Source organism: Accipiter gentilis, chromosome 33 (genome assembly GCF_929443795.1).
Source record: "Accipiter gentilis chromosome 33, bAccGen1.1, whole genome shotgun sequence".
In the NCBI taxonomy this organism is placed as follows: domain Eukaryota; kingdom Metazoa; phylum Chordata; class Aves; order Accipitriformes; family Accipitridae; genus Astur; species Astur gentilis.
Genome location: NC_064912.1, coordinates 2,096,455 through 2,212,444, shown reverse-complemented (window position 1 = coordinate 2,212,444; position 115,990 = coordinate 2,096,455). Strand labels below are relative to the sequence as shown.

The 115,990-nt window shown below is 44.6% G+C and overlaps 6 protein-coding genes and 1 non-coding gene across 17 annotated transcripts; 3 read left to right on the top strand and 4 right to left on the bottom strand.

The window, feature by feature from the left end:
• Positions 1-5,541: 5,541 nt before the first annotated feature.
• SEC14L5 (SEC14 like lipid binding 5) lies at positions 5,542-48,480 on the top strand. Of its 5 annotated transcripts, none has more exons than XR_007504568.1 (19): positions 5,542-5,639; positions 6,080-6,168; positions 9,130-9,233; positions 11,154-11,229; positions 27,185-27,334; positions 27,474-27,605; positions 29,566-29,694; positions 30,379-30,598; positions 32,361-32,473; positions 37,235-37,424; positions 37,766-37,854; positions 38,391-38,461; positions 39,101-39,272; positions 39,958-40,092; positions 40,499-40,636; positions 41,461-41,706; positions 42,116-42,294; positions 42,959-43,087; positions 43,427-43,502. XR_007504568.1 is itself a non-coding variant. In XM_049791824.1 (19 exons), the coding sequence occupies exons 5-19, from the start codon at positions 11,167-11,169 to the stop codon at positions 43,530-43,532; spliced, it is 2,133 nt and encodes a 710-aa protein (XP_049647781.1). In that variant the 5' UTR covers positions 5,542-5,639; positions 6,080-6,168; positions 9,130-9,233; positions 9,855-9,975; positions 11,154-11,166; the 3' UTR covers positions 43,533-48,480. The 5 variants fall into 5 exon arrangements, 4 of the variants coding, with proteins under 4 accessions (XP_049647781.1, XP_049647778.1, XP_049647780.1 ...); XM_049791824.1 differs by lacking the exon at positions 42,959-43,087 and adding an exon at positions 9,855-9,975 and having other exon boundaries at positions 43,427-48,480; XM_049791821.1 differs by lacking the exon at positions 42,959-43,087 and having other exon boundaries at positions 43,427-48,480.
• Positions 48,481-52,218: 3,738 nt separating this feature from the next.
• NAGPA (N-acetylglucosamine-1-phosphodiester alpha-N-acetylglucosaminidase) lies at positions 52,219-76,243 on the bottom strand. The gene is made up of 12 exons (XM_049791667.1): positions 76,116-76,243; positions 75,244-75,729; positions 60,495-60,634; positions 59,829-59,937; positions 59,372-59,500; positions 58,298-58,506; positions 57,108-57,155; positions 56,625-56,753; positions 55,386-55,517; positions 55,140-55,200; positions 54,237-54,482; positions 52,219-53,417 (listed from the first exon to the last, which is right to left on the bottom strand). Exons 1-11 carry the CDS (start codon positions 76,241-76,243, stop codon positions 54,260-54,262), a joined length of 1,794 nt encoding a protein of 597 aa, XP_049647624.1. The 3' UTR covers positions 52,219-53,417; positions 54,237-54,259.
• Positions 76,244-78,405: 2,162 nt separating this feature from the next.
• Positions 78,406-90,140, bottom strand: C33H16orf89 (chromosome 33 C16orf89 homolog). The gene is made up of 7 exons (XM_049791666.1): positions 90,107-90,140; positions 89,845-90,007; positions 89,182-89,242; positions 85,918-86,011; positions 85,298-85,354; positions 84,774-84,853; positions 78,406-78,513 (listed from the first exon to the last, which is right to left on the bottom strand). Exons 1-7 carry the CDS (start codon positions 90,138-90,140, stop codon positions 78,406-78,408), a joined length of 597 nt encoding a protein of 198 aa, XP_049647623.1.
• A 115-nt stretch (positions 90,141-90,255) lies between these two features.
• On the top strand, positions 90,256-106,361 carry ALG1 (ALG1 chitobiosyldiphosphodolichol beta-mannosyltransferase). 6 transcript variants are annotated; one of them, XR_007504570.1, is made up of 16 exons: positions 90,256-90,469; positions 90,619-90,696; positions 91,300-91,403; positions 91,900-92,048; positions 92,667-92,756; positions 93,430-93,546; positions 94,461-94,582; positions 95,340-95,378; positions 95,972-96,031; positions 97,568-97,678; positions 98,660-98,774; positions 99,551-99,626; positions 99,963-100,835; positions 104,950-105,036; positions 105,404-105,935; positions 106,295-106,361. XR_007504570.1 is itself a non-coding variant. In XM_049791842.1 (13 exons), exons 1-13 carry the CDS (start codon positions 90,259-90,261, stop codon positions 100,095-100,097), a joined length of 1,401 nt encoding a protein of 466 aa, XP_049647799.1. In that variant the 5' UTR covers positions 90,256-90,258; the 3' UTR covers positions 100,098-101,542. The 6 variants fall into 6 exon arrangements, 2 of the variants coding, with proteins under 2 accessions (XP_049647799.1, XP_049647797.1); XR_007504569.1 differs by lacking the exons at positions 105,404-105,935; positions 106,295-106,361 and adding an exon at positions 102,022-102,077 and having other exon boundaries at positions 104,950-104,984; XR_007504572.1 differs by lacking the exons at positions 104,950-105,036; positions 105,404-105,935; positions 106,295-106,361 and adding an exon at positions 102,022-102,058 and having other exon boundaries at positions 99,963-100,267.
• Positions 102,520-108,153, bottom strand: EEF2KMT (eukaryotic elongation factor 2 lysine methyltransferase). 2 transcript variants are annotated; one of them, XM_049791855.1, is made up of 8 exons: positions 107,881-108,153; positions 107,722-107,784; positions 106,925-107,005; positions 106,602-106,703; positions 106,279-106,412; positions 105,153-105,460; positions 103,648-103,797; positions 102,520-102,940 (listed from the first exon to the last, which is right to left on the bottom strand). In XM_049791855.1, exons 1-8 carry the CDS (start codon positions 107,986-107,988, stop codon positions 102,840-102,842), a joined length of 1,047 nt encoding a protein of 348 aa, XP_049647812.1. In that variant the 5' UTR covers positions 107,989-108,153; the 3' UTR covers positions 102,520-102,839. The 2 variants fall into 2 exon arrangements, with proteins under 2 accessions (XP_049647812.1, XP_049647813.1); XM_049791856.1 differs by having other exon boundaries at positions 107,891-108,153.
• Positions 108,064-108,136, bottom strand: TRNAK-UUU (transfer RNA lysine (anticodon UUU)). The gene has a single exon. It is a non-coding gene; the product is annotated as a tRNA-Lys (tRNA).
• A 94-nt stretch (positions 108,154-108,247) lies between the features above and the next one.
• NDUFB6 (NADH:ubiquinone oxidoreductase subunit B6) lies at positions 108,248-110,761 on the top strand. Its single transcript, XM_049791342.1, has 4 exons — positions 108,248-108,481; positions 108,572-108,664; positions 109,280-109,324; positions 110,606-110,761. Exons 1-4 carry the CDS (start codon positions 108,302-108,304, stop codon positions 110,672-110,674), a joined length of 387 nt encoding a protein of 128 aa, XP_049647299.1. The 5' UTR covers positions 108,248-108,301; the 3' UTR covers positions 110,675-110,761.
• The last annotated feature ends 5,229 nt before the right edge of the window (positions 110,762-115,990 follow it).

Sequence of the window (115,990 nt, the reverse complement as noted above, 5' to 3'; positions counted from 1 at the left end):
GTCCCCCTGGGGTTAGTATGGCAGATACCAATCTGCTCCTAGCAGTGTGCCTTCAAAAGCATTTGGCCAGAGGTTGCATCCTAGAGAGATGTCTCCAGCCACTGCTTGCCACACTTGCCAGAGAACAGTACAAACAAGACTTTGGGAAGTAGCAGGTCTTCAGCTGTACTGTATCCTTACATATACCCAACAGCACTTGAGAAACCTAATAGAAAAGGCACAAGTTATGGGGAAAACAGAACTATTTAGGCCAAACTTTAATCTTGCGGAAGCCAATGGGAGTTTTGCTACGAACACCAAGAATCATGGAATTTTCTCAAAATACCAGTATTGAACTCCAGCTCCCTGAGTGCTGGAAAGGCACAGCCCAGTCCTGTCCCAGCAGTGATCTGAAAGAGAATATGGTTGATGCAGCTTTCATAGTCAAGTGATTTGTATGTTAGTGTCCCAAGAAAGAAGATTTTGTATGGAAGTATCACAGTGAGTGAAGGCTCGGATGAGACAAGCCTGACAAAGCATAAACATTGTGCAGTTGATGCTAACACATGGCAAAGGGTGGAAACAGCAAGATGATGACCCAGGGCTGCTGTATTTTGTGTATCCTGAGCTGTCTGCTAGCAAAAGAGCTGTGAAGTTATTAACCTTTTAAAAAGCCCAGACAGTTCTGTGCTCTCAGCTTACTGGCAACCTCTTTGGAAAAGAAATCTTCCAGATTCCTATCAGCCACTGGAGATCCTTGCTCGATGCAAATATTGTGTGCTTTCCAAAGCAGTCGTATTTCTTAGCTGGTTTCCATTATTTTCTTTGAATTTATCCTGTTCCTTTTGCCTTTGCTTCAAGCACAGAAAACTTTCCATTCTCTATTAATAGCATTGTTACCAACTGCTACCTTTTCAGAGCAATGTTGAAAGCTAAGATACGACAAGAGTTGTGCTCCTGGAGGTGATGTTGATTTCAGTGACCCAGAATAACAAACCTGTGTCATGCTTTACTCCCAGGCAAGTGGAATTAGGCAGAACTCAGCAAGTCATGGGGTGAACGTCTCCTCACAGAGCCACCAAGAGGCAAAAAGGGAAATGCATAAAGGAACAAACAGTACAGAAAGAGAAGTCACAGAATATGTCATTTAAACAGAATGCATTTTATTTACACAGGGCCTGTCTAGCACTCTTGCAAAAAGCTGAATTCTATTGTAATTTGCGGTATTATAGCTTGCTTGTAAGGTTGTGGAGATGTGCTGCTGTCGCAACGTGCTGTATCTGTCTAAGGGAGTCCCAGTACAACTGAACAGAAATGAGGAGGAGTATTTCTGATAAAAATGAGTCCTGCGTGGTATCAGATCTTTCCAAGTGGATAAGATGGAAAATGGCAGGTATTTTATGAGCCACCGGTGAAAATGCACAGTCCCTGTAAGTGGACATAATAGACCATGTTCAACACATTGCATGTGTATAAACTCATAAAGATGGATTTGAAGAGCAACAGCGTGGTCAGCTGTTGACCTGGAACCTTTAGGGGTTAAATATCACTGATGGTTTTATTTTGTATTTTTCTTATGCAAAGCAGAAATTCAGTTCATAACTGTTGGTGGGTCAGAGGCTGGGAGACCTCTTTCCCTAATGAAATAAAACAATGTATGACTGCCCAACTACTTTAACAGCTGCAGAGTAAGGGAAGGTTGGGCAGGTAGCCACCTAGGCATTATCTTGAAAGGTGAATGTAGCAGAGAGCCATTAGCACACTGTTTATCTGAAGTCTGATGGGTAAGGTAACTGAATCTGCTGTAAATGTGCTGCACTAGAGCTCATTAGATCTCCAGTTTCATCTCTGCCACTGATCTCTGTCTTCTCACTGTGTGACCTTGGGCAGCATGTTTCATGTCAGTTTTGCACCAGAAAAAATGGGACTGACAGTATCAGCTTCCTTGAGTGGCATGGGGAAGGCAAAGCCCTAGGGACCCAGAGGATATGAGGCACAACCTTCTGGCACAGAAGGATCTGGCAAATAGTGTGGCACGATGTACTGCTGATGTGCGTTTTCCGTGAAAAAAGCCTCAATATTTTAACTTTTGCTGGCTCTCAAAACAACAGACCCAACTTTTGCTTAGCTTTCACGAAACAGAGCTAGGTTAAGTGCTAAAAGGTTTCTCTACAGAGATGCAGAGGTGAAAGCTAGCCCTGAACGCTGCTGTGGAGTAGACTGGCATGTCTGTTCACAGTGCTGGAGGCTGCAGAGCCTCCTCTTTCTCCTGGCTCCACTCAGTGACACGGGCTGGACTGAAGCCCAGTTCTAGAGACTGGAAATACACTTCCATGCCACTTTAAATATGGCTCGAAAAACCAGGTGAACTTTGCTGCTGAATTTTTAAAGAGTTTCTTTAATGTTTAAACAATGCTGATTTTCTAAGAGTTGTTGAACACGTGAAAGAGGGCTGGAAAGCACCTTAATGTGACAATGCAGAAAGGGCTGGGCTGGCTGCAGGATGCTGCCTTTCCACTACACCGTGATCTTTCTCCTGCACAGGGCTGAGTCTACCCCAGCACCTCCAAGGCAGACCACAGAATTTTCTGCCCTCACTGACTACAGCTTTGCCACAAACATCCTTTGCAGCTTCTTTAGAGGTCAGCTGCTTTCATAGTAAGGCAAACAGGAGTAACAACACCATGAACAATCCCTACAATTATTTTTTTTCTGCACGTGATGCACCAGCTCACTTGAATTTCTGTTGAGTTTTTCAAATTTATGCCCACAGATGAGGCATGAGAGGAAGAGAGAGTTTGCAGTGAAAAGCCACCAGTAATGAGGGAAGTGGAGGCTGAATGGTATCTCCAGAGCAGATGTCCTTCCTGGCAGGCATTCTACTTTCTAACTGCAGAGACTGGCAGCAGTTCCCGGGCTGGGTGGCTATAGGGTGAGAACTTCTCTCTGAGCAGCTCCCACAAGAAATATTGAGGGCTGAATGCCAGCCCTTGAGGCAAACACCCAGGCCTTGTAGGTGGAAGGATAGCAAGAGACTTCACAGCCCTTGGGAATGCCAGGAGAGAGTTGGCTCTGTGTCAGGGGAAAAGGTAGCCTACCGACACTGGAAAATACCAAGGTGACCTTTTGGCAGCAGGAGAAAATATATGTTGGAAAACGGGAATTATAGTCAGGGCTGCTCAGGAGAGGAAAGGATGGGATGTTACTCACCAAAATCTCAAGCAGCTTTTATGACTAGCACAAAAGGAAAACTATGGCAATTATGTCACAAAGTAGTAATGGGCTGGTGTAAGCTTTGTAGCAAGAGGGTGGAAATAGTATTTTATTTTTTCTTCTGTTTTCTCTGAGGAAATTTAATGGTGATTGAGGAGTGGGCGAGAAAGACCACTTCTCTGAAAAAAAAAGTTTGCATTCTGAATGGGAAAAGACAGCATTTATTTATCCAGTGAATGTAGATGTTACAGGCCTTGGATAACTTTGTGGCTTTTGATGCCTGGCTGTTCTGTGAAGGCCTCTAGGAAAAGCTGCCTGCTTTGACTCCGTGGGCTGCAGCCTTGAGTGCTTTGACGTTTGACTGCCCTGTGGTTTTGTTGTTTACAGGGCAGTATCAGGCTGGTCTCCTTGGTCTGAGATAGCAGAACATTTCAGGAAATATTGCTGATCAGAAATAGGACTGCAGCTTCCTGAAATGCCTGCCCAGATAAGGGGACACTCTACAGCTAAAAGTGATATGGAGACAGGAGAAGAAAAAGCACCAGTAAACGTGAGTGCGATGTTTTTCAATAACATCACGCAAAATGGCATCTGGTCCCTAGGGAGTTCTTGAAAGGAGGCTTTGAAGGTGCAAAACATTCCCAGGCTGGTATCCCATATCCCTCTCCTCCACCACTCCTTGGTGTCACATGGTCCTCCTGCCCCAGGACCATGCGCCTGCTTGGCAGCTCTGCCACCCTGAAGCAACTGCAGCATGGGCATCTTTTCCTCCAGTAGAGCCATGTCCTCAAGGACCCTTGCCAGACGGTGACAATGATCTGCTATGGCCTCTTTCCCCAGCACATGGCTTGACGAACAGGGTCCACTCTCACCATGCACTCCGAAGCACAGGGCAAGTGCAATCTCCCCAAGGTTCGCTGTGCTGGTTTTGGCTGGGATAGAGTTAATTTTCTTCATAGTAGCTAGCATGGGGCTCTGTTTTGGATTTGTGCTGGAAACAGTGTTGATAACACAGGGATGATTTCCTTACTGCTGAGCAGTGCTCACACAGAGTGAAGGCCTTTTCTGCTTCTCCCCCCGCCCCACCAGCGAGGAGGCGGGGGGGGGCACAAGAAGTTGGGAGGGAACACAGCCAGGACAGCTGACCCCAACTGACCCAAGAGATATTCCAGACCATCTGACATCATGCTCAGCATATAAAGCTGGGGGAAGAAGGAAGAGGGGATGTTTGGAGTGATGGCGTTTGTCTTCCCAAGTGACTGTTAGGTGTGATGGAGGCCTGCTTTCTTAGATTCCTAGAATGGGCCTGCCCATTCCGATGGGCAGTGGTGAATGAATTCTTTGTTTTGCTTTGCTTGCATGCGCGGCTTTTGCTTTACCTATTAAACTGTCTTTATCTCAGCCGACGAGTTTTCTCACTTTTACCCTTCAGATTCTCTCCCCCATCCCACTGTGAGGGAGGTGAGTGAGGAGCTGCGGGGTGCTTGGTTGCCGGCTGGGGTTAAACCACAACATTTGTGAAACAATGTATAGATTTGCAAAGATGATGGGAGAAAAAAAGGCTGAGAGGTGAGAATGTACTCCCGCGTCATCCTCGATACTCGACCGCTTAGCTGGACAATCGCCTTTCACCTTGTCGGGAGAATTCAGTTCTGGGAACATTTGCTCAAAGTGTGAGCTTGCAGCTGTATAGTAAGTCACGTAATAAATTGAATCTCCATACAATGCAATGATAAAGAGTTTAAGGACGTGAAAGCCCGATGCACCTCGTGACGAGCAGGGTTGGGTCTTGTTTGGGAGCTGTGGCTCTGCCTCCGCCAGCCCAGACCCTGAGCGGGTTCCTCCTCCTCGAGGGCAGGTGCCAGCCTCGGACGCTCAGCCTGCGGGCCGGGATGAGCTCGCTGCCACGCACTTCCCCCTCTTTTAAGTCAGATAACAGTCTTAAGTTAAAGCCTTCTACAGCTGTTGAGTTACCGCCGTTCGGCCTGCTGGGCCTGGCCTGCGGCAGCAGCCTAACGGACAGCGAGCGGGAAACGGCAAACCCTGTGGTAAACCCTGTGGTAAAATCCCTACGGCGGCCTCGCCGCGCTCTACCAGGCCCTCGCTCCTGCCCAGGCCCCGCCGCGGGGACCCGGCCCGCTTTTAGCCGAGGCCACCGGGAAACCCCGGCGGCGCCTCAGCTCCGCGCAGCGACATGGCGGCGGGCGGCGCACGTGCGCGTGGGTGGGGCCGCCGTCCCGCCCCCGTCCCGCCCCCCCCCCCCTTTCCTCCGTAGCACAATGGACAGCGCTCTGCGGCGCCGCGCGGGGCGGGGCGGGGCCGGCGCGCGCGGCGGGGCGGGGCCGGCGCGCGCGGCGGTTGAAGCGGCGCGTGGAGCCGGCGGTGGCCGTTGGGGTCGGGTCCGCCGCGCTCGGTATGGGCCCGGCCGGGCTCCGCCGTGTCCCGCGGTGAGGAGACGTGGGGCGGGGAGGGCCCCCTTCTGCGGGGGGTCCCTCGGGGCGACCGTGGGTGGGTGGGTGGGTGGGTGGGAGGGAGGGGGCGCGAGGCTTTTCCCGGCGCAGGGGGGCTGAGGGGCGGCCGCCGTCCCTCGCCATGTGCCCGGGCCCTTCGTACGGCGGCGGAGCCGAGGGGGGGGGCGAGGGGACCGGTGAGTGGGTGTGGGGGGGTGCCGGGAGCCGTTATCCGTACAGCTAAGGGAAGCTGAGAAGGAAATTTTAGTCATAATCTTGTGGGGATTAGGGAGGGAGCGGGTGAGAACCTGAGTGGCGGTGAGCGGCAGGCTCGAGCTGGCAGGCTGGCTGAGCATTGCTTCAGGTTTACTTAAAAAAAAAAAAAATATTCTTCCAAACCCACGGTTTTAAAGTTTTCTGGTTTCTGTCCTACTTAGAGGAAGTTGGATAAACGTTGGATCTCCTCTCGGCGAAGGCTGGCGGTGGTTTGCTCCAGAGCGGGCTCACCAGCAGCGTGGAGGGAGCAGTGAGTAGGACCCCAGCTCCTTTTGTGTGAGAGAATCAGCCTTATTGCTGGCGTTGCTCCGAAGAGCTTGGCTTTCTGTCTGCTGAGCTCTCTCTGGGTGTTAAAGTTTAAAAAAAAAAAAAAACAAAAACAACAAACCACCCAAAAAACTGGCACTGAAGTATTTGTAAACTCAAAGGCTGGCCCTCGTAAGTTGCTACTAAATGTATTGATGTATTTGGGTCAGCTTCTATATAAAACCCCACTGGCTTTAGGGCAGGGTTAAACCAAGCATGTGCTGTTCTCTGGGTCACTTGGCTTAACTCCTCCAAGTAGTAAAATCGGCTTGCAGGCAGTGAGAAGGGAGTTGTGCTGATGGCACCGCTTGTCTGATTGGGCTAATGAGTGAGCCTCTCTACAGCATACCTGTGTTCAGAGAAAATATGACTGCAAACTTTACTTGGGGCAAGCTGAAATGGTTTTTGTGCTGGTGCTTTGTTGCAGTCAAGTGACCTACTGACTGGACATACTCTTCTTTTACATGTTCAGCTGAAGCATGTCTCCATTCTTAAATTGAACTTGAGTATTTAACAACTGACTGTAGTGTTGATGGATAAAATGGCATAGTATGACTCCCTATGGAGTAGCAAGGTGAGAAATGAGGGGCTTTCCTTCAAGAAAGCTTATCTACTGCTGCAGGTTGGCAAATACCAGGGATTTAGTATGCAGCTGTGTGTAAAAGGTCAGTGGTGGTTCTTTGGTGAGAAAATTAACTTATGAGATGAAGGTGTGGAAGTGTGAGTCATGGAACTTATTTTGCTACATACATGGAAGAAACTGCTAGCTTTACAAGGCTTTGAGAGCAGAATGCTGTATGCTGTTGCTTTTTCTTCTTCCCCTCTCGGCCAAAGAGACTGTTCCTTATTGTGTTGTAAAGAATGTGTGAGTGTTGTTGTTTGAATGTTTGTGTTGCTTGTCTTTGATTATAATCCGCAGCAAGACTCCAGGCATCTCTGCAAGGTGTACAGAGCGGTGCCCAGGCTCCACAGTAGTGTGCTGGCTTGCAGCCCTCTGTGCTGCTTCACCCCTGCACCATAGGTGTTTCTCAGGGGTTAAGATGAAGTCTTGCCTGAGAAGATGTCTGCTTCTAAAAGATAGTAAAGGCTTATGTTGGTGCTGTTCCACTTTGAGGCTTCCTTCTATCAAGCTATGAAAGACTTGTTCCTGAGTTCTTATGTGAAAGAGCTCTAATAAATATCCTACAGCTTGGTACCATCTTATTATTATATGTGTAAAGCATCAGCTACTGTGTCAGCATCTACCTAAGTGAAAGGCATTTCAGGCAGAGGAAGTGTCACACACCTTTCTCTCCACCTTACTCTGTAAGTGGGGAGGAAAGACTACAGCCCTACAGTGTCCTCCTTTTTATAACTGGAAGTATCAAGTTAGCTGGGTGCCACAGCTGGCTTTCACATGTTGTAATAGTATTTGAGGAAGTCTGGAATTCTGCTATTTTCAGCAGTTCTTTGCCAAAAACAAAGCAAAAAAACTGCTCAGTAGTTCTCTTCCAGCTGAAAAGAAACCACCACAGGTGGGAGAGGTTAATAAAGTCACTTGCTGCTGAGTTTCACCATCCAACAGGCAGCTCTAATGTGGAAAGAGCTGAATGAGTTCATACTAGCCTGGATGAGAAGCAGGGGTTGGGGACTTTGATTCAAGGCTTTATATATATTTAATATATAAACTCAATTTCTGATTTCCAACCATCTGGCTGTATTCTGTCAAGAAAGCCTCTCCTACAAATAGTAGAATGAAAGTTAAGTATATGGAAAACCCTTCAGGTACATACTGCATGATTCTAAATAATGTGGAAACATGTAGTTGATATCACTGCCTCTCTTCCCTTTGCTGTGTGTGTAGTGATGTGTATTCCTCATGGGAGTCCTCACAGTCTCCATCCCTGGCTAGTATGTAGTGGTAGCTTTGCATGCTGTGTACACACCACTTCTTGTTAAGAATTTGCCATTTCTCTGAAATGTTACCTAAGTTACAGCAGGGAAATGCATGTGCCATCAGGGGTTTATATCCTTCCATTTCATGTCCCCTTCCATGCTCCCCTTCCCCTGGTACAGTGCCAGCTGGTGTATCTCAAGCTTATAATTAACTCTCTGCCTTCTAGGGTTTGGTTCATCTGTGAATTGCTGTATGGGTTGTAGCAAAAAGGGGTACGTAGGCCAGCTGGACTCTGCAGGGAGCTGCAGGCTGTTGAGTGTCTGTGCTGTTGGCACTGCTGTCAGTGTGTCATGGGATGCTTTGTGAAATGTGGTAGCTGCCACTGTTTTCTGTGTTCAGGTGTGCTATTGAAACACTTTTAATATCTAATTGGGATGGCTAAAGTGATTATTAGCTATACATGCTGCTTCAATGCATTGACAGCTCCAGTCTCTGAATTTTTACAAACCATGCTGGGCTCGGCCAGCTGGAATCATGCTCTTCCCTGGTGTTACCCAGTGAATGGCTACAGGTCTGCCTCTAGCTGTGGATTGGGGTTTCTAAGTGATCATGCTGCAGCTGAGTGAGTCACTGCTCTTCAGCTGAGCTGTGTTTCCTAATATGTGCTTTTACCCAGATGCAAATACAAAGTAGAGCAGGTAGCCTGGGCTGCTATAGAGGCTGGAGTGGTATGATGGATGTTTAAGAAGCAGACATATTCTGTAGTTGTGTAGTTTCTCTGTTTTTCTTCACAAGGTGGTTGAACATGTCTGTTTATAACTTGATTGGAATACATGAGATGATTTTAAAAATATGTCTGTCTTTTTGGTTCTAAAGCTGTATGAGGATGCATGTCTTTAGCTAATACGGCCCAGCTGCCCAGTGGTAACTGAAAAATCTTACGTCATTATCAGTGCTGATCATCCGCCTGTATCTTTGTGCATTGAGCTACCTTTCACTGCCTTTTCTTATTTTATTTTTTTTTCCCAGGAGTCATAGCTGGAGTCCCTCTTGCTTTGAGAAGCAGAATGATTGTCTTGCAGCTCTGTTTTGAGGAGAGGGCATAGAAGGTCTGCCACTGCACTTTCCTCAAGGTATGAAAGGTTTCTAGGGCAGGTGTGAATTATCAGCTGTCTTTCTTTCCCAGGCTCTTTTTCTTGATCTTGCCTCAGCTAGAGAAACAGGGGGTAATAAATCTGTGGCAGTCAGGTGCTGCAGCTGCCAGGGAGCAACAGATCTGTCCAAGAAGCATGGTTAAGGCTGTTGAACTATAGCTTGTGCCATCCTGTTGTTCTGTTGCTGGTGACTTTGTTTCTGGGCTGTGGGTGATGCTAGACTGACTGGTCTGTCCTGAGACTTCCTCCTGTGGAGGTCCCTGACCCCCTCCTACAGAGGTGCAGGAATTCCTGGTGTAGCAGGTGAGGTCAGAACAGGGAGCAAGATCACAGCTAAATACGTTTGATGAGGCTTCTTTTGCTATATTTGCACTTACTCGGAAGGTTCCTGCACAGCCTAGGTATCGCGCTTGCATAATCATATTACAGCGTTGCGTTACAAGGTGCCCCATGCCTCTTGGCTCGGGTATCTGATATGTGATAGCAGCCCGGGCTTTCTGGGTGTTTGCTTGTCCCTGCTCTGCTCACTTCAGTTTGAGTTGGATGCTCTGCTGATGCATTCTCTCTGCATTTACTTGTTCTGCGTGGACTGGCTTTTAGTACCAGTAAGACTTCTAGAGATCCAGCAAATCCTGAACATTGCTCCTTGGGTAATGTGATCCTCTGCAGAGTAACTGTCCGAATGCGAGACCCTTCTTCTACAAAAATTCCCTGTTCCCAGGTACTCAAACTTTTAAAGTCTTTTTCCCCTCTCCCTTGTTTAGATTTTATTGTGTAATGGCATTTTGCAGCAGCCTTTCTGAGGGAGAATCTGTTGCTGTCTGCCTTTTAATTCATGTTTTGCCTCCATTTTTGGGCTTAAAATGTCAGGGATAAGTTGTCTTAATGCTCTGACTGTTGAGTTCAGTGCTACACAGCGTCATGTTGCCGAGGGCTGTGTCTGCTTAGCTGTGGAATTTGAGTGGGGTGGAATCAGCACAGTGTCTCAAACCAGCCATCCAGTCTTTTGTGTTTCTGATGTTCATAGATGGTATTAATAGGAGTGATACAAAGGAACCTAAAGGAATTGCAGAAAGCAGCCTAATAACCTTTTTTTAAATGGTTTATGTACTTCCTTGAGATGCTGGTTATTTATGCACATTGAGGGTTAAAACCCCAGCAGGAGAGTCTGAGGGAGGAATCCTGATGAGAACAGTGAGAGGTGGCTAGGAGAAATGAAATGCTGAGAACGGAATTGTTTCCATTGCATGCAGTTATTTCCTCAGTTCAGCTGGAAGCAGTGGGCATCCAGTCAGTGGGATGTGATTGCTAGCTTAGCATCAGGCATGTTCTTTAAGCATGCTGTTTCCTTTTCCTTTCTTTTAGTGTATTTAAACAACTGAGTGCTACTTTGTGCACAAAAGCTTTTAAAACACCAAGATATGGGAAGCTGTGGAAGCTTTCAGCAAGGGAGATTTTGTGTAATGATTACAAACGTAACGCAGAAAAGGGGGATAGAAGAAAGCATTGCCGTTTAAGCTTTGCAAGGCTCCTAAGACAGGCTCCTTCTCCAGAGTACAGTTGATTCTGGCTTTACATCTCTGTTTTGTGCTTTAATTATTGTGTGTTTTGCTGGACCTCTAAGTTGAATTTACTGCAGTAGTGTTGGGAAGCAGCAAAGGATACTACTGTGTGTTGGACACAGCACTGGACTGGGACTGCAGAGACCTGTCTTGTTCTGTCTCTGCCACTGACTTACTAAGCTATGCTGGGCAAGATACTCTACCTACTGTGTCTCCTCCTCTCTATTTGTGAGAAAGAGTTAAGGCTTCTAGTTAGATCTGTCTGTGAAAATTGCTAGAATGTATTGTGGCATTTGGTGTAAGGGAACTAAAATTTTCCAATTTCTTTCTATTACAGGTGTGTAGTAAAAATGGTGCAGAAATACCAGTCCCCAGTTCGAGTCTACAAATATCCTTTTGAGCTTGTCATGGCAGTGAGTAATACTCAGCATTTTTACTTCTCCAGCTGTTAAGGGCTGCAACCTCAGGCCAGTGGGAGGTGGGGGACTGCAGTTTTGGCTAGCACGTCTTTGTGGCAACCTTATGGGTATGTTGTGGGAACAGAGGTTTACCTCTCATTATCTTTTTGTCCTTTCTTCAGTTTTCCATGAAAAATAGGAATCAACATCTCAGTGTTTTAAGAGAGGCAGTTTAGCCATTAGAAGGGAAAAAACCCAACAAAACCCAACCTTCTATAATTACTCTTTCACAAGGAAGGAAAAAATTTTGACATTCAGGTAGGCAGGGCTGATTTGTGGCCAGATGCTGTCTTTGCCTTATCACCAAATGCCATTCAGTTTAGAATCTCTCTTGATATGATCCCAATCAGTGTTGTAGGATGTATGTATCTAGAACTTGATTCTAAATCATACCGAGCTTTTTGATTTGGTTAAAAGCTAGAAATCTTTGGAAAAACTCTTCCATATTGTTCTTCCCTGTTCATTCCCTGACTGAAATGTTGAGACATCTCTCTCAAAATGTTGTTATTTTCACAAGGGGCTTGAGGGCTGTAATTTAAGTTCTTTTGCTGGTGATGCAGATAGCTGATGTGACCACAGCAGCTTTCTTAGGTAGAGTTTAAAGACATTTATGATATTCTGGACTTTGTCACAGCTCTTCAGGGTGTGAGTCAAATATCTTTCTGAAAGGTTTGCTGTTTGCATTTCAAGGGCAGCACTGAGCATTTGGGCATTTATCCAAAATACTTGCTTATAGACTTTTGCAAGGCTTTGTTTTGTAATCCGTTGGGCATTTCAGTCTACTGTAGGGATCCCCAAGACTTAGTATTTGCCACTTTTCATCTGCTGCTTTCTCCATTGTCTCTCTTCCCTGCTGAACATGGACACCAGTTTTCTTCAGTCTATTAGAGATCAAGAATGAAGATGGAAAGCTATAGCCATTGCAGGTAGCTGACATCATTCCCATGAATGGAAGGGAGAGCCTGACGTATACATTGTGTTCCTCTTGACAATGTTGCCTCTTCTAGATTCCTGGGAAATAAGTGCCAAAGAGGTGGGGTTTTTTTATCCAAAATGGCCTCCGGTCTTCTATTTCAGTAGTTAAAACTGGGGGAGAGATTCTTTGTATGGTTCTAAGTGTGAGTAATGGACCCCAAAGGTAGCAGCAGTTCCTCAGCTGAGAGTGGTTGCCATTCACTTCAATGCTCTCTGATCATCAAAATGAACACCTTTTTTTTTCCACAGTTGTGCTCCATCCCAAATTCCACCCCCCCAGTCTTATCTAGATTTCTCATGTCTGTTAATAGCTAAGCCAGTAACATGCTGTAGAAGTGCCCCAACCAGTCTGGGGCTGATGTTTGTGGTCATGAAACTTTTCTGGCAATGTTCTTTTGCTCTCTTAGTGCATCCTGTATTAGAATAAGACACCACTACTTGTTACAAAGATACTGGTAGTCTTTGCTCTATGCATACCTCTCCACATTCCGTTGTCTATATTAGCAGGATAAACCTAACACCAGATGCCTGTTGATAGATTGGCTGCTAATATAGGAGGGCTGTCTCTAGACAAATCCTTTGTAAGCTTGTTAGCAGAATGCCTAAAGGCCAGGGTTTGATGGGTTTATTTTTCAAGTGGTTTAGTTTGATTTGCTTTCAGTTTTTCAACATAACAGGACTTAAAATTCCCTTGGATTTCAGGGCTGGGATTGTAAATGTCATCCTTTAGTTGTTCAGCAAACTCAAATTCTCATTATCTTAGCAAAGTTATTAGTCCTCTTTCTTACAAAGATCAAGCTACTTGTCCAGGGTCACCCAAAGGACTGTGTAGTGGAATAGGGAGCTGAATATAGACCCCGTAGTCCCACTCTAATGTCCTGTGAAAATCATATGTTTGCAGCAGGATCTGCTTTATTATGAATACTGGCATTATAAAGTAGTGTTTCAATCTAGTGGCAGTCCATGCAGGCTGAGTTGGATGCAGGCTTTGTTATCGCTTTTGATACGTTCAGATGGAGTCTTTCATTTGTGTGGAGGCAGTGCAGATTTCACAGAGCTGTCAGGTGCTAGCTGTCAGTTGCTGGAAGTTTTGCAGGGAGAGTGGGCGTACAGTGAAGCTGTTTTGCTCCTCAGCACGTGGCATTGGTGTTAATCTGCTTCAACATAAATCTGACAGCAGCTTCCTCAGCACTGGGAACCTGATATTCAGCTGCTTTCAACTTTTCCCCTCAAATGCTTTGTGTGAACCTTTGGAGCGTTGAGGTCTCATGCTGTGGTTGATGGTAGGAAAGTAGAGGTCATATGGGTGACCTCAAGACATCTCCTTATTTTACGGGTCTCTATGCACCCTTCAGTTTGATACACTTGTGCTTGATTCCTCATCTGTATAATGGGGAGGGTCACACTTCCTGTGGTCAGTTCAGGCTATGTCATGAGGTAAGCAGTGTTTGTTAGGAAAAGTATTTTTCCCCCAGAACTTAAGATGTTTGGGCCGCACTATAGAAAACAGTGCGTGTGCTTCATTCAGATATGAGGATCTGAGAAATAGGGTTGTCATAGCCAAATGAGGCAAACAATTCATTGCTTCCTGGCCTTGTTCAAACATACAGTGTTTCCCATGCCTTTTGTTGAGCCCTGCCATCAGGAACACCATTTATCTTCCTTGGACTTGTACAGAGTGCGTGTGTGTGCAGCTTATCCTCGAGACGGCACAGGACTGTGCTTGACAGATGAGCCAGTGCTTTTACTGTTAATACCTTTGTTATTGTGTGTCTCTAGTTAATTGTTTATGGATTTACAGTCTGCTGCTTACTAATACTTCTGCAACTTGCGTTCTGGCATTTGCAGGCAGTAGATTTGATGTATCTTCCCCGTCCTTGGAAGGAGGACTACATTCCCCTTCTTGCTCTCTTTGCCAGTCCTGTGCATCTGAGGAATTAAAAAGGAATTGGCTTTCCCAGTCTTTTTTGGTCATTCAGGAGTTCTGAATCTTTTTTTTTTCTTGTTAGAAGAGTCCTCCCTTCTAAAAAGATTTAAACAAATGACAATCTTTCCACACCTGTCCAAATTCACAATAGTCGTTTTCACCTGCTTTGTTCCTAATATGCACTCGTATTAGAGGATCAAAAATGTTATGCTCTTCAAATCATAAGCAGTGCCTGACACCTTTATTCCTTATACCTGAAAAGAACCTTGACATTTGTTATGCTTTGTTATCTTGTCATGTTTTTCCTTTCCATTTTATCTCTTTTTTTGTTTGTGTGTGTCTCCTTTTAAATGGAGCTGTTTCCCTCAAATGGGTTGTCCATGCCTCTCTGGTCCTGATCTTGTCTTTTCAATTAGATCAGCAGATTTGAGATTGTATGTCTCCTGATTTTATTTTACAGCCAAAAAAATCCCCAAGTATAAACATACTTTTTGTTTTCTTTGTGTAGTAGTTGTAGTTTTAAAGCTAAAAGTTTTTTTTAATGAGATGTTATAATGAGGGAAGAATCCAGAAGGAGGGGTAATTCTGCCACATAGCTCATGAGTGATAACTTACTCTGATGTAAATTGTTGTGAGCCTTCTCTGATGTATGGAGATGAGAATTTGATTTGGGTGAGCAAGTCCAAAATGCATAACTGTACAGGAAACAGAGCTAAGAAAGAGATTGCATATTTAATATTATTTGTTGCCAATGAATTATTAGGTTAGATGAGGTAGTTCCAGCTGGAGAATTTTAGCTTTGAAAGTAGTAAGGAGTTTTGTTCCCATTAATTTTAGTAGTGCACTCAGCCATTCACACTTGCAATTGATATCTGCCATTTTCACACACTTTATAGTATACACTGAGTTTGCTTAGGATGGTTCCTAAAGCTACAGATCTGAAACAACCCCCCAGAGACTCTTACATGGTCTTCTGTACTTGATGTATAGTTTGAGTTGCTGCAATAGTGGTGTAAATGAGAAACTTCATGACAGTGCTTCTGTCGATTGTTTGGGCCTCTTGCCACATTTACAATGCACTTCATGTTCAGCTGTTATTGCTCCTAATAGCAATTTATGGTTTCTGCTGCAAGCAAGGGGTCTTTCTGCACAGCCTGGTGCCGAGGGAACGGTAAAAGATGCAGATCCTGAAAAGGAGAATGTTCTGCTTGCACGTTTTACACCTTGAACCAAATCAAACCTTTATCACTTTACTATCTGAGATTCTAGCTTTTCTATGAAATGAAAGCTCTGCAAAACACAACTAGTAGGTTAAAGGCTGAGTTTAGTTAAAAGCTAAAGTGCTACATGTATATGTGAAAATATATATATATGTAACTTGACATTTAAGCTTACTGCATACAGGATATCAGCTTTATGTTTGTAGCCTTTGAGAGGTTTACTACTGTTCTCTAAAAATAAGTCATGGTCTTGAAAAGACAGAATATGTCATAGTTTTGGAAGTTTGCAGTAGCATTGGCTCTCATTGTGTGTACCAGTTGTACTCCATGCTTAAGATGAAACTGTTCCTGAGCCCCACATGTGCATGATGTGAGTCAATGCTGCTTTCTGCTTGACCTCACTTCTTGGTGCTGCCCAAGGCATGTGTTGACACATATATGAGCAGCGGAGAGCCTGATGTCTTGAAAATGCACATATGGACAGCAGTGGTGTATGTTTCTCACTGCAGTAGTTGAATGGTAATCTTCAGTCTAGGGTGCTTCTGCTATGTGCAGTGTTAGTTTGGGATAGGGGGTGGTTATTCTCTGGGTTCATGTGTGGTGTACAGGCATTTCTTAAGCATCACTCAGACGCTCTAATGGATGTATTAGGTGGCAGCTCATGATTCCCCCGCCTGTGTCTGCAAGTGAAAGCTTTGTCATCTGAGGTCCTGGCTGGCCACTTGTACTTCCAAGCAGCTCTGTGATTCTCTCTTCTAGTTTTAGCAGCAATTCAGTGTTCTCTGCATTTAGTTGATCTGCAGTTCTTTATTTTTCAGGTAAGATAAAGTGGGAAATTAATGGTGTATACTTCTGTTTCTTCTCAGTATGGTTGGAGTGTGGCGCTAACAAGCTGGGAGGCAAATTTAGTTCAGGCTACAAATGCTGCAGGTTTATTTAGAGTCAGAAATTACTTCACATGGATTAAGCAGCAGAAAGTATTCCTTCTCCATCATCTTTACTCATGCTGTAAAACAGGGTTGTAGCCCATCAAAAGCAAACATCCATGGTCCCTGTGTGAGATTGCTTCAGCAGGGTCAGGCGTGTGAGAGACAGTCTTGATGATAGTCACTGGATTTGGCAGGGGTCCTCACTCTTGCCCCTGAATAATGCATCAGCAGATCAGTCTTGAGTACACTGGCTATTTTTGCATGCTTGTAAAGCTGCTTTGCAGCCACTGAAGTTTTTGCTCTTTTACAGCAGTTGAGGATCTGGCCCGGAGTTACATATAAGAGTCAAACATCCAGTATGACTAAAATCAAAATGCATCACTTCACAATTGTCCCAACATTCTTTTGTGCCAGTGGTGTTGGGAGGCTTGTATATGCAGTCTAACTGAAAGCAGCTCTTTGCTATTTTAGCTGTCTGGTTTAGCTGCAAGAGAAGAAACTGTGAATACTGAAGGTTGGGTCCTGACAGCTAGAATTGTTTCCATATACTTTTTCAAAATTATTTTTATTTGTGCCTTTTCAGTATCAACATGCATTGTTAAAGATGTTCGATCTTTAAGTAGCTTTATTTAAAGAATTCTTCCTGTTGCATTTAGCATATTGAATGTATAAAGAGACTGCTTAAATCCTGATACATTGTGCATGCTCTCCTCCCTAATTATGTGGTGTCTTAAAGGATTCAATATTTCACCAACTGATGCGGTGATGCTTTTGCAACAGAATGTCTGAGCCCTCTTTTGCTAGGTAGGCACCACAGTGTGACCCACACAGCTTGCAGTACACATTGGTAACAGTCAAATTGGCAGGGGGGAGGGTAAGAGATAAAATGGTGTGTGAAAGCTGTATAATGTACAAGCAGACTGATGTCTAGCAAGGATCATGTTAGTTCTGTGGGTTTGTTTAGAGTGACAAGTTCAATGTGTGTGTTCACAGCCCATCCCAGTCTCAGAAAGGCTGCTGCTGTCTTGCTACATAAGATGTGCAGATTGGCTGTCTAGGTCAACTACAGTGCAATATCTTGCAGCTCCTACAGCACAGATGCACCACAGGATACAGTTTTGGGGGTTCCTATATACTTAATTGTAATTACAGCCTGGGATATTCCTATCTGGAGCTCTAAGTTGTTGTCAGTATTCTAGTACCACCACAGGCTGTTGATGTAAAAAGAAAAGTAGAATCTTAACTAAAATATTTGATGCCAGTTTATAGCCTCTGTGTTCAAGTGTGACTTCTGGAACCAGAAGAGCACTTGCTACGGGGGGGCGGGGGCCGGAGCAGTTTCTGGCAGCTGGAATCCCTCTGAAGCAGCAGTGATAGTGCAGCTGATCAGAGGGCTGTGCAGAGTAGTCAGAGAGAGTGGAGTGGAGCTCTAAGTGCAGCATCTGCAGGAGTGCCAGAGAAGAGGTTCCTGCAGTGGCCTGCTGCCCACTGTGTCCTTGGATAGCTGCAGATGACATGGGGTAGAGCTTTGCAGTGTGTAGCCTGTATGCTCAGTGCTCGAAAGCTCCTTTGGAGCTGCTGTGACATAGATAATGACACAGTTTTCAGATACTGTCTGAAATGGTATTTCTGGTTGGCAGTACCCTAGAAACTGAGAGAATCAATGTACAAGGGGGAAAATGCTTTAAAATAGTTATTCTTTGGTGTTCAATCCATGTCACGTATGACATGAAATGTCCCAATAGTAATCTGAGCAGTAGTTAGGAAATGGATACTCCCCTACAAAACAGAATCTACTTTCTCTGGCAGGATTGTTAGGTCTATAGAATTTGCCTCTTTAGTGCAGACAAATTGTCTTTGGATGTGGATGATATGTCTGCAGCCATGGGCTGTGCCAGGTATTTTAAAGAAGGCAGCTTCCCTTGTCTCTTCTTTTTGCCATGTTTCGAAGGTAAATTTGTTGTGACTGTCGGAAGCTACTGGGTTAACAATTTATGCACTTACAGAGGATCTAGTGTTGACTCAAAAGACATGATGCTTCAAGTGTGACTTGATGGTTTGAAACCATGTTGTGAAGATATTCTATAAATATCCCATCATCTTACTGCTGAGAAGCATTTGGCAACAGAAGTCTGAAAGTAATGATCTCTGTGTCAGTTGGGATGATTCTTCACAGCTGTATTCATGTGTTCAGCACCTGTGCCCTGCCACCACCACCACCTTGTATTAAGCAGGTTGAAAGTGAGCAATAGTCAGGCTGAGCAAAGAGCTGACATTTCTCTTGAGATTATGGTGTGGGACATTCCCCCTCAAGCAAGCAGAAAATGTTTGGTGAGTGCTGTTTACCACAACTGCTGGAAGCAGGTGGAAAAACTGCTTATTCATTCAGAGCTCTGGAGAACTGCTTGCAACATCTGCACATCTGGGCACCTTAGTGTGCCTTGTGGGGATCATGCAAGTCTCTTTGATAGCTTTGTATTGCCACTGCTAAGACTCCATTTGCTGGGCAAAAATGGTTTAAGGGAAAACAGTGCTGGCATCATGTGTGGATTGGAGAGAAGATTTACAGTAATTCAAAGAGTCTGTACAGGATAGTCTGTATTTTGTTTAATCACCTTCTCCAGCAGCAACATGGAGGCTTATTTCCTCGAAGGATGAGTCGTGTCTCAAGCTTAATCTGATCAGTACAGTCTACTGCTGGAATGGATGAGCTCTAAAGTAAGCTATAGTTCAATGGCACTGCAGCATAGCACAAGGAGGCACAACATAACTGGAGGTATCACCATTATCTTGTATTCCAGTAGTGACTAAAACCCCCTTCTCTCTTCTACTGAATGTGGAGGTCCAGAAGACAAATAATAAGCTCTTCAGCAGGGACTAAAAGAGGTGAGAAAACTTGGAACCTTGATCAATTGTTGCCTCTCAACCAGCATGGATTTTTATTTTTTTTTTAAACTAAGCACAGTGCCCAAGTTTGATCCTGAATTATGGCCGATTTCTATAAATTCTCACAGCAGGTTCTGGTGATGACAGATTGGCCTTCCAACTAAGCATCACTTTGTAAGCCAGCCTTTTTGATTTTTGGGGTGGTTCACTGAGCAGTAAGTGTGTGATGTAACACTTGATTGCTGTGTCTTGCTCTTTAAGGTGTTAGCCACCTGAGATGTCTGTTTCCTTGCCTTCCTATTTTGGTGTATGTGTCTTTCTGCAATGGGCTGTGACAAATGTGTCCGACCAGCTAGCAATGGTTCCTGGATAAGGTGTCGCTTCCATAGCTATTTGTAAAGGCCAATGCATCGTGCTGTTTGTGACTTGAACTGCTCCACATCAAGTTTCTTCTCTCTGGTAAGCAGAGAATGCTATAGCAGAATAGCTTGAATGGGATATTGTTTCTTCTCAGACAGGAGATCAGGCACGTTGGTAGTTTCCTGAGTTAGCTTTGTGCAGCTGCAGTGCATGTCCTGGTTTTAGTAGGTTTGCTGTGTCACTCAGTTGTGTGTGTATTGTAATAGACAGCTGCTGCTCCCTGAACTGTTTCTTTCACCAAATCTGAAGAAATGAGGCAAATTATTGGCTGTAGTCCAGGGAGACATAACAGTGGCTCAGCATTTGCAGGCTGGATACTGTGGTCCAGTGGACTTCTCACTAGCAAATCTTTTTCTTCTTTCCAGCAAAAGTTTTTTTTTCTCAGGCCACAAAGACTTTCTGCTATTCTACAGATGCTCTGCACCTCCTTAAAATGAAGTTTCATTTTCCCTCACTTCAGTGCATTTCTTCACCCAAAATATGTGTTTGATTTCTCCCTGCACTGAATTGTTCCACGTGTATTTTATTTTGGACTACTGTGGCTAGTGAGAAGCAGTATCTGTTCTAGTAATTACAAAGCAAATGGATTATTGTATCTGGTGAATGTGTATGCAGACCCTGTGGTTCCCTTCAGCAGACCCACCAAGTAGTAGCAGGGACTGCAAGATGAAATTATTATTTTCCTAGAAGGCCATAATCTGCTAACACCTGAATCTGGAGAGAGATATTTATGTATCGTTAGAGCTGGTCTAAATGCGTGTACTTCCTCCTTAAAAGTGATGAGGGGTCTTATCTTGCTTTTCATTATCTCTTTTCAAAGGGATGATGATTTGGACATCTTTAGTTCAAAATTTGATATCATATCTCCTCGTTTCCTGTTCATCTCAACATAGATGTACATTTTCTTCCTTTATCCTGGCAAACTGCACATGGCTGTAACATCACCTTGTGGAATCTTGTTAATACAGATTTAAACTGTGCTTTGATCATGAAAGTTTGAAGTGTTTTAGCTCTTAGAACAAGGGTGAAGTCTTATCCTTGTAACATAGTCACATAATATTGGCTATAACAGTTTCTGTCTGCATCAGGTGCGTAACAGTTTAGTTCCTTCGTGTGTTCTACACAATATAATTTTCCCCAATAGCTGAGCTTTTACACTCTTAAAGATCCCTCTCAAGATCATCTTGGCATCATACAGGAGTCAGGCCATAGTTTTTCCATTTCTGTGCTCTTGCCCAAATCTGAAACAGCAGATCTCCATGATGCGATCACTAAGGAAGTCCTACCAGTATATTAAAACAAACAAACCAAAATGAAAACCAACCAACTGAACCCTAAAGACATGAGGGCCATGCAGCTGCTACAGAGCACCACTTACCAAGCAGAAGATGAATGTTTTCTTGCTAACTGGTGTTCCTAAATAGATTGGTACATTTCTGCATGGTTTCATGGACAGCAGCATTTAGCATGCAACCTCTGTATAGTTACTTTGCTAAAGGATCTGTGTGTGGATAGGGAGAATCCAAACCAGTTTGCCCGTTTACTGTGTATTAGTGGGAAGCTTGAAGAATCAACTCTTGCGTGACTGGTGTAGGGAGAAAGCCAGAACTGCTGCCCTGGGAGTCAGTATGCAGCCCCAAGACTGAGAGGGTAACATTCCCTGTAGGATATGAAACTAGATCATCTAACAAAAGCTGCCTCTGGTTGGAGCACATTGCAACCACTCAAAACCCAGCAGACACTGGGCTGGAAGAAACTGCCAGGAGCCTCAATGTGTGCAGAAGAGTTTGGTTTTTTGAGGTGTTTTGTTTCATGCAGTAATTCAGTGCTTGGAGGTCCCTATTGTTTTGGATTCCTAAGGCCTCTGTTGTGTAATTGATTTCAAGGTCACTTGCTAGAAAAGGATGTTGAAACCTGCAGAGGAGAAACAGGAGTAGCTGTTATAAAAGATCCTGCCCTCTGGCCATGTTCTCTGGATCGTATAGGAAACAACAGTGATACAGCTATTGTCAGTCTACAGGAGATTAAACTTTGGGGGGGGGGGGGGGGCAGAAACGCACTTGCACTGTCAATATGTATAACACCTTGGCACTAGGAAAGCGAAGGACTCGGAGGACCTCTGCACTCTAGAGGGGAAGGGGTTAAGCAGCTGAAGTAGGGGGATTGTAGAGGGTAATTTCCCCTTTTCTCTGTGGCTGTGAGGCTTTAGAATGTCATATTTTTTTTTTGTTTTGACACTTGTATTCCTGTATAACTTGTTCTCGTTTGACATTTGTCTGACCCTCAGGGCAATCTCTTCTCACAGATGCATTTTTTTGTACTGGTTATTGTGTATTTGACCAACAGTTAAGAACACTTTTAAGTGTGGCTTCCTTTTGTTGTTCTCAAAGACTCTCTTCTCGCTGATTTTAATCTGTCACAGTGCTGATGCCATAAACAGTTTGGCCAGCATAGGTAAAACCCACTCAGATGCATCTTCCAGGAAATCGCAGGGCAAAACCTTGGTCAAAGCACTCTTTACTGATTTCATAGTCAGCCATATTGCTGTTGATTAATTGTTGCTTGGTGTGATTAATCATTTGTCAGCTTCCGTGGCACTAAGGGGGCTGGGATGCAGAGGTCACTGTGTAAGCAGTTTGAAAAAGCCTTGTCTGTGCTACCGCTAATCTGGGTTTATGCACTAAGGCTGGAGACCCCCCCTCCAGCACCCCGTGCTGTGGCAGACCCCGTGGCTGCTTGGCCACGCGCATTCAAGCAGCACATTTGCTGAGGCGCTTTGGGATAGCAGGGCAGGTCGTGCCAGTGGTATGTTCGCACAAACACGTGCTGCAGCCTTGCGCAAATTTCCCTCATCTTCCCTTCAGTGTGAAAGGAAGATCTGACACTTCTTGAGTATCTGTTATGACTTCCCTGCATGTTTTAACTTTTTTTTAGCTAGAAGTTTTCACTTGTAAATTTTTTCATTTATTTTCTATGTTTTTGAATTTTTTGATTCCAACAGGCTGTCAGCTGTATCTAAAGGGGTTTGTTTTGGGGTTGTTTTTTTTTTTTAACACTTTAGATGTACCCAAAAACAATTGGTTTTATTTCCAAGCAAAATATCTTGGAGAGTTCAAACAGGTCCCAAATCCCTCTGTCTTCACCCAGCCCTCTTGTGAAGTTTAATATGTAATTTCAGTCTGAGGGAGATGACTGCAAAGATTTAAATGACATTTGTATGTTGGTCACATTATGTATACAGTCCACTACAAAAAAACCCCAATATTGCGTTGTTTTTTTGCAACAATTCTTCTGCAAGAAATCTGGGGAAAAAACAGCTTGATTTAGGGAAGGATACTGGTGGGCTTGAGCCACCATCTCTGCTGAAATGGTTGTTTTGAGTATGAATAGAGCACATTAATCTGAACCTTTAAGAAAATAATTATTGTAAGCTGGGTTGTTGAGATAGTTTTCTTGGTATATCAGATGTATGCAGTGCTCTGGCTTGCCTAGACAGCTCCTGCAGCTGTGCGACTGCTTGGGGATCTTCTTCAGTCTGATCTGGTGTGAAGTCAACACTAAAGACTGATTATACTAGAAAAGGAGCCCAAGCTGGGATTCAGCATGACATGCTGACTTGCTTGGGCTGGAGGATTTGCAGGAGGTGCGCAAAGTGTTAGCTGGTTCTGCCTGTTGACGTTAATCCTGGTGGGGTTTAAAAGAAGGGAGGGAGTGGCTTTATGGAGCCATTCATTTTCATATACATATGTATGTGTGTGTGTATATATATATTTGATCCTGTTCAAGACTTCAGTCATCAAGGTGGTTGTCTTAAAGCAATGTTGCAGGTATACACTTAAGAGAAAGTAGCGGCAAAGTACTGCTGTTATTCCTTCTGGGGAAGGAGGGGCAGAGAAGGAAGAGACAAATCATAGTTCCTATATACTAATCAGTGCAGAGCTGCTGCAGCAAGGAGATGAAAGAGCAAATGCAGACAGATTAGCAGCTGAAGTATTAAAACAAGCTAATATTAAGTATTCTGTGCCTTTCATTTGACTAGGATATTCTGTTGTTCACCTTGCACTCTGCAGAATCATAGAGGAGAAAGTAACAGCTAGTTCTGGCAATGGCTTGAAAAAAAATTTAAAATATTTCTGTCTTTATAACTTCCTTCAATTTCTCTGTTGGAGCAGAAATGTACTGTTGTGTATAGATACTGATTTTCCTAAGAGGATGCTGGATGCAAAAGATGGGTTGCTCTCCTGACAGCTCAGTCTCTTCAGTGTTGAAAGATAGGCATGTTAACAGTACAACTTTACTGTGACTGCAGCATGGTGCTTCAGCTGTCCTTCATATGATCTCGGGCATCTTCAGCTGCTGTATTTTTAGAGTTGTTGTGCAAAGAAGATTAGCAAAGGACTTAATATCAATGTGCAAAAGGGATTCTTTCTCAAATATGGAAATGTTCTACCTATTTAGGTGATGGGCTGTTATCTTAGTTATATCACCAGGGCTGGGCATAGACATGTGACTCTCTGCCCTGACCTTTCTTCATTCTCCAGATGTTGTTTAGCTGTCCGAAATAGTGACTGCACTCTGTTAGTAGTTGTCCTGGTCTTGGTTTTGCTAGATTCAATGACAGTTTATCAGGAAGCCTGTCTCCAGCTGGGTCAAGTGCATACTTAGTGGAGAAAGAAACAGCTGTGTGTTGAGATCCAGTGGCTTTATCTTCAAATCAGGCCAGAGGCATCTGGATTCAGTAGTGTGTGGGGCTTCAGATGGGCCATTGTGCTCTTTCAGTGGTGAGGAGGCACTTACAGTTCGCTACTCCTGCTGAAGCTGTTGAAGTGAGGCCTTTGGAGAGTATCTGTGCTTTGATCGCTTGCTGTCCTGGTAGAACAGCTCTTGTTTCTCTTCAAAGTTCCTCAAATGTTAGTGGCACAGCTCCACTCCTGAAAGAGTAGAAGATGAGAAGCTGAGATCACCCTGCTTGGGACTTTCTTCCACTCCAGCTGCTTTGCACCTCTTAAATTTGTGGGAAGTCATGAGTATTTGGGGCAAGAAATCCTTGGCCAGCCCTAATCCTGACAGAGAAATAGATGATGTTGGCTCAGCCTTTGTTTTCTATGGTTAGTCATTGCTCACTGAACATGGAGCCCTAGAACGTACCGTGTTATCTGCTTGCCCAGAGCTGTGAGCTGAGGCAGTGGAGAGCATGTCTGAGTTCAGGCAGCAAGGGATATGGTGCCTGTGTAGCTGAGGGCGAGGAGGGCCTGGCAGTCCTTGCAGGAACGGAGGTGTGGGATTTTAGGGGTATTTAGGCGGACTTGTGATTTGCTGTCAAGCCTGTGGACAATCCTAGTACCATTCTCGCGTGATCTTCTGGCACTCAAGGTGTTGTCTAGCCTCTGCGCTAGCTGCTGTTTTCCAAAGTCATGGGATTAACTGGAGCAGCCTTCTTTTGGGATAAGTTTTTCAGGTACACCTACAAGTGTGATAAGGGCATGTGTAAGGAGCAGCATGGAACAAGCATTTGATAAATAGTTGCTAAATGTTCTGGCATTCCTGTGGCCTACAAAGGTGTTCACAGCTTTCACTGCCTGAACACTGAGACTCTATTAACTAAGAATGGGTGGCTTGGAGACACTCTTGCTTGTATGTGCTAGAATAGAAAAAGATCAGCGAGGGAGAAAGAGGGTAAAGAGACCTCAAGATAGCACAAGATGGTAGGTTGGAGTCTGGAGGATTGGGAGAGGGCAGGTGGAGGCAGGAGTAGGAAGCATTAACTTTGAGAAGATTAATGTGCTGGCAACTGCAGATACCAGAGAGCAGGTAATAAGGGACGCACCCATTATGCTCTGTGACCTTTGAGGAAAGTGCAATGTATCAGGAGTGGCTAGCTGAAAGCATCCTGCGGCAGTGCCTGACAGCCATCTGTGAATTTCTGTCATAACAAATTAAGTTTAAAACAATGAGTTTGCTTTTGTTGTATGGAGCTGGGTGGATTGGTACTGGAAATAGTCACCTGCCATGGGAAGTTTTATATCTATCTAAAATGTTTTAGTTTTTCTTCTGGTCAAGAGAAAAAAGCACAGGTAGAAGCCTCACAGATATGGGGAAAGTTCTCCAAGAAATGTAGCAAAGCAAGCAGAACATTACTCGGTGACTTGGAGAGGATGATTTAAAGACCTGTGTGCTTTGTTTGTGGCCAGAACTCCAGCTGGTAGTCTGCTTGCGCTTTCCTCCTGATACTAGAGCAATATGATAATCTGAAATAACTTCTATTCCATTCAGAGGTCTAGGAGCAGGAGATATGGAATGTGTCCTTAAGTGCCTGAGCTATTTTAAGAGCAGGTATTATTCACAGCACCAGGGTATGTGAATATGTACATGGGCAACCAGCCTTTGAACTGCTGTGGTAACAGAATGCAGCCACCCTAAGGGTGGTGCTGTGCATGTGCTGACAACTGAGCTGATCTTGAACATTATCACATTAATGTTTTCTTTTGTGGTAGATAAAACTATAAATACTTATGAGAGAATTATGTGCTGGATAAAATGGTTGTGTCTTGCAGAAGACGGGAAGATGGCAGCAGTTCATAGAGGTTAGGCTCAGCTGTGGAATGATAGCAAAAACCCCTTATGACCAAAATGGTGTACCTCTGAGTGCAATGGAAAGAGAGCACAGGTTCTCCTCCTGTCACAGCTGTAGTTGAATCCTGGGCTTCTTGTGCAGCTTGTGCTAGTTTTGCTTCGATTACATATTTACAACAGCATTGCAACATGCAAGACACTTTCAGCAATCCAAGGAAAACATTCCATCCTGCAAAGATCTTTCAGTATAATGAGAGATAGAGAAGTTAGGGAAAGAGGAGCAATGGTAGGTACCATTTACACAAGTTAAACCTTGTTTGCTGCAAGTCCCATGGAAAGCTGTGTTTTTGCTAGAGCTGATGAAGAAGCTTTGGATAAAAGGCTTTTCAGAGGGATGTGGGTTAATTAAAACAAGGAAGATTTCAGAACCAGGACAGAATTGTTTTGGAAATGGATAAATCAAGTCAAAGTGAGTAGCCAATAATTGGTGGCCTTACCCCTGATGGTCTAGGGCAACTAGAACTGTCTGACACATCATATTTTAAGGCACAGGAGTATTAAATATTTTTAAATAGCTTCTTCATAAAGGCAATATGTCTGACTTGGATTTTATTATCTCTGGGTCAAGTCTTTAGCTAGCAGGAATCAGCGGAGCTGTGCTTGCCTTTGCTAGCTAAAAATAAGGTTCCTGATGCTCAGGTTATGAGTCCCTTCCTAGTACTCTTTAACAACAGGCTTTTCTTTCTACTTCATGTGTGAAAGAAAAGTTATGTTAAGACATGCTTAGCTTGATGACTGACATGAGCAGATGCCGGCTCTGTTCGTAACTACTTTGCTTTAACTTCAACCCCTGCGTTGCCTCCCCTTTTCTCAGAGGTGAAGGGCCTCTGTTTTGTTGGACTTTTATTGTAAGGGAATTAATTCAAAGAGTTAAAGCTGATCTAGCCAGAAGCTGAAACTTGCTTTGTTTTTACTTTCAGGCATATGAGAAGCGCTTTCCTACATGCCCAGAGATCCCAGTCTTCCTGGGGAGTGAAATCCTGCATGAATCCAGGAGTGATGATGGAGCTATACATATCGTTGAACGGAGCTGCAAACTGAATGTGGATGCTCCCAGGCTGCTAAAGAAGGCAAGTGGAACCTAGGGGACAAAGAGTCCTAGATTTTGTTGGCTGGCTCAGATAGATAAAGGCTCCTAAAGTCACTCTTTCTCTCTCTCTCTCTCAATCTGTCCCGTCCCCCCTGCCTTTGATTCTTCATCCTTCTCAGATTGCAGGGGTAGAGTATGTTTTCTTCATCCAGAAAAACACAGTGAACTGGAAAGAGCGAACTCTCCGCATTGAAGCCCACAATGAGACTTTTGCCAACCGTGTTGTTGTCCTTGAGACATGTAGCTACTCGGTAAGTGCTTTGTTTCTATTTGTCTGTGAAGGAAGTGTTCAAAGTCATGCACTAATAATACAGGGCGAAGTTGCTTGAATGAATTTGAACACTGGACCATAGCGTACTATGATTAGATACTCTTGGACTGGAAAGGCTTTGGGTCTTAGGGTGCAGAATTTTTTCCAGTGCTTTCATCAGGCTTGAGAAACTTTTTTAGGTTGATTGTGATTCTCTGATTGGAGTGTTAGGCCCTAGGGTGAAAGTAGAAAACACAAATGGTGCTCCAGAGCTGCCAGTATTCCCTGAGTTTCTTTCTGGCTGAAATTCAAGTTGTTAAAAGCTTCTGGAGCTTGGGCATGTATTTAGATCTGGGTATTTAGAAGGAAACCCTTAATATTTATTACGATGAGGGCCGGAGGGAAGTCTGGCAATTACTTTTGCCCACAAATAAGTAAAAGTTTTAGTACCTTGTCATGAACTTCATGCTCTAAATGTTTGGAGAAGGGTCTTGAGCCTTATCTGTGGCCTGGGGTGTCTCACTTAGTGGCTGTATCTTCAGCAACAGTATGCCATTTCATTGTAATTGTGCTATTAGAGCTCAGTCACCATTAAATAGCTTCATCTGTTTCTAGAAGCAATCAGATACTGCTTTTTGTTCCCTAAACAAAAGTCCAGATCCTGTTACTTACCTGCTCTTTTGGCAACTGGACAACAGCTCAGCTTCTTGGGAGTAAGCAAACTAAGTAGCTTCTGTTTCAAGCAAGACAAAGAGTTGAAAAGCTATTAACGTTTTGGATGGTGAGGGGGGTTTCTTGAGCCAGAGATCACTTGGTGGCTATATAGGGCTTCCTAAAAACTACAGTAAATCAAACTTCCATCATTGTGAAAGGTGCTGACAGTTCTGAAATGCTCCCAGGTCAACTTGGGAATTGCTCAGACATTGCTGCACTTGCTCATTTTGGCTGTGTTGCCTCTGGTTTGGGTCCTTCGGAAGGAAATGTCAGCAGCTGGGCTTTGAGGGGAGTGCTTTTCCTGGAACAGGGCGGGAGCTAGCTGTCTACATCCTCAAGATGGTTCCCTGCTCTATTTTTACCAGTTCCCTTTTCCCTGCCAGAGTGCACCGGAAGCAGGTTTATTCTCATCTTTCCTTTTCTGCAGTGTTCTCTGAAACAACTTGGAGAAATATGATCCTGCTCTTGCAGTTACTTAATATCTCCCCTGGGGGAATTTGTGTCCTTTATAGAGCTTGTATCTTTGTGTGTGGGCTGGAATTTTTTTCTTTCGTGTCAGTTTGTGAACAGCAGCACCTACAGAGAAAAGGCAGAGCCCTCTCAGAAAAGGGTTAAGTTTAAAAGAGGAAAAGATTATATAGGTTTTAACCTTATATAGAGTAACTGAGGGGAAACAACTGGAAAGGAAAGGTGTATATTGATCTGACAGTGGGAAAACTCCCTCCTCTGCCATATGTCCTGTGTTTTGGGGGGAAGACTGACATTAGTGACTGAGTTTCCTATCCAAAACTAGAGAAAAACTGTTTTGCATTTTTCTTCCTTTGCAGATACAGGGGGTTTTAATTGCATGTTCTGAGAGGCCATCTGTGTCTTTCTGTAAGAGGATCTTGACACGATGGTTTCAAGTGGGCAGTCTCACTACTATTTTAGTGCAACTTTTGCTACAAATATTACCGTTCGCGTCTGCTGGGGCAGGGATGAGTTTTAATCTTGATTTCCTTGTGCATGTGAAGAATGCTGGGTTAACCGCAAACATCCATATGTCCAGTTCATTGTGTTTCTATTACTCTGAGTGAGTTAATCTGACTGTTAAATATGGGTCTGTTGGTGCCTCATAGGAAGCCTCGTCTGCCCCCTCACTCTGTAGCTCTGGAGATTAAACAGACAGTTTGGTACCAGGGACAAGGGCCCTGCTATATTGTGAGCTGTCTGCTACCATCCAACCCTATGTATATCTTTGCACTTAGGTTCACCCTGAGAATGAAGAGTGGACTTGCTTTGAACAGTCTGCATCTCTTGACATCAAGTCATTTTTTGGTTTTGAAAGCACAGTGGAAAAAATTGCCATGAAGCAGTACACTTCAAACATCAAGCGGGTAAGATGGGCTTTCCTTTGTGCCATAAAAACCCAAAATCAAACACCTGCTCTCAGTGTGCCTCTATTTTCTTTTCTGTAAAATAGGCCCAGTATAGTTTTATACCCTTGCTTATGTCTCTGAAATCTTTCAGTAAGGCAAATGAAGAAAAAGCCAGTGTGCAATGAGCAAAAAAAAAATCTGCTTGCTGGAACGCGTCTGTGCAGGGGAGGGAGCAGGCTGTACCAGAGGAGGATTGCAGTGGATGCTGTGGGTGCCAGGCTCCTCAGACACTGAGGACACTGTTCTCGTACAGGAAGAGAAAGTTCTGGGTAAAAATCAGCACTCTGTCTCTCCAGTAGCTTGGGCAGAGGTCCTTCCTTTTGGTGGCCGTTTCCCCTGGGCTGCAGAGGAACAGGGCAGCTAACTGATGGTTTGGGAGCAGGAGAATGGGATGAAAGTGTTATAATGGTAGCTGCATCCATGGTATTGGAATGTGCCTGACCAGTGTTGCAGTTCACCACTTGTATGGTGCTTTCGTACTGAAATTTTTCCAAGAGGGTCATGCAGAGGGAAGGAGATAACTATTTCCCTTCTGTTTGTATCTAACAGTGTTAGTCATCTGTCCGGAGGAAAGCTTTTCTGCACCTTGCTGGTTCTGGGGAGATGGGATTGTTTTTTCCTAATGAGAGTTTTCCCCCTCAGGGCAAGGAAGTGATTGAACACTATCTGAAGGAGTTGATCTCCCAAGGGATCACATTCATCCCCCGCTGGACGCCTCCCCCAGTGTGTGGACAGAAGGATGAGGGAGCCCCAGCTGTTGGACACGATGCTGATGACCTACCCCTTGAGTCTGGGACTCGTGGAACTACCAAAGAGCAAACTGGCAGCTCCTGCCCTCCAGCAGAAGCTGTCAGCCCTGATGGTATGCAGTGTCTGGGCAGTAGCAGCTGCTGGCAATCTAAATGCCTTGAGTAGCACTGACTAATGAGTTTATTTTTATTTTTTTGGCATGAGGTTTTTCTCTTGGGTTGTGAGTGGGGAGGAGGGAAAGTTATTTTCTTTCTTCAAGAAAAATGCAAACATAAACAATGGAACTTTTTTCCCCAAAATTGAAAAGCCAAGAAAAACTATGCAGGCAGTATGTTTTTGTTTGAACTTAGAAAAACACTTGGTTTTGGTCTGACCCTTAAGGTATTTTATACCTTAAATTGGAGAAACTTAAAGGTATCTTGAGTATGCTATGATTGAATTATAATGAAATATTATGGCTGTTTCAAAATTAGTGTTCTTGGGGATTGGTTTGGATGTTCTTTGCATCTATATCGGCCAAGACAAACTTGCAGAACGTTGCCCAACGTATTTCTCGCACAAAATGCCTGAACTGGACTTTATCTTTGTGTTGATCTGATGATATCTTCTAGACTAAATAAAATTCTTTTCTGACAAAAAGAAATAGGGGGAGGCCTTTTAATTTAGACCTGTGGTATTAGAAATAGGAGTTGTCATTCCTCGGAAGGAAAGACAGCATTTGTTTTGCTGAGTGTAACTAGGGCAAAAGCTTGGAATTCAGAACTATCAATGGTTCTGGTCTCGCCAGACCTTCTCTGGTAGCTTCTCTGTATTGGAATCCATCTGGAAAAAGGATTGAAATCCACAGAGCAGCTAACTATAAGAAATGTTCATGTGCTTTGAGATTAAACTTAATCTAGAGTGGCAGACCCCATCTAGCAGAAGAGGAGAGTAACTCTTTATTTTTCTGCTTATATTCATGTTTAGGAAGTGATTAGCTTCCCTGGGACTGTTCCCCAGCTTGCTAGCTCTGTGGATTTGGTGGGGGTGTAGTACTTACAGAAATTATATTTGCTATTATCAGTCAGCAACAGCATATCCTGTGGGTGTCCAGGCCCTATTCTGTAGTTAATGGTATGTGCTGAAAAAAAAAATCCTGCCTGATGAAGATCTAGCTCAGAGGTGGTCCTCCCAGCCCTCTTCCTCATGTGCCTGCATGCCTCCAGCACAGCTACTGGCCTGTGCTGCTCCCCTTTGGGTACCACGTTCTGCTTGCTGGCATCTGCATATACAAGCCTCAGATGGCACATCTGCTTCTATCTCTGAATGCTGGCAGTCTCAAACCCCTTGTCCTTTGTCTCTGATCTGGAGGGACCTTGAGCTGCTGGCATGCACAGAACTTATCCTCATGCCAAAAATCTCCCTTGCTGTCAGAAATGATAGTGTTACTCTCCCTGTCTCTCTGGTGTCTGTAAGCAGAATAACATTTCAGTTTTCAGCTAGATGCTTTTTTAGCCTCTTGTCTTTGGAATTGTGTGTGAGATCCTTAGACACCAGGGGATTTAAGTGCCCAGGTCTTGGAGTGGTTAATGACATGAGTGCCAGAGCTCATGATATTTCTTTTAAAGCTGCTGCTGGAGCATTTCAGGGTTGAGTGAAATATTAGTGTTCTAAGAGACAGGTGGAATGATCTAGCTTTGATACCTTATGTGCTGTCTGTGTCCTCATGCCCTCATCACTGTGAGAATATCACTTACTTTCCTCGGGCAGCTAAAATTAGGGCTTCTGTGCTCTTCCAGTGTAAATCATAAGTAACCTGATGTGTAGAAATAACTCCACGTCTCCTTTCTGGCTATGTCAAGTGTCCTCTGAATTGTTCTTTTTTTTTTTTCCAGCTGACAAATTGGATGCTGATTACATTGAGCGATATCTGGGCCAACTGACTCCAATGCAAGAGAGTTGTTTGATCCGCCTTCGCCAGTGGCTTCAAGAAACGCACAAAGGCAAGGTGGGTAGGTGAGGCAGAGAGTAGCCCTTTGTAAACCTGAACACAGTTGTTCTCATAGCTTGTGTGCCTTCAACCCTCCAATAAAACTCAGGATCACAGACAATTTGTGTGTTGAGACTCACCTGTTTTGGCAAGGTTAGGTAAAAGGCCAGACATGGAGAATGGCCTGTGTGATCTCGCAGCAGGATCCAATGGTATCACAGACTGCACCTGCATTGCCCAGTTCAGTGCTGCCAGTATTAAAAAGGCCACTCTCTTGTCCTCAAGCATAGGGCCTTTGCTGTGTATTGAGAGTAGGCATTGATGAGGGCTTGGTTGCCCAGACTGGCCTGTCTGGAAGGGTTGTGTTTCCCAAAAGCTGCAGGGTGGGGTGGGAGAAAGGGTTAGCTGCACTGGTGGTGCAGTCCATGTCTCTGGACAATGCTGCTCAGCAGAGAGGCAGTTGGTAGCACTGAGCTCTCAGCTGCTGACATGAAGTAGCTATGCTGTGTGCGTTACATCAGGCAGGTTGTGTAAGTTTGTACAGCTAAGGGCTGAATTTTTCTGAGGATAATTCATTCTGTTCTTGTTTTTATCTCCTTTATCTAAATGTACTATTTCAAAACCACATAGGATTCAGGAAGTAGACAGCCTCACCTTGTGGTGTGAGGTACATTGTGTAAGTCTCTAGAGCTGAGGATACTAGATTAGGGGAAGTACAGCTGGGATTGGCCAGCTAGTATAGAAATATTTTTCCCTGAAAAGCAGCATGGGTGCTATGGGTTTAGATGTCTCTCTGCTCTGCTGTAATGCTCAGCAGCTGCTTGGCCTTCTGGTTGAAGGGGAATCTCTATATCGGGTCAAGAGGGTAAGGGGTACGTGGCTGAGAAAAGATCTAGGGCAGCTTGGATGCCTCAAGAGGGATCTAACTCAAGATTTCCTGATGGAGAGAGGTTGGGTGGGAAGGAAGGACTGACCAAGGATAGCAATAGACAGAATAACTGGGTGGGCTGAATAGATAGAGTGCTTAGGAAGAGGGGAAAACAGGAGAAAGATGGTTGGAGCAAGTGATCCCCCTTGAAAATGGAGTACAGCTAGATAAGGTTTCGATAGTAATAGCTTCCTGGCTTAAAAGGTAACTGCTCAGTCAGTCATACAGAATGGGTTAGGAGGTACTCTGCATTGATGAGCTTTGGAAGATTTTAAATTTCTTTTTTTTTCTTTCTTTTAACTGGCCTTTCCAAAAGAGGCTACTGTTTGCAGGGAGCTTTGCCAGTACTTTCTGCATGCCTTGCTGATCTTTATCAGAGTTGAGAGAGCATGTCTCATCTGAGTATAAGAAGTTTAAATGTGATTTATAAAGCCCTGTTTTTTCTTGGAAAAGCTAATATGTGTCACCCATGTAGAAATAAAATGTAACAAAGATTTAGTGCTATAGTTCTGTTTTTATTGAACTTGTGAAGAAGTGCCTTTCTGTGTGAGCGTGTGCTTGGGTTTTATTGGTACCGATGAATGTGGATGGAGAAACAGTTACCAGAAAACCACAGGCTGAAGAGAACAGCATGTGTTGAGGTAGTGTGTGAAAGTCTCCCAGCAGCTGATAAGCTCCAGAAACTAACAATGCTGTTGAATCTGTAAGAGCTGATAAATTCAGAACACCAAGCATTTGCCAAATCTGTCCAAGGCCACTGGTATACAGTAGCATCAACAACAGGTTGTATAACTTGGACCATGTCCAAGAGTATGGTGATTGCTAGATGCAGGTAGAGACTACAGGAATATATATAGACCCAATGGAACAAAGGACCCCTTGAAGGACCGTCTGAACACCTACCTGCAAGCTGTTATGTCACTGTGATGCTCTGCCTCTAAGTAAACAACTGGGGCTGGCCTCCCAACTAACCAGGTAACTGTGTGTGAGAGTGAACTGTGTGAATAGTTACCTGCTGATAATAACAGCTTAACTAATAAAACGGGCTCTACTAAGTATTGGTTGTGACCTATGTCTCCCCTAATTCAGCTTCCTGTCAGATAAAAGGTGCTTGACAACAAGCAGGTGCAAAACAAAGGGCAGAGATCAATCCCCACGCATAGTTATACTCTGAAATATAGGACGTGAGGCTTTTCAGGTCTACGGTGACCTGTCCAGTAAAACAGTGTGGACTCCTGTGTGGTAGGAGATATCTCAGCTATTGGGTATCCAGCTGAAAACAAGCCCTAGATGAGAGTAAGGCAGTGAGACTTTATCCATGCATGTGATCTGCAAGGATCTTGGTTTCAGGTGAAAGAAGCACAGTCTAAACATTAGCCTGTTTTGTTCTATGGGTTGTTTTTTTTCCATCCCTCCTAGTCAGAGGCTGGGGAATGGAAGCTGAAGAAGGTAGAAGTGACAGCACATGAGCAAAAAGTGAAACAACTGCCTCTTGGGATGCTTGGAGCTCTGTGAGTGTGTGCAATCCCTTGTTCTTCCTGACAGCTGCTTGCTGTGTAGGTACCTTGGCAAGGTACAGCTGATTGCTGAGTGCTTTTAGTGACAGCTGGGAGCTGTCTTGTACCTTTTGTGTAGGCTTTGTGAGCTCTGTTCCCTATGTAGTCTTGAACAAGTAGGAAGGATGGTGCTGGCTATTGAAACTTTATTCTAAACCCCCTTACTACTCCCCTGTTTGCTTCTCTTGATTGCCTGTCAGAATAATACAAAATCAGGAACTTATCCTACATGACTTGTTTTCCCTGGAGAGGCTGTTACCTTGCTGTGACAATCTGTTCTTTTAATTCGGAGCAGGGATGTCCTTATTCCTCTGTCAAAAAATATTTGTAGATCTCCTGTTTCTTGGAAAATGTCCCTTCTAATTTTTGTCCTCTTCCTCCTGTTTCACTATCCATTCCCTGTTCCTTTCAAAGCAGACATTATCCTTTAGAATCACAATTATTATCCTTTAAAAAGCTGAGTAGTTGAAGAAACAAACTTCAAATGGTGTTAAAATTGCAGATACTTAAAGCTAGTAGTCAATGGCTCTGTACCATGTAGAAGAGTACACATAGTTTCATTAGTAAATGGAAAGCCAGGCTGAAATGAAAACTTCGTTTTCTTGCATATGGAGTTACTGCTTTGATTGGACAAAGATAAGAGACTAATTCCACTGTGGAGTAAGTCCCCTCAGACCTTCCTGCCTTTGGTCCAAACAGCAGCACTGAATTTGCCTCTTACCTGAAGCTATGTACAGTAAGTGTAGGTTTGAAAGGTTACAAAACCTAACAGCCATCCCCTCTCCTGGGATTTACAGGAGATTGAGGGGCTTTTGTAGTTGTTTGTGGGTTTTGTCTGTTGTCTTGTGAATAACAACTTCCTCTGAGCAGCAGAAATGCAAATGCAAATCATCTGATGAAAACTGCTGTCTTTAATCATGCTATGATGCAGAAAGTTTTGGTGGCATTCTTCTAAACACATCTGAGATCCTATTTGGGAAGGCTGCCCTTTTCCTTTCGATGACATACAAATGCAGTGTTTGTAGTGTTAGAATATGCTGAACAGTGTTAATCTCCCATCTTCTCTTCAGGTGCTTCTAGGCTTGGCTTTAGGCTGCCTGAACTGTACCCCTTTCTTTAGGTGGAATCAATTCTTAATATTTCTTGCAGCTTCATATCAGCTTGTGAAACTGAGATTGCTCCCAGCCTGACACTGCTGGCTGCTTTGCTTTCTTCCCTGCTTTCTGTTTTCGTGAGCATGTCAATGAACAAACAAAAGAGCTTTGACTCCTGAACACATGCTTTTTTTGTATTACAGCAGGGCTCAGATTGCTTGCATTGTGCTAAGCACAGTACAGATATTCTGGAGGAGACTATCCCTGCTTGACAGAACTTGAATTTTTAGTGGAAACTTGATGTAGCAAATGAGGTCAAATGCTTTTGGGGAAGTTGGGGTGAAGGTGGAATCTATTAGGTTTATTGTTAATTCCTGCTGCTTAGTATTACTGGCAAATTTTCTTTGATTTCCTGCCACCCCCCACCCCCCAACCCCCCCTCCCGAGGAAACATGGGAGATTGGGAAGGAGGTTGGAATAAGCCATTCCACAGACTTGGTTTAGGAAAGTTTTTGTGCCTGTGATGCTAGAATTACTGATAGAAAGTGTTGGGATGAGTGATACAGAGAGGGTATATTGTAGTTTTGGTTGATCTGTTTGTTTTGGCAAGAATTAGTATGATGTGATGGGGCAGGGAAGCCTGTGGAAGAACACAAAAGCTTTCCTGTTCAAACAACACCAGGGAAGCATGGTCAACAGCAAAACAGGAGAGGTGCCTGCATAAGAGCTGGCATTGGTGCTAGTGGGTAGTCATTTGAAGACTGTACAGTCATGATCCCCTTCCAAACCATGCATGCTTAACTTGGTTAATGTGTTACCTATGGATGCTTTCCATCCTTTGCTAATTTGCCCTATGTGGGGAGGTAAGCTTGCAGTTCTCTCACTTTCATCCAGTATTTTGTTTGTCTTTGTGGATAGCTAGCTGAGGGAAACTTTTGCCAGTCCAGAGTGCTGGAGCTTCTGGCAACCAGATCAGTGAAAGACTTCTCCAGGCTGTGAACTGGTTGCTTCTTTTGTGCTCTTCGCACCATCTGCTGCATTCAGCTGGATTACTTAAGGAGGGAGGGAGAAGGAATGTAGGTTTAATATTTGTTATCTTAGTTTTAAGAGATGATAAAAATGGTGCATGCTCTGCAGGCTTTATGGAACAGTGGTACAGGTAACGTACCAGTCTTGATCCTTGGACTTTCTCTTGTCTCAGATCCCCAAAGACGAACATATCCTTCGATTTCTGAGGGCTCGTGACTTCAACATTGACAAAGCTCGAGAAATGCTCTGTCAGTCACTGTCTTGGCGAAAGCAGTACCAGGTGGATTATATCCTACAGTCATGGAGGCCTCCAGCCCTCTTAGATGAATACTACACTGGAGGATGGCATTATCAAGACAAAGGTTAGAAGCTGCCCCTCACATTGACACTACAGCAGTTTGAATTATAGGACCGCATAAGTAATCTGGGATTTCTGGAGAAAGTTGTATTGATGCTTATAACATTAACAAAGCAGTTCAACGCCTGTAAATAGCCTCTCTGTTTTGCTGTAGTTTTGTTATTTTCTCTGCACAGATCAGGCAGACTAGAGCTAGTGCAAAGCAGCATCTCTTTGATAAGGTTGCCTTTAGATATGATATTTATACTTTTCAAATATTTAATGTGGCTTTTATAAAAGGTACTAGAGTAATAGCCTGGGAGACTAGAGTACTTCCCTCTTTCAACCCTTATGTTTGTTTTGAAGATGGACGACCACTCTACATCCTTCGTCTCGGCCAGATGGACACAAAAGGTTTGGTGAAAGCTCTGGGAGAGGAATCGCTGCTGCGACATGTAAGTTGCACTTTCATTTCTACCCTGAGAAACTCTATTTCCTTTGGCATCTTTAGAAGCCTTGATATAGTGCAGCTGGAATCTACCTGCCTGACACAAGTAATTCCTGTGTTTTGTGGCTGGCAACTCAATGTTGACTTAGTGACTTTGGCACAGCATAGCTTTTCTGTTTTCCTGCAGAGACAGAAGTGAAACTTTTATAATGGTATGAATGGGCCAGAAGGATGTTTTCTGATAATTTGCAGTTTAGCTGTAGGCTTTCCATGGCCCTTTTGTGCAGCTCTCCTAATAATTTGATCTTGAGACTCTTATATTTCATCTTAAATTTTTCAATATCTGTACCTTGTATGATGAGCAAAACTTTTCAGTAGAGAAGCCTTTTTTTAATGTATGTTCTTATTCTCTGTTTTGCACACTGCAAGTTCTCAGACTGGTATACTTCTGGGTTCTGTATTTTTTGAAATAAGATCTCTGGGCTGTCCTGGTTTCTTGGTCATACTCAGGCTAATCCTAGTCTGTACTGTGTTTGATTTCAGGTTCTGTCAATTAATGAGGAAGGACAAAAGAGATGTGAGGAAAATACCAACATCTTTGGCCGCCCCATCACGTTAGTATAGTTAGTTTTCTTGTATCCTTACAGAGTTTGAACTGACATGATGAGAAGAATGCTCATGTGAAGGTTTTAGATTATGTCCTTAGGGTTAAATGGCAGACAGCAGTGTGTCTCTGTTATGGGCTATTCCTGGACTTGGGGTTATGTAGGGGACTTGAATGCAGATAAATTCTACAGCTTCATATGAGTTCAAGTATTGGTCCTTCCTTATGTCTTTTTCTGTCCCCCTTCTGTTAAATGTAATCTTGCTATCTTGCTGATTTTAATCTAAATCCATGAAATTCTCTTTTTTTTTGTATACAAGACACTGTCTGCCAGATTCCGCTTTCATTTAAAATGTATTTTTTAATTATTTTTAGCGACAGGCCTGCATACCTTCACCCTCTTCCACACTGACCGCGTATGTTCTTGCCTTTGGAGTTGGGTGTCTGGTTTACCTGAAAGCTGACTGGATTCAGTCTGTCTGCTGCCTGAGTGGAGATCTACTTTTTATTGGAACTGCTAGTCTCCCTTTGTTGGCTTCACTAGATCCTGTACAGGCTATGGTGTTACTGAAATATTCTGTGGATTGTAAATGAGTAGTCACTGTGCAATGAAGGTTCTGACAGGTCTTTTTCTGCATGTTTATTTTAGATCCTGGACATGTCTGGTAGACTTGGAAGGGCTGAATATGCGGCATCTCTGGAGGCCTGGAGTAAAGGCCCTGCTTCGGATAATTGAGGTTGTAGAGGACAACTACCCTGAAACTCTGGGGAGACTTTTGATAGTGCGAGCACCCAGGGTTTTTCCTGTGCTCTGGACTCTGGTGGGTGAAACCTGGACTCAGGATCATAAGCACTTGTGCTTGTACAAATAGCTAAATCATGCAGTCAGTGTAAGTTCTGCTTATTTAAAGAGTTAGGGAGGAAAAAGCTTCCAGGTATCTTGTGGCTCAACTCCTGAAGAGACCACAGCATTGCTACAGAGCAAGCCATAGCATGCCTGTACCTCATTTGATTCTAGTGGCTATCATCCACCAGGGCAGGACAGGATGTTGGACCTAAACTGCAAATCCTTATGTAGCAGTGGTAGCCCAAACTTGGTGGGTTTTCATGTTGATGGGAAGAGACAAGTATTTTTTAATATCATGCTGGAGGACACTGAAGAGAAGAGTAATAAATATGGTTCTGCCTGGTGCCTGCTGACTGTTCTGGGAATGTGAGAACATGCTCGTTAAATTTCTCATGAGGCTTATGTGGTGCGATGATTACAAACTTATTTCACATACAGTAGAGAATGGTTGTGAGACAATATAGTACACTTTCTGTTTGTTACCACTTTCTTTGGGGAAGTGGCTCAGAATTGTGAAGCTCTACACAACTACTGGTCTGTGTTCCTGCTGATGAAGCCTTCTGGTCTCTAGAGCCTGAAGCATCTGTGTAAGATAGCATAAACATTGTCTCTATCTTCACTCTGTGACAGTAGTGTCTTCTGTCTGCTTTTTATTTCAGGTCAGTCCCTTTATCAATGAGAACACAAGGCAGAAATTCCTCATTTACAGTGGGAATAACTATCAGGGTCCAGGAGGGCTGGTAGACTATGTGGACAAAGATGTGATCCCAGACTTCCTGGGAGGAGACTGCATGGTGAGTTTTCCTTCCTGTTGTGCAGGTGGAATCTGCAATGTGCAAGCTCCCTCGATTCCCTCCTCCTCAACACTCTGGCCTTCCACTCCCTTCTGAAAGATGGTTAAACCTCTGTTCTGGCTGGGATACCCTTAGGCTGAGCACAGTGCAGTTAATTTTGCACAGCAGACTTTATCCTGAAGTGGTGATGCTGCACTGGAAAAGGGGATTAGAGGTCAGGTCTCTAAATGGAGCTTAGATAAACTATTGTAGTTCAAGTAAACTTAGTCCCACTGTGAAACCTTATACCAGCTGAGGGTATCATCCTCTGTGTCTGACAGCTGGCGAGTGTTCATAGTACAGATGACTTGATACATTACCATTAGATTAGTACGAACCCTCATACTTGTTTGTCTGACTCTTCCAGTGTACTGTCCCAGAAGGTGGGCTTGTTCCTAAGTCACTTTATCAAACAGAAGAAGAGCCAGAGAACTCGGATCACATCCGGTTATGGACAGAAACTATCTATCATTCTGCGAGTGTCCTCAAAGGAGCTCCACATGAGGTACAGACCAGAACCTCATAAGGCTGAAGGAGGTGCTGAACTGATATCAGTGATGTGTTCCTTCTAGTCAGCCTTAACAGAACAATGAAGGGCTCCCAAAGTGTGAGCATGAGATGGTTCAGCAGCAATGTGCCTTTCTTGGGAAGGCTAATGCTAGTGAACAGCTAGAAGATTGGAAGTTAAGAACAGCCATTTGAGAAAGTGTCGCTTATCTCTACTATGGCATAATCTTCTGCAAGATACAGTCTCTTCCTCCTCCTTCTTGAGGAAATAAAACTCCCTCAGTTTCCCTTCTGATAGTACAGCTTCCATTCCCAGTGGCATAGCTAGGACAGTAATGGTGGTGATATAAGAAGGTATGTACTGGGAACATCCTTATGGGGGTCATCAGAAAAGAGAATGTTCAAAACCAGAGCACTTAAGTGTCAAAACAGTCCACTAGCTTCACTGATGATGAGTAACTCTGATTTGGCCTGCTTAAGACTCCTTAAAAAGCAGCAGTGCCTTTTGGAGTCTGTAGCTGCTCAGAAGGTGCTCTTTGCTTTGTCCCAAATGCTTTGCTTCAGTTCCATTGATGTTTTCCTAGAACAAGTAAATGATTTACAAGCAATTCTGATACAGGGGAGAGATGGGGTAAAAACGCCTGAGGAGATGTACTGTGGCAGAAGACTGGCAATGGGAATCAGTCTATATCCTCCTTGGGTATCAAGACCAATAGCTTAACTGAAGGATTGTAAAGAAAAGCATATTTGCAGAGTGGGAAGGAATATGCTGGCTGTCACCTGAAGACTTGACTCTTTGCACTGTGCTTGTTCTGTTCTTAGATAGTTGTGGAGATTCTGGAAGGGGAATCTGTCATCACCTGGGACTTTGATATTCTGAAGGGAGATGTGGTGTTCAGCCTCTTTCACTCCAAACGTGCTCCTGAAACAAGTCATAAAGAAGCCACGTTACCAAGTACCTCTGCTGCTGGGGACAATATGCAACTAATTGATAAGACGTGGGTCCTTGGGGTGGATTACAGCCGTATGGAATCTCCACTGGTTTGCCGGGAAGGCGAGAGCATCCAGGTCTGATGTGTTTGGGTCCTGGCAGGGATCTTATAGTCCTAGCAAACTCCAAAACGGTCTGGTGCTGGGGCGGTGAAGGAATCGATGGCATGGGAAATCACGTATTGCTTAGAAATGGTGGTTGTGGTCATCATTCTCTGGATTGCCTGTGAAAGTGGTTGCTATTGCAGTCCTAATTTAGACTGAGCCATTGGAAAGAGATTCAATAATCCATGATAAAAAGCTAATTGAAAATAACGTTTGGGTTTTTTTACTAGCATTACAGGGGTGTGGGTCAGGCAAGTAAAATAAACGAATGGTGTATAGTCCCCAAAGTAGTAAGCTCAATAGTTTCTTTTGACTTTGCCAAGTCATTCGTCTGTTTCTTAAGATGCCTGGTAGTCACTTGATGGCACTCTTTCTCTCCCAGGGATCTCATGTGACTCGCTGGCCTGGCTTTTACATTCTCCAGTGGAAAATGCATGGTCCTCTGCCCTGTTCTGGCACTAGCCTCCCTCGGGTGGATGATGTTCTTGCCTCTCTGCAAGTTTCTAGTCACAAGTGCAAGCTTATATACTACTATGAGGTGCTTGCATCCAAAGACTTCAGGTAAGAGATTTACTGGGGGGCGTTTACTGTACAATTTGCAATAGAGACGCCAAATGAGAGGACTGAGTGCGAGTTAAACATCCAGATACCAATGACCTCTGCAGGGTGTACATTTCACTGGTGACAAGTTAGATGGACATGATTGTGGTGGCATTTTGTACCAAGAACCTCCTTTAGTGCTGTAGGTAATAAGGGACCCTTTGGACCAGTGCTTCAGTTTTTGCTTACAGCTACCTGAAGAGGGGGAGGTTTTTGACTGAGGAGTTTTGTGATCTTAGTTGGGAACGTTTTGAGAAGTTACTTTTGGAGTAACTTAACAAATATCAGCTGGGCTATGTCATGCATATTTTGTTTGGCACTTGAGAAGGATGTCAGTCATGATTTTGAGAGTGCTTTCTGAACTGGTGAATACATCGGCCTTGGGAGGATTTGCCTAGCCTCCTTTAATGCTAAAGGTACTTTTCAAATTACCCAGTAATTTGAATTCTTTGCAAGTACTTGACCTTTTGCTAGGAGCTGGAGGAAGTGTTAGGGAGAACAGACTTGCAGATGAGCAGGTGGTGACCTTGAGAATGTGACCTGGCCAGATCCTGTAGAATCAGAGCAGCAGCAAATTCCTCGCTCCAGTCATTCAAACATGTTCCTTGTTGCTCTACCTACATAGAATGTGTCAGGAACAGTAGGCAGTCACAGCTACAGTGAACCTATTCTGCTTTTGGCGGAAGGAGCTCAAAGACCATGGCTGGACACGCTGAAGTTGGGACTGTCATGCTTAGCAGGCTGGAGTTCTCGGGTTAGCAGTGGCATTGCATTTGCTGACCTATGCTGCATTTGGAATGCTCTTGAGTTTTCCTTTCTGCTCAGGGGCAGTGAATGCAGCCCCACAGAGGCTTCAGCTGTGTCCCACTCCCAGAATAACTGCAAGAAACAAGGTATGATACCTGTAACTAGGAAAAAAGATATCTCTGACAAATTAGTTTTTCATCGTGACGCAGAGATTCTTAGAGATCAAGTTGAAAATGATGGGACAAAAAATAAAGTACTTTTGTAAGTGTTATAGAAAGTAAACTGATCTGTCAGATCCATTAATATCTGCCTTCCTAACAAATATATCTGTTTTGTCCTATCTCAGGGGATCCATGTCAAGCCTGGAATCTTGCAACAGCGGCTTTTCCCAGCTGAGTGGAGCCACGACATCTTCCAGCCAGTCCCAGAGCAGCTCCCATCTTTCCAGATAGCCAAGGCTACAGCAGCAAGGAAAAATCGCTCGGGGCTTCCTGACACCCCACCCCAACCCCGACCCCCGCCCAGAGCTGCTCTGTGCACCAAACCAAAGAGCCTCCAGGGGCTGAGCCTTGAGGTAGTCGTTCGTGTGACCACAGGTAGCAGCCATTTGGACACAGAGTGGCCTCTGGGAGCTACTTTAAATGTGAAAACTTGGAATACAAATGACAGATTTAGAAATTTTATATCAGATGCTTACTTCTCAGTAGGCTTTTCAACAAATTGTGTTTTTTGGATGAATGTCAGTTTGCATGAATCCATGTATTACTCAACTTTAAAGGGCTCTTTCCAATCAGTCCTTTTCCTAGGTGTGGTAGAGGAGACTGATGTTGCCTTATCTGTTTGATCTGTAGGACTAGATTATTCATGTGTAGCAAAACTAATCTAGTTTTCTGGGTGCCCAGGGTACCAGTTACACATCAGAAAGTAAAGTGGGCATTTCAGGGGTGGGAACTTGAAGCAAACTGTAAATACCTTTATACAGATAGGATGTTTCAGAAATCAGTTCCAGGTCAAACCTAAAACCTCTTCCTATCTGACAGGATGCTATTAGGAAATGTGTTGGATTTTTTTAACCCGGTGAGATGCAAAAGTCAAAATGGTTTTCTAGAAAGTGCAGGCAGAGAGTCTGCCTCCAGTAAGCAGCATCTTTCTTAAAGATAGACTATTGTTCCTTTTTCCTCAGGTTTACAAGCAATAATGAGTAGATCTGACCCATCTTATCAAAGTGGATGGGAACTGAATCAAATTATAAAGGGCTAAGAAAAGCAATATTTTATTTCCTGAAGGCACAAAATTTTATGGCAGTATTATAGAACTTCCTTCTTTAAAACAAGAGCTAACTTGAAGAGAAAACTTAAAAAAAAAAAAAGCATGTATGTATTTAAGCACTTACTGAAAAGTATTTATTCAAATACTAGCTTATTTTAAATTAATTTTTAACTTATTTATAATTTCAGAAATGACTATTTATTAAATCCAGTCACCTTTTTTAATGGGATGAACTTTGTTTTAGAAAGGAGTAACTGATTGTCTTCAATCCCAAGCAATCTTTCTACTTAGGTTCTAATCTTTGTGTTTGCTGGGTGTTCTTGTGTAAAGGGCTGTATCATACATAGCATTTTGGGTAAGGGCTGTGTGTCATCTTTTCCTGCAAGGTGAGGTTATAGTCCAATGCTTTTTGGACTCAAGGGATGTTTCTTGGGATTAAGAAGCAAGGATTCTGTTCAGGAGTTATAAGAAGATGGTGCATCTTCAGAACACACCAAAAATACCCTATTTGTCCATGATCTCCACTGATTATTCCACAGAGTAGATGTGTAGCAAAGGTGCTAGTGATCCATTTATCAGCTTGGGTAGCAAAGTTATGTGTGTTCTCATTTTGTTGCCACCTAGACAAGAATAGATGTCAGATACTCACTTGCCCTTGGGCAGTAGTTGTAGCTGGCAGACACACAGGACTTGTGATGTGGACAGATGTCTGCTTTTGGATCCAGCTGTGCTGTGTGAAGACCTCATCCCCACCAGCTGGAGGTTACCTCTGCACAGATCTGCTGCCTACAGAAGGGTATTGCAAGGGTACTGCCCCTGCAGTTGTTCAGGTTATCCCAGCCAAGTAGCTCATGTCATGTAATGTGGTAAATGTGGTCTATAATGACCGAGTTTCCAGTTCCCCAGCTGGGGAGCAGCACAGACAGTTCTGGGCTTGGGGCAAGGGAAAGCACAGCTGGTGGTGGAAGTGTGGCTTCTTCCTCCAGCACAGCAATCCATGTATCCATGGCCATGCTTCTCAGTAAGGACTTGGGGTTTCTTTCCATCTCACCAAGTTTTTACTAAGGTTGATGGAATCTGTGCAGCTGAGAACTACAGGTGTGTCAAGTAGTTCCTTCTAACCCTGCTTTTTTAATTACTGGTTTTGAAGTACCAGGCATTGACAAAGGAGAAAAGAGCCCCAGTATTTGGAACAATGGGAGATGAAGAACTTGATGTGCTTATGTAAGCTGCTTGGGGTTTTTTAAAGGATTGGAGCCAGGGAAATTACTCTTCCACCTTGCATCTCTCACTGTGAGAGTAGAACAGGTAACTTAGTTATGCAGGCCCCAGGAAAGTTCTGATTTCAGTGAATTCTGCAGTTGTTCTGTGGACTTTACCATTTCTCCCAGATGAATGAAACTTCTGTCTCTGGCATGTCAGCATAACTGGAGTCTGGTAGAGAGGGAGAAGTACTACCTTTGCTCTGGAAAATCAGGAGTTCCAGAATTAAAAGTGCATGTGTGTATCACTTATGTAAAATGCTTTACCCCTAATTAATTCTGATGCTATTTAACAAACACATATATATATATATAAACTTATACCTGTTTCTTTTCTGAGTTAAGAAAAGGTGGCCTGTCCACCTATGTCAAGGCTGGTAATTAATGTCCAATTTAGAAAAATAGATGACATTCCAATTTAAAAAATTAATGTCCAAATTAGAAAAAATTAGATGACATGTCCAATTAAAAATTAATGTCCAATTAAAAAATAGATGACATGTCATGAATCAGTCCCATACATCCCCACATACTATCATTTATATTCAGAAAAGGTCTTTCCAATTAATTACCCCAGGGGGCTAGCACTAACTCTAATTGTCATGAAGGAGTTGGTTTTACCCTCAATGTAAGATAGAAAAGATAAAGACTTTACTGAAAAGTTCATTAAGCAATAGAATTACAATTGCTACTACAATCATACATTAAGATCTTACAGTAGTTCATGTTTGACTTGCAAATATATGCACAATATCTACTGAAGTAAATAATGCCCTATTTGATAAACAACACGCAGCCTTTTCTTGTTGGTAACTAGAGAGTCCTAAGGCTGTTAGTACTTTGTAATTGCCTTGATACCATTTTCCACATGCTTCCAAAGGAGATCGCTTAAAATTAATAATCTTATCAAATTCAAGAATTGATGAATGCTCTCCAAGGTGATGATATTTTCTTACTTTCTCTGCCACCACATCCACCAGTGATGTTGGTTTACTCTCATATCTAATTGTAATATCCACAGCTAAGGCCTGATTTCCCTTAACAAATACTAAATCAGGTTTATATAATCGATTTTGTTCATGTTTTAACAATGGCTCTTGAAATACCATTCAATCTTTATTTTTAGCTTCCTGCGCCAATATTTCACATAGTTGTTTATGTCTCTTTATTCTGGCATCTTGTACCACGGGACATTATCCAATGATATGTGAACAGGTTTCATTCTCTGCTTGACAATGCCAACATAATTTAATTTGGGACTCTTGTCTTCCTCTTGCCAAAAATTCTTTTGTAGGGTAGACTGTGATGCTGTGATAAGTTTTCTATGGGGAATGCCTCTGTAATATTCAATCCAGTTGTTGCTGATTTTATCCTTCTCAAAGTTGGAAACCCCCTGGCCCTGGGAGAGCAGCTAGGTCCAATTCACAAATTCTTGTTTTTGCCAGTAACAAGGTTTTGGAAAGAGTTTTTGGAGCAGGTATCTCCCATTCTGAAGGTGGTTCTTCATTGCCCAACTCCTCTGATATCACCATAATGCCCCTCGGGTCCCAGATGATGGCATTTTATCCTTATCTCTTCCAGCTGTAATCCATAGTCTTTCAAATTCTCTCTCAATGCCCTCTTGTTTCACAATTGCTCTTGTTGCTTCATCCGAAGATTGAGCAATTCTATGCAGTCTTCAGGCTTGTACACTAGGGATCAATCCCAAGAGTCTCGTAATACCTAGGCCTGCATCCCGAGTACTGGAATACAGGATGGCATCACAGGTACTTGCCGGTAGATGTAACCATTCCTTGATGGCCATTCAAACTGTCAGGTCAGGTGTTTCCAGGTATGTTACTTTTACATCAGCATGGTCTGCTAGGTAGATCAATTGTGGGATAGTATATCCCTTCAAGATGTCCACCTTCTGAAATGGTTTCAAAGAGGACTTTCCATTGTAACCAATCCTTTTTCTCCGGTAGTTCTGGTTTTGATATTCCAGTCTGTGGGTCTATGCATAGGCTCAAGTACTTTTCAGAGCTACCAGGCTCAATTGTGTTGAGGGGGCTGCCATTAATTAGCCATGGAGGACAGTCATTGATCATATACGAGTCTCCAGTAGGTTGGATGTAGAAACCATGGCATTTTTCCCCCTTGTCTTGAGACCTGTTGGATTGCAAAAGACCTCTAAAATTTTGATATTCTTCTGCATGCTGTCCCACGATCCACTCAGCAGCACTAGGTCATCTGCAAAAGCCATGGTGGTTGTTATGTTTTGAGCAGTGTTGGCATCTATTTCCCTCTTCCTCAAATTTACACAGTAAGAGGTCCACAGATAAGGTAAATTAATTCTGATGCTAATTAACAAAGTGTTACAGAGGCTCACACAGTCAAATCCAACAGGTGTTAAAACTCAGATTTATTATTCAGTAAAAAGTTAGTTAGAACTCCGATAACATTTGTGAACCACAGGTTCAATGACATAAGGGGAATCGGTACTGCACAGCTGACTTGAGAATTCTTAAGATTTAAAATGATGACTCAAAATGCACATATCACTTGCCTAAAAGATGAGGGCTCTCAACCTGCAGGAGTTACCTAGGGCAGTGTCCCAACCCAAGGGGGAGTCCCCAACTGCAGATCTGCTGCTCTGAGGAGGGCTCATTCAAAATGCCCTCTGGCAGGACCCTGTTTATACCCTTGTTGAATCTGACCTGTGGTCATTTTACTCCCTATTGGCCAAAAGGTCAACACCTCAGTGTACCTGGCATATCTCCATTGATCAGTTTCAGGTCAATTTTCAACCTGCTGCCTCTAGGGTTTGGGGTTTTTTCTTCTCCCTGCCTGGAGAAGTTTTGTTTCCTGTTTGGGGGGTGTGTGTGTGTGTGTACCTGCCACACAAACACATATAAATTATACATGTTTCTGTTGTGGTTTTCCAAGTTAAGTAAAGGTGGCCTGTCCACCCATGTCAAAATCGGTAATGATATTCCAAATTAGTAAAATGTTGACATTTCCAATTGATCTTTTGTCCAAATTTAGAGTAAGTGATGTGACATGACCACAAGTTCCTTATTACTCTCCCACCCTTTCCAGTGCCAAGGTTGATCCTTCCAAGATTTTACCCAGGGACTTCCCTATCTCTAAACATCGTGAGTCAAGTTAGCAATACCTCTGATGTAGCAGGCAGGGTAGGGGTAACTTTATTAAAGAAATAAATGGCAATACAGCAAAAGAGGAATACAGCGGAACGATAACAATCAAATACTTAAGTTCTTACAGCAGTTCTTGATTGACTTGCAAAAATATATATAAAATCAACAGACGTAAATAATGCTTTCTTTGATATAGAACATGCAATCTTTTCTTGCCAGGAACTTGAGATTCCCAATGCTTTTAACACTTTGTAATTGCCAGAATACCATTTTCCTTGCACACCCACAGGGAATCCCTTAAATTTAGTATTTTTGGCATTTGTTAGTTCTTGAATTTGGTCTTTAACATGGCTACCGTGTCTGACAATGATGTCAACTTACTTTCATATCGAACTGTCACATCAATAGCTATCGCCTGATCTCCCTTTACGAATACTAGATCAGGCTTATATATTTCATTTTGTTCATCTTTTAATATAGGCTCCTGGAACGCAATCCAGTCCTTTTTGGCTTCAGTTATCGATATTTCACCTAACTGATTGTCTTTTGATGCCAGCATCTTGTAGTGTGGGGCAATACCCAATGATATAAGCACACATCTCATTTTCCACTTTACATTGTCAACAGGATTTTATTTGCAATTCCTGTCTCCCTCTTGCCAGGAATTCCCTGGTGGGATACACATTAGCACTTAATTGCAGTGCAGCGAGGAGTTTTCTGTGAGGGATACCCCCATATCATTCAATCCAGTTATTAATTTTATCTTTCTCAAAGTTGGTAATACCTCAGCCCTGGGACTGCAACTTGGTCCAATTTATGAATTTCTGGGTTTGCCAGTCACATGGTTTAGGAAAAATAATTTGGGGGGCTGATAGCTCCCATTCTGAAGCTGGTTCCTCTTCACCTGCTTCCTTAGATATTACCCTAATAGCACTTGGGTCCACAATAGATGGTATTTTATTCTTGTCACCTCCAGCTGTTACCCATAGTTTTTCAAATTCTTTTTCAATCCCCTCTTGTTTTACTATTGATCTTATTACTTCATCTGAGGACTGCGCAATCCTATGCAGTCTTTGAGCTTTATACTGGGGATCAAATCTGAGAGTCTTGTGATGCCTAAACCTCCATCACGCTAGAAACAGAGTTTCAAACTGACTCCTAAAATGTCAGGAGACCCAGCCTCGTCCTCCCTGTGCTCTTTGAGGATTTCAGCTTCTTGTGGCTTGAATCTTACATGTTGGTCATGTCCCGTACTGGTAACATTCGCGTTTCTTGTGCTTCCCTTGGTTTGCTCTGGTTAAGAATCTCTTCCATTGCACTGGATTTTATTTTTTTTTTCAAATGTGGCATGTGCTGTTCTCCTCCCACTAGTAAAAGTTTGGGGTGTTTAACTCTTGTCAGTGAGGCACCTGGAACCTGGCACCCCTGGCAGGTCTCCGAATGAGCCAGGAAGAGATGAAGGGCTGGTCCTATGGAGCACTCCCTCCAGCTGGCTCCAGGGATATCACAACCACAGGTTTTTTTCCTCTTGTTCCTTGGTAGTATAGCTCTCCTGCCCCACAAGACACTGCTGCACACATCTGTTTGGGAAGCATTTTGTGATCTCTCTCTTGTCAATTTTAAGCAGAACTGCCTGGGTTATTCCACCTACAAATTTACTTTACTACCAATTTAAATAATGCAATATAGGGTTCCCCCTACCCCCCCCCCCCTTTTTTTCCTGAATGTTAACATAACAGGAGAAAGGGGGATCTTGTGGCTGATGCTGTGCTGTGCTTTTTAAACCTGACTTTGTGAACTGCAGATACAAGAGAAGCAGAATACTTCTAAAACGCCTTTTCCCCCCCCAAATGACATTGGTATGTTTTAGAAAATAAAACATCCAGTTGCCTTCACAGCAGCCTCTTGTGAGTTGAGACTGGGAGGAGTTCTGGATTCTGGATCCCTGGAAGCACTCATCTCTCAAAATCCTCTTAAGCAAGAACCTTGAAAAACAGACTCCAGTTTTGGGTGCTGAGCTAGTGATGCAGCAAGGCCCTCCCTGCTCCCCAGCAATATCTTGGGAGCTGCTCCCCAGTGAAGTCAGTGAGCTCAGGCGGTGTTCAGGTAACTAGCTGGGTACTTTAAAAAATATCTCCTCCGTAGATTGGGGCTTTCCCCTGTTTCAAATACTCCATATGCAAAACACGCTACCTACCTCAAAGAACTGTTGCCATGTTTAATGTGGGATACGAGACCTCAAGAGCAAGGATGCTATGCTGTAGGTACAAAGTGTTGTGCCATTGTTTACAATTAAATATGGCCACATGTGAAACCTTTATTCTTAGTAATTTCTACAGGTTTGCCCCTTACAATTAAATATGGCCACATGTGAAACCTTTATTCTTAGTAATTTCTACAGGTTTGCCCCATCCTGCTGTTTACTGGCTTCTGTCCCAGTAGGATGGGGAAAGGCAAACATGGAGCATGTCACCAGTGGGCACGCGCTTAAGGTGGATGTCAGACTAGACTTGGGGTAAAGCTGGAATGCAGCACCCGAGTCATTTGGGCTAAGCATCTTGCCACCTTTCAGCTTTGAAAAGGGCTTTTTTAACTGTTGTGGACAGAAGAGCTTAGCCTTGTGGAGGGACCGAGGGGGGGCTCTAGCCCAGGAAGGTGCAAAAAGCAGGAGTGCTGGCTGCTTTACCAGTTCCATGTGCCATGGGTTAAGCTGGAAACTGGCACTCTAACGCACTCTCAGCAGGGAGGCACTGAGAGCTGTCTTGGCTGTTTCTCAGCTTCCTGTACTTGCTGTTGGGGGACGAGTGATCCTGGTTGTCGTTATGTGAGGAAATTCTGAGACACTGCAGTCACTTTGGCTGCGTACATGGGTGTGCTGCGGAGTTTGATGCTGCCTCATTTGCTTCAGTCTTATGGTTGGCCAGTTTGGTTGTATCAATCTCCTTTCAGCAACAGGGAAAAACCCCCAACTTTTAATAAGAATTTCTAATCCCAATTTGGTTTATCCATCAAAAAATTTTGAAAATGCTAGAATCCAGTCATCTTAAATATGCAATGCTTACTGCAACTCAGAATTGCTGGTAGGAAGGGGTGAGCCCAGCTGTCCACTCAACTCAGGTGTGAAGCTGCTATGTATTGATGCAGTAGCTAAGCCCAGCTGTACTAGAGTCAGAGGAATCCCTTATTTCAAAATGCATTTTACTAGCTCACACTTCTTTAATACCTGTAATGTTTATCCTGTGAGCCAAATAATGCAAGAAACAGAGCTATTAGACTCTTAAGGACTAAAGTTGACGAGCATTTGTCAAAGATTCCTGCATGCTATTAGCTTTAATATTCTTCCAACATGTTTGTGATGATTCTTATACCTGATTATATCTCTCTTGGAAGGCTAAATTGGAATCATGTGACATGCACTAGCTTTTAATGACATCAACATCTACTTCCAAGCTATTAGTTATGTATATAAGTTAAATGGGCATTAATTTTTTTTAGCAAGCACTTACTTTCTCTCCCTTGCAGCTGTCTTCATTTTTTACATATTGAAGTCCTAATTTTTCTCAGCCAAAAGACCCCAAACATTCTTTAAAAGCACACTAGCAAAATGCAGAGTGCTTTGTAATGTGTTACTTGACAACAAATGTACTTATTTACAGTATTTGTAGGTTCTGGTAAGAGCTGTACATTTCTGTATGTTGGAAATAAAAAAGAATCTCTAAAGAACATGTCTAATTGTTTCATGCAACTGTTCAAATTGTGGTAAACTGAAAATTTAATCACATGTGCTGTCTTTACCCACAGAAATGGAGGTAAAGCTTGCTTGTATTCAGTTATTCCTACTTTTTAACTAAAATATTCTTTCATTTTCTCCTGTAGAACCAGCATTTTTTTGTTTTCGTACCACAGAGAAGGCTGGTACAACACATCATCCTGTAATGTAATTGGTTATTTAAAATAAAGGAGGCCCCCTGGCTTCAAATGGCCAGTTGAGATTAACTGGAAAAGGATTGCATCTTTATTCTACAACTGCATATTAAGAATTTGAGTTTCAGGCAGTTATCACTAAAAGACTTTATTCAAGTTTCAAATAGCCTTCTGTAAATAGTAGAAAAATAGAATCTTCTCTTTACAGATTGATTTGATGCCAACAGTGGCACAAAAAATTACATATCCTTGGAGAGGTAAAACCAGAGTGCATAAAAATGTTAATATTCAGGCTCAGACAGGCTTTAAAAACCCCCTTTACAGCATTAGATTAGCACATTAGAGGCTAGTTTTCCCTCACATGGAAGCAAGCTCACTTTTTTTTTTAAAATGCATTGTGCAAGGATGTGTTCTAGTAAAAGGTCAGATTTCCAGCTGAGATGTTCAGGATGTTGGGCTGCCTGAAGCTCTTCCTGATGGAGGCCCCAGCTCACTGCTGGTGGCTGTTCCCTCTGACAAGGGAAGGGCAGTTCTAGCAGCAGGGAGCAAGGGCCACCACATGGACTGTCCCGCTGGGCTGATCAGGCTGGGGTAGGGCGAGCCCAGTCCCATGACTCGGTCCTGTTGTGCTGACCATACCAGGCTGCTGCTGTCTCCTCTTCTCCCTTCCCTTCCCCAAGTGGGAGAGCTCCAGGCTGCGGTCCCTCAGTGGCAGCCCACACAGCTGAGCAGAGCACACCAGCTTCTGGGAGATATGAGAGAATGCAAGAATGAAATTTTTGAACTCACAAGGCTCATTATGTTGCTGTACTGTAAGAACCTACCAAAAATGCAGTGCTTATCATGCACGTTTTCAACTACTTCTAAGAATAAGTATTTGGTAAGAAAACACTCTGGCCCTCCAGTCAACACAGGTCAGGTGCAAGAAAGTCCCAACCCTGTGTGTTAGCCTTTGAGCCTACCACTGTGGCCAGGAGGAGGAATGCTGTGGTTTTATTATGTACTGCACCTGTTGCAAGATTTTAAACCAACTTTTTTTTTTTTCTCAGTTTTCTGATAAATGTCTGAGCTTACTAGGGAAGGGCAGACAGGTATAGACTACACCATCTTTAAGCCAAGCCTAGCTTTATGCTAGGGGCAATTTATCTTGCATCTTAAAAAGACTTACTACTGCTCAGGTGAGAAGGGACCTTTCTGAAGTGCCTACAGCTTACATTTCTCACCTGTTTCCCTCAAGTATTGGAGGGAACCACCCACTTCCTCTCCTGCTAGAGCAAAGGAATTCCCTTATCCACCTGTGTGTGTGGAAGCTGGCCCCATGGCTTATGCCCTGCATCCTCTCATGGCAACTAATTATACAGTCCTGTTTGCTCCAGCCGGGGCAGCAGAGGAAGGCAGGGAAGCTAGCCATGTTCTTAGCAGGGCTAGGCCAGAAGCAAGGCAGTTTCTTGGACTGAGGGATCTTGCTGCTGCTCTCGGGTTAGTCAGCGGTTTTATACTCTAGTCTGAATAGCCTCGGTAACGGTCAGTGCTGAGTGGCAGTACAAGGGGCAGAGTGAAATACCTCATCTCTTCTCATCTGGGACTCTACAGGAGTTCCTGGCTTTGGTCCTGAGTATCTTCTGTCTCACAGGCAGCAGATGTGGAGGTGTGACTGGCTTCCCCATTCATCTCCCTCAGGGGGTGGTAGAGATAGTTGCCACTCTCATGGCGCCTCTCTGACCTGGCCTTGAGAAAAAGGCCTACGTTTCCCATGGTGCTAATTACCAGAAGCAGAGCCAAGACAGAGGTCGTGAAGATCCAGGTTTTTCTGTCAGACAGAAGCAAAATCCATATAAGCAACATCTCTTGACCTGCTTTCACATGCTCCCAGTGTCCAAATTATTTCTCAAAGTTTGTACTCCCTTCTCTGACATCACAAGCTTGCGGTGAGAACGTGCTCTGTGAAAGCTTTTGAAAGGCCTGCTCCGGCAGCCAGAGCACATGGCTGTTTTTAGCTTTCCACTCAGTTAACAAGTGACCAGCTGGGCCTGCAGAGCAACTGTAGCTTTGCCAACACCACAGAAGCCATGCTCTGGTGTCAGAACTGCCCTTGTCCGTTTGTTGCCTATGCAGTGCGTCAGTGGGAGAGGAAAGGTGGCTCTCGTTTAACTGTGAGCTGCAGAGCACCAGGCTCAGAGCATCAACTGTCATTGGTGGGGGCTTCAGCTCAGCACTTGTCTTAAGGTGCTAAACGCTTAATCGTGCCTTCCCTATCCTCATCTTTCCTGTTGTGAGAGCTGTAGGTGATACAACGAAGTCAGAACACAGATGCTTTGGGCAATGAAGCAGCAGGTCTCTAAGCTTCACTGACACACGGCCCTGCCACCCAGGAGGTGGTGTGAACTACTCCATCTCACAGCAAGCAATTGATGGCATGGACTCAGTGTGTACATATACATGTATATGACAAGTATTACACACTTACTCTGACAGAGAGAATTTTTCTTTGCTCCTTCCCTTATTCTGGGAAGCCAAACACCGCCCAGCTGGAAAACAAAAAATAGCAGGAAGAAAGGTAGTATTGGGGGACGGTGTAAAATTCCACTAAAAAAGAGCGAGCTTAAGTAAGATGACAGCCAGCCAGAGCTGGTAACTAAGCAAACACAACATTATGCACTAAAGCTGCTCTTCTAACTTTTTTTTAAGACACAACCACTGTAACCAGAGATACCTTTGTTTAACTGGTCCTGTACTGCCAATTCATAGGTGACATTGCAGCTGCCTGTCTCCCGGTCGCAGGGACACATGTGTTCACATGCACATCGTTTCTGGCAGTTTGGCCCATACCAGCCCATGGGACACTCTAGGGAATTGATTACAAAGAAGTCAGTCATTGTCAAAGCTCCACCTGCTTTGAAACCATCCAGCCTATGACTGCAGCTCCCCGCTGCCCCCCAGCTCAACCGTGCCTGCTTCCCCAGCTGCACCAGCTCAGTGCCAGGAAGGATGGGCACACTCAGAGCTTTAGGAAAGGCTTAAACCTCACCTACATCTCACTAAGGTATTTGTGTTGCTTCTGTCACCACAGCAGTCTCTGGCCTTGTTGCTTCCAATGTATTTTTCTTCCTGCCACATCTGAGCTACGGTCCTGTGGCTTGGGCTCATGAGCAAAGGTGGAGCAGGGGCAGCAGTGGCCAATTCCTAAAGGCAAGCAGTCAGGTCCCCAGCTTTCCTGCAGCCTGACAAAGCTGTTCTGCCTGCCCACCCTGCTTCCTCCAGCCTGAAAGCACCCAACTGTGAGTTAACTGCTATTATTTTGTTTACTTCACAGAAAAGATTTTGTAAAATAGGGATCAGGCTGCCTGGGTGTTCCTAGGCTGAGAACAAACCACGCACACCAGTTTACACCCACACTGTAATTAACTTGTCCTGTCACCAGAGCATGCTGTTCAGTCAGGTACACGGGGGGGGGGCCTTGAGCACTTCAGAAAAGCTGGAGCAGTTACACAATCAAGAACATCCCTAGCTCTGTTAGCACTAGCATGTGCACAGCCTGAGTTCGAAGGTCGTAAGCCAGAATGGCCCTTTGGAGCATTTCACACTCACTGACCTGAAGCCTGGGCTGCAGGCAGGGCCACGTGTGACACCCCCAAGTGAAGGATCTTTAAGTACTCATGTTCTACACTCACGAGCTTGGGAAAGCAGCCCAGTTCTTTGGGGCAGAGACTAAACAGGCATCCACAATTTTCTAATAATGAAGAAAACCCTTTCCTCTCTGCTCCTTTTCTTTTTAGCCAGTTTGGCTAGGACAGGCAAGCCCTTAATTGCTGGGAGCTGGCAGGTTACGCTCCAGCTGTGAAGTTCAGGCCTGAGCCTGCCCGGCAGACTTCGTGCTTGTTTTGCCCACAAGAGGTGGCCCAGATGTGACACAAAATCCTCTCCCCAGGCCATTAGTCAGAGCAGCCCTTACCTTGCTCACAGCTGGTGCCATAGTATCCAGCCGGGCAGGAACAGGCTCCATACACAGGGTCACACGAGCCACCATTCTGGCACTGGCATTTCTGTGTGCAAGCGTCCCCATAGAAACCACTAGCACAAGCTGCAGGAGACAAGCAGAGATCTCGTCAGGGCCCTCACTACAAAGGCAAGCAATCCCACCCCATGCTTATACCCCTGGAGTATTCACTGGCATAGGGAGTTGACAGCTGCTCAGAGAACAGAAGCAGAACAAGGAGCGAGGGCTTAAAGTGCTTCGCACCAAGCCAATCTTAAGATGCCCAGGCTCTGATTAACCTCACACTGACAAAAAGGAAAGCACACCATGTAGCCTTTCCCTTCACTGCTCCCTCTTGGGGAGCCACCCACCACTGCAGGCTGCCAGCCATTAGGAAGTGGTTCACATTACCCTCTTGCTGGCTATGAAGAAGTGGAGCGGAGTGGAGGTCAGCATTACCTTCACTGCAGTTGGTGCCAATCCAGCCAGCATCACACCGGCATCCAGCTGTGCAAAGAAACACGAACAAGCATTAAGAGTAGAGAACGACTTAGAAATAGCAGGAACTCAAAATTAGGAGCTTCTGCTTCTTGGGGTGCTCTCTTAACTCTCCTTGCCAGGGAACCCACAGAAGAGGAATCATGAACTCACACACAGGTGAGGTTTAAATGTGCACCCCCTACAGCTGCCAAACACAGCAGAACCTCCTGCTGATGGAACTTCGAGGGATTAACTCTGGGTGAACTATTAGCAACAGCTGCATCCACTGAGCTCTGCCCAGTCACTTCACTGGTGCAAACCTGACTGTGAGTTGAATCAGGGAGGTAGCACAGAAACAGGGCAACAGGATTGAGCAGGCACAGAGGAGCAGAAGTTGCGTGGTGTACGTTATGGCAGTCCCTAGATGCAAAATGGAAGTTTATGGAAGAGTAGCAACTGCATACTTGTAAAAATCATGAAGCAGGAGAGTCAAGTAAAGAAGGAACATTAAGGGAAGGGGGAAGAACTCAGCTGCTCTGTCACACAGCATGATACACTGCCCTTCCCATCAGCAGATTTACAAACAAACCGGGAGCACAGCCCCATGGGCCAGAAAGAGAAACTGAGACATAGAGTTTGAAGTCAACTCCTATTTACAGGTCCAGTTTCCAGATCTGAGTCCCAGCCTGGCCCTGCTTCTGTCTCCTAAAGGCAACATGTTCTGACCATCTCTGCTGCTGCTTCAGATGCTGGAGGGAAAGAGGCGAGCAGTTCCATACACCCAGAAGGTAAGACAAGGGCCAAGGCAGACAGCACCTGCTTGGCTTCCAGAGTCAGGGCATGGACTGGCCAGACAATCAGCACCGGCAGCCCTAAAAGGCTGGGCTCCTGGGCCTGGGGAGCCTCGCCAAAGGGTGCTGCTCTCTGCAGCGAAGGAAGCAGCCACTTCTGGTGCCAGTTCATGTGAGCTGCACTCCTCCACACCAGAGTGGGAATGCACTTTGTGAACCAGCCAGGACTGCACACAGCGATGCGCTGAGGTGCCTTGCAGGCAGGTAAGTGATATTGCCCATGTATACACTGCCCAGGTCTGTGCTTCCCCTAGAGCTACCCATGGGCACCCACTGGCATCTCCATGTTAGAAGCCTCTGCACACCCCAGTGACTTACAGTCAGTGCAGATGCCATGGAGGCTGCAGTTGGAAGGGCCACAGTCCAAGATGTCACAGGCTGGACCTCTCCAGAAGTCCTCAGTGCAGTGGCACTCCCCTTCCACGCAGTTCCCGTGACCGCTGCAGTCTGCAGGTTCGCAGGCAGGCTCGTGGATACACATTATGGTCGAGATGCTCCGAGGGCAACGCCACATGTTGTCAAAGGAGCTGGGGACAGAATACGGGTCCCATAAGGCGTGCAAGCACTGTGCTGCTCCCAGCCCTATGTGAAACCAGTTGATCTAATGCACAAATTTTCATCCTCATTCACACTGGCAAACAAGAGCATTAATAATGGGAAAATATAAACATAAAGCTAGATTTGAGTCAATGTTTTAACTAAGTGTTAACTCCTAATGGATAGGAGTCATTTCAAACATGGAATTACAGAAAGCAACATGCAAAGTCTACCTTGAAGCAGTCCCAGCTTCCCTTAACTTGGGCGTTCAACATGCCTTTTCTTGAATGTTATTTGCTTTGACATAAGTGATGTCATTGCAGTTACAGAAATGCCTGCCTTTCAGCTGTCAGACTGCAAACTGAATTTTAAATCCTTTCACGTTTACAGTCAGAAATTACTAAAAAGCTAAATTTAAAGTAAAATATTCTTTAGGTTCCTTCACGTAAGGCAGGGCAGGTTCTCTAAGTCAGTGTTTCTCTTTCATAATAAAAAGCTATTGACAGATCTCTGCTAATGCCTGTGAATGTGCAGGTCTGACTCTTCAAGTCTAACAGCTGTTTCCTTATCTGATTCCCACATCAGGCCACTCAGGGATGTCGAACAGCTTTGCTGCATGTCTGAAAACAGCTAAACTTTAATCCTGGATGACTAAATGGAAAAAACATGTAGTCACTAAATCGCTTTAAATTTTAGTCACTCTCTCTCAAAATTTGTCACTTGCCTTTGCATTGTGATCTCCCAGCAATGCAGACTGACTCCCTTGCAGAGCAGAAGGGTAGGACTGAGCTCTGCAAGCTAACAGGAGCTGTGTGGTTACTTGTGCAGCCCTGGACATGGGCTGCCAGCACCTACCAGTGCTCAGACGGATAGCTTGCAAGGGTCCCATTTAAGACCAGCGTTGCAGACCCTCCACCATCCAGGTTGATAGCATTGACAATTCCCTGATGCTTCAGAAATTCAGCCATTTCCCAGAGGTTGACTCTGCAAAAGCAAAGTTGTTCATTGCTCATTCATGCTATTTGACTTCAAAGAAACTGCTATGCTAGAAGCTTGGTCCCTCACCTCAGTGGAAGGGGGGAAGCTCTCCCACTCCAGGTATGCTCACTTGCTGCCTGGAGGCTGCCTTAGCCTTTTCTGGCTCTGCCAGAACGACACCAAACAGTGGTGTGTTCAACCAGCCTCTTGAGCTCTGCCAGTCTCTGCCTTAAAATAAATTACAGGCAGCCACAGAGTCCCTCCAGTTCCAGCAACAGAATTTAAAGACTGATCTTGCACCTGCCCCAAGACCTTACCACAACCCTAGCCTTACCCTCTGGATTCTGTCTGTCCATCCACATGAACCAAGACCAGCTGCCCCTGACTGTCATGTCCAACTGCGGTCCTGGCTGATATCACATTGATGAACTTGTCAAAGGTTCCTGTGCAGGAGAGGGAATAATTCACACACCATCTGGGTAACAGAACTGGCTGTTTAGACACATCTGTCTGCAAAACAGCTCCCAGCAAGGAGCTCAGCTAAATTGAAACACAATGAGAACAGAGCTCAGGTTCCTCTTGTTCATCCAAGCCCATCTAGGAATAATATTTCCAGAAGCACTCATGTCAAGGTTTTTGTCTGGCACAGGCACAAAGAAGGGGATTCAGAAGCCCTCAGTTTAAAACTCCTGTAAGAGGCATCTGCTTTGAGTTTCTCTGGACAAGTATTAACACCAATCATGCCACCACTATTTACAGTCCTCAGTGAATTCTGTTTAACAACCTTAAACAGGTGAGTGCAGCCTCATCTTGCAGGCAGCCTATTTCTTGTACTGCGCTTGCCGCAGACTTGGGGTAAAGTAGCACAGAAGAAATTTGGGCCTCTTGAGTAGCAAACTGCAACTAGACAATATAGTTTCCACTGCTACGCCCTCCTTCCAACAGCCCCATCAGACGGATAATCTATACCCAGGCTGAAGCTAGGCTTTACAATATTTACCTGTGGTTTGAATTTCACCACACTCAGCCATTTGACTCTGACTGATGTACACTTCTCCATCTCTTAGGAGCCAAACTACCCCACTCACAAGCTGCACAAAAGGGTTTGCTTGATCCAAGACATCTTCCTCAGACAGGTAACTAGGAAAGAGAGAGCAGGAGGGGTTACCCACAGTCACAGCAGTCTCATGTAAAAGCCTCTTCTGCTGCCAGCAAGCTCCAGAAGCAGGGAGAAGGGGAGAAGGTGGCTGAATGAAAGCTAGCTACATCTAAAACTAGAGGCCAAGCAGTGTGAAACATCACTTTAGCAGCCACAGTGGACCCTGTTCTCCGCTATTCTGCACAAAACACTGTTAATGATGGTCCCAGGCCACTGTGCATGAAACAACTGCCAGCAATGTGGCCAGTGGACCTGAGCCAGGATAATAAGGGTAAAGCCATTGCCAAATACTCAGGAGCTGTGGCAGCAGCTGTAACATCTTGCTGTCTGTCAGCTTTCATTCTGCAAAACAGTGACACCAAACAGCTTTTGAGAGGGTTTTCAGCAACAGTATCCAGTCTGCCTACAGCTGCACTGAGGGGAAGAGGCTGCTGGATGCTACTTACTCCCCTCCGTCTGGGAAAGAGCTTCCTCTACTCTTCCAGACAGCAAAACTTCTCACTGAACAGTCAGACAGCAAAAGGACTGTTCAGCAACCATTTCCATGATCAGGCATCGTGTGTCACTGCAGAATGCTTCCCAAGGGATATTCTTCTCTCAAGAATTAGGGTGCTGAGTAACATCTGCCTCATCAGAACCTGATGCTAGGTGATGTTTGCAACTGACAGGAGAAGACAGCAGCAAAGGTTGGGGCTGAAGAGCTGTGCTTTTGCTGTAAGTTCTGCCAGTGGTTTTTGGTTTAAAACTGATTGCTCTATGTGCTCCAGACATGAGTTGTGGAAGCTGGATGCTCAACTTCTAGCTTTTCAGTATCCATGACTGCAGCTGAACAAAGCTTCATGCTTTGTAGGAAAGTGTAATTGAAAATACCCGAATGGAAAACATGCAAAAAGAAATCCCTGTACCCATGGGAAAGGAACACAAAGACAAAATGAACACAGCTGAAAATGGATCAAATTGCACAACAGCTTGAGCATGGACTAATCAACAGTCAGCTTTTAAAGCCTGCAATTATCCACCCTCAGTCCAGGTGGTAGAGGCAGCATCTTTGCTAGGTGGTGGGTAACAATGTGCCCCAGTGCACCCTCCTGCTGCTTGTGATTTAGTGTGAAGGGGCCAAATGTGAATTACTTTCCCCACTGCCTTGATAGCCCAAGTTATTTACACCAAAACTATTTCTAGTGTCATGTTTTGGAAGCTGCAAAGACACCAAGCAGCCAGCACACAGTGCTGACTACATTTAACATGGGAGATCTTGCTGGAGCAGGAGAGAAGCAGGACAAAGCTGAGATTAAGGATTCAACGGTAACCTTGCAGCTGCTGTTGGTCCCCTCGGCAGAAGCCCCCTCATTAAAGGGGACATGTCACCAACTCCGCCAGCCCCTCTGCCATGTAAATTAGGGCTGTGGTTCTCTCAAGGCTGTCAGGGAATGACTGCACACTATAGCCCGGGCTTGGTACAGTCAGTTTGGCTTTGCTGAGGTCTGAGGGCACATGGGAGTGGGCTAACAGAAGGGTGGAGAATACAGCCAACAGATTCAGCAGCTTCCAGACTGTTTCTCAGTCTTCTGAGGTGACCAGAAGGACCTCTGGGAACCCTTCTAGGACCTTCAGGGTGCCTGCTGCTGTTGGGGAAGGGTAGCTACTGGGGGCCTTTACTTCCAGCAAGTACTAACAGTTCTGTCAGCTATTCCTCATCAAAGGGTGCTTTGAGCTTTTGTCTCCAGCTGATTAGGGAGTGTCACACCAGGCTGAGACCACAGCTCCCAAGAGTCAAGAGATGTTGCAGCTCATGTGGTGGGGAGCTGGAATTTCTGTAGAGGGCAGTGCCTGTGGTCAGCTCTGGTGACACACTACAGGGCACAGTCTCCATCACCAACTTCTGCAACTATCTCTAGTACAGCTGACACCTCAATGCAGCCTGAGCTGTGGAGGGAGAAGGCAGTGCTCCAGCTCTCAGGCTGCAGGGAAACCTGTGCCTCTCGCTGAAGCTGATGGTGGGAAATGGTGTCCTAGTGCATGCTGGCTGAGGAGCTACGCTGCTGGGACACGGAGCTACAGGAGGAGGTCTGCACACTGCACAGCAGCAGGGATGATGAGAAAGAGATGGACAGATCTTTCCCAATAGCCTGCAGAAACAAAACCCTGAACCCCCCAACACCCAGAAGAAGAACCCAGGACCTGCTTGCTGGGGTGGCAATTCCTGTGATGATGAAAACTGGAAGACTGTGAACTCTGGCACCAGGAGGGAGCTCTTCCTCCACCCAGGTTCAGTGCCCTGGCACCAGGCAAGGGGCTGGGAGCTCTGTGAAATAAAGTGTCTGTGTTGGCTGAACCTGAACCCTGCAGCAGCACCAGAGGAGGTGGGTGAGTGATAGGTGGAAGCTCCCTGCTGCGGGGCAGAGAGGCCCCCATTTGCTAGCCTGTCTAGCGAGGTTTGCTGGGGGCTCAGATCTGGGATGTTGTGGGGAGACTGCTGAGACTTCTCCAGCCCCCAGACTGCTATCCCCTGCCGCTCTTCCACGAGGGCACCAACAGCACTGCCAGGGGAAACTACGAGTGTATCAAGAACAACTGCATAGCTCTGGGGGTGATAGCCAAGGGTGGCCGGGTGGTCTTCTCCTCAGTCCTGCTGGTGAGGAGGAAGGGTTTGAGAAGCAGTAGATGGATTCTGTGGGTCACCGTGCAGTAGCACAGCTCATGTTGACAACAGAAATTTGCTTTTTACAAAGCTAGAACCCTCTCTGAGGACTGACTGGCAGAGATGGCGTCCACATGACCAAGTGAGGCAAAAGTAACTTCTGTAGAGGCAATCTGGTGGGGAAAGCTTTAAACCAGGAAAGAAAAAGGAGGGAAATAATCACCCACAGTCAAGTGAGGAAGCAGTAGACCAGGCTGGCAAGTGAAGGTTACAGGGTCACATGGACAAGAGAACATGAAACAACAAAGTATTAACAAAAGGTGAGTGCACCATATGCACACAAATAAGGAAGTGGTGAGGGGACTCATGGGGAAGCTTTTGCCCTCTTCCTGGAAAATCAGTGGGTGCCTACGGGAAGTTGTACAGTAATGCAAGCAGTATAAGCACAAACAGGAGGAATCAGAGGTCTGTGCAGCTGTAGGGCTACAACCTCGCTGGGATCATGCAGACATGGTGGGACAGTGCATGTGACTAGAATGCTGCAATGGATGGATACAGGCTCTTAGGAAGAGCCTGTACCCAAGGAGGGTGGTGGGAGAAGTGGGAAGCAGCTGCCCTTTATATCAGACAGCAGCAGGAACGCCTGGAGGAGAGGCAGTGGGGTAGCCCTGTATGTTAGGGAATGTATTGATTGTCTAGAGCTTAATGATGGTGATGATAGAGTTGAGTGGTTTGGGGTAAGATTCAGAGGGAAGGCCAACAAGGCAGATACCAGGGTGGGAGTCTGTTGTAGACCACCCAACTGGGATGAAGGGGCAGATGAAATATTCTGTAAGCAGCTGGGAGAAGTCCCACAATCGCTAGCCCTTGTTCTCATGGGGGACTTCAACTTACCAAATGTCTGCTGGAAATACAATACAGCAGAGAGGAAACGGTCCAGGAGGTTCCTGGACTGCGTGGAAGATAAATTCCTGACACAGCTGGTGAGGGAGCCAGCCAGGGAAGGCACCCCACTGGACCTCTTGTTTGTGAACAGAGAAGGACTTGTGGGTGATGTGATGGTTAGAGGCTGTCTTGGGCACAGCGATCATGAAATTTTAAGTTTTCAATTCTTGGAGAAGTAAGGAGGGGGTCTTGGACTTCTGGAGGACAGACTTTGGCCTGTTTAGGATTGGTTGAGAGAGTCCTGAAGGGCAAAGGAGTCCAGGAAGCCTGGACGTTCTTCAAGAAGAAAATCTTAAAGGCGCAGGAGCAGGCAGTCCCCATGTGCCAGAAGACGAGCCGGCAGGGAAGAAGACCAGCCTGGCTGAACAGAGAGCTTTGGCTGGAACTTGCGGAAAAAAGGAGAGTTTATGACCTTTGGAAGAAGAGGCAGGCAACCCAGGAGGACTACAAAAATGTCATGAGGTTATGCAGGGAGAGAATTAGAAGGGCCAAAGCCCACCTACAACTTAATCTAGCTACTGCCATAAAAGACAGTAAAAAACATTTCTATAAATACATTAGCAACAAAAGGAGGGCTAAGGAGAATTTCCATCCTTTAATGGATGCAGGGGGAAACAGTGACAAAGGATGAGGAAAAGGCTGAGGTATTTCTTTGCCTCAGTCTTTAACAGTAAGACCAGTTTCTCCAAGTACCCAGCACCCTGAGCTGAAAGACAGGGAGCAGAATGAAGACCCTATAATCCAGGGGGAAATGGTTAGCGACCTGCTGCACCACTTAGACACACACAAGTCTATGGGGCTAGATGGGATCCACCCAAGGGTACTGAGGGAGCTGACAGAAGTGCTCACCAAGCCACTTTCCATCATTTATCAGCAGTCCTGGCTAACTGGGGAGGTCCCAGTTGACTGGAAGTTAGCAGATATAACGCCAATCTACAAGAAGGGCTGGAAGGGTCCAGGGAACTACAGGCCTGTCACTCTTAACTCGGTGCTGGGGAAGGTTATGGAGCAGATCATCTCGAGTGCCATCACGTGGCATGTACAGGACAACCAGGCAATCAGGCCCAGTCAGCATGGGTTTGTGGAAGGCAGGTCCTGCTTGACTAACCTGATCTCCTTCTATGACAAGGTGACCCACTTAGTAGATGAGAGAAAGGCTGCAGATGTTGTTTATCTGGACTTTAGTAAAGCTTTTGACACCGTTTCCTACTGCATTCTCCCAGAGAAACTGTCTGTGCATGGCTTAGATGGGTGTACTCTTTGCTGGGTAAAAAACTGGCTGAATTGTGGTGAATGGACTTGAATCCAGTTGGCAGCCAGTTACAAGTGGTGTTCCCCAGGGCTCAGTACTGGGGGCAGTTCTGTTTAATATCTTTATCAATGATCTGGATGAGGGGATCGAATGCACCCTCAGTAAGTTTGCAGACAACACCAAGCTGGGCAGGAGTGTTATCTGCTGGAGGGTAGGAAGGCTCTACAGAGGGATCTGGACAGGCTGGATCGATGGGCCAAGGCCAACTGTATGAGGTTCAACAAGGATCAGTGCTGGGTCCTGCACTTCGGTCACAACAACCCCATGCAGTGCTACAGGCTTGGGGAAGAGTGGCTGGAAAGCTGCCTGGTGGAAAAGGACCTGGGGCTGTTGGTGACAGCCGGCTGAATATGAGCCAGCAGTGTGTCCAGGTGGCCAAGAAGGCCAGTGGCATCCTGGCTTGTATCAGAAATAGCGTGGCCAGCAGGAGCAGGGAAGTGATGGTCTGTCCCCCTGTACTTGGCACTGGTGAGGCTGCACTTCAAATACCATGTTCAGTGTTGGGCCCCTCACTACAAGAAAGACACTGGGGTGTTGGAGTGTGTCCAAAGGAGGGCAACGAAGCTGGTGGAGGGTCCAGAGCACAAGTCTTACGAGGAGCGGCTGAGGGAACTGGGGTTGTTTAGTCTGGAGAAAAGGAGGCTGAGGGGAGACCTCATCGCTCCCTACAACTACCTGAAAGGAGTTGTAGCGAGGTGGGGGTCTGTTGAGGATTTCTTGGCTGGGCGAGGGCATGTGAGCAATCCAGCCGTTAGGTGGGAACGAAGCATAAGTTTACAAAGTGCTGGAGCAGACAAGGAGGCTATGTCCTTGTACGCTGGGAAAAAGGAAGATAAGAAGAGCCTGACAAACAACTCCTGGATGCCGAAGAATGAGATAACTGCTGGACACCTCGTGAAGAAGCCTGCACAGCCAATAGAGGATAAGATAGTGTCGCGTGAACCGGGGTATTGTACCAATTAGAGTATTGTATAAGGCATGTGCACAAGCGCATAAGGTATATAACTGTGCTAAAAGTTGTAGTAAATGGACTTCACTTGATCACATCGGTCTGTGTGTGATTTCCCCTGTGGATCCTCCGCAACAGGGGTCAGTCTCTTTTCCCAGGTAACAAGCAATAGGACAAGAGGAAATGGCCTCAAAGTTGTGCCGGGGGGGGGTTTAGATTGGATATTAGGAAAAATTTCTTCACCGAAAGGGTTGTCAATCATTGGAACAGGCTGCCCAGGGAAATAGTTGAGTCACCATCCCTGGAGGGATTTAAAAGACCTGTAGGTGTGGTGCTTAGGGATGTGCTTTAGTGGTGGTTGGCAGTGCTAGGTTAACGGTTGGACTTGATGATCTTAAAGGTCTTTTCCAACTTAAATGATTCTATGATTCCGCCTAGGCACTGACCACAAGCTAACTGAGGGCTTATGGAACAGGATTAGAGCTCTGGCAGATCAGTGTGGGTGACATCATGGTGGATCTCTGCCACAGACTGCCTGGTTGAGAAATAGTAGCTAAGACTTTCAGAAAACTGGAAAAAGCCTCATGTTCACAGGCCCTGGCACTTATGGGGGACTTTAACTCTCCCAGTACCTGCTGAGGGGGTGTCCTGGTTTTGGCTGGCATAGAGTTCATTTTCTTCTTAGTAGCTGGTACAGCATGCTTTGGATTTAGTGTGACAATAATGTTGATAACACACTGATGTTTTAGTTGCCGCTAAGTAGCGCTTATCCTAAGTTAAGCATTTTTCAGTGTCCCATGCTCTGCCAGCAAGCAAGTGCACAAGAAGTTGGGAGGGAGCATGGCCAGGACAACTGATCCAAACTAGCCAAAGGGATATTCCACACCACAGAACGTCATGCTCAGTATATAAACTGGGGGGAGTTGGCTGGGGCGGGGGTGGACTGCTGCTTGGGCATCAGTCAGCAGGTGGTTAGCAATTCTATTGTGCATCTGTTGTCTTTTCTTGCATTTTATCTCTTTTTTTTGTTTGTTTTATATTCCTTTTGATTATAATTATTATATTTTATTATTGCCATTATATTTTATTTTACTTTAGTTATTACACCATTCTCATCTCAACGCACGAGTTTTACTACTTTTTTTTGATTCTCTTCCCCATCCCACTGGGAGGGGGGAGGAGTGAGTGAGTGAGCAGTTGCATTGGAGCTTAGTTGCTGACTGGCCTTAAACCACGATAGTCCATTTTGGTGCCCAATGTGGGGCTTGAAGGGTTGAGATAACAACCAATCTGACCAGAGCATGTTAAAACAAATTTGTTATAAGCATTCATTATATTCGTTTAATAGTCGCTAGTCACAATGTTGATTTATTGGCTCTTAAGAGTTGTCACGCTCATTCTGAGTTATGTTATGTATCACCTTACCTGTGCTGCTGCTTATCATCCGTGGGAGGTGGATTAAGGTTTTCACTCTGTTGTACTATGTAACACTGATTTATGGTACGATAAAATTATCCGTCATGGGACTAATCTGGTATTTGTACTCAGCATTGCTGTTATCCCTGTACTTCGGGAGCCATCTATCGGAAACTATTAATAATTACACCCTTTACCTTTTCTCCACGGAGAGCCAACCTATGGGGTAGACACCTTCCTTCACCTTCCTCTTCTCCTCCAGGCTAATTACAACAATGTTTGAGAATTTTTAATATCCTTCGAACATTAAAACTGACGTGGTCCTATTGCTAGGAACTAGCATGTTCCTGAATGTGGTTCAAGCCTTGTTTAAGGTTAAACAACTATTTAAGAGTATCTCCCAGATACCAGAGTGGCTGGGTGTGTGGAATACCATGGGCAAATGCCTAGGGCAGTGGGCACCTCCAGTGTTTTGGAACTTCACCTTTGAACAAGGGCAGAATCCTGAAAAACTAGTAGAACATTTGGAAAAATTATGCTGTCACGCCGACAATTCCAGGGAGACACAAATCGCTGCAATGTGCTGGGGCCTGGCCTGTGCCTACCGAGCCCTGTTCAACGCTATTCAGTACCCTTAAGGGGAAGAGAAGGTCTCTGGATCTGAAAACAAAATGACAGGCACTGTGGTTACTCCAACCCCTGTGACAGGCTCTGTAGCTGAAGCAGAGAACCAACCCGTGCCAGTGTCAGTAACCCACGCAGAGAAGAAGAAATACTCCAAAAAAAACCCCAGCTTGCTTAGCAAAGGATGAAAGTGAACCAGGATCATCACAAGAACAGGAGGAAGAGGCAGAGATAACCACCCAATCCCTATCCCTGAGTGAGCTGCAAAAAGGCTTCAGCTGTCATCCAGGCAAGCACATTATCACCTAGCTGCTCCAATGCTGGGATAATGGAGCCAGTAGCTTGGAATTAGAGGGTAGGGAAGCCAAGCAGCTGGGATCCCTTTCTAGGGAAGGGAGCATTGACAAAGTGACTGGGAAAAAGACACAAGCCCTCAGCCTCCAGAGGTGACTTCTGTCAGGTGTGAGGGAAAGGTATCCCTTCAAGGCAGATGTTGTATGTCATCCAAGGAAGTGGACTACCATAGAGAAAAATATCTAGTACCTGAGGGAATTAGCTGTGCAGGAGATGGTTTATAATGATCCGGACAATGCGCAGTTACCCACAGATCCAGACAAAGTCCAATGCACACAACCCATGTGGTGGAAGTTTACACGGAGCGCACCATCCTCGTATGCCAAGTTGTTGGCAGTAATGGACTGGAAAGATGAAGAGGGACGAACGCTGGATGAATTGGCCAGCTGACTCCGGCAATATGAAGAAAGTCTCTTTTCCTCCCTTGTCTCAGCTGTGGAGAAACTGCCAGACATACTAATCGAGAAACTGTCCTGAGAGTTACAGTGATCTGAGGGCAAGTTCTGCCTCCCACATGTACAGACCAGTATCTCAGCTATTAGGAATAAGTGTCCCTCTGCTCAAGAGAGACGACATAAAGGTACACACCACGGGGTACCCTGTGGTCTCACCCATGTGAACACGGAGAGGATATGATGAAGTGGGATGGAAAACTACCTTGGCCGTAGATGCATGGGTATGTGAATTGCAAGGCAAAACAATCACAAATGAGGGTTCTTCCAGGAAAATTCCTGCTCCAGTCTCTGGTGGGCAGTGTGAGCAGTGTGCCAGACAGAGTGGAGAGGCTGATCTTACTCCTGATCCTATGAGAAGGAATTCTATTCCATTTTTACAAGTGAGTGGAGTATCCTATGACTAGGACTAGAGGGGCCCTGCCTCCAGCCAGGTGGAGGAGAGGGACAACTAGGTTTACTGGACTGTGTGGATTTGATGGCCTGGCACATCAGACCCACAGGAGTACAAGGCTCTAGCAGACACTGGTGCACCATGCACCCTAAAGCCATCAAGCTACAAAGCGGTAGAACCCATTTGTATTTCTGGGGTGACAGGGGGATCCCAACAGCTAACTGTATTGGAGGCTGAAATAAGCCTAACTGGGAATGTGTGGCAAAGCCACCCCATTGTGACTGGCCCAGAGGCCCCCTGCATCCTTGGCATAGACTACCTCAGGAGAGGGTATTTCAAGGACCCAGAAGGGTACCAGTGGGCCTTTGGTATAGCTGCCTTGGAGGAAATTAAACAGGTTGTCCACCTTGCCCAGTCTCTCAAAGGACCCTTATGTTGTGGGGTTGCTGAGGGCTGAAGAACAACAGGTGCCAATTGCTACCATAATGGTGCACTGGTGGCAATATCGCACCAACCAAGACTCCCTGATTCCCATACATACGCTGATTTGTCAACTGGAGAGCCAAAGAGCAATCAGCAGGACTTGCTTGTCTTTTAACAGCCCCATATGGCCAGTGTGAAAGTCTAATGGAGACTAACAGTAGGCTATTGTGGCCTGAATGAAGTCATGCCACTCCTGTATGCTGCTGTGCCAGACGTACTAGAACATCAACATGAAATAGAGTCAAAAGCAGACAAGTGGTATGCCACAATTGATATCGCTAATGTGTTTTTCTCAATCCCTCTTGCAGCAGTTTTGGCCACAGTTTGCTTTCACCTGGAGGGGCGTCCAGTACCCTTGGAATCAACTGCCCCAGGGGTGGAAACACAGCCCCGCCATTTGCCAGGGACTGATCCAGACTGCACTGGAAAAGGGTGAAACTCTGGAACACCTGCAATACATTGATGACATCATTGTATAGGGCAACACAGCAGGAAAAGTTTTTGAGAAAGGGAATAAAATAGCCCAAACTCTCCTGAGAGCTGGTTTTGCCATAAAACAAACTAAGGTTAAGGGACCTGCACAGGAGAGCCAGTTTTTAGGATTTAGGAATAAAATGGCAAGATGGATGTTGTCACATCCCAATGAATGTGATCAGCAAAGTAGCAGCTATGTCTCCACTGACTAGTAAAAAGGAAACACAAGCTTTCTTAGGCATTGTGGGCTTTTGGAGGATGCATATTCCAAATTACAGTCTGATTGTACGCCCTCTCTATCAAGTGACTTGCAAGAAGGATTTTAAATGGAGCCCTGAGCAATGGCAAGCCTTTGAACAAATTAAATGGGAGATTGTTCATGCAGTAGTCCTTGGGCCAGTCTGGGCAGGACAAGATGTTAAAAATGTGCTCTACAGTGCAGCTGGGGAGAATGGCCCTACCTGGAGCCTCTGGCAGAAAGCAGTGGGGGACACTCGAGGCCAACCCCTAGGGTTTTGGAGTCAGGATTATTGAGGATCTAAGGCCCACTATACTCCAACTGAAAAGAAGATACTAGCAGCATATGAAGGAGTCTGAGGTGCCTCGGAGGTGGTTGGTACTGAAACACAGCTCCTCTTAGAACCCTGACTGCCAGTTCTGGGCTGGATGTTCAAAGGGAGTGTCTCCTCTACACATCATGCAACTGATGCTACATGGAGTGAGTGAGTTGCACTGATCACACGCCAGACTCAGACAGGAAACCACAGTTGCCCAGGAACTCTAGAAGTGATCACGGACTGACCAGAAGGCAAAGATTTTGGAATATCACCAGAGGAGGAGGTTGACAGGTGCTGAAGAGGTCCAACTGTATAATAAGCTGCCAGAAAATGAGAAGCAATATGCCCTGTTCACTGATAGGTCCTGTCACATTGTGGGAAAACACTGGAGGTGGAAAGCTGCTGTGTGACAAGTTGCAGAAACTGCTGAGGGAGAAGGTGAATTGAGTCAGTTTGCAGAGGTGAAAGCCATAGTTAGCTTGATATTGCTGAATGAGAAAAATGGCCAATACCTTATCTCTATACTGACTCACGGATGGTGGCAAATGCCCTGTGGGGGTGGTTGCAGCAATGGAAGCAGAGCAACTGGCAGTGCAGAGGTAAAGCCATCTGGGCTGCCGCACTGTGGCAATATATTGCATCCAGGCTAGAGAAGCTAGTGGTAAAAGTATGTCACATAGATGCTCATGTACCCAAGAGTCGGGCCACTGAAGAATGTCAAATCAACAGGTAGACAAGGCTTCTAAGATCAAAGCGGCTCATCTTTGAGATGGATTGGCAACATAAGGGCGACATATTTATGGCTCGGTGGGTCCATGACACCTCAGGCCATCAGAGAAGAGATGCAGCATATAGATGGGCTCATGATCGAGGGGTGGACTTGACCACAGACACTATTGCACAAATTATTCATGAATGTGAAACGTGCTGCAGTTAAGCAAGCCAAGCAGTTAAAGCCTCTGTGGTATGGAGGACAATGGCTGAAATAGAAATATGGGGAGGCCTGGCAGATTGACTGTATCGCATGCTCACAAACCCACCAAGGCAAGCACCACGTACTGACAATGGTGGAAGCAACCACTGTGTCCTGGTTTTTGGCTGGGGTAGAGTTAATTCTTTCTAGTAGCTGGTATAGTGTTATGTTTTGGATTTAGTATGAAAAGAATGTTGATAACACACTGATGTTTTCAGTTGTTGCTAAGTAATGTTTAGTCTAAAGTCAAGGATTTTTCAGCTTCTCATGCCCAGCCAGCAAGAAGGGGCACAAGAAGTTGGGAGGGGACACAGCCAGGGCAGCTGACCCAAACTGGCCAAAGGGGTATTCCATACCATGTGATGTCATGCCCAGTATATAAACTGGGAGGAGTTGAGGGGGGAGCGGGGAGAAGGGGGCAGATTGCTGCTTGGGAACTAACTGGGCATCAGTCGGTGAGTGGTGAGCAATTGCATTGTGCATCACTTGTATGCTCCAATCCTTTTATGATTATTATTGTCATTTTATTATTGTTACTATTATCAGGACATTGTTGTTATTATTTTATTCCCTTCTGTCCTATTAAACTGTTCTTATCTCAATCCACAAGTTTTACTTCTTTTTCCTGATTCTCTCCCCCACCCCACTGGGTGGGGGGGAAGTGAGCGAGGGGCTGCGTGGTGCTTAGTTGCTGGTTGGGGTTAAACCACGACACACCAGCTGGCTGGAAACATATCCCGTGCCTCATGCCACTGCCCGAACACTATCCTGGGCCTTGAAAAGCACGTCTTATGGCAAATGGCACCCCAGAAAAAAATGAGTTGGACAACGGGACTCATTTTCGAAACAACCCCACAGACACCTGGGCCAAAAAGCATGGCATCAAGTGGCTATATCACATCCCCGATCATGCACCAGGCTCTGGGAAAGTCAAACAATACAATGGACTGTTAAAAGACTACATTGAAAGCAATGGGTGGTGGGACCTTCAAACATTGGGACACACATCAGGCAAAAGCCCCACCTGGTTAGTCAACACCAGAGGACCTGCCAATCGGGCTGACCCTGCCCCATCAGAACTTTTACGTACTGTAGAAGGGGATGAACTCCCCACAGTGCACATAGAATATATGTTAGGGAAGACAGTCTGGGTTAGTCCTGCCTCAGGCAAATGCAAACCCATTCATGGGATTGTTTTTGCTCAAGGACTTTGGTGGATGATGCAGAAAGATGGGGAAGTCCGATGTGTCCCTCAAGGGGATTTGATTTTAGGTGAGAACGGCCAATAGATTAAATTGTGTGATGTTGATTGCTATATAATCCTGCCACTGTATGTCATCGTTATTATAACTGTTAAATGCTATATCAATGGTAGTACAACAAGAATCACTTACATTAATGAAGAATGAACTTTGATAAAACTGAGCAAAGCACAGCAGTGATGGAACCAGGACTGACTGCACGCAACAATCCAACATTACACACCATCCTCATGCTGTGCCCATTGTCACCCACCTGCTGCACCACACGAAAGTCTGATCCTGCTCTGCTGACTGAGCAGACTTTGCACCATCCCGCCTGCCCAGAGAGTTTGTTATGACAGATGGAACCCAAAGTCATGGACTGAATGAACTCAACAACCATTTTATAGAGATGGCCCATACACTGCAGAAATGATATCTGTGTGTATGTATTATAAGAGAGGAAAAGTGGTGGTGATTAATTAGAAATGTATTGGAAAGTGTGGGATTTGAGCATGACATAAATGATATAGAATAAGGGGTGGATATTGTCCTGTTTTCAGCTGGCATAGAGTTCATCTTCTTCTTAGTAGCTGGTACGGCATGCTTTGGATTTAGTGTGACAATAATGTTGATAACACACTGATGTTTTAGTTGCCGCTAAGTAGCGCTTATCCTAAGTTAAGCATTTTTCAGTGTCCCATGCTCTGCCAGCAAGCAAGTGCACAAGAAGCTGGGAGGGAGCATGGCCAGGACAACTGATCCAAACTAGCCAAAGGGATATTCCACGCCACAGAACGTCATGCTCAGTATATAAACTGGGGGGAGTTGGCTGGGGCGGGGGTGGATTGCTGCTTGGGCATCAGTCAGTGGGTGGTTAGCGATTCTATTGTGTATCACTTGTCTTTTCTTGGGTTTTATTTTTCTTTCTTTTTTTATATATATTCCTTTTCATTATTATTATTATATTTGTTATTATTATATTTTATTTTACTTTAGTTATTACACCATTCTTATCTCAACCCACAAGTTTTAATTCTTTTTTTTTTTTTGATTCTCCCCCCCATCCCACTGGGAGGGAGGAGGAGTAAGCAAGCAGCTGCATGGTACTTAGTCGCTGGTTGGGCTTAAACCATGACAAAAGGCAACACAGCAAAGCACAGGCAATCCAGGAGATGCCTGGATTTCTACTTAGCAGTAAGTAACTTAACATAAGACAAACTTTTCTACTGTAAAGGGTGGTCAATCACAGGAACAGGTTTACCCAGAGAGGTTGTGGAGTCTCCATTTTTGGAGATGTTCAAAACCCAACTCGACACGGCCCTGAGCAACCTGCTCCAACAACACCTGAGCAGGGTGTTAGACAAGGCATCTCCAGAGGTCCCTTCCAACCCCAGTGTTTCTGTGCTGCAGCCAGAGCAGTTACATAGTCCACCCTGCCTCTCCTCTGTGGGGAAGCAAAGACCTCTCCCCCTTCTACCATAATCAAGGGTACCTGTTGCATGTTGGGAGAGGAGACACAGGAACTTAAGTAGCTAGAGATCATCGGATAACTCACCCAGCTTCTCTTCACGCTAGGACAAAAAGCCAATGGCCAGAGAGATAGCTCAATGGGCTACAGGTAGGACATCCCTAATTTCAGCATTCAAAGCCTGCTTCTACTCTAATTGGGAGAGGCCAAGGAGGCAGTGCCTGGGCAGTGCTTCCTGCCTCGGCGATGCCTACCAGTCTTCAGGGAGGAGAAAGCGCTCTCCAAACAAGCCCCAACTTCTTACCCGAACACCATGGTGCCATCCTTCCGGATGCCAAACTGAGCGTTTTGCAGGCCTCCAGAGTTTTTCACCAGCTTTCCATCACTCACAACGTTCCCAAGACACTCTCCAGTTCCCATATCAAAGTACCCGCCGTTCTGGGCCACGAGACACTTCCCGAGCTTTGCGGTCTCTTCCACGGGGGCTCTGCGTTGAGCCTCGCAGCCTCCCACACCGCCCGGCTCTAGCACAGAGAAGGTCCTCAGGGGGTTCCTCACAAAAGTGAAGTGGCCATAGACCACCTTGCGGTCCTTGCCCTCCGGGGGGACATAAGAAACGAACGTTCTGGTGGTAGCCACTGGGCCGCCCGTCCTGTTGTCGCTGGGCCAAGTTTCGTGTGTTACGTTGCCGTACTTGAGGGGCTGACAGTCTCTGACATACCTGTGGCTGTGCCGCGGGCCGTGCCGGGAGGGGAAATAGGGCTGCAGCAGAGGGTCGCTGGGGGGGCTCCTGCAACGAGAAGATCCGTTTGCCCCAAGGCGACCCTGGCAGAGCCCACCCGTAACCTGGCCTGCTGGGACACGAGCTGCTCGCCTCGGGGAAGGCCTCACCGACGCCCCGGGCCCTGCTTTCCCCCTTCCCCCGAGCAGTCCCCGGTACCGCTGTATCCCACCCCGGCTTAAGGGGGGGCTGTCTCGCTTAGTAGCCGCACCACCAAGCCAACCTCGGGGCACCGGCTCGGCGGCGCCCGGCCAGAGTCCCAGGAGCGAGAGCGGAGCGGCGCTACGGGCCGGGAAGGGACACCCCCCCCCCCCGAGCCCTCTCCCTCTCCCTCTGCCGCCCGCCCCGGGACGGCAGGGCTGGCACCGCCCCGGTACACCCCCGCGGACACTCACCCGCCGCCGCGGGCCGCCTGTAGCCAGCCGAAAGCCGCCAGCGCGGCGGCCACCACCGCCCGCCCCGCCGGCACCGGCGGCCGCCACCGCCCCCCGCCCGCGGCCCCCGCCGCTCTGGAAGCCGCCATCTTGGCGGGCGCTCAGCGGTAGCCCGCCCTCTGCCGCCCGGCGGCGGCGCAGCCCCAGCGCCCGGCGGCCGTTTCCCGCCTTTTCCCGCCGGCCCTCAGTCAGGCAAGGCCGCGCCCGGCCCCCGGTGTGTGCTGTGGGTGCGGTCCGGGCTCAGCCCCGTGCGCCGAGAAGACATTTACGACGAGGAAGATGGAAAGAAATACTTTGGAAGTCTGTTGTTTCGATAATAAGCTGTGGCCTGTCCCCGTACGGTTGACGTCGAGGTGTCTGGACTGGCTGTAGCCTCAGGGAGGACATGCTCTCTGTTCTTCAGTCTGGCATTTTCCCATCACCATCTCTGACGGATTCTCACAGACAACGATGTAAATACGGCCTTACAGCCACTACAGCTTCATCCTCTTCATTTGGAGGATTAGGATTTTGTCCATTTTCCAGATGATATAAAGAACAAACTGCTAATTGCTCAATGATTGTCTCTCTGTAATTTTACATACCAAAGACTGGTGTTTGTCAAGGATTAAGCCTGTCAGAGACTGGTACTTAGGAGTAATGAACAAGAAAGAACCATGAACAATCACAAAACTTAATTAAATGTTTGATGTATCAAAACATGTAAAAGACCATACTACACAGAATCACCTGAGGAGGGTCAAATAGCAGACAAGTGAGGAAGACTATGTGGAAGACCACCAGAGAACTCCTGAAGACCACCAGAGACCTTCAATGCGCCTGCGTAAAGGACATTTGCATATGCTAATAGTTTCCTGGAAAATTAATTAATATATATAACATTTCTCGGAAATCTAGTGAATATGTATGTAGAACATGTACTTAACCTGCACAATTAGACCCGACGGTGTACACGATAAGTGAAGCGATCCCCCGTGCGTCCAGCGCTGCCAATAAAGAATACCTACTTAATAGTTAATCAAACTATTGAGTTAATTTCTTTGAATCACAGAAGTGAAAAATAACTAAATTGGGGGGGGGGGGGGTGTCATGGGGGGTGACAATATATTTAGTCAGCTCCAGGATTTCCTAACGGTAACTTCAGTGGCTTGGATTCTGTGATACCCCTTGGCTAACAGTTAGGACGAAAACTCTTGGAGAGCCTTAGTTTACAAATCTGGAAATTTTTGCTTTCAAGAAATATCCAAGTCAAATACATGATTAAAAAAAGCAAATCCTCCATTCCTCTATCTGCCTGTACGGTAATTGTTTTTTCTAACCAGGAACTATATGCCAGACCCCTCATTTTCAGTAAAAACATTTCTCTTTCTAATCTCATTAGTTCTATTTTGAATCAAAGAACTATTTTGTTAACAGTGGTAAGGGCACCTGCTTTATTCACTGTGCTTCATCAAGTGCTTAGTCCTGCCACTTCCTCCAGCCATACTGACTGCTCCAAACACTTCTTAAGTTTCGTATTTCTTTCTCTTGACTGCAGTAGCTCGCTCTTGGCGCTTGCAGCTCATTTTCAGCTCTAGAACTGACCAAACAAAAGAGACTGTTTGGAAAGCCATAACCACTCAAAGAGCAACAGTAAAAGCAGGCACCCCTCAGTTTTCTACTAAATTCTAACAGGTAAAATAGCAGAGGAAATTAATTGGAGGGGTTTTGCCAGGGTTTAGGGGCTGGTTGCTGGGGGGAGTGTAAATGCTAACTTCAGGACATTGTTTCAGTGTTTCATTGCTCTGTTCTGAGCCATACCCATCACTGAGGAAAATATTGCCTGTACGTCATTATATTGCAAATGAAATTTCAAAATGTTTATTTAGGCGTGCAGTCTGCTCCCATGCTGGTGGGGCTAATCTTAAAATCCAAGCCTCTGTTGCCCCTGGAGACATGGCTCTGGCACGGACTTTGACATCTGTGAAAGCAGAGGGCAGGCTTGCTGCTGCTGCCTGGCAGCAGATGCTCCTGTCCTCTTAGGATGGGGGATGCAATTAAACTCTTTCCTTTTTTTCCCTGTGTGCAAATGTCGCTTGATAGAGAAGTTTCATATTTTTATTGCAAAAAAATCAAGCCTACTGCTGGGCTGCATTGCACATAATTTCCTTGAGCCACTTGGTGAGTCGGGGAGAGGGGAATTCACAGAGGAAGCATTGGGAAAGCCCCGTTCGCACTGTGGAACGGTTCATTACATTTGCTTGATGTGTGTTTACGTGTGTTCAGCCTGCACGAGACCGATGATGAGCTCAGTTAGCTGTCTCCTTATTTTCAGGCATTTGATTCTGTAAATGATGTGATACAAGGGCAGGTATGACCCCTGTGTGAATGGGGGAGTGGGGCTGTGGAGCCCCATGCCCGAGGCTGCATTGCAGAAGCTGGTCTTTCCATGGCCAGTGCTAAAGCAGGGGGGTAATGCCTCACTCCCAGGGTAAGTGTACCTGGTATATGTAAGTGTGCTGCTGTTTTAGGTACCTTCCAAGTGGAAAAATGTACTTTTATTTCAGAAATGAACTGGAAAACTCCCTTAGCACAAACCAGTGCATTTAAAGATCTTAGCAAATGGCTTATTATGCCTCCACTTTCATTCAGCAGTGGAGACCTGCATGTGTCCTGCGTCTGTTTCGAGCTGGAAACAAGACTACCCAGTTGAAACTCCAGTGTGGACTAACCATGTGGTTTTAATGGTCTAAACTCAGCAAGCAGAGTACTCTGGGAGTCCATTCAGGATTCTGCTTTGTCTTTTGCTCAAATGCCTTAACCTTTTTTCAGGGAACATCCTGTACTAAGGGCTTAAGCAGAAGGCTTCCACCCAGTTCCCAAACTCGCCCTGTCTTTTCTGTGGCTTACAAGAGAGGCCAGGATCACAATGTGGGGTGTAGAATCCACCAGCCAAAAGCTACCTTTAGAAATCCATAGGGAACAGAAACCTCATGCAAACTGGAATGAAAAAAAAATCCAAACCAAAACAATATTTGAAAACTGAATAGTCTTTCCTCTCCATACAAGGTATTTACTTTGCAATTTACTTTCCTCTCTAAAGCAGCCCCTCCCACTGCGCTAATATTAAGTACTGCATGGAATATAAGTAACTTGTTTTTCTACAATTTTTCAAGGAGGGAAGGGTGGGCATTGTCAGAATTTCAGTGTGTGGTTGTGGTGACACAAGATTTCCCCATTAATGGAGATAACTACCTGTTGTTAAGGACAACCAGTCTCAATTTCAAGCATGTCACAAACACACCTCCCCAAAATACAGGTTCTAAAGTATATGTGTGTGCAGGTGCTGGCAAACCACCTTATGACCACGCTGGACTGAATGAATCTCACAAGCTAAGCTGTCCTGGGCTTTGGTATGAAGACACAGCTCCAAACCTAAATTAGGTTTTAGTCTAAGTAAGTCAGGTTCTAAATCAGTATATTTCTGTTTTCCCCACCCGGTGGAGGTCAGCCAAGCTTGCCTTTTTTTTTTTTTTTCTGTTATCACATTGAATATCATGAAAGGAACGTGCATGCTGATGTCTAGATCTAATACTAGCTCCATCTCTGTCTTGAACCTAAAGTTCAACCCAGCTCTGAAAATTAGGGCGTGAACACAATTAACAGGTGTTTGACCCTTTTCCTGTAATTTGAAAATTTTTAGTTGTGGAAAAACATGTCTAATAATTACTAATTTGAATTGGCCTATGGGAACTCACTGGGAATCTTATAAGCCATACATACTGGCTCTTCTCTTTCTGGTTAGCTTACTGGCCTTCTTCCTCTTCTATGTCTGTATCTGTAGAACTGGCTGGAAGTAAAAAATTTATTTCTATAATGTATACCTGTATTTGTCTGAAAATATGTCTAAGCCAATACAAATCAGTCAGGAGAGACTCTCTTTGGGAAGGAGTGTAAAAATTTCCTCTAACTAGGTCACTTCTTTTTACCTTCACACTTTCCTTATGGGTTTTTGGGTGGGAAGAAAAGGAATAAAGCAGATAAAAAGCAGCTAGTGAGATTAAAAGGCAGCAACTGAAAGAAGTGTACAGAGTTTGTAGTGGTAGAGGGTGTTACAGGTAGAAAAAGCAACATTTTTAAAAGGGTCTTTCCATGCCATTCTCCCTTCAGAAAGGAAGATTGAGGGTGGAAAGCTTGGTGAAAAAATTATGCGCTGTGGTTCTATCCAGTGCTAGCTGTAGTCTTAGCATAAAGGGGAGAGTGGCTCACATTAGATGAGGTTAGGCAGGTGTACAGTTCACATCACAGCATGTACTAAACAGAATAAAATTAATTTTATATTTTAGAGCATGGTGGTCTTTAGAGGAACGCTTAGCTTGGAGCCAGGGAGTCCTACCTTTGAAACACCCTAGTCTTTTCATCTTCAGTGCAGACAGCAAAGCACAGGTGATTCTCAGCAGCATCATAACAGGCTGAGGGCTCAGCACTAGGCTACCTGCAGTAGCATTTCAGGCTACCTAGAATTGCTTCCAAATTGAGCTCATTCTGTGACTGACTCCTTTCATCTCCACTGTAACAGAGGTTGCACTTTAGAAATGAAGCAAACAGGAGAACAAACACAAGAAGCAAGTTACCTTGCTGTTAAAAATGGCAATAATTTATCATCTGACAATATAGCACAGCTTCAGGAGTCTGAACCCTTTGAAGTCACATGGGGTTTATGACTACTGTTAGTCTATACCCCCACAGTGCAGGTGTGATGGGTGCAAATATTTATTACTGAGATATTTCATGTTAATTTTTTCAGTGCAAATGAAAAAAAACATAATACAATTTTTAAAACGTTTGTACTCCATATATTATGTGGCAATAAGAGTAGCCAAGGTAGCAGCTGGTTCTTGTGAGGTTAGCTTGAGACACTTGGGTTGGTGACTTCTGGGATTAGTGAGGTTCAACTAGTCAGAAGGATTTAGGCTTCTGTGTGTCTATTTATTGCACTTGCAGCAATCTGTCAAGGGTAGGAAGACGAGATGGATCCTAAGTGCCTACACGTGTATGTAGTGTGTATCTGTCAGGGAGAACACGTTTGGTGATGTTCACAGGAACAGACATGACTCAAAAGCTATGTAGCACTTTGGTTATTTTAAGCGCTCTGCAGTGTAACCCAATGAATAATGGCTAACTGGTTAGTCTGTTTTGGCAAACATCCTGAGATATTAACAGGGATGACAAAGGAATTAAAACGGAAAGTGTCTTGGAACAAAAATCTGCTAACTCAGTGCTGCTCTTCAGAGCAAATATTGCTGGGATGCATACAAATTGACCATTTAAGCCAAACAGTCTTAGGAAACTGGTGCTGGGTCTAGATTTTTGACTCACTGAGCATAAGTAGACCATTTCCAGAATAAACTGCAAACAGCGTTTCCAAACTTTCTGAAATGTCACAGGAAGAAAAGAGGGGAAAACCCTTTAAAAACACAATTGTTATTGAATAAATATGAAAAATTTTACAAGCAGAAGGAAGTTCTCTCACAAAATGCGTTTCTCATAGATGCATTCGTCTCTCCCTATTTTCAGAACCTCAGGTGTAAGCGATGACTACACCATATTTATCTTTCTCCAACTAAGTGCTCTGAAGACTAGATAGGCAAAAGAACATTTATTGTGACTCTACCTTTATAAACTCAAGTCACTGTATCTATAAAGCTAATATAAAGCTTGTAATTTTAAGTAGTTTGATAACCTGCTGGAAAATGCTGGTATATGCCTGCAGGAATCAGTCACTCATTCATTCCGTCACAGGATGTGATATTTGCACTCTATTCAAGGAAGCAAATAAGAAAAGCAATTTGCATTTCACATTAAAGTGATACGCAGCAAGTAGCTGTCAGATGAGCTAGGTGAGAATGAAATGAGAGATTCCCAAAAGAACAGATCTCCTACAGGTTGGTATGGATGTGTGACTGCCATGCCAGGGATGTATGTGTAAAAGTACACTAGGGACATGGGACAGTGGGGCTTTTTTTGAAGACACCTTGGCTGCTTTCCTAGTTAGAAAAAGATGAATTCTGAACAGGATCTTTGAGGAAATATTCCAGGCTTTATTATCTCGTTGAACCAGTCTGCCCACACTTGTAATTAGTCACGTGCTTTAAGAGGAAACAGTGGTTTAATTGCCTACATGCTGGTAGACAATATGGAGAATTACAAGGGAAATAAAAAATCTGATATCTGTTTTTGTTATAGGGGTAAAAGAAACATAACCAACATACCATTCAGGCTGGGTGGCTGTTAGGGTCTGCAGAACAGCACCCTTTATTTGTGTCTTTATTCCTATTCATAGTGAAGAAATATCATTTGTTCTCTGCATTGTGTGACACATCTTATTTGATTCCTGGTCAGTACCTCTAATCTAGTATTAAACTCTTGCGCAAGGCTCTAACTTAATGATTTTTCACTGTGGGGTTCAGTTACTTCCACAGGACCTAGGCAAGATAATGTGGCAAATGTTTCTGTCAGGAGGCTTCTATTTGCCCTTGGCATCTGCATTTCCACCAGAAAACAGGGATCATCAAACTGAAAACAGCTCAAAATTGTTTATTACATACATGTATTAGAACCCAGTGGAATGCAGATGGTGAAGGTATTTAGAACCTCATAGGATCAGGACTAGAGACAACAAATTGAGAGGTATCACAGAAATATCCAGGATATTAATTTAGATCCAGTGAAGTTGAAGATGTCTTTAGAATTTGGTAGAATCTGAGCTAAAGAAAAATGTATGCATTCAGTGGTAATGGGGCTGCACTGAAATCACCCCCGACTCTCTGGTATACTCTAAAAGTTACCAGGAAAAAACACATTGTGGACGACTGTCCAGTATTGCTATAATTAAAAACTAGCTGCCAAAGTGGAACTCCTCTTTGTATTGCAAGACAAGATTGTGATTTAAAATGTCTAATCCTATTTCACTGTGGAAGGAGCACTAGTATTGCTCAAGGGCCCATCACCTCTCTGTGCAAGTGGCATTCCCCATTGACAGTCCGCAACTGTCAACTGTCCTCATTATTGAACGAGGTTATATGGCTTGCACAGCTGATGATCTGTACCGATTTTAAAACCATGTGCATTTGGAAGCTTACAGTACAATTTAGTCAGGGAGATCAAATGGTAAAACTGAACTGCAAGTTAGAACTTCAGTTGGACTTTATAGCCATCTCTGCCCCATGAATTATGTGTGACCCTGAGCTCAGCCTTTGACCTTGGATAAAATACTTTCTGTGCTCTACCATACCCAGCTGTTGAGATAAGTGTAGTCCTATTTTTTTACCTAGCGGGGATATTGTCATTCTTCGCTGTGATAGCCACTGAAGAAAAGAACCTATCCTTTATATAATGAAAAACATTTTATTTCATGATATGAATTTGTATCACAGTATGAATAGCTTCAGTTGACGTCTGTTATGTGCAGGACTTCTGTAGTTCCAAAGATCAGAAACATGGACAGACAGATAAATACTGGAGTTTCCACATGAGTTGAAAATGTAAGATTTTTAAGATTTCTGAATTTCCTAGTGCTGGGCATCCTGCAGTATAACTCAGACAGAGAGATATTTGACTCATTTTATGGATGATGATGAATATTAGCTAAGTTAAGCAGCTGGCCTTAGATAACGTAGCATTTGTTCAAGTGTTTTATCTTACAAATGCTGTATCCATCATGTCTTCCAGGACCACCTTTTTTTTTTTTTTTTTAACCTATATTGATACATGGTAAAATGATCATATGGCTGGTGAGAGTGAAATTTAACCATCTTTGCTGACAAGCCACCTGCAAATGGACTCCTTGTTTCCCAGTACTAGTTTGTCAGGGCCCTGAGTGCAGCAGCAGGCCCTAATTGCCCCGAGCAGACCCACCTGGGGCCTCCATCCACACCTTCTGCCCAAGAGCCTAGAAGGCTCATTTAAGCTCAGGCCTGGCCTTCAATTCTTCCATGAGCTATGTTGTAGATGTACCTGTTTCTAGGCTGGTTCCTAAATTGTTGCTTAGATTTAGTGGCTTGACCTTGGCCTTATGACCTTGCTTTTGTCTGATAATAAATGGACTGGCAATGGGACCTGTTGCTGTCATCACCCAGCTGGGGTTGCTGTTGGACTGTGCCCTGATGGTGAGACCATTGCCTGGCCTGTGCTGTGGTTGCCCTTGGCCTGTCTTCTCTTAGGACACAGCTGGCTCTGGCTGCTCCCTTTGTTATTCAGAGGTTTTTCCAAACCTGTTTCAGGCTGTGATTATAGTGGCTTATTCGGTACGGGTGCAGATTGGAGTTCTCATTCTGCATTCATGTTGTGAGATCTGTCTCCAAACTGTCTTTTAATAAAAGGATTCCTCCCTGACAAAAATCTTGGGGACGATTTCAGGAAAACTTTTCTTTTTCATGCAAGCATTTGTAATGCCTTCTTTCTGCAAACATTCTTAGGGGAAAGCCACTCCTATGTGTAAGAAAGGGAAGTTAGAATTCCCATGGAAACAACTGCCTTGATTTATATTATTGAATAATTTATGCATAGTTGTTCAGTAACTGGAACAAAGCTTTCTAAAAGATACACCTTCCTTTAAATACATAAATTATTTTCACCTGCAAACAACTTTTCCTTTCTCTTACCTCTCCTCAGCAGCTGCTTTTGGTCTGCTACTCCAGAGGTGTGTTCAAAACCTTTGCCTGGAGCAAAAAAAAGAAGAAATAAGGGGAAATGGATTGCTCCACAATGCTGAGGGCACTTTCATTCCCAGTGAAGACTCTTGTTAACACCTCTCTCTGAAGTTTCAGCTTTCTTGAAGCAGAGGAGATAGCCTTGTCTTACAGCTGATGAAACAGACTTCAAGTGAGGAAACTTACTACAGATGGGCTAAGGTTCCACCAATCTATAGGACCAGGCACGTTCTATGTGCTGAAGGTCGTGTAGCTTTTGTAAAAGAATCTGGACGTGAAAAACATTAATGATTGTTCCTTTTCCAGTGGAGACATGGGGCACCTTTTGAATTGGAGTTTTCAATAAGACTTGACAGAAATGCTGTAAAACAGCCCTTTGATTTGCAGTCTGTATCTTATATGTTTAGACAAGGTATCGCAATACCTCATTCCTGTGAGGTAAGGCTTACTCACTAGGTTCTCCAAAGCATCCTTCCTTAGGCTTCTGCCAAGTGAGAACCTTCTCCAGCCATCATCTGAGTTCCAGATGTGTCACGCAACATAACTAAGGGGAACAAAATGGGACAGAAAACCACAGCTTTTTTTTGACATTACTGCTTTATATGCTTAATCTCCAGGAAAAAAAAAAAAGCTCATAAAGCTTAATCAAAATCATACCACATTAATCCTAGCAATCTATTTTAACAGATTTAGGCAAATAAATTCCAGGTTTGGAAATGATGGCCCTTACTTACAGTATGGCTAATGTATGTAACAATCATAAACTTTATACATCTTGCTTAAAGATAAAGATTGAGGCTCTAAGATCTGAGATAAATTAACTGATGCTGATGTTTCAAATGTTGTATAACTCATTACTTTAACATAACAAGTATATCTTTTGTTAGATGATTCATTGCTGCTAAAGAAAAAGCTTTGCTTTTATTATTTCACTATAATGTTTACCACATTGTTGGTTAACTGAGAATAGATAACATACATATATTCTCAGTTGGTTAACTGAGAATAGATAATGGTTGGACTCAATGATCTTAAAGGTCTTTTCCAACCTAACTGATTCTATGATTCTGTACTGTTTCCCATGAAGATGTCTCGAGAAGAAAACTTGAATCCATTGCTTTCAATCTCCAAACTTATTTTCATCATGCTAGCACAGAAAATACTCTTCTAATACTCAAGAACAGGTGACTGGAGCATCTTCTCTAGATACAGAAAAGAGAACTGAGTATTGCACGGCATTTTATTAGACTTTTTCTTTTCCTCCAATCTGGAGTAGGGAAGAAAGGATCTGAGAGCTGTGAATTGCAATCAAAAAATCTTACACTGGATTCAAATACTCTGCAATAAGTCAATCTAATAACATTACTTTTTAGCAGGATGCATCTTCATGGACCATAGGCTCCCCACAAATATAATGTGTCCTTCTAAACAAGCCTGGAGGGAATGGAAAAGAACATCAGTATCTGGTATGCCTACGTGTGAGTCCACTGATCGATCCATGTATTCTATCATATCAACGACGTCTGGATTTTTCGGCAAATTACACAATGCTTTGCGTGTCTTTTCAGTAGCATTTTCAAAAGCGAGTATTTTGAACATGTTTTCTTTCATGCCCTCGTTCATGTCAGGGTGGTCATAAATTGTATTCTCCTGTTTCACCTGGGTAAAAGCATGGCTGTACATATTGTCTGGTATGGTAAGAAAAGCTTGATACGCCAAGATCGGTGATAGATGATGAACCTCAGTGATACATTGTAACTGAGCGTTCCCTGATGGGAAGGGTCCAGTACCCATCGGCATCTGCGTGGTTACTCCCCATAGGGGATCTGTTTGTTGTCGTGATGTTGTTTTATCCCTATCACAGAACGTCTCCCACTGCCGGAAAAACACTAACATTTGGGCGGGTATCAAAATCAACTGCGCTAGCTGTTTAATATCTTGAGGTATCAGCAGAAAAAATGAATTGCAGTATTTGGTGAGTTAACGCAGATTTGATTCCGTACTGACTCACAGCATTCCTTAATTTCTCAATGACCTTCCAGTCAAACGCCTCCCATTTTTTCTGTCCATTTGATGCAATAACTGGGAATGCTTGGAGCATAGTCCCTTCTATAATGGCATCTTTTATTACTCCCCTCCGATGTCTCTGCCTTTCTTCTGCAGCGGCTATTACAAGCAGCTCCGCATCTATCACGGGTGCGGTTGGTTTCCCTGTCTCTTTTTCGCATTTCCTTTAACAATTCTAACATTTTCTCTTTTTGTTCTGTTATTAGAGTAGCCAAGTCCTTGTTTGCATTATTTGAATCAGGGTGTATGCTAGGTATAATTTGTTCATGTTGAACGGTGGTATCTGGGGGCTGTTTTTTTGTAGGCATATTTTTACTCACTCCCTGATTCTGTAGGGTTTCCTTTAATCGTACGGTTAGGGAGGCTTGGGAACTGTCGGATGGCTGATTAATATCGGCAGTCCCAGGGAGTGGAGCAGAAGTCAAGGGCACGAGAGCAGGCGAACAACCTCCAAAAAGTCTCTCTCGCTGCATTATGTTTTTCTCCCCGCTTTTCCCTTTCGCTTGCGGTTGGAGAGAGAGAGCAGCAAAAGCAGATGCAGACGCTTTACGATCTGCTTTCATTTCTTGCAGAGTTGTCTTAATCAATTTCCATAAAGTTGCAAGACCTTTAACTTCTTTAGACCCGTCACTAATTTCATCCCATAGGGACGTTCCGACAGCATTCCAGGTACTAAGCTCAAAAGCTGTACCCACACTAATTGAAAGTTTTCTGTCCTTGCTTCATTAGTTTTTTAGCTGATTTATCATCGTCAATTACCATATCCCATAATACGTCTCCTAATCTACGCCATTCACTCTCCTCAAATAATAAATCCGGATTCTTAAAGCATCCCTTAACGCGACCTAAAGCAACTAATCCCGAAACTTGCTTAACGCAATTTACCCCCCGCTTTTCTAAAAAGCACTGTAATAATTTTAGGGCTAACTCTTGATCCATTGCCGGCCGGCTTCTTGATACTCCTGGGTGCTACCTTGATTAAGGCACCTCGGTTAAAGTCTTTGCAGCCTTTTTCCAGTAGCCCTCACTGACGGCGAACCCCTTTTGGACGGTCCAGGCACGAGAGTTAATACACCAACCAAGACGATCAGCGTTTGGTTAATCTTTTGCCCCCCGGTCGCTGCTACCGGTGCTTCTCAGTGTCCGTTGCTCCAATTCCCCTTTCTTCGGTCCCCGTTCGGGTGCCATTTGTTGGAGCGGCGGAGGAATGCACATAAGTCGACCCAATATGAGTGATAGAAGTGATTCAACTTTATTTGCACGGATAGCTCATATTTATAGAGTTTGCGATAATTATGCCTACTAGTCCTATGATTGGTACATTGCTAATGTTTATTCATTACTAAAACACACCCACTTGTAGTTTGCAGCTGTGCGTGTTCAGTAACTTTCTCATGGGAACTTCTTCAAAAGTTACTTATGAAGTTATGCCAAGGTCACACCGTCCCTGTCTTTCTCCTGATAACAGCGAGACCAGCTGATTTTTCTCCTGATATCAGCAAGGCCAGCAGTCTTCGGCCAAGGCCTAATCTTGCTGCTCAAACTGACATTCTTTCACACAGAACTCTGCTCGCACACCTTTTCTATAGACCCATGTCCTTTTTCATCAAGCCAATTCCCAACACCTACGCAGCAAGCAGGGACCCTCATCATCTATCTGTTTCAAGTCTAACAATATATGAAATAATATTTTCAGTAGGCTTGTTTGGCTCTTGACACATAGAGTTGTCCCAATAAACACGTAAGCTGCCTGAAGCCTAAGAACTAATTGGGTGTAAGTATCGTACTGTTGGTTACTGGTAATGTGTCATGTGAATAATGTGCATGTTATCCTTTGCAACTGGAATGTCTGTTCTATAGATTTTTGGGATGAAGTACACAGATCAAATATTGGTATTAGTCAGGAGGGAAAGGAGTGGCCCCAAAATTAATTTGAGAAGTTGGGGAAAACACGACCAGTAAAATTACAAATATGTTCCTAGCTATCTGAGGTGTATTGCCACAGTTCAGGGTATTTGCAAGCAGAATCAAGGAACTACAGGCTCTTTGCTCTGTCTAAACCTAGCTTAGGAACGGCATTCAGAGAAACCTGTCATATGGCAGAGGCTAGGTTCATTTCCCTTTCCTGTGTCCCTTTTTCTCAGCCTCTTCTTCCTCAAATTCTGAAAGCAAATCAAAGAAGAAAGCCTGTAATTAATGATGCAGCAGAGGGAGTTCTCAGGTCCTGCTTGATTTCTTGAGTGTCTGTGTACATCCAAAGGTACACTCACATGCATGTATATGCAGCTATTCTGAAGAAATGTCCATTTAGCCATTTCTTTGGAGGCTAAGCTACCACAGAATAAGGCATTTTATGTCTGTCCAAAATGACAGAAGAAAAAGAGTCCCTTTAAGGTTAATGGCAGTGCCACAGAATGACAGGACGTCATTTGCAAATAACCTATAAGCCAGAAACAATAATTTTTGTCTCTCAACAGATATTGGCCAAATGCATCACTGCAACTTCACTGCCAGCCACCAGACAGCTTGGAGGGACCAAAGAGGGAAGCTATGGAAGGAAGCTATGGAAGGGACCATGGATTTAGTTCCAGTGACTTGAAAACAAGCACATGATGCAAAGGTGTGAGCAAGCCCTAAGCTGATCTTGCCTCTCTGTGGCTTTCAGACTTAAATATCTGTGCTGTGTACACCTGCCCTCAGTGCATTTCTCCAGGCCACCCAAAAAATCAGCAGCAGATTCTTCACTCTGAAGAGTCCTTCTTGCCTAAGCTCGCCCAGGATGGATACCAGATGTTGCCCCTCACTCTAAATAAACTGTTTAGTTAACTTTAGCATCTTTGTTCTTTCACAGGTCAAGAACGTAAGGGCAGAACACTGCAATACAAATACCTTGAGCTTGAACAAGAGCTATTTTTCTTCACCACCGCAGGTACCAGTTATTTTTATCTTTGAAATATTTGGGATCATTCTGCGCTAGAGAATGTGTCACTTTTCCAGTCAGAGAAGACAGCTCCTTCCCTAAGCTTTCAACTCGGGCACACTGAGCAAGTAATTCATGTTCTGAGGACGGCTCTTCCCGGGCTCCTTTCACGTACCCTGCAGAAAGAAAGAAAATTCATCTCGCATACTACCGTAAACTCGTTTTAAAGTACGGAGTTTTGGACCGTGACAGTGACAGCTATTCTCCCCCACAACCGCCTTTTAAAAGGAGATTGAACCCGGGACCCATCGCTGCTCTGCTCGCTACCCCCCGTCCCACCACCGCAGAGCCCGGGTCCCCTCAGAGAGCGCCGTCGCCAGGGGGCGCCCTTCCCCCTCCTCGCCCTTCCCGCCGCTGGCGGCACAAGATGGCGGCGGGCGGCGCGGTGCTGCTGCTGGCGGCGGCGGGGACGCTGGTGCTGGCGGCGTTGCTGTGGCGGCGGCGGCGGGCGGCAGCGGGCGGCGCGGGCCGGGTGTGCGTGGCGGTGCTGGGCGACCTGGGCCGCAGCCCGCGGATGCAGTACCACGCGCTCTCGCTGGCCCGGCACGGACGCGGCGTCGAGCTGCTGGGCTACCTCCGTGAGTGAGGGCGGGCGGGTCCTTTCCCCCTCCCCGCTCCACAGGGGACGGCGCCCGGTTTGAGCTACGCGGAGGCGGCGGCGGGGCTGGCGCCGGGCCGGGGCGGTGTGCGGGGGTCGCTCCTCTGACGGGCCTCTCTCATCTGGCAGAGACTAGGCCGCACGGCGACGTGCTGCGGAGCGGGAAGATACGGCTGGTGCCCGTGGCGGACCTGCGGGGGCTGCGAGGTGGGTGCGGGACGGCTCCGACTCCGGCTCCCGGCCCCGCCGGGAGTCCTCGGCCCGGGGCTTGCGGGAGGAGCGGGTCGCCGGGGCCGGGCCGGGGCCCGGAGCGTGGTCGTGCAGGGTGTTTGTGTTCGGGGCGGGGGGCAGCAGAGGAAAAGGGGAAACGAGATTTTAGGTGGAAAAATAAACAAGCCGAAGGGGGTTCGGGCCTCGCTGCCGTGGGGCGATGGGGCTGGTGCAGATGTGTGTGCTGGCTCAGCCCGGCCGCACGCAGAGGCTACGCATCCTTGGTGCCTCCCTACACTTGCCTCTGTGGTATTGGAGCACATTAATGCGGTTCTGATGCAGGCTGAAACAGGGACACTTAATTTGTTTTATTTTTTTTAACCTTGTGTGTATGTTTACCCATACCTGCCCCAATTTCTTTGTGTACAGAACATAGAACAGGAATTTGCAGGGATGTGAGATGTTTGTCTAAAACCAGGTTTCCATTTTTACAGCGTACCATTCTCGTAAAACTTTCTCTGCAGACGTGGCTGGTTCTGTATGAGGTGCACATTTCTGGAGAGCTGCAATATTCTTATCAGGTTTTCTGTTGTTTTGCAGTTGGCCCAAAGCTTTTCCAGTATGTCATAAAAGTCATTGTGCAGGCAGTACAATTACTGTACACGATGCTGAAGATAGATCAGCCATCCTATATTCTTCTTCAGGTATGTTTTGTGTTAGGACTAACATTAAGAAAAATAAATAGTACTACAGTACAGGGCGTTTTTAGCAGTCTTGGACATTGTTCTAATTATTTGAGAACTAAAACTGGCCCGATCAATGGTATAAACCTATATCAAACTATTTGGCTCTGAACTTTGATTTTTCTTTTAAAAGTTCACATCGGTTCTTTCTGTTAATTGAGCTTTTGAGCTTCATTGGCATGGATAGCAGTAAAAAATAAATTTTAACAGAAAAGTTTGTGTGTTTATTGGAGGGGAATTTTGATCCTGATCCAACATTAAGTTTGAAGTGCCTACTAATCTTCATCAGAGAAACTGGCAGTTCTATAGTTGGTAAATACAAAATTGTCTCTGTTCATTAAGATCCTTTGAAGCAGCACAATTTCAGTCATTTGGTTTTCTTTTTCTGGTAGTTGCTTAGTGTTTGTCACTTGATCACAGCCTTATGCTATTTTTATTTGTTTTATTTATTAAACAGAATCCTCCAGGCTTGCCTAGCATAGCTGTTGCCTGGGTAGCATGTCTTTTCTGGAGAAGCAAACTGATAATTGATTGGCACAACTATGGATATACTATAATGAGTCTGAATCATGGAAGAAATCACCCAGTAGTACAAATTGCAAAATGGTTTGTACAGTAATTTCTTCTCCTCTTTATAAATTACGTACCTTTGCAGAATTCAGAAGAATGGAAACCAGTGGGGAGAATATAATTGGCAAAGGGCTGTTTCCGTGAAGGATTTCTGGATTTTGCTGTGTTACAACTCCTTTCTATTTCAGAAAGTGTGTTCTGTAAGTCGCCTTTGTTAAACACATAGGAAGGTGATTGATGAAGTAGGCAGGTTGCTTTTACATGCATACGCAAACTTTGATCTTGTTATTAGAGTGACTTTATATGTACTGGGTTTTTTTACTCTCTAATGCTGCTTTATGCTCCCGCTCATCTTTAAAGGTCTGTTTCTTTCTGAATCTAATTGGTTAAATGTAGAGAAAGGCTATAAGGGCTTTCAAGTTTTGTGTTCTTAAGTCTTAGAGAATAAGGAGTCATGCTGTATCCCTTCTCATAAACTGATACTGCTTCAGTATAAGGAGTCAATCAATAATTGATAATTAAATTCCAGTTTCTGGGGACAGTTGGGTTTCTTTTGGTTTTGTTTGGCTTTAAATTAGCATGGGTGCTGGGTGCAGTTATTGTTTGGCTAAGGCAGTTGCCTGTGGTTTCTAACTAAGAGTTAATTTTTCTCAGGTATGAAAAGCTTTTTGGACGTCTGTCTGACTATAACTTGTGTGTCACTAATGCAATGAAAGAAGATCTGTGGGTGAATTGCAACATAAAGTAAGTCATTTATCGCGAACAAATTAGTGAGTATGTGCATATGTGAAGTAAAATGAAAGAACGTATCCCTGATGATTCTGGATTCAGAGGAATCTTAGAAAAGAAAATTTCACTAGCCCATCCACCACCACTGAAACACGTTAGCTCTGTTTTGTAATGAGCTAGTGGAGTGTGGGCATTCAAGAATCTTCATTACCCTTCATAATTAACACCCCATTGACCAGAAGGTAACAGTCCAGGGGTTATGGAAGTTTGCTGCCAAGCTGCCTGTAGAATCAGAATGAGGCAGACATCACTGCGTATTCTAACAATTAGTCTGCCCTGCAAATTTTTCTTTTGTAATCGGAGGGCTTTAAGATAAAAGTTGCTCAGGAAAGGTTATGAAGTAAGTTTAAAAATCAGGACAATGATGTCTGCAGTTCTTACGGTTGCATTACACTCCTTGAATATGCACACAAGAAACGGGTCCTTTGTTACAGGATTAATATGTCCACCTTGGTGTACTCCAGGAAACTTCAGGAATATAGAAAGTTGAAAGTAAAAAGATTAATTATTTTGCTGTATTGATTTGCTTAATTACTTTCTGCATTACACTGTTGTAGCCTGTCACTGTACTGTATACGTTTTGTTACATCTGTTTTATATTTAACTTGTGAATTTATTTTTATTATAGGGCGGTAACACTGTATGACAAGCCAGCTTCTTATTTTAAGGAAACACCATTAGAACTTCAACATCATTTGTACGTGAAACTTGCCAAAGACTATGAGCCTTTTAAACCACGGTATGTGTAAGTAAAGCATCAGTTACAGTCCTTAACAGAATGACATAAAGTTATTGCACTTAGTTACCAGAAATAGTTTTGCATGGGGTCACAAGTTACTGAACATCAGCAGGCAGAGTGGTCTCTGTGTGCTCTTAACTGGCAGCAGATGCTGTGCAAGTTAGCTTAATTGTTGCTAAGAGAGGCCAGAGTGAGTGAAATCACTGAACTGTGGTAACACAATGCTTGGTGTGTGAGATAATAGAAGTGTTGTATTTTTAAAGAAGTTCACATAAGTACTGAGGCAAGCTGTAATAGAATATCTCTGGGGTGGAACTCAGCAGTTGTCTAGTTCCCATTGAACTAGATGACAGTGACTGGATGCTTCGTTAATAGCATCCCTTCCTTTTGCTTACTGTGGAGAGCTTTCAAGATCTTGTTCTGCATGTTAAACGTTCCCGTCTGGCTATGTGCAGGATGTCTCCTATAGCAGATTTAACAGGGAGTTACTTTACCAAACTAATGCTTGAAAAAGAAGTGAAAGCCATAGTGTATAGTGGTTTGGTTTTTTTTTGGGGGGGGGGAAATGCCCACCACAGAATGTAGAGGTTCTGAGTTTAAGTGAATAAATGTACTGTTGGCGTCCATGCTCTGCTATATGTTTGAGACAGAGCTGGAAAGAAAGACTATTCTCTCAACTTGTTAGGGAAAACACTTTGTTAGAAGACAGAATTGTGCCTATAGCAGTAGTGTCACTAGGCTCTTGGTAGCAATAGGAAAGGCGATCAGGTATCTCTCTGCAGCTCGATACTGTAATGACTGTGTTTCTAAAGAAGTTGAGCAGAAAATCTGAAACAAAGTGTTTGGAAATTGATGCCAGTTAAGCGTAGTATTTCCTGCTTGTTTGTGTAGTCCGTACTCAGAAAATTCTGTTTCCATAGTACAGAGTCTGGCAGTTTGAATGCTGAGTGGACTGCCTTTACAGAAATGGATGAAAAAAATGGACACGTAATAAAAGCCAGAGGACGGCCAGCTCTTCTAATCAGCAGCACAAGCTGGACAGGTTTGGAAACAAATAGTTTTATTTTTAATATTTAACCACTGTTTAACAAAAGATAAAACTACAGCTGTTTATACTTCCTCACACTTGACACACTATAGAGGCATGTTTACATCATCAGTGGTGAAGTTACATTTTTCCTTCACTTGTCTGGAAGAATATGAAGACAAGTTATATATGATATACCTCTGTGGCTAAAAATGAATTATTTCTTAAGTTGTATTTTAATTATAGAGCTACAGTCTAGAGGCTCAGCTTCAAGAGTGATTAAAAGAGATTGCTTACTTCTTTTTCTAACTTTTATTCTAGGCATATGGTCTTGCACGGTGGTGTAAAACAGATGAAGAAACTAAAATATTTACTCCTTTATTTCCGATAATGTATATTACATAATTTTCTCTCTTTTTTTGTTCTCTGTGGGCAGAATTGTCTCTAGCTTTGAATTAACAGGGCAATTTCTACACTTAATTCTCTGGCTTTAGAAATGAGAAAACTTTAACTTGATAGCTTTGAGCATGTGCAGTATTTGTGGCTTGTTTGTCTGCCGTGTTGCCATTAAGGGGATCAAATAAGCACTGTATATGGTTATAGAATTCTATTTATAAAAATAGTTACCGTAGATTTTTAATAGGAAAAGCATGGTCCATACTTAAATCATGTAGGTGAAGGTGAGGAAAATCTCGATTGTTGTTACTTAAAGACAGTAATTCATTATAAGTGATAGAAATATGAATGGCACTAATAAAGCCTTCTCTTTCAGAGGATGAAGACTTTTCCGTCCTTTTAAAAGCTTTAGAAGGTAGGTATGAAGGAATTAACCTTACTTGTTCAAAGGGGAATAGTTGTATTCTGGACAGTTATGAAAGGTTTCACTAAGACTAGTGCTTCCATGTTCAAGCGAAAATGCAGGTGTATTTGATTAATTAGCAGTGGTTTAAGAGTAGTAGTTGAAATAGAGAAGTGCAACATCTGGATTCAATTAGAGTAGTTGTCAGGGAGAATTGTATCTAATTAGCTTGTAAATTGTGATTTTTATTTTCTAAGCTGTTACATATACTCTCTGTTAGGCATCTGCTAATAGGAAAGAAGGGAATACTCATTGTTTTAGTTTGTAGACTTTGTAGCTGCAGTTTCTAAATTGATACATTGAAACAGCTGATATGGTGTAGTGGAACAAATGCTTTATGAGTAGTGCATTTTAAACAGACCATAATTTATTTCTATAGGAGTTTGTCAATTTTAACATTTCTAAATTTACTATGATTTTACTAGGTATATGCTTGTAAATAAACTACTTGAAGTAGGAAGCTAAACAATTAACTCACTGTGACCATTCTTAAACCAAGCATCCATATATTTGTCGACTCTAAACAGTTTTTTTATCTTCTCCAGATTATGAGCGGTATATCGATGAGGGAGTCACGCTTCCATCTTTAGTATGTGTGATAACAGGTAATAGTTTATGTGCTTTACAATTCCCTCAGTGCAAATACAGAAAACTTCATTTTCACTTTTGTTCTATGCTGACTCTTCTGTTGATGGTGAAGAGAGAGGAGGAATGGTTGCCTTTATGTCTGGTTATAAGAGTAGTGATTTATAGTTGGTCTGTTACAGCCATATAGGCCTCCCTATCTAATACAGCTGTACATTACTCCACGTTCAAAAGAATTTAAGCTGAACATTGAGATGATGCTGCAAAAGAAACGTAAAATCTGATGTTTGGAGTGTTAAGCAGAAAGATTTTTATTTAGTGCTGGAAAAAAGGACCATCAAATAAGGTTTTGCCAAAAAGTTGTGTAGGCAGAACGAATGCTGTTTCGTTAACTTTCTCATTAAGAGCAAACTAAAACTTAGTATGATTTTAAAGGGCCAGTTGTGCTGAAGAAATTTGTCATTACTTATTTGGTTATCTTAGGGCTGTAGGCAAAATGCAGGTTAAGACTGGGCGATATCGATGGGCCAAGGCCATTTGTATGAGATTCAACAAGGATCAGTGCTGGGTCCCACAGTTTGGTCACAACAACCCCATGCAGCGCTACAGGCTTGGGGAAGAATGGCTGGAAAGCTGCCTGGTGGAAAAGGACCTGGGGCTGTTGGTGACAGCCGGCTGAATATGAGCCAGCAGTGTGTCCAGGTGGCCAAGAAGGCCAGTGGCATCCTGGCTTATATCAGAAATAGCGTGGCCAGCAGGAGCAGGGAAGTGATGGTCTGTCGCCCTGTACTTGGCACTGGTGAGGCCGCACTTCAAATACCATGTTCAGTGTTGGGTCCCTCACTACAAGAAAGACCCTGGGGTGCTGGAGTGTGTCCAAAGGAGGGCAACGAAGCTGGTGGAGGGTCCAGGGCACAAGTCTTACGAGGAGCAGCTGAGGGAACTGGGGTTGTTTAGTCTGGAGAAAAGGAGGCTGAGGGGAGACCTCATCCCTCCCTACAACTACCTGAAAGGAGGTTTTAACGAGGTGAGGGTCAGTCTCTTTTCCCAGGTAACAAGCAATAGGACAAGAGGAAATGGCCTCAAGTTGTGCCAGGGGAGGTTTGGATTGGATATTAGGAAAAATTTCTTCCCCAAAAGGGTTGTCAATCATTGGAACAGGCTGCCCAGGGAAAGAGTTGAGTCACCATCCTTGGAGGGATTTAAAAGACATGTAGGTGTGGTGCTTAGGGACATGCTTTAGTGGTAGACTTGGCAGTGCTAGGTTAACAGTTGGACTTGATGGCCTTAAAGGTCTTTTCCAACCTAAATGATTCTATGATTCTATATTGATGGCAGGCTCTTCTAAATACCGAGTGAGAGAAGTCTAGGTTCACATTTCTTTCTACGGGACTTAGTCTTTTATGTGTCTTTTAGGGGATTGTGTGTGGTATCCTTTTTGATGTACCTGGTACAACAGGAGTTTGTCAGCTGTACAGCAAGATGCACAGACCACACTATTTTCAGTCATCTTAATAAAACAACTATTACATATATTTCTTTTCTGTTTTAAACAGGTAAAGGACCTCTAAAAGACTACTACAATGGACTGATAAATAAACTGCACTTTAAACATATCCAGATCTGTACACCGTGGCTTGAAGCTGAGGATTACCCTCTTTTGCTTGGTAAATACTGGATTATGAAACAGGCTTGAGAATGTGTGAAAAACAACCTTGCACAGTTGCAGAGAGCTGATACAGATTTTGCACAGAAGGTGGTAGAATATAGTAAGTGACTGAAGTTGCTGGTTAGTGACGGTATATTTGTGGTTTTGACGCATGCTAGCAAAATTGCTAAATTTCTCTTAACTACAGTTTTTCACTGTTGTCGCAAGAAGTAGGCATAGTACCTGTATTGCTATTTTCGCCTCTTTGTTTCTTCTGACTACGCTGAAATACAGTGTGCCTGTGCACGTTCCAGTTTACTTTCAGGGTCACTTCAGTAAATGAAACCATAAAGTTTTTGGCTGAGCAACCAAAAGTAGCTGAAATTCTAAATTAACAGGTCCTTGGAATAGAATTCCCTTAGCATGTTTACTGTATTAGGATAAAGTGTGAGTAAGCTTAAAAGTGGTAAAATACATATTCAGCTTGATCTACATTCTGCAGGGTGAGAGCCTGCTAATTTATAGGGCTGTAAAACACTGTGTTTATTTGGTACTTTTTAACTAATGACTATAGAGTCTATAAAGTCAACACTGTAATTTCTGTATTTCGAAATCACTTGAACTGGAAGAGGTTGCTAGTGAGCCATGCAGCGTATCCTGTCTGGATTGTGATGGAGTTCTCCTGTGCAGTTACCTGTTTTTAGCAGATTAAGAGGCAGAAAGGCTGTTTTAAGATATGTGAATTTTAAAATTCCCTTTAATTTAATATGCACTCACCTGATATGTTTCTAAAGTCTCACTAATTTTAGTTACAAAATATATTGCACTTTTTTTTTTTGCCCCTAAGTGCTTGAAATTGAGCCAGTCTGGATGGTGTTGAAGGTAGCTCATGTTTAGTTTGCATTGCCCAAAATAGTACATAACTAGAAAGGTTTACAGTAAGGCTAGAAGAGCTGCTTTCAGAGAATTCAGCCTCTTGTCTGTTTGGCTTGCTTTTCAGGCTCAGCAGACCTGGGGGTATGTCTCCATAAATCATCTAGTGGTTTGGATTTACCCATGAAGGTGGTAGATATGTTTGGCTGTTGTTTACCTGTGTGTGCAATATATTTTGAATGGTAAGAGCTTGCTTATTCAGATACAGTTTAAGTGGATCATATAAAAGAGTATTCTTACAAAGCAAGAGTTCAGGAGCTACTCTATGTATCAAATGAGATTCCAGCATTATGCCATAATAACTTTCTTTTATTCAGTAAGATAAGTTAGAAATCAATGTTGGTTTATTTTAAGTTAAAAAATTAAGACGAGTCTCTACAAAGTTGGGAGCATTTAATGCAACCACTTACCTTAAAAAAAATAACTACCCTGTAATACTTTGTTTCCATATACTTCATTAAAAAAAAGCTTCCTTCTGCATAGACATGTCTCTGTTCTGTGAAGGGGTGAGTGTATGCATAGTCAGTCTTAGAATTTATGGCCCTCTGGGGAAACAGTAGATTTTATAAAGAAAGATAAATTCTCTGTGAAGAGCTCTTGAACTGCATCATGGACAGATTTTCCTTGTGGGTTAATTCTGAAGTAGATTATAGCCCTGATTTTTAATGTATGTCTAGATGAGTGGCAGACAGACAAGAGTGAGGGCCCTTTTGTACTGTAATGGTACATTTAAATAGTCTGAGATAGAAGGGAGAAACAATCTTTAAATTGAAATGTTTAAACCTGCCACCTTTGTTCCATTTTGGCAGCTATGAAGTTCGTATCTAGACATCCAGGATCATTATGTTACAGATAGCCTAGTATGATCTTTTTGGATGTTACTATGCAACTTTTAAAATGTATATGTCCCTCTTGCTGCTTTTTGTCTCATGTTTTTTTCTGTGCCTTTTGTTCACAGTTTACATGAACTTGTGAAACACGATGAAAATGGTCTGATATTTAGGGACTCAAATGAACTTGCAGAACAACTAAAGGTAATGGCTTGAGTGATTTTTCTTTCCCACTAGCTGTAACTGCAAAGGTGCTCCCATGTAAGCCACCTTTCCATATCTGACTATAATCTGTGCATTTTGCATTCTCAGAAGATACTGCTTTGCCTGGTCAATGTTACTGGTCTCACTTCTATTTGAATATGAATCTGAAGCTGGCAAGAACACTTTAAATATTGTCATTGTTCACTATTTATAGGGTCAGACCAAAGAGCACTCTCTTACTGCAGCATTGTAGTTGAGGGTTAACATTGGGGAGGCTAGAATGAGCCTAAAACGTAGCATGATGGTATTTTTCTGTTTTTCTTTTTTAACTTACAGATGCTTTTCTTGGGATTTCCTACACTGGAAGGCAAACTTCACACCTTCAGAAAAAACCTTCGTGCGTCCAAGCAGCTGCGCTGGGATGAGAGTTGGGACCAGACTGTTCTTCCTTTGCTTGGGCAGAACGAATGACTTTTTGTGGGAGAGGAGGGTGTCACAAAAGCTAATGCATTCCTGAAGCTGCACGGATTTGATAAATAGTGAATAAACACTTTGTATTATCTATAGTTGCAGTTTTTAACTACTTCATCTTGGAACAAGTGTTTGGACACACCTCTTCCTTTACAATTTTAGCTTCTCATGTGAGTAAGAGTAGTGCTGAAGGTGCAGCCGAGGCTATTTGTTGTCTGCTAACAGTGTAAGTCTGGAGGGGAGACCTCGTTCCTGTGCTGGAGAGCTTGAGCCTTGCTACCTGGACTGCCTTTCCTTCCTTACCACTTGGGATGGATCTTGAGAAAGTGGGAGAGAGGTTTAGTTACTCTAGGAACTCGTATGTGCAAAATCTGTTACCTGTGCTGCTTAAAGGTCACTTTTTGGTGAAGATACTTGAATACATAGATAAACTATTACCAGTTATACCTGTTGTACAGTAAGCACTTTAGTAGGCGATTTGGATATGTTCTCTTGCAAATGGGAGATGCCTCTTACTTGAATTAAACTGAGGATACAGTGAGGGTCTCATTTTTTCAACCAGTCAATATTCTTGGCTAGTCTTCCCTAGACAAGCGCTGAATATCCTCTTTTATGATTTCAAGACAATTATTTTGTTTCAAAGTTGTTTTCCTTTGTACAGAGTGTGCAAGAATGTGAAAGCGCAGCCACTGGTATGTGACAGCTTTGTTGAACACTTAGAGGAAAACAGACCTTTCAGTGAGTGTTGTCCTTATATACTGAAGTGAATGTGCCCATTTACCTTGAGAAAGAAAGTCAAATGTATCCCTTTTTGAACAGATGAATAGAAAAGGAAAAAATAAAACCAAAACCTATTATTAAATTATGTATAACTTAATAAAAGGGCATTTCACTTTCTGACTGCTCACTCAGGTATACCCTTCATCTTTTTATTGTTAATATCAGTATTCATAGGCAGACCTTGTGCTTACAAGATGCTTTTTTCATTACCTTTTCAATTATAAAATAGATGTTAGCCATTTAAAGAATGAATGTACTTGATTTTATCATGTGGTTACTGCTCTTCAGAATTTCTAGTTCAGTTGGTGGTAGATGGTTATAACCTGCACCAGCATTTTTAAACCCGCTTACTTTGTAATCATTTAATATCTGCTTTTGTCAAGCTAGACAGGCATTTGCTAATCTTGCCTTTCCCCTTCTGTGCTGTGGTTACAGTAGACACTCTCTCATCAAAAAAAGATTGTTGGCAGTGATTTGGTTCCTCTGGTGGGAAGGTGAAAATAAGAGTCCAGGTTGCTTACTGCAGGAGTTTGGCAATTTCAGTAGTTTATTGACTGAAGAATGATCCATAAACATTTATTTGCTGATTTTATTTTGGTTTTAATTATTTTTTTCCCTACTGTTTTCAAGCAAATCCTGTCTGGTAGTTTGGCTATTCCCCTTTAGCCACTGGTGTGCACATGGGGGTAAATTAGGCACTTCTCTAATTAAACTGTAATGCTGAAAGCTTTAGAGAGATTTCAGCTTCCTACAATAAATCTTTTTGGATCCGAAACAAGCCATCTGTACAGATCTTTTGAGTGACTTGAAGAATTTTCTGTAAGGGGAGATAAAGAACCTCCTGTTTGGGCTGCTAGTGTGCATTTACTCCTGTAAATAGTGCCTTTGAATTCTTCCTTCTCGAGGAGAGGTAGCTAAAACCTGGGGTGGGGTTACTTCTGTATATCCAACTTAATACTAGAAGTCATGGCCTCCTTCAGCTTGAATAAGATGATTCTTCATGTTTAAAGTTACCTATCATCCCTTTTCTGTACTACAGAGGCAGAAGGCTAAAGTATTTGTTCATTTTCTTTTAAGTAGCTTTTAAAACAAGGTACAGAAAAGGAAGTCAGGAGAAAGCAGCATATTTTATTTTCTGTTTCAGGGTTAATACTGTCCAACAGGAAAATGATTAACGGATTATGGAAAGTTTCAAAGAAGGTGAGCTCAGTTCTTCCTCTTTGCAGTATACCTAGAGTATTGCTGCAGAGTGCGATTCTTTATTTTCTGGCCGTCTGAGAGAATGGCTTCCCAATAGTTAGTTATGAAAGTGATAGTCCTTATATGACAGAAATGTAAATCAAGTTCTGATTTTTGTCATCGCTGCAGAATAAAGATGGACCTGATTTACAGCAGGGTCTATTACTTCCTCTTACAGCATCATGTAAACTTGTGACACTATCTACTATGTTCACTGTAGGCATTGTTCATAATTCATTTTTAAGATGACCCATACTGCAAGTATGCAAGTATATACAGACAAGTATAAAAAAGAGTAGACAATTACAGCTGGTTTTAATATTTTAAAAATATTTATTACTATGAAACACTGTTTTGCTCCCTTGTCAGTGTGAGATACTCAGTCTGTGATCCTGCAGATATGGCTCCATTGTTTACAAATCAAGACACAGCTGAAAAAAAAAATTACAGTTCAGTTCTGTTGTCTTCTACAGAATCAAAGCGCAGTATGAGGGAGGCCTTTCTCTTCTGTTGCTTGAGGTTCACAGATACATTTCAGGGGCAGCAGCTTGCTTGCGTACATGCTGACAATTACAGGAACAAGCATAACTCACTTTGACATCAGTCCGTTCATATAGTTGTATCCTCAGTGCCTCTCATGTACGTTTCTAGAATTCAAGATAATCTTGTTGCAAGGACAAGATAGCTTCCATTGGTCTGAAAATTCTGTCATATTTGCCAAGTCTATATAAATAGCTGTAGAATAGTTACGTTTGGCTGCACGTCACAGAGAAAACCAGTTTTGCTGTGGGCTGGAGTAATCTGCCATCTGATTCCAGCTTTTTCTGTAAAGAGAAACGCTGGGAATCAATTTTCTGCTTAATAAAATGAAGAACAAAAGTTGCACATCACATTCTGTGAGAAGAAAGTGTTAGCGTGCTGTTAAAACAAGCTACAGGCAAGTGCTTATGAGTATGTACTTTTAAAAATGAACAGTAACACTTCTGCTATGCACTCAGCGTAATTTTGTGAATTAACCAATTGCTGTAGACCAGCTGTACAGCTAGTAGCCTGCAAAAGACAGGCTTCTGAAGAGCGTATGAAGAAAAATAAAAAATGCTTCCCTATTTTATTTTAATCTTCAGTTGTTCTTTTTTAAACCTCAAAGAACAGTTAAGATAAAGGTTTTGGGCTGCATCTTGAAGGTTATCGCTGTGACAGCGCAGCACAGATGGTTTTCATTCTTTAAGCTTAACCCTTTTTTAGTTTCCTATTGCCACCACAGTTGCAATTCATCTCAAGTTGGCACTAACAGATATAAGTTGTGATAGACAGGATGTAGCAAAAAGCTTAAGTTCCAATCTCCTGATCAAATCCCTGTGGAAAAGTTACTGCTTTTAGGCAAACTGCTCTTAAATCTAGCTCTAGGATAAGAATCTCACTATTGGACAATACCCATCACCAAAAAGTGCTCTTGTTCATCTCTACTGCAGATTAAGTAATGGGGAAAGAGGCCAAAGCTATTGATACACTTCACAAAAAAGGCACCTACCAAGTTCAGCCTGGAACAGGTGATACGTGTCTGGATTACGAATGGTGGAAGCAATGTAGACCTCAGGAGGTTTTCTGTCTGCTCTGGAAGTGGAGAGTTTTTGTAGCATACCAATAAGGACTAAAATGATCTCTGGATCATATATCACATCTGCACAAAAAGGAAAACATTCAATATTTATTGAGAATTGAGCAGAAAGTAGAATGAAAACTACAAACCAAACCCACAAAATATTCATCTTGCAGGAGAATGTTATTGTATTCAGGGGTTAAAAATTCCCAAGAGATCTTAGAAAATGCCTCTATTTTACATGCTATGTCAAGTTGCCCTCATCTCTAGTATCAGTCCAAAATCACTCAAAATCAATGCTGCTTTTTGTAAATGGATTGTCAGATATTGCATTTAAGCCCGTCTTAAGGGAGACAGCAAAAATGTTGAGCATTGATACTCTGTTATGACTGTCCTTAGCAGAATGAAACTGCGTTGTTAAAAATCTGTATTTTAGAGGCTGATCGCAAAAGACTTGATTTGAACTGCAGCAGTTTTCATCTTGAATAATTTTCTTGAGAGCAGAAACAGCGATGAAAGGTAAAACTGATCACTAAGGAGTACAAATTGTCAGCCTTACTAATTAGCACTGTAATTCTGAAATGTGTCGGTCTTGTGTTCAGGGCTGATATTCAAGAGGTGGTTGTTTGTTACACAGAAATGTCAAAGGATGTATGTGTACCAGTGACAGACATAGCAGTTACTCTTGATGCAATGTAATAAAAGGATTGTCCTGCAGTAACTAGTAACAGCAAATAGCAGATACGTATAAATAGCCTTCAGTTTTGAGTTGCCTTGTCTTCTTGAGTTCAGCTTGGGCTGGTTTGTGCATTCTCTGAACAGTATGGTTGGCATTAGGTAACATACATACAGTGACTTCATTTTACAGAATTCATGTATTTAATGCATCATGTGATACTCTTGATGGCAAAGGCAGTATATTTTGTCATTTTTTCACCTGAATTCTTAGGTAATTTTTGCTCTGGAAAGCCCCACATCAGGGAGTAAAATCCTGTAGCTACAGCTAAGAAATTCTACTATTGCTAGATTTTCCGTTACTAGATTTTTATAAACTCCCTCCAGATTTATACATAGGCAAGTCCCAAAAAAGTTACTTTCTTTTAAAGTATGTGTTATCCCTCAAGAGAACACCAAGACTGTCAGTTATTTATGAGGCTCTTAAAAGTGGCAGATTCATCATCTTCTGTTTCTGGAATTTCTTTTCTGTACTTAAAAAAAAAAATTGCTTTTCAGTCTGAACATAAAAAACTGCTGAGTATCTGAAAAAGACAGAATGGTGAAATGAACTGGGAGAAGATCTGTCATACACTTGTAGATATGGTAAGTGGAGTAGGGTTGAGTGCATCCTGCACACAAATACCTTTACATTTATCTCTCTAACCTGCTGCTTCCTGCATGATAGCACACAGTGAGGCATAATCAGGAGTGTAAAGTACCTGCTGCAATGATGACATCAGGTTGAAGATCCAACAGTTGTTTTTCTGTAACTGAGCCCCAGTCAAGTTCTGCAACAATTAGTTTTGGGGTTTGGTAATTCATTGCTTCTGCCTCCTGGCCTTGGGACTCTGTTTGGATGTGCTGGGTAGTTCCAGGCTCCAAGACAAAGCCATTCAAACAGATGTTTTCTGTCAGCTGTTTGAGAACACAATGGTGGTAGTCACTAAATATATAAGTCTTGGGTTTGCAGGTTTTACAGATTGCAATTCCAGTGAAGCCGATCCCACTTCCTAATTCCAAGACTGTCCTGAAGGGTAATGGAGTAAAAGAAGTACTTGTTAGGACTCTAAACTGAGTTAGGAAATCAAAACATTCTAAGTATATCTAAAAATCAGTTACAGATTATTTCAGTAATTTTTGAATAAACCACCTACAGTCTAATCTTTGTCTCAAATAACTGAGAGTGTTGGTAAATGCTGAAGATGCAATCGTAAGCATAAGAATCAATTACTTGAAATACTGCTTTTGTGCATGATACAAAGCATTTCCACCTGGTTTTAGACTTCTGCAGCATGGTTGTCTCCATCTAAACTGGTTGTCCAATTCTTCTCATAGTGGAGAGAAACAGGCACTGCAGCAGTGCGGTTCCTTTCCTTGTGAGGTCGATACTTAAAATTAACTTAGCTGAATCTTTCCTCAAAAGCGCTTGTTCCTCTCGACTGCTTCAAGTTGAGATGATGAGATCGGATATGCACACCTGCACATCGGTCATCTAAAGTTATGTGAGACGAATCCCATCATGGAGTGAAATGCACTAGTTAAAGTTACTGGTTAGACGGTGCAGTAGCTGAAATTTAACAGCCTACTTCACAGAGCAGGTCAGACTGCATGGTATAATGGTTTTGATTGTAAAACCTGTCTTAAAAGAACTACGAGGTCCTTTCCTGGATTAAGGTTTGACTGTTACAGAACAGATGAGAGCAGCAGTTAGCCAGTAGCAAACGGGTATAGTCATTGCAGTTATTTTGGGGGTAAATGCTGTATATTACTAAATTACAGTTGTTTAGCTCGCCCTATGAATGAAACTCTCTTTCCCCATCTCCCCATCTGTGCTGCTCTAGTTACCTGTTACTGAAAACAGCGGAGTTCTCTATTGCCCATTCAGCGAGATGAAGAGCAGCGTCCCACGTGATGAGCCCTGTGGTTCCTCCAGAGATAATTGCCACGCTCTCGGAAAGGGTAACAGGTTCTCCTGTGGGCTGGAGGACACACGCAGGAAGAGAGAGATGGATTAGCGCAGACTACGCGTTTTACAGTTTACAATCAACATTAGCGCCTGGAAAAAGGCAGGAAGCACTTTGGGTTTCTGGGGGGTTACTTTTAAAGCCAATTATTGGTTAGATCAGATGATTAAAAGTGATTTATAACAATGCAGCGTAAGTTCTTACCAGTAAGTAGTTTTTGTAACAGCGAGTAGATTCTTCTTCATTTAAAATATCTGCCAGCGTATCATACAGTTCATCCAGGGGTTCAGCTGCTGTGGATTCATGCTGTGTGAAAAAGAACAGGGCAGTTTCGGGTATCGAATTGTTTGTCATGAAGCAGAAAACGTACACACATCAAGTCCCATTTTAATGCATTGTTGGCCACAGTATTTTATACTGAATGCTATTTTTTGTTAATACAAATAATTCAGCTTGGCCCATAGTGTAAACCTGGCGTATTTTCAAGGAAAAAAAAAATTGCAACCAACGTGAAAAGTAAGCACTACCTTTTTGATGAGTTCAGTTAGAAAGCATCTTCTGTACTTGGTGGAGGGGGGATATTTTACAGACAGAGGGTGGAGAATGGTCTAAAACAACAAAACAAGAACAGCAACTGAAACCAGTTACCAAGTGAAGATTTTATGAAAGGCAGTAAGGGGCCAGAGAAAGACAGGGGAGCCATTGATTGGTTCTTTGTGTCACGAAATGCATTGTGATTCAAGTCTGTAGCTAAAAGAAGTGATGACGCTAAGCCACAAAATGAAATTTGGCAATTTCTGATCAGTTCCTTAGTTTACAGATCTGCGGCAGCAAACGTGTTTTTTGCTTTTCAGAAAATAAACAGCAAAACCAAGCAGAAAGTGAGTCCAGTTAGCTGTGTGTTGCTTTTCTCATCTCTCTTTTTTTGGTTTGCCATGTTATTTGCCATTTCCCGTCCACACTCAAAGTTTAATCGCCGTACGGGCGGACGCGTTCTCAGGGTGCCTGGATCACCTCTCCTCCGTCGCCCTCGGTGCGCCGGGGCCCGGGACCAGCCGGGCTGACCTGCTCACGCCATGAGACACCTCTGCTCAAGGCCACGGGCCTTAATTTTGATGCTAATACAGAACAGCTAAGTAACAGGAAGAGAAAGAAATCTGTTCTGCTGGGCCCAAAGAAAACCGGTGACACAAAGTCAATTGTCTTTGTAATTATGAGCAAACCCCAGCGATCGCTTTGGCTTCGGTCGCACGAGGCGGCGTCGCGCGTTCGCGGCAGCCCGGGCCTGCTGCGCCGCCGTTGACACCGAGCTACCCCGCCTCACCTTGTGCAGAATGTCCACGAGCAGGGAGGAATCCGGCGAGGTCCGCAGGTTTTGTTCAAGCTCCTAAAACAGAGGAAATAAATGAAGCTGAGGTTTCGATGTCCCCCCCGGACGACGCCACCTGAGGGGAAGGAGGGCGGGCGGCCGCTCGCTCCTCACCGTACCGTACCGGCCAGGGGAAGGAAGGGAGCTGCCGGGCCGCCAGGAAGCAGCGCTGGAAGCGGGTCGCCAGCTCCCTCTCGGCCATGGCCTGGTAAGGCCGCGCATCCCCGGCCTCGCCTGATCGCCGCCCCCGGGGCGGGGCCGCGGAGAAAGAACCGCCAAAAGAAAGAGGAACCCTCCCGCCTGAACAGGGGCTCGAACCCTGGACCCTCAGATTAAAAGTCTGATGCTCTCCCGGCTGAGCTATCCAGGCCCATAGGGGGCGCTACGCGGGGCCCCCTCACCCCCCGGCCTCGGCCTGCCCCTCCGTGCCCGCCGCCACGCCCCCTGATGACGCGTCGCGGTGCGCCCTGAGGACGTCACCGCCGTGCGCCGCGGCGAAGGACACATCGGGACCGCGACCGGGGTCGGCGTCGCCATGAGCGGCTACAGCGAGGACGAGAAGCTGCGGCTGCAGCAGCTCCGCGCCCTGCGGCGTCGCTGGCTGCGGGACCAGGAGCTGAGCGAGCGGGAGCCCGTCCTGCCGCCGCGGCGGTTGGGGCCGGTGGCCGCCTTCTGGGAGCGGTTCCTGCAGCCCGGGGGGTTCTGGAGGCACCAGGTGAGCGGGGGGTGGGGTGGGGGACGGACACACGGACCCGGCCCCGGTGGTCCCGGGCCTGACGCGAGTGCCTGTGCCCCCCCCCCTCAGGTGTTCAAGGCCTACGAGACCGGCGGCTTCATCCTGACGCGGGTCCTGGTCCCCGCCTGGATCATCCTTTACTACCTGAAGTACCACGTCATGGTGCGTGCCGCCCCTCTGCGCGGTCTCTGAAGGGAACGTGAGGAAGGGAGTTGAGGGAGAGGGAGGGAAATTTAGGTTAAACCCTGGGAGAAGCTCTCTCGGGGGTGGCGGTGCAACAAGGGGTCGCGTAAGGGGTTGTACGAAGGGCTGAAGCGTCTGCTGCAGGCTCAGGTGACTTCCCGCGGTCTCTTCACCCCTTCTTTTTCCTTGCTTGGGTGGCAGAAATATATATCTTTTTTGTGATCTTTTATGGTAGTGACCAGCTTTGGCCGTGCTGCCTCCTGCGAGCCAGAAAGCTGTGTCTTACTTGTTGGTTTTCTGGAGGAACAGTGGCCCTGGGGATAACCAGACTGCAGCTGCTGGTGTGGGGAAGGGGAATGGCCAACACACTGCCGATGGGACAGACCTTCCACTTCTACGGTCTTGTCTTGCTTGGGAAGTGTAATTTTATTAGCCTTTTAAGTAGTGGAACAAACCCGGCCTAATGCGCCTTGTACTCAGTAGAGCTTGTGTTTTAGAAGGGTCGTTTTCCCCATTTTGGAAATCCTGTGTACTTCCTCTGGGTAACGCTCCTTTTTCTTTACCCCTTCTGCCTCTTTTTCTCCCCACTTTCAGAAAACACCACATGGAGTTGTTATGTCAAATCCACGGATATTCCCAGTAAGTCTATTAATACTTGTTTTATTTTCCAGCTTTGTAAAACAGGCAGAAAAAGGGTGACTTGGAGAGAAGTGCAGGTTTGCGCAGTAGCCGTGCAGGGAGAATTTCTAGAAGGATGAACTTGATACTGTGGGCAGGCTGCCCTGGAGCAGCACAGTTACAGTGGTTTTGAGCAGTTTTCATCTTGTCCTCAGAGCAGACAGTCCCTCTTTCAGTGGTACCTCCCTCTCTAGCGGCAGACTTTTGAGAACCTGGCTGACAGCACTGCCCATCCTGGGCAGAAAACACAAACATTCCCTTATGGGAATGCAAGCCTTAGTTACAGCACAGTAACAGCATCTTTGTGAAGGCATTTGGGTTTTTAAAGCTTCTCCGAAAGCATGATTATCGATGCACAGAATGACAGAGAAGAGTGGTTCTGCTTCTCCTTGCTGACAGGAGCGGCGATTGGCAGGAGTTGGGAGGAGTTTAGCACTAAGTGCGTCAGTTCTGGCCGCACAAGCTTGGTCTCTGAAGGTCCCCCACGCTCAGGTGTCCCCAGAGAGATAGACTCATGCCACCTCAGCTTGGGACGAGTTTTATGAAGTGGAGAGTGTCCGATTGTTTTGTCTTTACTGTTTTCAGGCTCCTCTGAGCCGTTACTCGTTGATTGGTGTAGCGAGTTGGTGGGCAAGTATTCTCATAGCAGTTTAGCTCTGCTGTCTCTGACAGTTGGACATTCTTTGCGTAACACCTGCCTAATTGTGCTTTATCTAAAATAAAATGATAAAAAGTTCCATCCGTAACAACCACATAGCAACGTACTGAAGGTCAAGCTGTTGGCCTCTGACAGTGCCTGAAGCTGTAACAAGCAGCAGTTGGGCATCAGATTGATTTTGGGGGGATTACTTAGCTCTTCATGGGCTACAGGCCGTGGGTTTGGAGACTCACTTAGAGCTGTGCTGTGCTGAAGGTTGTTATGCTGTGCTGTGCTGAAAGTGGTTATGCAGTGCTGTAAGTCCAATATACATTTTTAAAACAAGATAGTCTCAAAATGTTTGGCTGCTGTTCTGTAGCTGAAAAGAAGGGGTAAAGCAAGTACAGATTTCAGATAATTTGGCTGTTATTTCAGTGTCCTGGGAAATGCTGAGTGAGTGAGAGTGTTCTGAGTAAGTTGTACTAAGATTTATTTTTTTTTGTCTGGAAGTGGGGACAGTTACAGCTTAAATGAAGGACTGTGCTGTGTGAAGGGAGAGACTGGGTGTAGGAGGAAATGCTCACCATGCTCTCTCATTCCATCAGGGGGACAGAATTTTAGAGACGGGAGAAGTTATGCCACCCCTGAAAGAAGAACCCCATGAGCACCACTGATGGTTAAAGCTGATTTCCTCCTTCAGCAAAAAAGGCGAGAACAGCAACTGCTTTCTCTCTTCTATAAAAGAGTCTTTATTCTGCATCGCCTCAGCTTGTCTGTCATTTACTTTCTCCTTAGTCCACATTATTCCACTTGCTCCTCACATGGGAGTTTCTTTTGCATTTGGTGAGTTTGATTGCTAAGCCCTGGTGATCTCTGATTCCCCCCCCGCCCCCCCGCCTCAACTTCCTTGTCTGACCTGACAAGATGTGGCAGCAGGACAACGTGGGCCTTATAGTAACAGGAGAGATGCTATAGGTCCCAGGGGGTTGTGGAGTAGTCTGCTCAGAGGAAAGGTGTCACGGTGAGCTCCTGCACGCACACACAACCGCTGTCCTCTTCCAGTCTAGCAAGCCCTTTTCTACCAACCAGTTCTGACAGAGACTTCCAGTGAAAATTAAGCTTCCACCCATGTCATCCCACTTCTCTGCCAAGAGAGGGTAGCCCAAGTGGCACTGCTGCCAAAACCTCTTTATTCTTTACCCTTTAGCACTTCCTCCTCTGTCTTCAGCCCTTTCTGAGTTGTGGTCTTCCTGCCCTCACAGGCCCCATGTACCTGAGGCGCTTTGTACTGGGGAAGACTGGCCTCTTGATGAACAGGGAGTTGGAGTTGATGATCCTTATGGATCCTTCCAACTTGAGATATTCTACAATTCTAAGTGTTTTGGTGGCTACTTTGGGTATAGAAAAGGTTAAACCAGCAATCCAAAGGGTAACCTGAGGAATGTAAGGGGAGGGGCTGGGACAGAAGCCCCTCTCATGACCTCATGGAACCATGTGTGACCAGTATAGCCAGTGCTTGTGAGGTCAAGGTGACAGGCAGGAGCCCCCCTGCTGTGCCCAGGGGCAGCCAGACCCCTTGTAACCCCTCTGGTAGGGACTTGCACCAACAGAGCCATGGGCAATGCAGGGGTGAAAACTCTCCTGCAGTCGACAGAGCTCATGGAGGCCACGGACCCCAAGTCAGGCACCCCTGCTCAGCCCGCAGCCCCCAAGCCCCTGCTGGAACTGGGTGCTCCCCAGGGCCTCGCCAAGCCTGCAGCTGTCTCTTTCCTCAGGTAATAGGCAGCTCAGGGTGGGACAGCAAGTGGGAAATAAAGTGGAGGGGCAGTTGTGGGCTGTGAGGGGGCAGCAGGATCCTGCGGGTCATCACTGGGAGGCTCTGGAGGGGGGCACTGGGGAAGCTTGAGGGTCTCTGGGGGAGCTGGAGAGCCAGCGGGGGCTGTTCGGGGGCACTGGGGAGGGGAGAGACTGGAGGGTTGATGGGGGCTATTGAGAGTTATCAGTGGCAATAGAGGGGCAGTGGGGTTAATAGAGGAGTTCTGGGGGCTGCAGGGGGGCTGAGACCTCTGCTTCCTTCCCATGGCCATGGGGGTCCCTGTCACTACCTCTGCCCCACGGTGCGTCAGTCCTACCAGTGTGGAGTTCCCCAGGAGCCCTCCTCCCCCAAACTGCTGCACCCTGAAGAGAACCTTTGCCTGCACCAACTTGCTGCTGCTCAGCCTGGCCGACCCCGATGGCACCGCAGACGGGGAGGCTTCCCCTGGACCCCACCTACACATGCCATGCCCCAGGGATAACACCGAGTCCACTGCCCCACTGGTGAGTGACTGCTGGGGATGCCCCACCTCCCTAGGGTCCCCTGACACCCCCACCCCACTAAGGAGAGACTGGTTGGGGTGCCCCACATCTCCAAGGTCCCCCTGCATGCTTCTGCAATGCTTGTGAGGAAGTGGGGACTCTGACATCTCCTGAGGACACCCCACACCCATGGGGATGCCTGATACCCCTAGGGCTCCCAGATTCCCCCAAGGAAGCCCTGACACCTCTCCTTCTCTAGTGAGAGCCCCCTTCCCCCGCCCCCCTCAGGACTACAGGGAATTCTTAGCACTCCCAGAGGTCCATGAACATCCCCCACAGCTCCAGCACCCCTAGAGCCACCCCGATCCCCCACAGCCCTACAGTGTGGGGCTCAGCTGGCTGTTCTAGGCCACAGACTCGGTCCCAAGTCTCAAGGACTGGTCTGGGTCGGCTTGTAGAACCCTGGGATCACCTGGGCATTTTGGAACAGATAACCCTCCCCGAGTAGAGGGAATGGATACCTCTCCCTCAAACAGGGAGGGGTTTGAGTGTCACAACCCCACCAAAAAAAGACAATACAGGACATGGAACATGTGCCGGCACAGTTACAGCAGGAGCATTCATCATCACCGCCTTGCCTGTCCCACTGACGAAGACAGCACGTGGCACTCGCTGAGCAGGAGCACTACCTACCCGCTGTAAGACACCACACTGCTGACAGCGTGCTGGACCTGTGCAATGAATGTGCCTCTCTACAAATACAGTAGTCTCTTCGGGCCTCTGGGCCTCTGTTACACCTCGCAAATTCTTTGAGTCTCATTTCTGACTTGCGCTAAATGTGGGTGATGCATTATCTTGACAATGAAATCAAAACTCCTCTGGGTTTGTAGAATATCGTTCCCTTAAATGTCCTCTGTGTTACACAGGCATACACCATACACATACATGTAAACACAGGAGTACATCTTCTATAGAAATTTCTTTTGAGGTCCCTACTAGCTAAAAAAAAAATATCACTCTGATCAGTGATAGATACACATATATATGTAATAAATATATATTTAGTCAAGCATTACATTTCTGTAACTACTGGTCTGCTCTGGGTGAGCTCCCAGTTTCTCCCACCCCACAGGGTATCCCTTTGTGTACTAGCTCACACACAGTGCTAGGCAAGTTCATTTACTGGAGGAGGAGACACTGAAGATATGGAGCCATCTCATCAATGCCTGTGTCTAGGCTGACATACACTGGGACCTGTGAGGTGTTTGCTTGTTGGATCTTGACTGTGCAAGTCCATGGGGCCAGACAGGCTGCAGCCTGGGGCGCTGGGAGAACTGGCTGCTGCTCTTGCAGAGCGGCTCTCTATCAGCTTTGAAAAGTTGTGGTGATGGGGGGGGGAACCCTTCATGATTTGGGGAAAGCAAGTTTTGCACCATTGTCAAAAAAGGCTCAGGATTACTTGGGCAGCTACAGGGCAGCCAGCTTCGCTTCAGTCCCTGGGTAAAAAGATGGAATGACTTTCAGAAGGCATGGCAGGTGGAGGAGGAAAAAATGGGGAACAATCAGCGTGGAGTTACAGTGCCTGAAAAATGCGATTGCTTTCTGTGATAAGATGATGAAGTTTGATCAGGGCAGAGCAGTGGATGACATTCGCCTTGCCTTCAGCGAGGCTTTCAGTGCTACTAAGGCATTAGTTTCCAGGAATGCAGTTCACTGAAATATTGATGCCTCTGCTGCGTCGGCCAAATGTTTGATTCTCTTTATAATTAACGACAGAAATAGAAACTTTTCTGGAGTAACTGGCACCCTCTGTCTTTCTCCATTGGTCATAGACGAAGATGTGATGGCCAGTACAATTTACATGCCTCAGTTTATAATACATCTAAAATTAGGTGATGTGAATCCCAGTTCATGTGACTTCCTAACAGAACATGCTAGCATTCATCCACTACTTGAAATCGCTTTGTAACTGGGCAACGTTAGTCTTATACGTTTATTCTCCAAATACAGAGGACCAAGCTGATAACATTATTTCAGCCAGGAGCTCCCCCATCACACCAGAAGAGCTGGATGTCAGCAGTTGTTTTTTTCGTGACATGTAGATACGATGTTGAAACCCACACTGAGTATGCAGCGTCACCACCACTCCTTTCTTCACTCAGTACTATGCAGTCATACTTCTCACGTCTCAATTAATAATCATATGCATAACAAAAGGGACTTAATTCACTTGCTCACACGTAAGCGTGCAGAGACACTTTAGCTGCTTTGAGGATCCTTCCTCATCTCCTACTGCTATTCGGTAAGGTTGAAGATACCAAGGATGAGGACATCCAATAGGTCTCGTGTGACGTGTGCCAGACCTGTGTGGACATCACGGACACCATAAGGTACCTCACGTGTCACCAGATGCCAATGTGCAGGCACTGAATGGTCTCCAAATGCGTCACTGTGAGCTGAGTGCCCAAGCTCCTGTTATAGGTAACACTCAGTAGTTTAGATAGTGATGGATCTTACTCAAAATGGCCACTGTGGTGTAGCCAGTGGTTTCATTCTAAGCCCAACTTCACCCTTTCCCCAGGGGATTCTGACAGGTTTTTCCCCTACAATGGGCGGAGGAACCCCACTGGCCATTTTGGGGTGCTGCTCCACATGCCCACGCAGGGCCACGTGCTGGGATACCTGCCCTGTGCTTTCCTTGGGCACAGGCAGGGCACTGGGGGAGCACCGAGCCCTGTGATTTCCCCAGTCCAGGAAACCCACCTGTGAGTGAGGGCAGCAGGGGACTGTTTCTCCCCTGCTCCACCCCTGAAGAACAAAGGGAGAGCTGCTTCTGTAGCCTATGGAAAAGATCTGTCTACAGACAAATGCATTGATACAACTAGCAGTTACAAACAGAAGCAAAAGCTATCCACTTGGCTTTTGGTCCCTGCATCATCTTTATGGAAGACTGACAGGTCTCCCAAATGTGTTGCTATCACAAGTCCCGTCAACTGCCCGCACAGAAAGCCTCAGGTCCACTTTGGAGAGGGTCCAACAGCCTAAAGATAACATTTCCCCTATTAAGCAGCCGTCCTTTTTCATTTAGCAACCATGAATCCCCTCTTCAAGTGCGGTGGCATGAGCAACGCTGCCTTTACTGGAACAACGACCACTTATTTCACATCCGTGCGTGCCGGCCCAGCTTGGCCGATTCACATCTGGGATCCCCCTTCCCATTTTCGCTTGCGACTCTGGGAGGGGAGCACCCCTGCACCCCGAGCTCAGCAGGTGCTGCTGCATGAACTGCTCCCGCTTCTCACCTCAGCGGGGCGGGAGGGTTTGAAGCTGCTTCTTGAACAGGTGAGTCTGGCAGGGGCCTGGGTTGGGACGTCCGTGATCTCAAAAAAGCGATGGGATGTAGATTTGAAGAGCAGGCCCTACCTGGCAGCCCGGCAGCACCTCAAGCGCTGGCTTCGCAGCACCCAAAGGCTGCGGTTCACGAGCGAGAGCTTTCGGGAGGCTCCCGCCGCTGCGCACCCACGCTCTCCACCTCCCCGCCGGTACGGCTCCTTGCCAGCCGAAGCTGAAGCATGGCTGCTCATCGCCCGGAGGGCCCGGGCAACTCCCTGCCGGTTTCAGGTTGGCTTCATGTGCTGCCAGGTCGTTAAGAGCTGTAATTAGCCAGGGTTCAGCGGCTTCTTCCAAGGCGG

What these genes read in the sequence shown, in the direction of transcription:
- SEC14L5 (XM_049791821.1), top strand. Translation starts at nt 11,167, where the DNA reads ATGGTGCAGAAATACCAGTCCCCAGTTCGAGTCTACAAATATCCTTTT. An exon ending in TTCCTGTGCTCTGGACTCTG is followed by an intron (nt 39,273 to 39,957) that starts GTGGGTGAAACC and finishes TTTTTATTTCAG; the next exon opens with GTCAGTCCCTTTATCAATGA. An exon ending in CTTGCATCCAAAGACTTCAG is followed by an intron (nt 42,295 to 43,426) that starts GTAAGAGATTTA and finishes GTCCTATCTCAG; the next exon opens with GGGATCCATGTCAAGCCTGG.
- NAGPA (XM_049791667.1), bottom strand. Translation starts at nt 76,243, where the DNA reads ATGGCGGCTTCCAGAGCGGCGGGGGCCGCGGGCGGGGGGCGGTGGCGG. An exon ending in TGGCACCAGCTGTGAGCAAG is followed by an intron (nt 55,518 to 56,624) that starts GTAAGGGCTGCT and finishes TCAATTCCCTAG; the next exon opens with AGTGTCCCATGGGCTGGTAT. An exon ending in ACAGGACCAGTTAAACAAAG is followed by an intron (nt 55,201 to 55,385) that starts GTATCTCTGGTT and finishes TTTGTTTTCCAG; the next exon opens with CTGGGCGGTGTTTGGCTTCC.
- C33H16orf89 (XM_049791666.1), bottom strand. Translation starts at nt 90,140, where the DNA reads ATGGGTCCCGGGTTCAATCTCCTTTTAAAAGGCG. An exon ending in TTCAAAGATAAAAATAACTG is followed by an intron (nt 89,243 to 89,844) that starts GTACCTGCGGTG and finishes ATTCTGTGGTAG; the next exon opens with CTTAGCCTCCAAAGAAATGG. An exon ending in AGACATCTTCATGGGAAACA is followed by an intron (nt 85,355 to 85,917) that starts GTACAGAATCAT and finishes AACTCAGATGAT; the next exon opens with GGCTGGAGAAGGTTCTCACT.
- ALG1 (XM_049791840.1), top strand. Translation starts at nt 90,259, where the DNA reads ATGGCGGCGGGCGGCGCGGTGCTGCTGCTGGCGGCGGCGGGGACGCTG. An exon ending in CCTTTTAAACCACGGTATGT is followed by an intron (nt 93,547 to 94,460) that starts GTAAGTAAAGCA and finishes CTGTTTCCATAG; the next exon opens with TACAGAGTCTGGCAGTTTGA. An exon ending in GGATTACCCTCTTTTGCTTG is followed by an intron (nt 97,679 to 98,659) that starts GTAAATACTGGA and finishes CTTGCTTTTCAG; the next exon opens with GCTCAGCAGACCTGGGGGTA.
- EEF2KMT (XM_049791855.1), bottom strand. Translation starts at nt 107,988, where the DNA reads ATGCGCGGCCTTACCAGGCCATGGCCGAGAGGGAGCTGGCGACCCGCT. An exon ending in CCCCTGGCCGGTACGGTACG is followed by an intron (nt 107,785 to 107,880) that starts GTGAGGAGCGAG and finishes CCTCTGTTTTAG; the next exon opens with GAGCTTGAACAAAACCTGCG. An exon ending in GTTACAAAAACTACTTACTG is followed by an intron (nt 106,413 to 106,601) that starts GTAAGAACTTAC and finishes TGTGTCCTCCAG; the next exon opens with CCCACAGGAGAACCTGTTAC.
- NDUFB6 (XM_049791342.1), top strand. Translation starts at nt 108,302, where the DNA reads ATGAGCGGCTACAGCGAGGACGAGAAGCTGCGGCTGCAGCAGCTCCGC. An exon ending in GGGGGTTCTGGAGGCACCAG is followed by an intron (nt 108,482 to 108,571) that starts GTGAGCGGGGGG and finishes CCCCCCCCTCAG; the next exon opens with GTGTTCAAGGCCTACGAGAC. An exon ending in ACCTGAAGTACCACGTCATG is followed by an intron (nt 108,665 to 109,279) that starts GTGCGTGCCGCC and finishes CCCCACTTTCAG; the next exon opens with AAAACACCACATGGAGTTGT.